The sequence below is a fragment of the Meles meles genome, chromosome 19 (assembly GCF_922984935.1).
Source record: "Meles meles chromosome 19, mMelMel3.1 paternal haplotype, whole genome shotgun sequence".
Taxonomy (NCBI): domain Eukaryota; kingdom Metazoa; phylum Chordata; class Mammalia; order Carnivora; family Mustelidae; genus Meles; species Meles meles.
In genome coordinates this window covers 59,598,031-59,734,270 of record NC_060084.1, presented here as the reverse complement: position 1 = coordinate 59,734,270, position 136,240 = coordinate 59,598,031, and the positions used below count along the sequence as shown (strand labels likewise).

At 51.7% G+C, this 136,240-nt stretch overlaps 12 protein-coding genes across 29 annotated transcripts in view; 7 read left to right on the top strand and 5 right to left on the bottom strand.

Moving 5' to 3' along the window:
* MZF1 (myeloid zinc finger 1) overlaps positions 1 to 913 on the top strand; it is a 9,385-nt gene extending 8,472 nt beyond the window's left edge. For all 6 annotated transcript variants that reach the window (XM_045987401.1, XM_045987402.1, XM_045987397.1 and 3 more), the window contains one exon: positions 1 to 913. This exon is cut by the window's left edge and continues 2,127 nt beyond it. The gene's annotated coding sequence lies outside the window, so the exon portion shown is untranslated.
* LOC123930914 (tigger transposable element-derived protein 1-like) overlaps positions 1 to 3,644 on the bottom strand; it is a 20,915-nt gene extending 17,271 nt beyond the window's left edge. Inside the window, exon 1 of the mRNA XM_045987416.1 lies at positions 3,122 to 3,644. The gene's annotated coding sequence lies outside the window, so the exon portion shown is untranslated. The remainder of the gene's footprint in view (positions 1 to 3,121) is intronic.
* A 124-nt stretch (positions 3,645 to 3,768) lies between these two features.
* Positions 3,769 to 7,009, top strand: UBE2M (ubiquitin conjugating enzyme E2 M). Its single transcript, XM_045987429.1, has 6 exons — positions 3,769 to 4,465; positions 5,610 to 5,704; positions 5,841 to 5,879; positions 5,988 to 6,091; positions 6,347 to 6,410; positions 6,497 to 7,009. The coding sequence occupies exons 1-6, from the start codon at positions 4,357 to 4,359 to the stop codon at positions 6,635 to 6,637; spliced, it is 552 nt and encodes a 183-aa protein (XP_045843385.1). The 5' UTR covers positions 3,769 to 4,356; the 3' UTR covers positions 6,638 to 7,009.
* A 613-nt stretch (positions 7,010 to 7,622) lies between these two features.
* CHMP2A (charged multivesicular body protein 2A) lies at positions 7,623 to 10,775 on the top strand. Its single transcript, XM_045987431.1, has 6 exons — positions 7,623 to 7,778; positions 8,848 to 9,057; positions 9,906 to 10,085; positions 10,158 to 10,288; positions 10,380 to 10,441; positions 10,560 to 10,775. The coding sequence occupies exons 2-6, from the start codon at positions 8,890 to 8,892 to the stop codon at positions 10,685 to 10,687; spliced, it is 669 nt and encodes a 222-aa protein (XP_045843387.1). The 5' UTR covers positions 7,623 to 7,778; positions 8,848 to 8,889; the 3' UTR covers positions 10,688 to 10,775.
* A 654-nt stretch (positions 10,776 to 11,429) lies between these two features.
* Positions 11,430 to 17,637, bottom strand: TRIM28 (tripartite motif containing 28). Its single transcript, XM_045987395.1, has 17 exons — positions 17,010 to 17,637; positions 16,552 to 16,664; positions 16,233 to 16,365; positions 14,579 to 14,714; positions 14,383 to 14,499; positions 14,188 to 14,302; positions 13,879 to 14,025; positions 13,664 to 13,778; positions 13,473 to 13,579; positions 13,342 to 13,378; positions 13,217 to 13,262; positions 12,884 to 13,136; positions 12,480 to 12,799; positions 12,276 to 12,399; positions 12,106 to 12,192; positions 11,888 to 12,025; positions 11,430 to 11,802 (listed from the first exon to the last, which is right to left on the bottom strand). Exons 1-17 carry the CDS (start codon positions 17,350 to 17,352, stop codon positions 11,626 to 11,628), a joined length of 2,508 nt encoding a protein of 835 aa, XP_045843351.1. The 5' UTR covers positions 17,353 to 17,637; the 3' UTR covers positions 11,430 to 11,625.
* Positions 17,638 to 31,872: 14,235 nt separating this feature from the next.
* Positions 31,873 to 37,437, top strand: ZBTB45 (zinc finger and BTB domain containing 45). Of its 5 annotated transcripts, none has more exons than XM_045987424.1 (3): positions 31,873 to 32,002; positions 33,644 to 34,919; positions 36,636 to 37,436. In XM_045987424.1, the coding sequence occupies exons 2-3, from the start codon at positions 33,644 to 33,646 to the stop codon at positions 36,890 to 36,892; spliced, it is 1,533 nt and encodes a 510-aa protein (XP_045843380.1). In that variant the 5' UTR covers positions 31,873 to 32,002; the 3' UTR covers positions 36,893 to 37,436. The 5 variants fall into 5 exon arrangements, with proteins under 5 accessions (XP_045843380.1, XP_045843381.1, XP_045843377.1 ...); XM_045987425.1 differs by lacking the exon at positions 31,873 to 32,002 and adding an exon at positions 32,140 to 32,186 and having other exon boundaries at positions 36,636 to 37,437; XM_045987421.1 differs by lacking the exon at positions 31,873 to 32,002 and adding an exon at positions 32,327 to 32,478.
* Positions 37,438 to 38,519: 1,082 nt separating this feature from the next.
* Positions 38,520 to 45,974, top strand: SLC27A5 (solute carrier family 27 member 5). Its single transcript, XM_045987413.1, has 10 exons — positions 38,520 to 39,252; positions 40,022 to 40,231; positions 40,618 to 40,776; positions 42,679 to 42,803; positions 43,608 to 43,802; positions 43,887 to 43,977; positions 44,508 to 44,706; positions 44,952 to 45,049; positions 45,231 to 45,361; positions 45,444 to 45,974. Exons 1-10 carry the CDS (start codon positions 38,574 to 38,576, stop codon positions 45,618 to 45,620), a joined length of 2,064 nt encoding a protein of 687 aa, XP_045843369.1. The 5' UTR covers positions 38,520 to 38,573; the 3' UTR covers positions 45,621 to 45,974.
* A 3,856-nt stretch (positions 45,975 to 49,830) lies between these two features.
* On the bottom strand, positions 49,831 to 56,239 carry ZNF446 (zinc finger protein 446). 3 transcript variants are annotated; one of them, XM_045987411.1, is made up of 7 exons: positions 55,781 to 56,239; positions 54,114 to 54,494; positions 53,836 to 54,037; positions 53,476 to 53,570; positions 51,619 to 51,703; positions 51,311 to 51,400; positions 49,831 to 51,176 (listed from the first exon to the last, which is right to left on the bottom strand). In XM_045987411.1, exons 1-7 carry the CDS (start codon positions 56,237 to 56,239, stop codon positions 50,656 to 50,658), a joined length of 1,833 nt encoding a protein of 610 aa, XP_045843367.1. In that variant the 3' UTR covers positions 49,831 to 50,655. The 3 variants fall into 3 exon arrangements, with proteins under 3 accessions (XP_045843367.1, XP_045843365.1, XP_045843368.1); XM_045987409.1 differs by having other exon boundaries at positions 49,831 to 51,400; XM_045987412.1 differs by lacking the exon at positions 55,781 to 56,239 and having other exon boundaries at positions 49,831 to 51,403; positions 54,114 to 54,630.
* Positions 56,240 to 59,389: 3,150 nt separating this feature from the next.
* On the bottom strand, positions 59,390 to 97,084 carry LOC123930911 (zinc finger protein 324A-like). 5 transcript variants are annotated; one of them, XM_045987404.1, is made up of 5 exons: positions 96,763 to 97,084; positions 63,409 to 65,957; positions 61,788 to 61,914; positions 61,351 to 61,467; positions 59,390 to 60,825 (listed from the first exon to the last, which is right to left on the bottom strand). In XM_045987404.1, exons 2-5 carry the CDS (start codon positions 63,847 to 63,849, stop codon positions 59,390 to 59,392), a joined length of 2,121 nt encoding a protein of 706 aa, XP_045843360.1. In that variant the 5' UTR covers positions 63,850 to 65,957; positions 96,763 to 97,084. The 5 variants fall into 5 exon arrangements, with proteins under 5 accessions (XP_045843360.1, XP_045843361.1, XP_045843362.1 ...); XM_045987405.1 differs by lacking the exon at positions 96,763 to 97,084 and adding an exon at positions 68,428 to 69,512; XM_045987406.1 differs by lacking the exon at positions 96,763 to 97,084 and adding an exon at positions 66,885 to 67,824 and having other exon boundaries at positions 63,409 to 64,934.
* LOC123930926 (zinc finger protein 773-like) lies at positions 78,158 to 83,134 on the top strand. Of its 2 annotated transcripts, XR_006816179.1 has the most exons (3): positions 78,158 to 78,761; positions 80,717 to 80,843; positions 82,090 to 83,134. XR_006816179.1 is itself a non-coding variant. In XM_045987433.1 (2 exons), exons 1-2 carry the CDS (start codon positions 78,729 to 78,731, stop codon positions 80,915 to 80,917), a joined length of 234 nt encoding a protein of 77 aa, XP_045843389.1. In that variant the 5' UTR covers positions 78,158 to 78,728; the 3' UTR covers positions 80,918 to 81,380. The 2 variants fall into 2 exon arrangements, 1 of the variants encoding a protein (XP_045843389.1); XM_045987433.1 differs by lacking the exon at positions 82,090 to 83,134 and having other exon boundaries at positions 80,717 to 81,380.
* A 134-nt stretch (positions 97,085 to 97,218) lies between the features above and the next one.
* On the top strand, positions 97,219 to 104,477 carry ZNF132 (zinc finger protein 132). Its single transcript, XM_045987396.1, is given in 4 exon segments — positions 97,219 to 97,839; positions 100,382 to 100,550; positions 102,110 to 102,168; positions 102,171 to 104,477. Coding segments are annotated over 4 exon segments (2,268 nt in total). The 5' UTR covers positions 97,219 to 97,584; the 3' UTR covers positions 103,956 to 104,477.
* Positions 98,000 to 121,838, bottom strand: ZNF584 (zinc finger protein 584). 2 transcript variants are annotated; one of them, XR_006816178.1, is made up of 5 exons: positions 121,296 to 121,838; positions 120,247 to 120,373; positions 111,648 to 111,770; positions 109,068 to 110,648; positions 98,000 to 98,066 (listed from the first exon to the last, which is right to left on the bottom strand). XR_006816178.1 is itself a non-coding variant. In XM_045987428.1 (4 exons), exons 1-4 carry the CDS (start codon positions 121,332 to 121,334, stop codon positions 109,642 to 109,644), a joined length of 1,296 nt encoding a protein of 431 aa, XP_045843384.1. In that variant the 5' UTR covers positions 121,335 to 121,838; the 3' UTR covers positions 108,668 to 109,641. The 2 variants fall into 2 exon arrangements, 1 of the variants encoding a protein (XP_045843384.1); XM_045987428.1 differs by lacking the exon at positions 98,000 to 98,066 and having other exon boundaries at positions 108,668 to 110,648.
* Between the last annotated feature and the right edge of the window lie 14,402 nt (positions 121,839 to 136,240).

Here is a 136,240-nt window from a genome sequence, read left to right as displayed (position 1 = left end):
CATTCATATTCTCTGGGCCACAGCTGCCACCACCCTAGCCAGGTGTGCAACCCCCAAGAGCTCCCCAACACTGGGTGGTGGTCCCTATGAAGAATGTGTTCAGCAGCAAGTCACAGGAAGCCCAGCTGTCAGCAGCTTACATAAAAGTGCAGATGATGCCAGTGCAGGTTCGGTGGCTTGCACACTGGGCTGGCATCTCTGGAACCCTCTGGGACTTTTCACATGCCATTGCTTCTTGCCCCAATTATCTTTCCCTTCCATCCAAATTGTGCAGGCTCTTGACCTAGTGCGCCCCGCCAACCCCAACCACTGGGTACCCTGGGTGCCAAAAGCGGGATGAGAAGCAGTGCCAAAGGAAAGATCGTCATGCATCAGCATCTGGCTTGGGACATAAACCCCACTCTGGGCAGGTGTGAGCCTTCCCTTGGCCTGAGGGGTTCTAAGAACAACCTTTTGAGGCTCATGTGTCTAAGCTTCTTCCAGGGACACAGCTGGACTTTGCTACAAGACTGGGGTCCTGAAATCAGGGAAAGAAGCCAGCCTCAGCCAGAAGTTTCTAGTAGCCATCCCAGAGAAGGTGTGTTCCCTGCCTCTTTCCCTCCCCCACTCCACCCCTCTCTCCACCGCCCCCCTGACCTACCCCCAGCCAGGACCAGGGCCACTCTGGCATCTGACAAAGTCAACAACTCCCCATGTAGGGGTACTTCCATGTGGCACCGTTGGGAGGTGGGGGGAGGCCGCCTGGGCCCTAGGCCAATACTTCCTGTCCTCTTCGATCACAAACAGAACTCTAAGGACCATGACCTGGGATATACTAATCAGAGGGGTAGAAAGCAGTCACTGGGGGCGCCTGGGTGGCTCAGTGGGTTAAAGCCTCTGCCTTCAGCTCGGGTCATGATTCCAGGGTCCTGGGATCGAGCCCCACATCGGGCTCTCTGCTCAGCAGGGAGCCTGCTTCCTCCTCTCTCTCTGCCTGCCTCTCTGCCTGCTTATGATCTCTGCCAAATAAATAAACAAAATCTTAAAAAAAAAAAAAAAAAGAAAAGAAAAGAAAGCAGTCACTGAGTCCCGAGGTGGAGGCTAGGAATCAGATTAAGGAAGGTGCACAAACACTGAGGTAGCTAGTGTTGTGAGGTTGAGTATTGCCGAACTTCATAAATTCTATAACATGGATTTTTTTTCAAGTCCTGTGTGAATTTTATAATCAGAAACAAAGAGGACAAGAAAGCTCACTCTCGTGTTTTGATCATCTTGGTGTTTAAAGAACATGAAGAGAAATCTGCACACATATGACTACTTAAGAATCTGATATTACACACAGGAAAAATTATCACACACACAAAAGGCATGGCGACAACAGGCCAGGGCCCCGTGCCTAAAGTGGTAAGTCCACAGACCCACCTACTGAGCCGGTCCTCTAAGAAACATGAATGATGGGAGAGTCCCCCATGAAGGGCCATTTCTGCAGCTGGCTGGGAACAGCCCTGCAAGGCAGGCTGGGGGTTGTGAACCCAAGTGCTACCATACTATCAGCAGGGCTGAGGGCTTGGACAGAATGACCACTTGGCCTCACTCGGCCAGAACCAAGGGAGGGAAGCAGGAGAGGAACCCCTAAGACAACTGGTCACCTGGGGAAGCTACAACAGTGCCCAACCAGCCTGTCCCTGGGTCATCTGGACTGAGCCCATACAATTTGCTCCCAAGCACACCCTCCCAATGCCACATCCATCCAGTTATCCTTACCCCCAACCCCAAGCTTCCCAAATCTGCCCAATTCTCTCCAACCCCCAGCACTGCTCTGAGCCCAGCCACCCATTTCCAGCCTGGAGGCCCCCAGCACTCTGCCTCCCTTTCCTGCCCACTCCTGCCCCTCGTTTGCAAAACAGACCCTTGCTTCTCAGTGACAGGTCCCAGAGGCTATGGTGACGCACCAGGTGCACTCGCACCTCACTCTTCAGCTGTCATATGCTGCCCAATCCCTCCAGGTGCCAGTCCCAGCTTCCCTCTGAACCTTTGATATGTGGAGCCCTATGCTGTGTGTCAAGAGAATGCAGGCCCAAGGGGTACAGCACTCTCACCGCTCGACACCTGTACCATGAGAATAACAAGGAAAACACAGGTGCACCACTTCCAACCCAAAACCTTGTCTCAGCTCAGCTATCGCCTCCTCCCTGGCCCAGGCCCCATGGCTCTGCATTTTCTTGCATGGCTAAGTCTTCCCCCACAGATGGTGGGAAAGCCATGAGGTCAGAGACCACAAGAGTCTAGCTTTGACTAGTGCAGCAAGCACCACCTCTCCAAGGAACCAATACCCTATCCTTAGATGGGCCTTCAACTGATGGCCTCAGAAATGGGCCTGAGGATGGACACATGGTTTAGGCTGACCCACAGGCAGTACCCTTGAGACTTTGGCTGCAAACTGAATGGTCATCAACCCTCACCGGGCGATGGCCCGTACAAGGACAGGAAAACCAGAGTGGCTGAGAAGAACAGGAAGGGATAGAGGAAGAGGATGATGGAGTCTGGAGGGGCCACCCGAGTCCCATGACCAGCCATGTCTGGAGCCTAAGAATGCTGGAATGGTTGCAACGCCAGCCCCAAACTTGGGCTGTTGGCTGTTTCTGAGTCCTCGTCCTCGTCCTGGCACCTCGCCAGCACTCGGTGCTCGAGCCAAGAAAGGACGCTGGGAATGAGGCTGGGATAACGGGACAACCAGGGGCACAAAAGGGGTGTCTGGGATACTAGTACTGAGAAGTGAAGGGCCTAAAGAGGGAGCAGTCCGAGGAGCCCGGGGACGTCCACGGTACCCGAAAACCCACAAGGCGGGAACTCTAAGGAAGGAGGCTGGGGCCAGCCCAAGACCCGAAAAGGTGGAGGTGATGACAGGGGCCGAGACGGACACCAGGTCGGGTCTGAGGAGGTGCTGGGGGTGAGCGGGCGTCAGGGCGACTCCCCTGAGGCGAAGCCAAGAGGGGCCCGGGAGCACCCCTGCCCGACGGGACGGCCAAGACTACTTCCCCGGGGCTCCAGGCGATGACGGCAGGTCGCCTCTGAGACCGAAGAGGACGCGCAACTCCGGTCGCACCCGCCCACCCACCCGGCCCCCGGCCGCGCAGCTCACCCGCCCGACGGCTTCCGCGGCGACAGCCGGAAGTCCCCGCGCCGGCCCGCTCCGTTTCCTCCCGCCCTCCGAGGCCCGCTGCGCGGGGTGTGATTGGAGCGGAGGCTGGCCGCACGAGCGGCGGAAGGTCGCACGGCGTCTCCGCGGGAACTCGGGCCCGGCTCCGAGAGGGCCCCCGCCCCACGTCCCACGTCCCAGCCAGTGTCCACGCGTGTCAACCCCCGAAGTGCTTACCACTCTCTAGCACGATACACGTTTTATTTGCTAGTTTACCTCAGCCAGAATCTCCGCGCGTCCGTGGCGTTTGCTATGGGACACCGAGGGCGCCCGACCCCGCCCTCTTTGGCAAAGCCTACGGCCTCGCCCGGGCTCTGGCCCGCCGTGATCACCCTGCCACTGTGACCTCCTGGGGCAAGGCCTCGTAGGACTCACCCACGCCACAGTCTGCACAAGCGGACTACCTTTAAGCAGGGTAGCGCATCTACCCTACTTAAAGATGGCGGCGGCACCGCCCATGCGTGGACCCGCGAGCGTCCCCGGAAATGACCGCGGGACGGCCTGCACGAACGGAAATACCCGAACCCAGCCGAACAAGTCCGAATATCAAGACCTATCGCGGAGCAACGCTGGGAGGCGGTGGCAGCGGCGGTGGCAGCGGCGGCGGCAGCGCAGGCGCACAGCGCAGGCCGGGCGAGAAGAGCCGAAGTGGGCAAGCGGCGGAAATATCCGAAGCTGTGGGGCGCCCGAGGCCGTTGCGGACCTCCGCGCCGAAGCTGCTGCTGCCGCGGAAGCCGAGCCTCTTCCAGTACACTGCAGCCACCACTGCGGCCGCCGCCTCCTCCTTCCCCTCGAGCCGCACCCCCTCGCGGTGGGAGCGAGTGAACAGACAGCCGGCGCGGCCACAGCTGAGCCCCAGGGGACCTAAGCGGGCGAGGGGGAGGAGGGAGCGGCCGGGCGGGGGCGGGGCCGGGGCCGAGCAGGCCCGAGAACAGCCGAGTCGGCCCGAGTGCCGCCGAGCGAGCCCGAGGCGCCGGGCCAGGCCGGAGCCGGACTACGGGAGCCGACGCGGGCCGCGCGGTGGGCGCGGAGCGGCGCGGCAGGCCGGGCGGGCGGCAGCAGGAGCGGAGGAGGCCGCGAAGGCGGGTTCGAGTGGCGGAGGCGGCGCGGGCGGCGGCAGGGGGCCGGGTGGCCGGGGTCCCGGGCCCCGCAGCGGCGGCAGCGGCGGCGGCGGCAGGATGATCAAGCTGTTCTCGCTGAAGCAGCAGAAGAAGGAGGAGGAGTCGGCGGGCGGCACCAAGGGCAGCAGCAAGAAGGCGTCGGCTGCGCAGCTGCGGATCCAGAAGGGTAGGGGGTCGGAGGATGGGGGTGGGGGTCGGAGGTCAGCGCCTGGGGTGAGGTGATGTAGGAGTCGGGAGTGGGTTAATGCAGTCACCCGGGGTCGGAGGTTAGGGTGGGTGTCGGTGTGATGGGAGATCAGGAGTGAGTAATGCAGTTATGGAGGAGGGGGGTCAAAGATAGGGGGCCGAATGTGGGGCACTTAGGATACCCAGAAAGCCAGACGCCTTCCATTAGTGCCCGAGAATCGGAGAGTTAGGCAGTGGAGAGCGAGTAGGAAGCTGGAGACTCCACAGAGTCTGGGGGTCAGACAGGAACATGGGTGATAGGCAGAGGAGATTGGATGGGAGACTGAGGACTGGGGATAGGAATCGGAGAGGATTTAGTGAAGTATGTTGGGGTCTTGGGGACTCTGAAAGTGAGATGGAGCGTAGTCAGTTTTGGGCACTGCGATTTGTGGGTCTGGGGGGTCACATGGCAAGTTGGCGTTTGGGCTGACACGTGGGGGAAGGAAGAACAGTGTGTGCCAGGGATTGGAGATGGGAGTAGAATTGCATTTTGAGTATTATGCTGGAGGTGCTGGGAATCTTAGAGGCTGCTTAGAGGGGTACAGGAATGGGAACTCATGTATCTGAGGGTCGCATGGGTCCCTGAATTTAGGGTGACAACCAGAGAAGTGGAGGATCAGTGGGGACAGGATTGGTGAGATGATGGGGGGCAGGGTCCTTGAGTTTGGGTGGACAGGAGGGGACCAGCATTGTCCACTAGAAAATGGAGGTATGGCTGAGAATCTTGGCATTTGGGGTAGTTGGAGGCTCTTGGGGGCCACACAGGGATGGGGGCATTTGGAGCTGGGTACCCAGATGTTGGGTGCTGAGACTTGAGGCTGTGGATTCAAAAGAGTTGGAATGTACCCTGGACCAGAAGAAACAGCATTGCCACAGTTGAAAATGCATGTTTGAGGCGTGCTGTGGACCTAGAAGAGTCTGCCTGGAGACTAGGAAGCAGAAAGAGCAGGGAGAGGATTGGGGCACAGCCAGGACAGAGCCTTGAGGATCCTAGAGGAGGCCTGGGTGCTGTGCTGGCACCTGCACCTGCTCTGAGTGCTCTCCTCTCTCCCTCTCCTTGTTCCTTCTCTGATTTGCAAACCCAGACATAAACGAGCTGAACCTGCCCAAGACGTGTGACATCAGCTTCTCAGATCCAGACGATCTCCTCAACTTCAAGCTGGTTATCTGTCCTGATGAGGTAAGGGCACACTCAGCTGGACTCCCAGGCATGGACCAGGGGGCTGGGCGGGGGAACACCTGGAATTAGGAGATCTGGTTTACCTGCCAGGCCCTGCAGGATGGTGTTCTAAGACTGTTTCTCTTTCTCTTCACAGGGCTTCTACAAGAGTGGGAAGTTTGTGTTCAGTTTTAAGGTGAGTCCCGGGTGCACAGGGATAGAAAGATAGAGGCAAGAGCTGAGGCTTGCCCCAGCCAGGCACTGCTAGGGCGCCTCTCTATCTTCTCTCTCTTCTTGGAGCCAGGTGGGCCAGGGTTACCCACATGATCCCCCCAAGGTGAAGTGTGAGACAATGGTCTATCATCCCAACATTGACCTCGAGGGCAACGTCTGCCTCAACATCCTCAGGTGAGGGCCCTGACTTTAGACGGCACGGGTCTCTGTCCCTTCCCTCCCTCTTGTGGTTTTCTATCTTTTCATCTCCACGTTTTCTTCCTTAAGTCTCGACCTTAGTCTTCTCCCTGGCCTATCCTGCTGTGTGCTCTCCTCCTAGCCTCTCACATCTGCACCATCCTGTGCCCTGGGCCTGACCGGTTCAGTCCCAGCAGGCTCTGTGGTTGACAGTCCACTCACCAGCCCCTGACCCTGATTCTCTGTCCACAGAGAGGACTGGAAGCCAGTCCTTACGATAAACTCCATAATTTATGGCCTGCAGTATCTCTTCTTGGTGAGTAAGGGTGGGTGGGTGAGGCTGGGGAAGGTTGGCCCTCTCTGCTCTTAGGGCCTGTTGACCCCCACCCATACCGGCCACAGGAGCCCAACCCTGAAGACCCACTGAACAAGGAAGCCGCCGAGGTCCTGCAGAACAACCGGCGGCTGTTTGAGCAGAATGTGCAGCGCTCCATGCGGGGTGGCTATATCGGCTCCACCTACTTCGAGCGCTGCCTGAAATAGGGTTGGCGCACACCCACCCCTGCCAGGGCCACCAGCCCCGGCGTCCCCTGCTAATATTTATTGGGGGCCACAGGTGGGGGGCATGGGGTGGCCAGTGGGGGAATCCCATGCCCTGGCCTTGCCTCCCCTCCCTGCCACCCGCTCCTAGTTATTTTTTTTAAACACCATGTGATTAAGGTCGGCGCTGCCTCCCCCGACCCGCTCAGCGATGGGAAATGAATTGGCTTGTCTAGCCCCCAGCTGGGTGCTGTCCAGCCCCCCACTCTGGGCTCTGGGGTGGGTGGCTAAGGGGACTGGGTGGCTGGGGCTCGGGCACCCCACCCCTCCACCACTGGAGGTCCCACCAGGCTATTAAAGGGGAATGTTACTGCATGGCCTCTGCCTCTTTCTTCTGTGGGGGTGGGAGGGGCAGGTGATGTCCACCAGAGCTCTTGCAGCAAGAGTGGTGGGAGATGTGTGGTTACAAATGGTAATGGGGCACCCCTCAGCAAGCTCCCCAGTGCCTGAAACAGCCTGGGGGGTAATGGGGGACAACATCCCAAGGCTCAGGCTGCGTGGGATGAATCCCAGTCTATGACCAGCGAGGGGCAGAACCTGTAACCACTCACTTCGTGCTTGGTAAGGCAGTACAGAAGAAAGTCCGTGCCATCTCCAGCTCTGCCCCCCTCCTGCCCTGGGTGGGCCCACCAAGAACCCTCCCTGGTGCTACCAGGTGCCTGAGATCCAGAAACATTAGGGAAACGTCGGTGTCCGTCGGATGAGCTGGGCCCTCTAGTGGGTGCGGTGGTGGGATGTGGGACCTCTGGGGTGGCCGGACGGAAGGCGCCCGGAGATGCATCAACCCAGCGGGACTGGGGTCTCAGGACTGGCTCAGCTGGAACCTGTGGAACGCCCTCAGGCGGGCCCAAGAGAGACGGAAGATGGTGCGCATGCGCCTGGACGCCGGCCTGCTTGCGCACGCGCGCTCTTATCCCCGCCCATCGTTCCGGGTGTCGGTGGAGCCTGTGACGTCAGGCCGTTTCTTCCGGAAACGGCAGCGACGGCAGAAAGAACCGAGGGGCTATCGTTGGTGGGGGTGCGCCTGAAAGGAGAGTGAGAGGAGCGTAACCCGGAAGCGGAAGCGGATTCCGTCCCGGCTCCGGTGAGTGGCCCCTGCCGGGCCGCGGGTCCCGGGTGGGTGCGTGGGCAACGGCATACGAGGGCCTCGACGCCGGGGTGTCGACTGCCTCGCCCATCCACGGGACCCTAGCCTCATTATCGAGGCACCTCGCTCTCGGTGTGCGGGCCTCCAACGCCCCCCAGGTTCTGTCCCATCGCCCATTATCCCGTTCCAGGTGTACAGGGGTCCCTGAGGACCCCAGATTCTTCCGGATCCTTAGAGCTCCCCAGCATCCATCATGTCCTTAGTGTAGCGGGTGCTCAAGTGCCCCACAACCATATTATTCGCACCCAGGTTCCCTCCCCATTCAGGCCTCCCCCAAATCCGAATGCTAATTCATACGTTGTCAGCTTCAGAATCCCTATATCCACTTTGTTCTTGGCACTCAGACCCTCCACCTACTTTGCCATCCCGTCAGGCCCCCACATTTGCCCTATCCTTGCCACTCAGGTTCCAAATGCCCCCAGTGCACCCTCACACAACCATTTCCATTCTTAGTCCATCAGACTCCAGGGCCTTACTGTGGTCTGGAGAGGCTGAAGCCTGGGCTGGGGTGGCAGATGACTTTCAGATTTTGCTGGCCCCACTTTTTTTTTTTTTTTTTTTTCTTAAAGATTTTATTTAACAGACAGAGATCACCAGTAGGCAGAGAGGCAGGCAGAGAGGAAGGGAAGTGGGCTCCCTGCTTCGCAGAGAGCCCAATGTGGGGCTCGATCCCAGGACCCCAGGATCATGACCTGAGCCGAAGGCAAGAGGCTTTAACCCACCGAGCCACCCAGGCACACACCCCCCTTTTTTAAAGGTTTTATTTGACAGAGATCACAAGCAGGCAGAGAGGCAGGCAGAGAGAGAGGAAAGGATGCTGGCCCCACTTTTCCCCGTGGGGCTACTTCAGTGTTCCAGGCTAGGTTTGGGCTTTCCATTAACCTTTCCTCTCTCTGCTTACCGCTTTGCATTTTGCAAGTTCCCCCTACTACCCCCCCAAATACACATTGTGATCTTGGCTCTGCTTCTTGCCCTTTTTGTGGACCCCACACCACTTTGCACCTAGGCTTCACACTTGTCACAGGTCCACTGGTGGGCTCCTGCTACCATGGATTTGTTATTTGGGCGCCGGAAGACACCAGAGGAGCTGCTGAGGCAGAATCAGCGAGCCCTGAACCGTGCCATGCGAGAGCTGGACCGTGAGCGACAGAAACTAGAGACCCAGGAGAAGAAAATCATCGCAGACATCAAGAAGATGGCCAAGCAGGGCCAGATGGTGAGCTCAGTTGGACACAGGGTTAGGTGCTGTGGTTTCGTCAGGTACTGCTATAACAATGGAACATGACAGGACACCAACAGGTGCTTTGAGAGAAATTAAGGGTGAGCGGATATTTTGGCTGCCGTCTAGGTGATATGAAGAGAATGAGCCTGTGAAGATCTAAGCAACTAAAATGCCAAAACAGATTAGGCAGCAAATGTTCCATAAGGGAGTGATAGGTGAGTTCAGACTACACAGTAGGCCAGACCATTTGAAATCATGGGCTACAGTGGGAGCTGAGTCAAAGGGTTTAATGCAAGAGAGATGTGGCCTGGAATTCACTGTGACGTGGAGGTCAGTAAAATAGAGACAGCCTGAATCAGTAAGGAGCAGAGCCTGTGACGGGTGACAAGAGTTTGAATCTAAGCATGTGGGTTTAAGAGGTTCCATTTCCCAGGATAGGCAAGGCAAGGAAGACATTTAGGTTAGTCAAAAGTTGAGCTATGGACAGATTTCTATTTGGAATTAAAGTGCTTGCGGTATGAGCCTGTGTGAGGTGGAGGGAAAGACAAACTCTCCAGCCAGGATCGAAATTCAGGAATAGGTTCCGTAAGGGACTCTAGATTTATGGAGGGAAAAAGAGTCCCTATATACAGTGAGTCCAGCGTTCCTTCGAGAGTCTGGGTTGTCAGAGAGGTAATGTACAAAGAGGCCTGTGGAGTGAAACCCAAGAAGCATAAGGATGAGGTTGGGAGGAGGGAGGGGGCAGGGATCATACGTAAATGTCCGAGAGCATCAGCTGGAATGGTCCATTGGGAGCAAGCACCTTCCATTGGCTCACTCCGTCACCTTTGTCCACTCCTCAGGATGCTGTGCGTATCATGGCAAAAGACCTGGTCCGCACTCGGCGTTATGTGCGTAAATTTGTGTTGATGCGGGCCAACATCCAGGCCGTGTCCCTGAAGATCCAGACACTCAAGTCTAACAACTCAATGGCGCAAGCTATGAAGGGGGTCACCAAAGCCATGGGCACCATGAACAGACAGGTGCGCCTCTCCTAATCCCCCCTCTCCCCCACAACTAACACCCAACTAACCCTCCCCACACCCTACTTCCAGTTGAAGTTGCCTCAGATCCAGAAGATCATGATGGAATTTGAGCGGCAGGCTGAGATCATGGACATGAAGGAGGAGATGATGAATGATGCCATTGATGATGCCATGGGTGATGAGGAAGATGAAGAAGAAAGGTTAGGGGGACACCGGGTATGGGGAGAATGGGGACGGATGTCTGGTCTTCGCACATGCCGGGCCCTCATAAAGTTCTTCTCTCTTCCCAAGTGATGCTGTTGTATCCCAGGTCCTGGACGAGCTGGGATTGAGCCTGACAGACGAGCTGTCAAGTGAGTGCACCAAACTTTGGGCCCTGTCACACCCAACAGTCCAGACACAACCCCTGACCCCCCTGCTCCCAGCATTATTCCTTTCTACAGGAGCTCTCCTAACCCCCACTCTCTGTAGACCTCCCCTCCACCGGAGGCTCACTCAGTGTGGCTGCCAGTGGGAAGAAAGCAGAGGCCGCAGCCTCAGCCCTAGTAGATGCCGATGCAGACCTGGAGGAGCGGCTCAAGAACCTGCGGAGGGACTGATCACCCTGTACCATCCCGGGTGGGAGGCGGGCAGTGGGTGCCCAACAGTTTCATTGTACTTCTTCTGTAATAAAAGATTGGACACTAATTCCTAGGCCTGTGTGACTAGCCTGATTTGGGCCAGGCTGGGGTCCCTTGGCACGGAGCTCACATACGGGGTTTGGGAAAAAAGCAATTGATATGCATGGCAGAAGCCCAAATGCCAGACACATTGGGGTATACAATAAGGAACACTGGATTGCTTCCCAGTTTGTGGCCGTTAACAGGTGAAGTCTCTCTAGGATGTTCAGGGTTTAGGAGCTTCTTGGCGTCTAGAGCCTAACACCTCCACCAAGACAGTGGGCTTCCCAGATATCTTGAAGTCTGGGCTTTTCTGCCAGGGATCCTCAGCCCACCCAGCTCTGTGGCGCTGACTGTGAGAAATGGTTGTGAGAAAAGTCCAGGAAGCACTCAGGAAGACTGGCCACCACAGATCATGTATCTGGGGCTACACCCTGCCTTCCCAGAGCAGCCTAGGCACTACCACCTACATGGGCTCCCAAAACCCTCCAGCATGTGCCCCATGCAACCCTCCCACCCACCTGAGGCACACTCCACACTGGAAGGGCAAGGAGAGAGGCTCTCCCCTACTCCTGGACACCAAAACGGCTGAGGAGGACTGCCCCACACCTCCTCCATCCACCAGGGCATGGTGAGGGAATTACAAAGACCAGGCCCCAGGACCACTGCCCCCACCAACAAAGGCGTGAGGAACTGGTGAAGTTTTTATTAAATCCACATAAGTAAAAACCATATCGTGAGGGGTGGAGGGATGGGGCCACCAAGAAGTAGGAGCCAGGCCACCAGAGGGGGAGGCTGGGGGCGGGGGGGGGGGGAGGGGGATACAGATTTGACAGGACAGAGAAGAGTGGGCCGGGCTGGCCGGAGCAGCCACAGGTTCAGGGGCCGTCACCAGGGCCACTGGATAGCTCCTGGGCACTCAGGCCAGCACCAGGCAGGCTCAGCGGCGGGGGCTCCACCAGCACAGCTGAGAACTTGGTGTCACCAAAGGCCTCGTTCATGCGAGTTTCAAAGAAGCGCTGCAGGCCGATGATGGACTGCACGTCTGCCTTGTCCTAAGCCGGGCAGATGGTACGGGATGGGTCCTAGCTCTCCCTCCTCCCCTCGCCTTACCCCCAGCCCCATTCTCCCCAAGCTCACCTCTGTCAGCTTATTGAATTGCTTAAACATGCGGCCCACATCCTGGGCAAATTCCTGGGGGGAACTATAGGGGGGTGACAACTTCTCCTGGAGACGGGCGCGGATCAGGGTTAGGTCCAGGGTGCCGCCAGGCTGATCCTGTAGACACAAGCCACAAGCTGAAGGTGAGACCAGGCAGTTACCTACCCCCTGACCCTCCTTTAAGTCCCAAGACTCACCAGGGAGAAAGTGGAGTCAGTAGCCAGCTGGTGCAGGGGCCGGCAGGGCTCATGACAGAACAGAGCCAGCAAGACACGCTCACACTTCTATGGACAGGACAAGAGACATCAGAACCACAGTCGGGTAGGGTTACTGAGCAACTCCCAAAGGAGCAGGCCCCCACCCTCACCTGCTGGTTCGCTGGCGACAGCTTGGCCACCACACCAGTGCTATCACCACCATCCAGGCTCAGGCTGCCATCTTCCTCTTTCAGATCGGGCAGCACATGGCACAGAGAGCAACTCCACTCCTCCCTGGATGGAAGGAGAATGAGGAGCTGCAAAGAAACTGGCCCAGCCCTCCACCCTGCACAGGCCCCACACCAGCCTCGCACCCTGGCACATCCTGCAGGGCAGGCAGGTGGCAGTCCAGGTGGAAGCAGAACTCGCACTGGTTGCACATGACCAGATCGCCTGGCTTCTGGCAGACACGGCAGATGGTGGCACTGTCGTCCAAGGCACCTGGGCCACCTGCTGGGGCTGAAGTGCCCTCTGGAGCCACCACTTCTAGACCTGAACTGGTGCTGCCACTGGGTGAGGCCAGGCGGGGGCCCTCAGCGCCGGGGCCCTCCGCCAGGGCCATCAGCACAGGCTTGGTCTCAGGGCCCTCAGTGGCAGTAGGCGGGGCTCCAATGGCAGCCTCTGTCTCTTCCTCCTGCAAGGAGGTAGTAAGAGGTGTTCGGCAGGGTGCAGACCTATGTGTTCATCTCCTGGTCACAATCACTTGAGGGAGGCTCACCTTAACTATGGCCATGCCAGGCAGTGGCGGGGCACCAGGGGCCCCAGGTGGAGCAGTCCCAGGCTGTCCAGCAGCAGCAGCTGCAGCACCACGCTCAATAACGATGAGATTATAATCCTCAGTGGTGCTGCCTGGGAAGACCTTGAAAACTGGTGGCTGACTATCAGCTGTGAGATCCAGGTCCAAGCGCTCGAGGCTCACCCGTGGCACCTTGCGCATGAGGCCACTCACCTCGCCCTCACCTGAGCGGGACCTGTGGGTGCAGGTGCAGCGCAGCGTTAGTACACCCATCCCTATGCCCACCTGGCTCCACCAAAGGACAGCCAAACTCACCGCTTCACACCTGACACATGTGGTTCTGCACTTGAGTAAGGGTCGTCTGCTCAGAAAAGAGAAAGAGACAGCAGATAAGGGATAGACCTAAAGCACTGAAGCTCTCCCACCTACAAGGTACTCACCTGAGCCAAAGCCATAGCCTTCCTGCACCTCCATGGGCTGTGGGCAAAGTAGGTAGACCTCAGTGGGCAGGTGTCCCATAGGACCCCATGCCCCTCCCTCCCCTACCAGGGCCCCCCCAACCCCAACTCACCTGGCTACTGCCAGAGCCCTGCTTGCTCAAGGGCCCTGGAGCCCTAGGAGGGGCCATGGATGTAGGGCCTGTTGAGTTGGTGCCAGGACGCTCGGCCACAATCTTCCCTGCAAAAATGAAGTAAAATCAGCGTTAAAACACCCACTTTCTGGAGTGGTACCAATATGCAGCAGGTTAAGAAAAGGACACACCAAAAGCCTCTGCACTCTTGGTCCAGGCATTAAGGTCCCACTGAAACTTCATCTCGCCATGTGGCTCCACAGGGTCCACAATCATCTTGAGGGCCCGATGCAGCTGGAAGTAGATCTGCAGATGGAGCAGTGCATGAACACATAGCAAACACGGCTGCAGGGTGCTGAGTGGCACCTGCCTGGAACCCACCACCTGGGTGCCCACCAGCACACACCAGCTTCTTGGAGAGCAGCAGGGCCGTGTTGTTGTCACTCTCCAGAGCCCAGGAGGCAAAGCGCAGGATGTGTTCCTGGTGCTTCTGGATCTTGGTCATGGTCCAGTGTTGTCGCTCCAGGCGCTCCTGCTGCCCTTCAGTCACCTTCTGCAGGTAGAGAAGAGAAGCAGTGAAAAAAAGAAGACACCAAAGATGGCATCAACAGCCAACGGAGGATGCCAGTCCCCAAGGCCCTCCCATCACAGATGCGGTCAGCAGTCAGCAGATGGGACCCAGAATCCCCTCCCTCGGTGTGATGACAGGGTGTACCTGGGCATCATTGACCAGCACACGGCCCCGCTTGTTCAGTTCCTTCATGATCTGCAAGATGGCCATCTTAACATCCACCTGCACACGCTTCTGTACGTCAGACACTTGGCGGATCCTGGAGGGGGCAGGGTGAACCAGGTCAGGAAGATGCTCTCCCAGGCCTGCCCCAACTGTGGCCCTGGCTTCCACACTTACGAGCTGCGAACCTCCTTGGTATTCTTCTGCAGTGTTGCATGCTTGTCCCCGAGGCGCTTCACCAGCGAGGCCAGGAGCTTGCGCTGGTTCCTCACTGCATCTTCCAGGAACTGGTATCTGAGAGCAGACAAAATTGAACCTGGGTGCTAAACATGGGAAGGAACAGGCAGCACTCACCAGCATTCCCAGTACTCACTGGTGGTCCTTATGGGCATTGAGCTGGCAGTCCCGGCAGGTGAGGGTGTCACAGCTCTCGCAGAACAACACAAGGGGCTCGTGCTTGTGCACGTTGCAGTACACCGTGCGCTCACCATCCCGTGACTTGGCTGGCCCTGGGGAACAGAAACCATGAGGCTAAAACTCATCCTCAGCTATTGCCATCTCAAGCAGTAAACAAAACTTAAAGCCTCACTTCCTGCCTGTCCTGCAACCCTGGGCTGCCTTTGGGAAAACTCAAGGTCCCTGTAGCAGTGGCCAGGGAAAAGCACAGGCCTACAGGCCCAAATCCTTCCTCTCAAACCCCTGCCCCAAGCCTGACCCAGAGAACAACTCCCTCCTCCCAGCTTCTGACCTGGACAACAAAGTCTGAAGACTGGCAGGGGCCTCCCACTTGCTATTCTGGCTACTAGAACCTTCCCCAAGTGGACATACTGGAGAGCTCCTCTACCTTGAAAATCCCCACTGGGCTCAATTCCTCCTCCACCTGCAGCACATTCTGTCCAGCAGAAAAGGGAATTCTGGCTAAAAGCACACATACAATGTTTGCTTGATGGCACAGACAGAAAGCAAATCAGGGACTGGAGACACAGTTAAAGTACAGCTCCCTTAAAAACCATGCTTTGGTGACCTCCCCTCTCTGAAGGAAGAGAAGTCCACAGACCTCTTATAACCCAAAGGCCTACAAGGCATCCAGGGCTTGCATAGCCTTCTCAGGATAGAAGAGGTGAAATGTCAGACCAAAATCTTCACAAAGGTGTCGGGTCCCCTCTGTGGGGGGAGTCTTGGTACACACCACCCCACCCCCGACCTGTCACGATGACAAAGCTGCTTAAGAGCATCTATCCCTCTTTCCTACTCAATCCCAATTACATCCCTACCCAAGACATAGGACTAAGACTCAAATCAGACCACGGGTCCTCCAACATTGCCACCTCCTGCACTCTGTCCTTTGCCTGAACGCAGGACCTCCTACAAATTCCTGCCCTTTGTTCCTGATTCCTCATGCTCCCACAGCTACCCCCCCCCCATCCTTACCTTCCTGCCATGCTATCCTCTAGGACTGCAAAGCAAAAACCTAACTACCAAAAGGCCACTCACAGAAAGTTCTGGAACAAAAAGCAGGATAAACTCAGAAAACTCCCAAGCCCTTTTCTGTCCCAACCCCAGCACTTACAGAAAAGTGCACAAATACCTTCCTGAGCTAAACTTTTAGACCTGTGTGACCCAAAACTAAAACACTTCTCAGACTCTCTCCGTGATGGTCTTGAGGGCCCTTGCAACCAGAGGCTTCCTCTCCCCTAGAGTCTGAACGGAAGTTGCCAGGGAGGCCAGGCCCACCCCTCCACCATATACACATATCCTCTGTATGTCTACGGACGGGGAGGTGTCCCTGAGGAGCTTGCCTGAACCCTTAGTGCACCCCCGACCTGCGGCCTTTTCCCTTCCACTTGGACCCAGAACAATTGCACACCTGAGCCCCAGACTCCCCATTTCTGAGTCCTGCCCTCAGACCCTTTAAGTGGTACCCTCCAATAAACCTCCCCTGGACCCATCCATCATTGATAACCAGCACCATGAGCAGTTGAGAACAAACGTAGAATAACCAAGGCTTTCCCCTCTGCCTTGCATACCAGTGGAGCGCACGGTGTGGTCCTTGGTGTACTTCACCCGCTGGTGTGCCTCCACACACGTCTCACACAGCGGCTCTGAGCACTCCACACAGTAGCTGGTGGCAGGAGCATTATCCTCACAGCTAGTGCAGCACTGATGGGCAAAGGCAAAACAAGAGACAAAACCTCCAAACATGTCCACAACTGCACCCCAAATAACACAACCTTAAAGCAAAGTGCGGCCTTTACCTAGCCCACACAAGTCTGCCACAACCTTGCAGCGAAAGAATACAGTATGGAACTGGTACCATATCCCGAGGGATTTCTGGGCAGGACATACCTGATTTGCGTCCTGCGAGTCTGTGGCAGCCTTACTGCCACTATCACGCATAAAGTAGTTCTCCACAATGTCTTTGGAGAAGCACTGCTGCTTGCAAACAGGACAGTCCACCACTGCCAAAAACAAACAAACAGAGACTGTTCCAAGTTCACTCACAAACTATAACCCATCCCCTAAGCCCAACCTTCATCCCAAAGAGAACCAGATGCTGTCATTAGGAAGCAGGAACCCAACCCCTTCTTCCATCGCACTTGAAACAGACAACCCATCTCTGCGCCCAGCCCAGAACCCACTGCCCATACCCGATCCGGCCACGCACTATCCGGATCCCTATCCCTTTCGCTCAGTGGATCCCCCGCCATCGCCACGCTGCGAACGGACCCCCAGTGCCCACGCCGAGTCAGGATCAAAGCCTGCGGGGTGGGGGGGATGGGCCGCCGCGGCCCGACCGTACTCACCGGCGCCGTCGCCCGCCGCACCGCCATCCCCCGAGCTGTTGGCGGCGGCGGGCGCCGGGGGCCCGAGGCAGGCACTGCAAGCCGAGTGCAGGCAGGGCAACAAGCGAGGCTCCCTCTCCGGGCGCAGGCGCTCCCGGCACACACCGCAGTGCTCCAGCAGCTCCAGAGCCTCGCCACCGCCCCCCGCGGGTGACGACGCCGAGGCCGAGGCCGCGGCCGCAGACGCGGCCGACGAGGCGGCGGCACGCTTTTCGCCGCCAGCCGAGCCCTCGCCTGGGCCTGGGCTGCCGGAGGCGGCCGCCGCCGCCGCCGCCGCGGAGGCCGCCGCCGCCGAGGCCGCCATTCACACGCCGCCGGGGGCGCCCAGGGGGGAGGAGGGGCGCGGGGCTCGCCGCGCAGGCGCAGACGCACTGGCCGCCAACGGCAGGGCCGCCGCCGCCGCGAGGCCGAGCGCCGCCACGCGCTGCCTGGGCTACCGCCCGCCGCGCGCGGGGCGCTCTGGAAGCCCCGCGGGCCGCCGCCTGCTAGCCTCCCGCCGCCGCCGACCGCGCTTCCCTTCAAAGGCCGCCCAGACACAGCGCCACGCGCCACACGAACAACCGCTCGCCCGCGCGCCCGCTCGCAGAAAGAGCAGTGGCCGGGGGGCGGGACAGAAATAACTGGCGCCGACGCCGCCGCGCAGGCGCACTGGGCGTCTTGCGCCCGGGGGCGGGGCCCAGGCCGGCCGCCCCGGGCGAGACCGCGAGTACGCAAGCGCCTGAGCCGGGTCTTCCTACCTCCGCCCACGCTGCCCCAAGCGCCTCCTGTGCGGCAGGGGCGGGGCTAGTGACGCCAATGCCGCAACCTCGTACGCGGGCGGGGCGCGCGCACCTTTACGCGCTCTGGCACCCCCTCCAGCCCCATGCCCTGGCCGCGGTACTGCGCAGGCGATTTGGCCGTCCTCGCTGCCACCTCGGTTCCGCCCCTTAGGCCAAGGCCGAAGAAGTCTCTTGTCGCCGCGCTCAGCCGTGCTGGGGGGAGAGGCGGGGCTGAGAGCGAAGGAGGCGGAAGGGTCCCCGTCCCAGGAGAAAGTCCCCTTCTGAGCCAAGTGGATGACTTTTGGGTTTTAACCGTTTTATTGTTTAACATGGCAAACACTGAAACCTGCCCAAAGCAGAGATTCCAAGGGATCCAGAGCAGCGAGTCCCACGGCCCCACAAACGACCCCTTCCCTTCTTTTAGGTAGCCGCTTTTCCAGGAGCGCGAACGGAACGAACCCCCACATCGGGGCGATTCTACGGCACGAAGCCGGGTCGGGGCGAGCGGTGCGGTGCGGAGCGGGACGGGGAATCCCGCAGGAGGGGAAAGTAGAGTCTGGGTGGGGAGAGTCCTGTACAGGGGAGGAGTCCTGCCTCAGCCAGACGCCGGATCGGGGCGGGGGCGGAGGGGTCTCGGCCGACTGTCGCGGGAGAATTCCATGCGACGCGGAGAGCGAGGCCTGTGAGCCGTGGGGAATCCTGTCAGACAAACACGGCCTCGTCGTGGGAATCCCGAGGAGGACGCAGGGTCTGGGGCGAGCATCCCGGGGGCCAGGCAGGGGCGGAGGGAGGAGGCCGGTCTGAGCCCGGAGGCGCGGCCTACGGTGCAGGCGGAGAGCTCCTGTTCGATCCTGTTTGAGGCGGGAGCAGAGTCTGCGGGGAGCTTGTCTAAAGACCCTGGCCGGAAGGAGGCTCGAGGGGTGTGCGTCGGACCGGGTCCGGCGGTGGGCCTAGGCCCCCTTTGCGGGGCTCCTCGGTGCCGAGATCTCCAGTTCAGGACGAGGCTAAAGGAGACCATGGGGAGGAAGGGGGAGGTCAGTTTTTGAGAGGATGCTTAAAGCACTCTGGCCGGCGAGTCTGGCCCCAAGTCCTCCTCCTCGTTTCTGGGTTCAAACGTAAAACCTGTGGGCTGAGCCGTGCGCCCACGCGTGCTGGCGGCGGACGCGCGTCTGGCCCGGCTGGGCGGGGTGTGGCCTTTGTTCCTGAAGGGGGCTGGGTGTCGGTGGGGCTTTGTCTCTGCGCCTGCCTTTGTTCCCGTCCCAACGCAACCCCCAAATCCGGGGCCCGCCCCGCCCCTGAGCTGAGTCGTGGCGGGCCTCTCCCACCGTGTCCGCGGGGCCACGCCCCACCATGGAGTGGCCCGCCCCCTCCGTACTGCTCCCCCAAGGCCCAGGCCTCAGACCCTCGCTTCCTTTCTCTGATAAGTGGGAAGGAAAGTTGGCTAGTGTGTGGGGTGAGGTGTAGCAAACAGTAGCGATACTTACTGAGCGTTTTCCACGACCCCACCCCTCCCTGCGCCCCAAAATCACCGGTAAGGGGGCATAGGAGCTACCAATACCGACCCAAACACCAGGGTGTCAGGGCTAGTCAAAAACAAGAAGTGGTGGTAAAGACTGTACGAGTGGACTCTCCTAAGGGACTACCTCCAAACACCTGTGGGAAGGACGGTTCTGGGCGGAAACAACTGCAGGGGTCCTGACCAGGCACTGAGAGAGCAGTGAAGTAAGGAGTGGTCAGAGACAGCTGGAGGGAGCCTAGAGGTTGGCTGAATAACTAGCTTGGGATAGGTTGGGGGCCGGGGGGGGGGGGGGGGGGGGGGGCTGTCCTCTGGATTGCCCCTGGTATGGGCCTGTCGGTTAGACTATAGCAACAGACACAGACCCTGCAGTTTCAGTGGCTCATGCTTTTCTCTCTAACCAGGACCCCTTTCCTCCTGGGCCCAGTACTTTCCTTCCCAGTACACGGCAGTCACACAATCAGGGTATAACCAGGTGCCAGCAGCAAGCAGGCCTTGAAGATTCCTTCTACCATCTTATCAGGTACCAGGCCACTACCAGCTCCATTCACCACATGCACAAACCAAGTCTTCCCAAGAGCCAGGACAACACTGGGGGAGGGGGAATCAACTGGGAACCAGGCTCAGGCAGAATAAGAGCCGCACAAGGGGGCACCCCAGGGTAGGTGGAGGCAGAGGAGGCATACAGGTGGGCAAGACCAAGGCAGAAATCTTGCTCAGAGGTCCAGATGTGTATGGCAGGAAATGAGTACATCTTGGCTTCGTAGTAGTCAGTGGTACCTTATACTCTCATCCTCTGTGCTCATTGCTCACCCTTTCAGCATCTCACCCTTCCCAGTCCTGGAACACTGGAAACTGCCTACATAAGGGCCCTGCAGACAGAAGTTGAGGGATAAAACAAAGTATAAGAGTCACTCAGATTGCATCCAGACCAACCATAGCCTGCCCACTGCTTCTTTTGAGCACCTAGCTGCAGGTAGCCCTCTCTCTTCCCCCCACACTCCATACCTGCACCTGGCTCTCCCTGTAAACTTCAGGTGTCACCGCCAAAGCCACTTCCTGGGGAGGTCTGGTGGCTGCATCACTTCAGTCTCTCTCCATCTTCACAGATTTCATTTGGGACTACGGAGTCATGAAACTTGCACAACATCGGGAATGTACTGAATGCCACTGAATTATATTTTTGTTCTCGTTGTTTTTGCTTTTGTTTTTTGGGTTTTTTAGGTTGTTTTGTTTTGTTTTGTTTAGAGAGAAAGAGCGTAGGCGGGAAGGGGCAGAGGGAAAAGAAGAGAGAAATCCTAAGCAGGCTTCACGCTCAGCACGGAGCCTGAGTCAGGGTCTATACCACAACCCTGAGACCATGACCCAAGCCAGAATCAAGAGTCAGATGCTCAACCAGTCAGATGCTTAACCAGCTGACCACCCAGGAGCCGCTGACCCTTGGGGCACCTGTCTGGCTCAGTTGGTAGAGCATCTACTCATACCTCCGGGTTGTGAGTTGGAGCCCCAAGCTGGGTATAGAGAATACTTAAAATAAAATATTTTTAGGGGCGCTGTGTGGTTCAGTGAGTTAAGCGTCTGCCTTCTACTCAGGTCATGATCCCAGAGTTCTTGGATGGAGCCCTGCCTCAGGCTCCCTGCTTAGCAGGGAGTCAGCTTCTCCCTCTCCTTCTGCCCCTCCCACCAGCTCTTGCTCAAGCATGCGCTCTCTCTCTCACTCGCTCAAGTAAATCAATCTTTAAAAAGGTCTTGGGGTACCTGAGTGGCTCAGTGGGTTAAGCCTCTGCCTTCAGCTCAGGTCATGATCTCAGGGTCCTGGGATTGAGCCCCACATTGGGCTCTCTGCTCAGCAGGGAGCCTGCTTCCCCCCACCCCTCTGCCTGCTGTTCTGCCTACTTGTGATCTCTCTCTGTCAAATGAATAAATAAAATCTTTAAAAAAAAAGAGGTCTTATTAAAAAAATAATAAATCTTCAAAAAAATAAAGAAAAATAAGAAAGGACAAATGAATGCATGGAAATGATGACTATCTTGACCCTGTCGGTTTTGTGAGCTCCAAGGTGAGATTAGGGTTATCTTTTTTTTTTTTTTTTTTTAATTTTAAGAAGGCTCCCTGTCCAACATGGGGATTGACCTCGTGACCCCAAGATCAAGAGTCACATGTTCCTTTTTTTTTTTTTAAAGATTTTATTTATTTGACAGAGAGAGATCACAAGTAGGCAGAGAGGCAAGCAGAGAGAGTGAGAGGGAAGCAGGCTCCCTGCCGAGCAGAGAGCCCGACATGTTCCTTTTTTTTTTTTATTTTATTTATTTATTTGACAGAGAGACAGCGAGAGAGGGAATACAAGCAGGGGGAGTAGGAGAGGGAGAAGCAGGCCTCTTGCTGAGCAGGGACATGGATGCAGGGCTCGATCCCATGACCCACCTAAACCGAAGGCAGATGCCTTAGGACCGAGCCATCCAGGCACCCAAGAGTCACATGTTCTACTGACTGAATCAGCCATGCACCCCTGGGTTATCTTACTTTTTTAAAATCTTTTCAAAAACTGAGTTAAAATTCATGTAACATCAAATTTATCATTTTTAGCTATATTAATGTGTATATTCATGGTGCACCTGGGTGGCTCAGTTGGTCAAGTGTATGACTTGATTTCAGCTCAGGTCATGATATCATGGGTGGTGGGGTTAAGTCCAGTATTGGGCTCCTTGCTCAGCAGGGAGTATGCCTAAATATTCTCTTCCTCAGCCCCTCCCTACATTGGTGCGCTCTCTCTCAAATAAATAAATAAATCTCTTTATTTTTAATATTTTATTTATTTATTTGACAGAGAAAGAGCACAAGTAGGAGGAACACCAGGCAGAAGGAGAAGCAGGCTCCGTGCTGAGCGGGTAGCCAAATGCAGGACCTATCCCAGGACTCTGGGATCATGACCTGAGCCAAAGGCAGACCCTTAAACAACTGAGCCACCAGGCATCCCTAAATAAATAGATCTTTAAAAATAAAGTGCACAGGGGCGCCTGGGTGGCTCAGTGGATTAAAGCCTCTGCCTTCGGCTCAGGTCATGATCCCAGCATCCTGGGATGGAGCCCCACATCGGGCTCTCTGCTCAGCGGGGAGCCTGCTTCCTCCTCTCTCTCTACCTGCCTCTCTGCCTACTTGTGATCTCTCTGTCATATAAATAATCTTTTTTTTTTAAGATTTTATTTATTTATTTGACAGAGAGAGATCACAAGCAGGCAGAGAGGCAGGCAGAGAGAGAGGAGGAAGCAGGCTCCCCACTGAGCAGAGAGCCCCATGCGGGGCTCGATCCCAGGACCCTGAGATCATGACCCGAGCTGAAGGCAGAGGCCTAACCCACTGAGCCACCCAGGCGCCCCCATATAAATAATCTTAAAAAATAAAAAAATAAAGTGCACAGGGGCGCCTGAGTGGCTCAGTCAGTTAAGCGTCTACCTTCCGCTCAGGTCATGATCCAGGGTCCTGGGGTGGAGTCCACATTGGGCTCCTCCCCCTACTCGAACTCACTTGCTTTCTCTTGCAAAAATAAATAAATAAACCCTTAAAAAAAAAACGTACATTCAGTGGCATTTCATACATTCACAATATTGTACAACCATCCCCTCTATCTAGTCCTAGAACATGTTTATCACCTGAAAATGAAACCCAGGGGGGCCACCTGGGCTGCTCAGTTGGTCAAGCGTTTGCCCCACATCGGGCTCTCTGATTAGCAGGGAGCCTGCTTCTCCCTCTTCCTCTGCCTGTGCAATACCTGCGCCACCCCACACCCCGTCAATGCCACCATCATATAAATAAATAAATAATCCTTAAAAAAAAAAAAAAAAAAAAGGAGGGGCACCTGGGTGGCTCAGTGGGTTAAGCCGCTGCCTTCGGCTCAGGTCATGATCTTGGGGTCCTGGAATCAAGTCCCGCATGGGGCTCTCTGCTCAGCAGGGAGCCTGCTTCTCTCTCTCTCTCCCTCTGCCTGCCTCTCTATCTACTTGTGATCTCTCTCTGTCAAATAAATAAATAAAATCTTTAAAAAAAAAAAAAAAAAAAGGAAACCCAGGATCTATCAACACTCACTCCCCATTCACTCTCCCACCAGCTTCTGGCAACCACTAATCCACTTTCTGTTTCTATGAACTGTTTAACCTTTTGATGAAGGCTTGTAATTAGAGAGAATAACATACACATCATACCTCCAGTGAGCACTATGAGCCTCGTACCAAAAACTGGAATGTGTCGGGCTCCCAGAAGTCCTCTGTGCCTCCCAAGCAGTCACTGCCATCTGGACTGCCACCACAGACAACTTTTGCTGGTTGTATGTAGAACCACACAGGCTTTGCATGTCTGAGTCTGGCTTCTTTTTCTGAGCACACATTTGTGTGGTTCTGTATGGCCTTGGTTCCTTGCATGCCCTTGTTGTGTAGGGCCTTACCACAAAAATACCATACAGTCTGTTTACACATTCTCTTTTTGACTGCACTTGGGTCTCCCTCCTGCTTGTGCTGTTACAAACACAGACGTTGCCCCATACATGTTCTGTGACCACACAATGATTTCGCAGCCTCCCACAAGCCAAGAGAAAAGGCCTAAGAGTGACACCTACTTTGCCAGCACCTTTATCTTGGACTTAGCCTCCACAGCTGTGAGAAGCCAATTTTGGGTGTTTAAACCACCCAACTACAGGAATTTGTAATGGCAGCTTGAGCCAACTACGTGTCAGGTTTCCCTCTGCCTCACCCTCATAAGGGTCCATGTGACTTTATATTTGGAGCCCACCCCAATAATTCAGGATAATTTCCCCATTTCAAGATCTTTAATTACAATTGGAAAGATCCTTTTTCTTTTTCTTTAAAGATTTTATTTATTTATTTGACAGAGAGACACAGCGAGAGAGGGAACACAAGCAGGGGGAGTGGGAGAGGGAGAAGCAGGCTTCCTGCTGAGCAGGGAGCCTGATTCAGGCTCAATCCCAGGACCCTGGGATCAGGACCTGAGCCCAAGTCAGATGCTTAACTACACCTGATCCTTTTTCTTAATAAGGTAACACGTCAAGGGGCCAGGAATTAGGATGTATACATCTTTGTGAGCCATCTTTCAGCCTACTGAGGTCTACATTTCACAGATAGGAAAATCAGTCATCAAAGAACAGGAGTTGTCCACAGCCCCACAGTCTGTAGGAGTCCAACTCAGTCCTGGGCTCAGGGGGTGCCCTCACACTTTCCATCTGCTTCCTTCCTAAGGGAATCTGCAGCTCCCAGGGAGGGCAAGGAGGGAAAGGACAGGAGACACCCACAGCCCAGAATTTCATCCCTTTTTCTGCAGAGAGGAACCAGGGCTCTTGGGAGAAAAGACTGATTCCAAGGCTAAACAGGGAGGGTCCCGGGTGAGCCTGGAACATCTTGTTATGCCACAAAATAAGTGCCCAAAAAATGACAGGAACATGTTAAAAGGACACAGAAACTAAACCTGATGATACAATTCAAGCATCAGAAAAAATAGCAACTGTCATTGGCTAACATACAATGAATCCTTTAGGGTTCTCAAAAAGGAGAGCCAGGAAAATAAGCTCATCTGTCACCATTTGATGTCACTTTTAAGCTGACCCCTCATTCTGGGAATTCAGCACTGATCCTGCCTTCCCAAAGGGAACTGTATTTCGGGGGAACACACGGCCCCAGTGCTTGCTTAGATCATTAAATTCTAGAATTCAGAACATATCATTTCCCAACCCATAATGAGATTTCTGAGGTCAGGATTATCAGTTGTACACACTCTGAGGGCACTAGCAGGTGAAGTGTGAATATGTTCGTCTAGGAGGGGGCACGTGAGTGGGGAGCAGCCAGTCAGCCTGTCACTGCCCCCACAGTAGGGTCAGCAACATGGAGACCCTGCAGGAGACACAACACGACCCATCCACCACTCTGTGAGAGGTTCCAGCCAGTGTTTGGCCAGAAACCCAACAAGTCTTTAGAGCTCATTTCTCATCCATAGGAGCTAAAGGAAATGCTAGAGGGAGGGAAAGTAGCCAGTGGGTCCATCCAGAAGTGGGGGATGTCCTGCCAGAAACTAAGGTCTATTGTCCCTCAACTGTCTTCACAGAAGGGGCTGTATATCTGTAGCCAGACACAAGATCAGTGACTCCTAGGGTAAGGCAGGGATGGATGCAAACTGCGCAAAGGAAGTTTTAAGGGGAAGGATAATGTTCTAAAACTGGATTGTGGTGGGGTGCCTGACTTCCTTGGTACAGCATGCCACTCTTGACTTCGGGGTTGAGTTCAAGCCCCATGTTGGGTGCACATTAATTAAAAATAAAAATTTTAAAACTTCTAATAAAAATAAATTTTAAAAAATTAATTAGTTAGGGGCGCCTGGGTGACTCAGTGGGTTAAGCCTCTGCCTTCAGCTTGGGTCATGATCTCAGGGTCCTGGGATCCAACCTGGCGTCGGGCTCTCTGCTCAGCGAGGAGCCTGCTTCCCCCTCTCTCTCTGTCTGCCTCTCTGCCTACTTGAGATCTCTGTCAAATAAATAAATAAATAATTTAAAAATTAATTAAACTGGATTGTGGTGATAGCTACACAATGATGAATATAAATTTGCTAAGAATCCTTGAGACTACCTGCAATGGGTGTATTTGGGGGCATATACACTAACCCTTAATACTTTCATTTTAGGGTTTGTTTGGTTTTATTAGATCTTTTTTTAAGATTTTATTTATTTTTATTTGAGAGTGAGCAAGCAAGCACAGAAAAGCAAACTCCCCACTGAGCAGGGAGCCTGTTGCAGGGCTCAATCCCAGGACCCTGGGATCATGACCTGAGCCGAAGGCAAATACTTAACCGATTGAGCCGCCCAGGCGCCCATTAATACAACTTTTATACAATATGGCCTGGATAATAAGACCATAAAGAGACATTCCACATCATTAGTAATGAGGGAACTGCAAATCAAACCACTACCTACCAATTCACACCCACTTTAGGGGTGCCTGGTTGGCTCAATCCGTAGTGTGTGCAACTCTTGATCTCAGGGTTGTGAGCTCAAGCCCCATGTCTGATTCCCAGCATGGAGAGTCTGCTCTCCATCTCAAAAATTAAAAAAAAAAAATTACTTAATTAATAATCTTTATTTTTTAAGAAAAGGACAATAGCAAATGTTGGTAGGAGTGTGGAGAAATTGGAACCCTCCTTCATTGCTGGTGAGAATGTAAAATACTGCAGCCACCGATTAAAAAAAAGTTTGGCTATTCCTCAAACAGCTACACATAGATTTACCATATGGCCCAGAAGTTAACTTATAGGTATGTACTGGGTGCCTGGGTAACTCAGCTGAGTGTATGACTCTTGGTTTTGTTTTGTTTTTTTAAGATTTTATTTATTTATTTGACAGACAGAGATCACAGGTAGGCAGAGAGGCAGGCAGAGAGAGAGGAAAGAAAGCAGGCTCCCCGCAGAGCAGAGAGCCCGATGCGGGGCTCGATCCCAGGACTCTGGAATCATGACCCAAGCCGAAGGCAGAGGCTTTAATCCACTGAGATACCCAGGCACCCCAATGACTCTTGGTTTTGACTCAGGTCATGATTTCCAGGTTATGGGATCCAGCCGTGTTTCAGGCTCTGTGCTCAGCATGGAATCTCCTTGAGATTCTCTCCCTCTCCTTCTGCGCCTCCTCTATTCTCCACACCCCCCTCTCTCTAAAGTGAAAGAAATAAAATCCTTTTTAAAAGAAGGGGTGCTGGGGTGGCTCAATGGGTTAAGCCTCTGCCTTTGGCTCAGGTCATGATCTCAGGGTCCTGGGATCGAGTCCCACATCGGACTCTCTGCTCAGTGGGGAACCTGCTTCCCCCTCCTCTCTGCCTGCCTCTCTGCCTACTTGTGATCTTGCTGTCAAATAAATAAATAAAATCTTTAAAAAAATAAAAATAAAAAGTATAGGTATATGCCCCTTCAATGGAAAACAAGTATTCAAACAAATCCTCGTACAGGAACTTATAGCAATACTATTCACAGTAGCCAAAGGCGGAAACAACCCAAAGTCCATTAATTGATGACTAGATAAATAAATGCGGTATTTCCATACAATGGAGTCTTATTCAGCCATAAAAAGAAATGAACTGATACATAGTACAACATAGACGAACCCTGAAAATATTACACCAGCTGAAAAGAACTCAGACACAAAAGACCATATAAGGTATGATTCAATTTATATGAAATACCCAAAACATGCAAACTCATAGAGACAGAAAGTAGATGAGTGGTTGCCAGGGGCTGTGGGAAGAGGGAAATGAGGAGTGACTGCCAACGGGTACACACTGTTTTGTTTTAAGACTTTATTTATTTGACAGAGCACAAGCAAGTGGAGTGGCTGGAAGAGGGAAGGAGGTGGGGAGAAGCAGGCTCCGTTAAGCTCCCCTGCTACAGGACCCTGGGATCATGACCCATCTACTCCTGTCCTGGTTTGTGCACCCACTATCGCAAATAAATAAATAAATAAATAAAACTTTCAAGAAAAAAAAACAACGGACAAAACAAGAACATTTGGTAATTTGGGGATGTGAGCGCTCCAGTGTGTGCTATATTGTACTTCATGTTTCTTGGTTTTTTTTTCACTTTTCAAAATTAAATCAAGAGCCCAGTGTAGGACTTGGTGCAGGCACCCAGGAGAAGTGACCATGGTAGTTGTGTTATGATTACTTCAGTTTAGGTCTCCTACTTCCCTGATGTCCCCAGGTCTCTGTCCCCAGACTAGCAGGTGCTCTTGTCTTTTACATATGAAAGCAAATTAACCCTTTTCTCTCTATGTTGCAAATACTCCTCACCCCATTTCCACCCCCACCCCAACAGTCCCAGAGGTCTCTGTTTTGGTAAGTCCTGTAGGTACCTTGCTTTATCCGACCCACTGCTCCAGCCAGCTTCGGGCACTCCCCCTGCTGGGCCTGGGTTCCCTCCAGCCCTCCCCCCAGCTTCCTAACCCTCATCGGTGCAGAAATGGGACCTGTTACTGCCCTTCCCCCACCCCAAAGGGCTCCTCATTGCCTCTGTCTTCTCGGGAGGGCTAAACCCTCCACTGGCATAGCCGCCTTGCCTGGGACCTCCCTTAGTCTCTCCTCTATCTGCCTCTTCCAGAGAGGTGCTTTGTACCTAACCCCTGGGCCAAGGGGAAGCTCCTGGCAGCCTGAGGTAAGTACTTGAATCTTGGAACCTGCACCCCACGCCTGGCACTATCCAGCCCCAGGAAGGTAGCGCTAGGCTGGGAGACAGTGGGACCTGAGCGGTTCTTTGCCTGTGGGCAGCAGCAGCCACAGGAGACCCTGTGTGAGAAGCTGGTTAGTGATGGAGGGTAGAGGGAGGTTAGAAACAGACTGGGCAGGAAGCAGGACTGAGCCTTCTGACCTAAGCTGTGCCTCTGGTTATGAGGGGTGTGGGGGTGTCGGGGACAGTGGTTCTTGCCTCTTGTCCGCCGAGGAGACCCAGTCAATGTGTAGTTTAATTTCTTTTCCTTTCACGTGTCGGTGACCATTGCAACCTCACAGGTTCTTCCCTCGATGGTCCATGGTCCGTCAGCTGGTGCCATCTGCCTCTTATCACACTGCCTCTAAGACTCTAGGACCCCACCCAGAATGTCTGGTATTTGCAGGCCACATTGATCCCCTCCTTGGCTTATTAAACCTGTGTCCTTGGATATACTATTTATTCCTCAAAACGCACAACCCACAACCCCTGTGATAAGGTCTTCAGAGAGGAAAGCAAAATCCATGTCTCCTCCAGGCCTGTGACACGGGAGACTGTAGCTCCCACCTCCACTGCTGCCGAACTGGCCAGAATTTGTGCCTCTCCCTCCTGCCTCCCACTGGGTCGGGTCCTCCACCTCATCCTCATCCACTAAGACCTCCTCTGAAGCCACCCATGTTCTCTCCTTCCTGCCCTGAGTCTGTCCTCTTCTGGCTTTCCCTGCTGAGGTATGAGCCGCCACTGCTGCCTTTTAGGCCCCCTGTGTTTGCTGCCCCACAAGACCCACTACCCACGGGTCCTTTAAACATGCAGTTGGGCTGTGGTCCTCCCCCCTCCTCCCACAGCTCCACAATCCCCACAACAGCTCGGCCCACAATTTGCTCACTTTCCTCACTTTAGGGAGGGCCACCTGCCCTCCTCAAAGCCCTCATGCATGCCTTTCCACCTGCCTGATGTTCCAGCTACGTGTCTGGATCATTCCCTCCCTTTCTCACCCCCGAGTCCCTCCGCTTATAGCACAGGGTAATGAGACCACCAACATGGCTGATAAAGCCTTGTAAGGCAGAAACAAAGCAGCACTCAGCAAGGGAGAGGCAAGGGGAAGGCATCGGTCAGATGGGAAACAGCAGCGTTTAGCAGAAACTCACTGCGAGCAGGCCCTGACTCTCAGGCGGCTATATTCATTCCCTGTTGTTACTTAACAAAGTACCACAAACTCGGTAGCTTAACACAACACTATCTATTAGCTTCCTGTTCTACCTGTCAGAAACCCAGGCAGCGTCCTCTGCTCCAGGTCTCACAAAGGCTGCAATCAAGCTCTGGGCAGGGCTGGGGGCTCTTCTGGGAAGCTCTGCGGGAACAGCAGCTTACCAGCCCCTTTAGGTCGTCAGCAGATTCCAGTTCCATGCCCTTGTAGACTGAAGTCCCTATTTCCTCGCTGCCTGTCATGACAGAGGCTTAACCCACTGAGCCCCCCGGCGCCCCTCCTCCTCTGCTTTTAACCGCCCTATGATGACCTCTGGCCGAGCGAAGCAATCAAGGATCATCTCATCTCAAGGCCAGCGGTCTGTCAACCTTAATTATATCTGCCAAGGGGGCGCCTGGGTGGCTCAGTGGGTTAAAGCCTCTGCCTTTCGCTCGGGTCATGGTCCCGGAGTCCTGGGATCGAGCCCCGCATCGGGCTCTCTGCTTGGCAGGGAGCCTGCTTCCTCCTCTCTCTCTCTCTCTCTGCCTGCCTCTCTCCCTACTTGTGATCTCTATCTGTCAAATAAATAGATAAAATCTTAAAAAAATATATATATATCTGCCAGGTACTGCAAGTATATGTAAGTCCTGCGCATGGAATCTTGGAGGGGGGGGGCATTTTTAGAATTCTGCCTCCTTCCAGGAGATGACTTACAATGTCTCAGAATCCTGTGGAATCAGGCCCACAACAGGAAGAAATTGCTGTTAGAGCCTCTCTTTCTGCTAAGGTAGTAGCAGTAGCTGTCTGTCAAGGTGAGGGACACAGATGACCCCCACCTCTACAGGTCCTGGGACAGAAGACAGGGAGGCCTTGAAGTCAGGGACAGTCCCTAAGGGCGTGGACACGGCCGAGCCATGTGAGCAAGTGCTACAAAAAGAGGGAACAGCACAGGCCAGCCTCGAGGTAGGCAGAACCACGGACCTGAGCAATGAGGAGTGACAGGACTGGAGAGGGGCCACGGAGGTTGCATGGAGCAGACCCAGGGGGCAGGGCAGGCCATTCTGAGGGGCCCAGATTCTGAAGAAGGACACTGAGATCATTAGACTTGGGGTTTAACAAGGTCCTTCGGGGCATGGGCCACAGGATGGGCTGCCAGTGGGGACAGTGGTATCCCTCCTGACCTTCAACGCGTCGACAGCACAGCTGCTGCCCAAGGCGGGAGGCTGGTACTAGGATCTTGTCCTCATCCCGGAGGCTGAGTCGGCACCCCTACCCCCATGCTGGATTCCACACCTGCTGCAGGAGGCACGGGGTCCACCGAGGTCTCCGGAAATCTTCCGACCGTTCTGTCCTCCTGACTGCCTCTAGCCCCCATGAGCAAAGTATAAAGCGAGGCCAGCCCCTACTCCAGCCCCCGGCCTGGCTCACTGTGTCCTGGATAGCCAGCCCCATCTCAAGGTCCTCGAAAACCAAGCCTGTTTCCTCCGCCCGCAGACTGTCTCCTAAAGCGACTTCTGGTGTCCCCGTCCTGGCAGACGCACCACCATCTCACCCCTGCCCTCCCCTTGTTCCGACGCGTGTCCCCAGTGCTGCGTGCCGAAGGGAACCGTCGTTTACCGCTCGCCCCGGGGCAGATGCGCCTGGCTTGTGTGGGACGGGGCAGGGGCACAGAGACCGGCCGCCTCCACCGTCCACCTGGGACCCAGGCTCGGAGGCGGACGATGGGAGCCGGAGCCTGGGGTGGTGTCTGCCCCTCACTCCGCTGCTCTCCCCTCAGGGTTGGAGTCCGGGGGACCTACGGCTGGTTCCACTCTTGCTACGGGCAGAAGGCCGTCCTCTGGGGTCGCAGTGCAGTCCAAGCCGGCCGAGACCTACCTGGGGCTTTCTACAGCCTACCCGGCCTCCGCAGCCGCGCGCCAGCGCCAGCCCCGCGGCCCAGAGATTGACAGCGCAGGCCCCGCCTCATCTCCTCGCCTCGGGCCACGCCGGAAGCGTGCTCCGGCTCCGACCTCCCCCGCTGCCCTGCCGCCCGAGCCTCGGCGACTTTAGTTCCCCCTCCGGCTAGAGCCGGAAGAGCGGCCTGGCCGCGGCGGCCGATCGCCATAGAAACACCGGAAAGTGCTCTGACCGAGCGCTCCCCGGCCCCACGGCGGCCGCAGACTTGGGTTCCGTCGGCGTCGCACCCCGAAAGGGCGGCCTCGTCGGTGCTGAGCGGGAGAAGGCCAAGTCCCGGCCGAGCGCCGCGGAGGAGCCGAAGGTGCGGAGTGGCGGGCATCCGCCGCCGCAGGGCCCGCGGGCGGGCCGGGGGAGGGGCGCCGGCGCTGGGCGTGGCGTGCACGCCGCGGCCGTGAGGGGGCGCTGCGGGATGGGGGCCTGGCCCCGGCGATCGCGCGGAGGCGGGAAATCCGGGCTGCCGGGGTCGGCGGCGGGGCCGCCGGGGCGTGAGTGAGGGGGGCCTCCGCGTTCGGGCTGGGGCGCGGGCAGCCGAGCCGAGCATGGGGAAGGGTGCTGGGAGCGCGGCGCACGGCGAGGGCCGCGGCGCGGCGACCCCCACGCGGCGCCACACCCGGGAGGGCGGGCCTTTGTTCTGCGGCGTGGAGAAGGCCCTGCTGCGCCGGGACTGAGCCGAGGCCGGGAGCCGCGCGGCGGAGGGCCAGAGGCGGCCGGCGGCGCGGGCGCGGGCGCGAGTGCGGGTGCGGGTCGCCTGGGCGCGGATCTGAAGGTTTCTGGACGGTGCGTGAATGAAGACGGGGAAGGGGCTGGGGCACAGGTAACGGCACGGCACGTGCAAACACCAGGCTCGTTTGAAGAAGCGCCAGGAATTTTGTCTTGGCCACGGAGGGCGCGGAGTCCGGGAGGGTCCCTAGCTGTCGGGTCTGCTCAGGCTCCCTCTGCCTGTGGCGCGGGGAATAGGCTGGGAGGCGGGGAACCCAAGGGGGAAGACTCCATCGGCCTGTGGAGTGGAGGTGTGATCCGTGCGGAGTGATCCGTGATGGGGTGAGATGTGGAGCGTGCAAGGGGCGGGGGACTGGCCCCGAAAGAGGAAAGGGGACCTGGGGGTGAGGAACCGGAGGGGGGGTGAGTCGGAGACCCCGTTAGACCCGGAAGGTTAAGAGAGGCTGCGCTCCAGGGCTGTGGGACCGGCCTGCGCCGGCCCGGTGGAGAGGGGGTGAGTGTCAGGGTGCGTCCTATATCCCAGCCGTTCTCTGATCGGGGTGCGCGGGACTGGGTGCAGGATGAGCCAGGTATCTTTGTTAGATAGACGGAAGACAGCCATAGTCAGCATGGGACCTGCTTGACCCCTTGAAGTAGCAGAGCTTCTCAGATTCCTGGGGTTTCCTGGCGGATGGTGTCCCTTCCCCCTTCCAGTGTCTGACGGTGGGCAAATTAAGTAGAATTAGGAGGCCACAATTTTGACAAGAATCATCCTGATCTGGAGGCAGCTGCTGCACCACCTTTGCCCTCCCAACCTGTGTAGGGGCCCCTGCGGTCTCCTCCACAGAGCTGTCCCATTGGAGGGGGATTTGGGAAGGTTTATGGATTTGGAGTTAGGGGAAGGGTGGGTGGACCAGTATAGGGGAATTTGAGCTCTGGACCCTCCCCTGAGAAGTAAGCAAGACTGGGAGGGAGGCAGGTCTGGGGTCTTCCCAGCCTTCCTGCAGGGCATGTGCTGGGTGCTTCCAAGGTAGAGCTGCAGAGGCCCTGGAGACTGGGGGTGTGGTGTGTGCGGGACAGAACTGTCCGGCCTTTTTGGAAGGGCTGAGGTTCACAAAGCCAGAGGTTGTGGTGTGCCTATGGGCCTTGTCCTGCAATAAGAGCTCGAGGGACAGGGACAGTGGGGGGGACGTGTCCCCCGCTGACTTCCCTCCCCCCACCCCCATCCCCTCATGCGGTGCAGATGGCGGCGGCAGAGGCAGTGCACCATATACACCTGCAGAATTTCTCCCGCTCGCTGCTTGAGACACTCAACGGGCAGCGGCTGGGCGGTCACTTCTGTGACGTGACCGTGAGGATCCGCGAGGCTTCACTGCGTGCACACCGCTGTGTGTTGGCTGCTGGCTCGCCCTTCTTCCAGGACAAGCTGCTTCTCGGCCACTCCGAGATCCGCGTGCCACCGGTGGTGCCGGCGCAGACGGTGCGCCAGCTCGTCGAGTTCCTCTACAGCGGCTCGCTCGTGGTGGCACAGGGCGAAGCCCTGCAGGTGCTCACGGCCGCGTCGGTGCTGCGCATCCAGACGGTCATAGACGAATGCACGCAGATCATTGCCCGCGCCCGCGCCCCGGTGCCAGGCGCGCCCGCGCCCCTCCCCACACCCGTGCCCCCACCTCTTGCACCCGCGCAGCTACGCCACCGTCTGCGCCACTTGCTTGCGGCGCGCCCTCCGGGCCACCCAGGCGCCGCGCATAGCCGCAAGCAGCGCCAGCCAGCGCGCCTGCAGCTGCCCGCGCCCACTGCGCCCACCAAGGCCGAGGGGTCGGAGGATCCCGCCCTGCCGGCGGCCCCAGACGACGGCGGCGACTGCGACGAGGAGACCGACGATGAAACCGACGGCGAGGACGGTGAAGGCGGCGGCCCAGGAGAGGGCCAGGCGCCCCCTTCCTTCCCCGACTGCGCCGCGGGCTTCCTCACCGCCGCCCCTGACAGCGCGTGCGAGGAGCCGCCCGCACCCGCCGGCCTCTCAGACTATGGCGGCGCCGGGAGGGATTTCCTTAGGGGGGCCTCGGCGGCCGAGGACGTGTTCCCGGAGAGTTACGTGTCCGCTTGGCAAGATGAGGATGGCACCGCCACGGAAGCCTGCCCCCCCGAGACCCCGGCTCCGCCTGACTGCGTCCTGTCCGGATCCCGCGTCCCCAGCGTAAAGACCCCGGGCCCCCCAGTCTCGCTTTTCCCTTTTCACCTGGGCGCTCCCGGGCCGCCTGCGCAGCCTTCTCCCACGCCTTCCGGGCCCGCTCCTGCACTCTCCTCCGCCTTCTACCCCGCGCTCCAGCCAGATGCGGCCCCAAGTGCGCCTCCGGGGGAGGCCCCGGCCCCGCCCACTGCTCCTGCTTCGGGCCCCTCGGCCACCACTGCCCGAGCCTCAGGTGCCGCCGAGCCACCTGCCTATGAATGCAGTCACTGCCGCAAGACGTTCAGCTCACGGAAAAACTACACCAAGCACATGTTCATCCACTCGGGTGAGCCGGGATGGGTCTCTGAGCCCCTTGGTCATTAGAGATCCAAGCCTGAGGGAGAATTGGGCACTGGGCAAGTAGAGTGGAGGCACTCATGCGGTTCTGATGCTCTTTCATGACCCCAGGGGAGCCTGGAAATTGAGCCCCAAGTGTGACATGTAGGGGGGAGGGGAAGCCCCTCCACTGGAGAAGCAGGCACTCCTGCGAGTCCCCTACCTCGACTTACTGGTGCAGGAGGAATTGTAAGGCTGGGTAAAGGAGCAGGAACTTGCCCAGAGCTTTTGGAAAGCTGGCAGTAAAGCCTTTACTCACCGTGATCTGGGCTGATCTGGAGGAACGGAGCCTTGGCAGGGATAAATAGGTTGGGAAGCAGTGCTGCAGGGAGCCTCCTGGGTCTTCTGGCTGTCCCTGGGTTCATCGACAGACTGGAGGGAGGGAGGATGAGTTCGCTGGCCTAGGGAAAACATGCAGAGTAGGCAGAGAGGTGCCCTGATCAGGGCTGGGGGTGGTAGATGGGCTGCATTGTGGGGACCCTGCAGCTGCAGAGGGAGGAAAGGGAAGCGCCTTGAAGACCATGGGGCGGTCCCCTAAAACCTCAGCTCGTCCGGGAGGTGCTCTGCAGTGGCTGAGGGAGAGATGGAGTGTGCCAGGGTGAGCAAGTGGACACTGGCAGTAGAGGCTGAGGTGGCAGCTGGCAAGTCCTGCGTGTGTTGCAGGGTGTGTGTGTGGGGGGGGGGGGGGGGGGGTTCCCTAGGGGCTCAGATGGAGGACAGGGGTATGGAGTGTCCAAGACAGCCTGCAGGGCTGAACTGGATGTTAGGAAAAGCAAAGATTTGGCTGGGAGTCCTGTAGGAGTGGAGTGGGGAGTTCTGCGGGCCAGGAGTTCGGGATTTCACTGTGAATGGATGGGAGGGCATCAGTGTTCCAAGGTGAGGAGTGACTGAGATGTGGTTTACGTCATCATCCTCACCTGGCTGTCTTGAGATGAAGGGGAGAGGATACAGGCATAGGTGTTCGGCCTGTGGAGAGCTGCCCCGGCCCCAAGGTAGTGCCAGCCAAGATTTGGAGCTTTGTGTCGCCTTAGCCAGGTGCCAGGCCTGGTTGGTCTGGGGGAAACCCCCTGCCCAGGCACTGCCCTGCAGTCCCTCTGCCACTGAGATGGGTTTTTTATTAATACCTGATGATTTAAGAGCCAGCGCTGCCTGCGCTGTCACCCCAGGAACATTATAGCTGCCAGCAGACAAAGGTTCTGGGCAAGGTTCCAGTAGGAAGGGGGCAGGTATGCCTGCGTCTCTCCCAGTGTAAGCCTAACGGGCCTTGCGAGACTCCTCAGAACGGTGGCCAGCAAGCAGAGTACATAATGCTCCATGGGCATAGCAGGAGTGGGGGGAGGGGAGGGCCCTAGAGGTAGGAGAGACCTCAGTGGTCAGTCACGAGGGGCAGCGTTATCCCAGACCAGCAGGAGTCCCTGTTCGGGGGGTACCTGTTAGCGTTGGGGGCCCCTGACAGTGGTATCCCTGTCTGACGGTAAGGGTCTGGGAAAGGGGTGTCCCCGCTGAGTGGGGAGACATACTGGGTCATGTTGGGGGAGGGTCCCTGTCGAGCAGGAAGGTCGGGGAGTGAGGGGAGTGTCCCCAACGGGAGAGGGGAATTCTGGGAGAAGGGGAGAGAGCCCCTTCCCAGCTGACGCACGTGCGCGGCATGCCCTGTCGCCCACAGGGGAGAAGCCCCACCAGTGCGCCGTGTGCTGGCGCTCTTTCTCGCTGCGCGACTACCTGCTGAAGCACATGGTCACGCACACAGGCGTGCGCGCCTTCCAGTGCGCGGTCTGCGCCAAGCGCTTCACGCAGAAGAGCTCGCTCAACGTGCACATGCGCACGCACCGGCCCGAACGCGCGCCCTGCCCTGCCTGCGGCAAGGTCTTCTCCCATCGCGCGCTGCTCGAGCGCCACCTGGCCGCGCACCCGGCGCCCTGATCCGGCTCCGGGCCTGGCTACGCCCCGCACGCGCGGTCGGCCACCCTTCGCCGGGATGGAGACCTCCGGTGAAACTAGGCCACAGCCGCTGCGGGACCGGTTCGTACCTGCCTAGACGCCTGGACCACAATCCCACCGCCAAACCGCACTTTCGCCGGAGCGCAGGCCTTCCCTCTCCTTCCGCCCTTCTCTGCAGACCTGCCCGGCGGCCCAGCCTGCCTTATACCCTCCTCCCTCCTCAGACCCTCCTGACGGCGGCAGGCTAGGCTTGGTCAGAGACTGGCCATCCCTGAGAACTGAATCACCTCTAGCCTAAACTCAGACTGGCTGCTCAGACCCTCGGGCCAGGCCCAAGGTTTGTGGCTTGATTGGGGTGGGTTCTGGAGCTGCTGCTCTGCCCGTGTCAACCTGGGCATGATCCTGAATGACCCCTCCCTCAGTCTGGCGTCTAGGGGGCCTCAGGTGGACCCATCATGGACTGGGACAGGGCCTGGGGACCCCCGCTCTCTAATAAAGTAGTGTGGGCTGTGGGTTCCAAACTCGGAAGGTGTGAATTTCTCACCATCACAGACTGGTTGTGGGCGTCAGGGCTCAGTGCCCCTGTCTCTGGGCAGCTAACCCTAACCTCCCAGGCTCCCTGGGCGGAGATAGGACGATCCGCTTGGCCACTCGTGCTTCTGTTCTCCGGGTGGGAATGGGATGCACCTATGACTGGCACTTGGCCCTTCTAGAGTCCTCGGTCCTATGCGGAGAGGTGTAGGCCAGCTCTGAGGTGTGTCTGGAAGGGGGAAGCCATATGTGGAAAAGATGCAGATTTTGAGGCCTTTCCCACCAGAACGTCAAAGCCCTTTGGACTTTAGGCTCCCCTCCCCCATTCTCATGGGCACGATGGTTGAGCACCTTCCTTGTGGGGGTGGGGTGGCTAATTCAGGGAGTCTTTGAGGCCGGGCAGCCAGGTAGGTGGACATCTGACCCCAGGATGCCTACCCTGGCCGGTAGGTTCTGAGGCGCAGGGGGAGGGAGCTGAAGGGAGCAGCAGCCAGGACCCTTGGGCTGCTAACCTGGTGGCCAAAGTTGCTGATCCCTAGTAGCAAACCAGTGTCAGGAGACCCTGTATCACATCAGCTGGCAGCCCAGAAAGTAGCTCCAGAACATGGGGGCGCCTGACCCTGGGCATCCTGTCTTAAGAATGTGGAGCAGGTGGAGAGGGGTTTGAACTGAAGACGTGCAGGCTCCCAGGTCAATGACCTCTCTGAGCTCCCCTTCTGTGACTGCCTCCAAGAGATGAAGGGCTAAGGGCTTCTGGTCCAACCATTCAGACTGTCCTGCCCACGTTTGCGGGGGGGGGGGGGGGGCGGGGGGCGGGAGGCAGTGAGGTTAGCCTCCTGAACCCCAAGGATAATCCCCACGGATGCCTGGGGGTGGGGATGTAAGAACTAGGTTTGAATTTAGGCACTGAATTTGAGTGCCAGTCACATACCTGGCTAGAGGCAGGGACGGTGAAAAAGTCTGGTTTAAAAAAAAAAAAAAAAAAAAAGGCTGGTGGGTGGAGTCCTGAGGCTGGAAGCATTGCTGTCAACACCCCTGGGGTGGGACTAAGGGGTCAGAGATCTAGGCCAGGCCACCCCTGGCAAAGTTTCTAGGATTCTGTGGACACTTCTCTGAGGAGGGAGCAGGTGCAATGAACATCTGGCTGCGACTCACCTTTTCACTGTTGCTGCCGCAAGCCCTGGGGCAACCCTCATGGCCTGCTGCGGTGGCCCTGGCCCTGCGCTGGCTCCTGGGAGACTGGATCTTCTGTGTGCTGCTTGGCCTGGCCATGCTGGCGCAGCCCTGGCTCTATACCTGGATGCCTCACTGGCTGAGTCTGGCAGCCGCGGCGCTCACGCTAGCCCTGCTGCCTCCACGCCCCCCCCCAGGGCTTCGCTGGCTGCCTGCGGATATGGCCTATATCGTCAGGATCCTCCACCTGGGCCTGGTGGTCAGATCGCGCATGAGACGCCACCCGCCTGACACCTTTGTGGATGCCTTCGAGCGACGGGCACGAGCACAGCCGGGCCACACACCCTTGGTGTGGAAGGGGCCGGGGGGCCGCTCAGTCACCTTCGGGGAGCTGGATGAGAGGGCATGCCAGGCAGTGTGGGCCCTGAAGGCCAAGCTGGGCGGCCTCACAGACTTGCTTGGTGGGGAGTCGGCCGCCCTCCTGGTGCTGGACTCCCAGACCATTCCGGCCTTGGGTTTGTGGCTGGGGCTGGCCAAGCTGGGCTGCCCGGTGGCTTGGATCAATCCGCATGGCCGGGGAGCACCCCTGCTGCACTCCGTGCTGAGCTCTGGGGCTCGGCTGCTGGTGGTGGACCCAGGTGAGGATCCCAGAGGCTAGCAGAGGACGGAGGGTGAGGTACCAGGGGACATACACAGAGGACTGCTGTTCAGAGGGTCCTGATGAGGGAGCTGGGCAAGGAGCTCCTTGCTTCCCACCTACCCTCACAGGCAATTAGAGTCAAAACTTAATTGCTAGAAAGTAATTCTGGGGTTGTTTTCAAGATTTATTTATTTGTTTGTTTATTTTAGGGGTGCCTGGGTGGCTCAGTTGGTTAAGCCTCTGCCTTTGGCTCAGGTCATGATCCCAGAGTCCTGGGATTGAGCCCCGCATTGGGTTCTCTGCTCAGTGGAGAGCCTGCTTCGCCCTCTGCCCCTCCCCCTGCTTGTGCTCTCTCTCTGTCAAATAAATCTTTTTTTAAAAAGATTTTTTTATTTTAGAAAGAGTGAATGGGGGAGGGGCAGAGGAAGAGGGAGAGAATATCCTTGAGCTGACTCCCCACTGAGCGGAGAGCCCCATGCAGTGCTCTCAGGGTCCAATCCAAGGACACTGAGACCACGACCTGAGCTGAAACCAAGAGCTGGCTCAGCATAACCGACTGAGACCCCCAGGCACCATGTTTCAATCCTTTTTGCCAACAAATACTTATTATGGGGCTCTTTACAGAAGAATATGTAAGTTTTTCTCTGCCAGCTGCTTCCCGTTTTGCTTGACATAGGCTCTTCTCCCCTATATTTGGGTCTCAGGTCTCCCCTCCTGACCTCATCTATGGGCTTTTCCCCAATTTCTCTTCTGACCCATCCCTGCAGAACTCCGCGAGAACCTGGAAGAGGTCCTTCCCAAGCTGCAGGCAGAGAACATCCGATGCTTCTACCTCAGCCAGTCCTCCCCAACACCAGGAGTGGCGGCCCTGGGGGCTGCTCTTGATGCTGCACCCGCCGACCCGGTGCCCACTGACCTACGTGCTTGGATCACACCACAAAGTCCTGCCCTGTTTATTTACACCTCTGGGACCACTGGTGAGGGTGCCCAGCAACCCTAGCCCTGACCTCTGAACCCTAACGCTGCCCTCACCCCAAGCTTGACATGTGCCTCAAACTTGACCTCTGAAACCCATCCTACCCTTTGATTGTGACACCTGGCCCGAACTCTGACCCCCAATGTGTTTTGACTGGTCAGTGCCAGAATCCTGCCTCTGCCCAGTAAACAGCCACCGAAACCCTAACCGAGTTTGGAATTTACCCTCTGAGCCCCAAATCCAATTTTTCTTCCCTAAGCCCACCCACAAACTCCCATTCTTGACCACTCTCTAAGAGCCTCAAGCCCCTCCCTGCAGACCTGACCACGGTGACCCACTTCTACCGGCTGTCCTCTCACCACCTACCCTGCCCACTCCATTCCCCAGGGCTCCCAAAGCCGGCCATTGTCACGCATGCGCGACTGCTGCAGATGTGCAAGATGCTGTCCCTGGCTGGGATCACAGCTGATGACGTGGTCTACACAGTCTTGCCTCTGTACCACGTGATGGGGTTTATCCTTGGGGTCCTCGGCTGCCTGGAGCTCGGTAAGCCCTTTTCTGAAGACCCCTCCAATCCATGGGACCTCTAGACTCAATGTCAGGGTGGTACTTTCAGGGTAACAAGGCCCCACATGTTACCCAGCACCGAAGTTTTTACCCTTGATAAGGGACACACAGCAGCAGGCCCCAAGGCTACTTGGGCAGAGACTTGGTCACTTAGACAGTCCCTAATGGTTTTGCTGTTGTCAGAAGGTGACAGGCTGATATGAGTGTTGAGATCGTCAGTGACGGTTAGGTGTGTACCAAGCATTCCACTGGGCTTTCTTCCTGGACACCTGACAAGCAATTCTGACTGGGAACTCTCCAGTATTTTCTTTTTGAGTTTTTATAAAAAAAGTTTTGAAACACGTACAAATTTCTAAATATTTCTACGTGAATCCTCACGTGCCCACCACCAAGCTTCAGCCACTACCAGCACTTTGCTTTCAAACATACACAGTAAAAGTAGAGACAAGAGTTTGATGTCTCACATATCCTCACCCACGCTTGACAACTGTTAACATGTTGCCAATCTTACTTCATGTTTTCCTCTATTTCTCAATTATTTTAGAACAAATCCTAAAACTGTATCTTTTTGTTTGTAAGTTTTCAGTATGTATCTCTAACATATAAGGACTTAAGAACTGTCAGTATGTATCTCTAACATATAAGGACTTAAGAACTGTCACCGTAGTGATATCACATCTGACAAGATTAACAGTAACTCTAATATCATCCGATGCACAGGTCTCCTTCAGATTCCCCCAATGACACGTCTGTTTGTTTTACAGTTGAAGTCCCCTCACTGCACTTGCTTGTTTGTTCTCTGCTCCTCTTTCTCCTGCATTTCTGGTCAGACTGGAAACTTCCTCTAGAGATGTTAGATTCAGGTCAGTTATTGATGGCAAGAACCTTGGTGGAATCCCATGTACTTCCTAATACATTACACTGAAGGCAGCTCATAACTGTTACCCTACCTTAGAGAGGCTGAGATGAACTGGGGACCTGTTACGGGTGTATCTGTGCAGGTATGGATGTATAGCTGACACGTTACATTAGCTTCAGGTGCACAATGTAGCAATTAGAGAAATCTATACGGGGGGGGGGCTTTAATTGGAAAACTCCCTATCAACCTTCCCCCCATGGTTTTTCCAGCTCTTGAAGACCTTTCCTGAATCAGGCATTTCATTACAGGTTGCAAAGCTGTCACTTTCAAGACCAGCATCCGTTTTCAAACAGAAAGCACTATATTTTACCTCCCTGCCAAAAATACAGCCTCAAAGAAGGCACACACTTGCTACCTTCCCAGGCACACGAGCAGTTGTCCCTTTGGGTGCCAGGATGGTAACATTTAGCTTGCAGGGTTTTATTGAGGACGAGGGTTGAGGAAGGGAGAGTGCCTTCTACAAAGCCAGCTGCAGAGGAGGTGAGCAGCTAAGAAAGGATCACTTTCCTGGAGTGATAAGTAGTGGCCTGTAAAATTTATTAATCCATGTGTCCATCCTCCGAAACATCCTTCCACCATCTACTAATGCATCCATCTAACGGACCTCCTCACCCAACACCCATCCATCTGTGCCATCACCTATCCATCTGCCCACCCGACCACCCCTCTGTCTGCCCAGCTAGACATTCATAAAACATTTATCATAATCAACTATTAATATTCATAGCCCTTGTTTAGCAGTGCTCACTTTGTACCAAGCATTGAGCTTAGTATGCATTCTGAAGACCGAATTCAAACCCATGCCCACCTACGCTCTTCTCATGTGGGCAGTCCTTGCTGGGTAAGGGACACACAGACGAGCTCCAAATCCTGTGCTTCAGAGGGCCACAGTTAGGTAACCGAAGCAGCTTATCACAGTGGCGTGGAAGCATGACCTGAAACCCTTTCCTCTCCCCGCTCAGGAGCAACCTGTGTCCTGGCCCCCAAGTTCTCTGCTTCCCGCTTCTGGGATGACTGTCGCCAGCACAGTGTGACTGTGATCCTGTATGTGGGCGAGGTCCTGCGGTACCTGTGTAACACTCCACAGGTGAGGGGCTAAGATTAGGGCTCCATGGGGAACACCTCAGATGTGATCCTAGACGTCATCTCAGGTAAAGGTTTCAGAGAGATTCAGGTACAGGACTCAAGCAAGGCCCCTTAGGTAAAACACCTCAGGCAACAGCCACAGATAATGCAGCCCGCACCATCATGGCTCCTGTGATGGTCAGCAGTGCTGCTTTGGGCAGGTGACGCCACCTCTCTCAGCCTCAGCGTCCTCATTTGGAAATCAAGGATAGTAACTCAAAGCGGGTATTTGTGAGAATAAAACACATATAAAGTGCCTAGAACAAAGGGTGGCTCAGGGTAAACTCACTAGATGTGAACTCACACAGCAATAAGATATGGATCCCAGGTAAAATGCTTCAGGTAACTACCTCCAGGTAAGGCCCCCAGGTGTCTCCCCTCAAGTCACTCCTTGGTTTACCTCCAGGTAAGGGCTCCTAAGTAACCCCTCCAGGTAACCTCCCCCCAGGTAAAAGTTCCAGGTACAACCCCTATATAAGATCCCAGATATTTTCCCTAGGTAAGCCCTGGATAAGGCCTCTAGTCACCCCTAGGTAAGCCTTTTAGGTAACTCCCCCCCAACCAGGGAACTTCTGCAGGTAACCCTCCAAGTACAGACTCCACGTAACTACTCTCAAGAAAGAAACTTTGGTAGACTACTAGGTATAGATGCCCCTGCCCCCATCACCTCCCAGGTTAAGTCCTCAGGTAAGGACCAAGACATAGCCTTCATAGGTAAGGGTCCTAGAGCTCACTCCTCCTCACCCTTCTTGGGATGTCCCTACAGCGACCAGAGGACCGGACACATACAGTCCGCTTGGCAATGGGCAATGGACTCCGGGCAGACGTGTGGAAGTCCTTCCAGCAGCGCTTTGGCCCTATTCGGATCTTGGAAAGCTATGGCTCCACGGAAGGCAATATTGGCTTCGTCAACTATCCGGGGCGCTGTGGGGCCCTGGGCAAGATGAGCTGCTTGCTTCGAGTGAGTGGGTTGGGTGGGACAGTGGCCCTGATGGAGGCTGAGCCCACAGGACCTCTACTGACACTTCCCCATCCACCCACTCAGATGCTGTCCCCCTTTGAGCTCGTACAGTTCCACACGGAGGCCGAAGAGCCTGTCAGGGACAATCGGGGATTCTGTGTCCCTGTGAGGCCAGGTACGGTCCCTGGGTGTGGGAAGGGTGGGGGCCATCTGCTCCTTGGCTGGAACAAGCTTTGAGGTAGTGCCCAGTGGTGGTGTCTGCTGCCCTCACCTGTCTGACCACTGCTTGGGGCCCTCTGCCTCTCAGCTACTCAGCTCTGCCTGGCTCCTCTGCCCCAATCCCTTGCTCTGCTGGGTCTCTGGGGGTTCACCTGTGGAAGTCATGTCCTCCCAGGCATCGGTCTCTGGTCCAGTACCTTCTCCTAGGGTCTTCTCTCCTGGTGCCATGCGTGGTCTTGGCCATATCTTTCTTCCTACCGCCATCTGTGTCTGTCCCTTGTCCTTCCCTTGTTATCCTATTTCTAGTGGGCTCCCCCAGTGTCTCCTGTCTCCCCCCAACTTTCTCTCCAGGTCTCCCTCTGTCTCCTCTTTGGCCGGCTCTCGGGGATGAAGAGTCTACCACGGCTGGGAACCTCCCGCCGGGGGCTGGTGGGCTGTGCGGTTGCTGGCCAGGGTGAAGGCCCTAATTCCAACTCCTACCCCCAGGCGAAGCGGGGCTTCTGCTGACTCAGGTCTCGGGCCACCAACCTTTCGTGGGCTACCGCGGGGCGCGAGAGCTGTCGGAACGCAAGCTGGTGCGGGATGTGCGGCGCAGGGGCGACGTCTACTTCAACACCGGCGACGTGCTGGCCATGGACGGAGAAGGCTTCCTTTATTTCCGCGACCGCCTCGGAGACACCTTCCGGTCGGGTCCCGGGCGGGACTGCGAGGGCGGGTGGCCGGGACTTCCGGGTCCTTCGGAGTAGCCAGGTTGAGAGGGCGGGACTTCCGGGCCCGATGGGGCGTGGCTCCCCGATCCCGAGGGGGCGTGGCTTCCCGATCCTGAGGGGCGCGGAGCCTGGCAGAACCAGCTCCCAGATGCCGCAGGAGGAGGGCTTGGTAGGTAAGAGGGCGCCTCGGCTGTGCCGGGTTGCTGTCTCAACCTCACAGGTGGAAAGGGGAGAACGTGTCCACGCGGGAGGTGGAGAGCGTTCTGTCGCTCGTGGACTTCCTGCAGGAGGTGAACGTTTACGGCGTGTCGGTGCCAGGTGCGGAGGGCTTGCCTCCTTCTAAACCGCCAGCAGCTTTGTGGGCAGAGGGGTGTTATCCAGACTTCACGGTGGGGGGAGCTGCTGGAGCAGAACCAGTGAGCAGAGAAGGGCCAAGTGAGAGGGTCCGCCACGGACGCTGTGAGGTGGGTGACCCCGGAATGACTGGTGTGTTCCCCAGGTTGTGAGGGCAAGGTGGGCATGGCTGCTGTGCGGCTGGTCCCCGGCCAGACCTTCGACGGTGAAAGGATGTACCAGCATGTCCACACTTGGCTCCCTGCCTATGCTGCACCCCATTTCATCCGTATCCAGGTGAGCTCTGGGTGGCAGAAGCAGGTGGAGGGGAGGTCTCGGCCAGGGACTCACAGTCGGGTTATGCTTACTGCCCCTGCAGGACACCCTGGCGATCACAAGCACATTCAAACTGGTGAAAACCCGGTTGGCACGCGAGGGCTTCAATGTAGGCATCATTGCTGACCCCTTGTTCGTGTTGGACAACCAGGCCAAGGCCTTCCAGCCCCTGACGCCAGACATGTACCAGGCTGTGTGCAGTGGAACCTGGAGACTCTGATCATTTAGCCAGTCCAGAGGACATCTGAAGTGGTAGCGCCCAGTGCTGACTACCACTCCCATTTGCTGAGGGTCATCATGAATCCTAGCCTGGCCAGAGAGTGAGATGATGCTAGGCCCAGTAGCTGAGTGAAAATGAACTTGGATGTGTACACAGATGTCTACTACAGATGCAGGGGCCAAGGGCAGGTAGCCCCAATATGGGCTACTTCGGCAAAAAGATTTTGTATTAAAAGCAATAAAAACCTAGCAGATTCAGGGGCGCCTGGGTGCAGTGGATAAAGCCTCTGCCTTCGGTTCGGGTCATGATCCTGGGGTCCTGGGATCAAGCCCCGCATCAGGCTCTCTGCTCAGCAGCGAGCCTGCTTCCCCCCTCTCTCCACCTGCCTCTCTGCCTACTTGTGATCTGTCTGTCAAGTAAATAAATAAAATCTTGAAAAAAAAAAACCCTAACAGATTCAGAAGCTCTTTATCTCCCTCACAAATAACTACATTGTGACAGGGAGGAACCTAGCAAGGCCTCTTTGATCAAATTCCTGTGTCCTCATTTCTGAATGGCCCAAAGACCTTTTGTTTACCAAGTATTTACTCTTTCGTCTTCCTTTAAGTTGCATTCTTTCCTACTGAATTCCAGGACCTCTATACCTTTCTCAGTTCAGTATGACATGTATAGCTCATTTTGCCTGTCTTTGGAATTTTATGGCTGTATGTATTCCACATATTCCAATTTAATTTGATTTTCTCCTGTTAACATGTCTCATGTCAATCTGATTCTTAGTCAAGCCAGAAAGACCTTGAACGACAGGAGAAATTCTTCCTCCCCAACAGTGGATGGAGATACAGGCAAGGACTTCAGGGCCTAGTGCACTCTAGAGATCTGACTTCAGGGTTCCCCCCACCTACCATCACCCTGCCAAGGACATTGACAAGTCTCAGGGAAAACCTCTCTCTAGGCAACACCACCAGTGGGGGAGGAGCCAGCAGCCTCAGAGTCATTCCAGGGTTGAGACATAAGGCTCACTCTAACTGTAGATCTTTTTGTGGCCTCTGATGGGCTGACCCCAGGCTGGCAGATGTGGTATGGTCTGGAGGGTGTAAGAAGCGCTATCATGGTGATACGACAAGGACATCGGGCTAAGTCCAGAAGGATGAGCAACAAGCAACCGGGAAAGGAGTGTCCTTGGCAGAGTGCACCTGCCAAAGCCCTGACGCAAGTCCTGTGGGCAGGGGTATGGAGCAGATCAAGCCCTCTGGAAGATGAAATCAATGTCCTAGGGGCCAAAAGAACCCACTGGGCACTGCGTGTACTGTAGGCAGGATCATGTTTTCGCTGGTTTCAGAAAAGTGTAGTACACACTATCGCGGGCTTCAAACGTTAGTTGATCATTACCGAACTGCATAGTCTGTGGGCCAAGGAAAAGTGAGTGCCAAAGCCTTGGGAAGTATAGTCCTCAATGTCTCAAAAACCAAAAATGCTTCCTTGGGAATTAGGATAAACACAGATAGGAATTTCAGGGCACTGAACCCCTGGGAAGTGCAATCCACCCCATGTCCAGGGCTTTAGGTGCTGCCTAAATGTGGATGTGGGAGGAGGGGAGATCTGCAGGGTGTGTTTAGTGCTGGGGAAGAGGATAGGCAGAGCTGACTACACGCAGGGCGGGACAGGATGGGTGTGGCCTTCACTGAGTGGGAGGGATGGAGCACAGACACATACACAGGGCCAGACACTCGTTCAGATAGTGTTGGTATTGCCGAGACCCCCGAAAACACAGGTCTCCTGTGAGAGTGCACTGTCTCCTTGAGCACCCATGTGCCATTAGGAGAGGGTTCTACCCTTAGGCATCTGCCATTGTGGGAGGAGGCTGTGGCCTGTGCGGACCCCAGAAAAGCCCCTGCTTCCCCAAAAGATTGTGCCAATCTCTGTCCCTCCCTTCCATTTGTGTCTGAGTCAGCAGCGTTGATGAAGCAATCACCTGTTCGTGGGCATCGCTGTGGGCACAGTACTTCACCACACGCACAGCTGGTGTAAGTGTCCACACTGCTGCTGGTGGGTGTACCAGCAAGTGCCCAGGCAGGAGGCAGAAGCCGTACAGTAATTTGAACAGGGTAGATGTGATACATAAAGCTATTAACTATAGGGGCACGTGCGTGGCTCAGACAGTTGAGCGTCTGGCTCTTGATATTAGCTCAGGTCATGGTCTTAGGGCTGTGAGATGGAGCCCCGCATCTGACTTTGTGCTCAGCCAAAAAGATTTAGAAATAAATCTTTTTTTTAAATTAACAAACTATAAGGACACCTGGGTTGCTCAGTCAGTTAAGCATCTGCCTTCGGCTTTGTTCATGATCCCAGAGTCCTGGGATCGAGTTCCGCATCAGGCTCCCTGCTCAGCAGGGAGCCTGCTTCTCCCTCTGCCTGCTGCTCCCCCTGCTTGTGTGCTCTAACAACATCTTAAAAATAAGTTATATAGTTATTAACTATAACAGAGGAGTAACTCTTAAAATTCTTCAGCTGAGAGAATGCCCAATGTAAGAATAAATTTTCGAGTGGGAGCCCTCTCCTCAAGGTTGGAGTTCAGACTTTGCTTTGTTGGGGAAGATGTGTTTGCAACACACCAGGAGGCACAGAGATTCTCTGGGTTGCCCAAGCCAAGCCAAAAACACCTTGATGTGGTGGTGCGCCAAAGCGATAAGCGGGCGTGCAGATGACTTAAGGGGCCCCTGCAGGTACAAGGCCTACAGCATGAGGTCTCTGCTGGGAGGGGCACCGGGAAGCCGCCTGGTGGCAGGGTACCGTGGGGTGCACGGTATCTGAATCAGGGGGTCCGTGGTGAGGTGGCGACTGGGCCAAGCCAAGGCTCTGAGCTTGCCAAAAGAAAGCCTGCTTTGGGCAGAGTCTCCACATGTACCACTGCTGTGGTGGCAGGAAGAAGGGAAACAACTCGTGGTTCCCTCCAGTGCCCTCTACGACTGGCCAAGCTCAACACGTGCTGACTGTGAAGGAGAACCGGCTGCAGGGCCCAGCCCACCACAGCAGATGGGCACTGGTATGAAGCAGAGAGGCGATACGTTGGGAACTGCAGTGGGCTTGGGCTGTTTTCTGATCTTTTTGCTTCCACAGATAGTTGCTCTGTTTCTGTACCTGTCTTTGGTACTCATAAGCACTCATATATATTTTTTTAAAGACTGTATTTCTTTGAGTGGGAGACAGAGAGATGGAGTGAGCAGGAGGAGGAGGAGCAGAGGGAGAAGGACAAGCAGACTCTGGGCTGGGCATGGAGCAGGGCTCCAGGCTCAACCTCACAACCCTGAGACCATGACCTGAGCCAAAACAAGAATTCATTTGTGGAGTGCATAACCAGGAGTGGAATTGCTGAGTTAAGAGTATACATAGGTTCAGCTGTAGTACATACAGGCAAGGTTTTCCAAAGTCATTATTTGTTTTCTTCAATTCTTATTAATACTTTTACTGAAAAACACTATCACCATTTTATCCCACAACCCATTCATCCCTGGATCCAGGCCAGTTTTATATTTTTGGCCATGAGGAGCGGTAAACCGCAGTAATACGTGATTGCATTATGTTTTCTACGTGCTACTTTGAAAACTGCCACAAATTTAGTGGCTTAAAACAACATCCATTGATTAGCTCACCGTTCTGCAGCTCCGAAGTCTGGGAGGCACTGGCTGGGTTGTCCGCTCAGAGTATCACAAAGCTGAAATACACTGGCTGGGGAGGCTCTCATCTGAAGACCTGGGAGTTACCTGCTTCCACGCCCATTCAAGGGGTTGGCAGATTGCAAAGCCCTGTGGTGGTAGGACTGAGGTCTCTGTTTCTTTTTTTTTTTTTTTTTTAATTTTATTTCTTTATTTGACAGAGAGAGATCACAAGTAGATAGAGAGGCAGGCAGAGAGAGTGAGAGAGAAGCAGGCTCCCTGCCGAGCAGAGAGACCGATGTGGGACTCGATCCCAGGACCCTGAGATCATGACCTGAGCCGAAGGCAGCGGCTTAAACCACTGAGCCACCCAGGCACCCCGAGGTCTCTGTTTCTTTGCCAGCTGTCAGCCAGGGTTTGTTCTGCCCTTCCAGAGGTCATGGTGGGACTCCCTCTATCTTATAAGCCGGCAGTGGTGAATCAAATCCTTCTCAGGCTTCGTTTTTTTTTTTTTTAAGATTTTATTTATTTGAGATGGCGGCGCGGGGGGGCAAGGTGGAGCATGGCAGAGGGAGAAGCAGGCTCCACTGAGCAGAGAGCCCAATGGATCCCAGGACCCTGGGATCATGACCAGAGCCGAAGGCAGATGCTTAACCGACTGAGCCACCCAGGTGCCCCATGCTTCGAGTCCTTTGGACTTCCTTTCCTATCACCAGCCAGAGAAAACTCCATGCTTTAAAAGGATTCACGCGGGCCGACTAAGCCTGGGTGGCTTAGTCGTCAAGTGGCACTGCCAATATTCTGACCCGTGGAAAGCAGAAATCAGGATTCTTATGCAGAAACTTTCCATTATGAAAGTGAAATTTCTAAAAAATCTCAAATGTGGACGGGCACTAGTTTTCCATCTGCCTGCAAACAGAGGCAAGGCATGTTCTCCTGGGCCGTCTGCACCTTCCACACCGAGACGTTGGGCCCGGAAGCTTCAGGAAGGGTGGAAAGGGGCAGTTTCTGAGCAGCCACCTGGGGCCACTGAGGTCCCAGGGGTAGGGAGAGTCCTTGGTCTGTCAGCCTGCATCAGGTCACAGCTGGGGTCTCAGAGCTGGGAAGTTACCAGGCTTAGGCAGCAGATTCTAACCCGAGCCTCACGGGACAGTGGGAGGAGGAACAGCTTCTTTCCACTTACACCCAGGTGGCTGTTTTGGGGAGACTGAACTGGGGCAGGGGAACCTCCTGGGAACTCTGATTCACCAGTGTCCTCTGCTGCCCCCAAGAATCACAGAGACTGAGCAGCCCTGGGGAAGGCTGGAACCAGAGCGCTGGGAACTGTGTCCAGGCCCTGGAAGCTCCCGAGCCCGCAGGATGAGGCCACCTTCTCCGGCCCTTCATGGGGCTTCGGATCGGTGACTCTTCCTATGGATGACCAGCTGGGACTTCCAGTCAAAGCCACGGCCGCAGTCCCCGCAGAGGTGGCGCCGCTGGCCCACGTGGCCCTTGCGGTGGATGACCAGCTGTGACTTCCAGCTGAAGCTGTGCCCACAGTCCTCACACGCATAGCTCCGAGGGCCTGGGAGCATGCGCCGAGGGGGCCGGGGTGTGCCCGGCTCCCGGGAACCCGGAGGCAGCTTCTGAGCAGCCCCGATGCCCAGGGCCTGCGGACCCTGCCCACCCGCATGGGTCCGGTGGTGGATGACGAAGACTGATTTCCAGTCAAAGCCTCGGCCGCACAGCTCACAGGTGTAAGGCTTCCTTCGCGGGGCACCGGGCTCCAGCCCTGCTCCCGGCATTGCCCTGGCAGACACAGAGGCCGCAGACGGGCCCTCCCAGGTGACAGATCCCGGGCCCCGGGCTGGTGGGGTCTCTGGGCACTGGGGCGGGCCCTCGCAGTGGCTCGCGCTTTCATCTCCTGGAAGGGCAGGGGCAGTGCCAGTAGCCCAGTACCCTTGACACTGGCCCACCATCTCCCGTCAGGTGCGGGGGGATGGACAAGCTCCCACCCCAGCAGAGAACGGGGTTCGGGTCCCAGGGAGAAGAACTCACCTGGGTGGAGGCTTCTTTGACCCTCTGTCCCTGTATGCAGTGCCCCCGGCTCCAACTCAGCCCGTGCCTCTGGCTGGGGGGCTGGTATCCCTGCTGGGGTGAGGGACCGTCAGGCGGCCATCATGGCACGGGGGTGGGTGAGGGGCTCCTACATATTAGGGGGGGCCCTGGTGGGTGACGCGGTGCCCCCCGGTAATGAGCAGGAACTCGGGTAAGCGCTGGGAGACGTGCACAGGACAGGGCTGGGCAGAATGCGCTACAGTGAGGGGTATGCGGACACTGGAGGAGGGGTGATGGCTGGTCCTCACCCAGGGAGACCACCGTGCCGTACTTCTCCAGCATCGCGTCCCAGTACAGTTCCTTCTGGGACGGGTCCAGTCGCCCCCACTCCGCCTGTGGGGATGCAGCCCATTACCCTTGGTACCTGTCCACCCCTCAACCTCTGCCTCGCCTGCAGCGCCCGCCCTGCCCGTGTCCCCTGGTCGTGACCTTACTCATTACCTGACGTAGCGGGCAAGCTACCTAAGGCTCTTTTGCTCGCTAAGGATGAAGCTGGAAAGGGTGTGTGAAGGTTGGGAAGTAGGGCAGAGAGGAGCTGTCCTTCAGCTCACTGGGGGGATGCTGTGAGCACCTGTTCCCCTCAGAAGCCCCACCCCATATTCTAGCCAAGAGAGTGAAGCTGAGAACCCCTTAATGGGTTCTGGGAGAAGCTGAGGTGGGCACAGATCTGACTGTCCCCACCTCCTTGCCTTGAACAGTGTGCGGCATTGAAGACAGAAGGCCTGGGGACCCAAGGGAATCCAGCCACCTCTCTGCAAGCCTCTGATTACAAAAGTAATAGAGATCCTCCTTGGGGAAGCTGCTGAGGGCTGTCAACATCCTAGATGTGGCGACCTGGCTTTGGGGAGGTTGAGGGCAGGAGAACTTACATTAGGAAGTGCAGCCAAGCATCTCCGGGCTCAGAGGGGGTGTGTGGGTGGGGTGCTGGGCTGGGTCCGCCTGCCGCCAAAGGGTGAACTCTGGTGGCTGAATCAGGACCCTTGTGGACTTTACCAGGGCATGCACTCCCTGTCCCTGGCTTCTGCTCTCCTTGCCTCCCCAAAGCCCCACGAAGCCACAGCCGGAATGCTGCTGGCTGGAGCTCGGCGGCTTTGGAGGGTGTGGCCTGCCCCCCCCCAGCTGTCGGGCACTGTGCCGTCAGACTGTGGAGAGAGCCTGGAGGAACTTTTCAGCCTCCAAGCACATCTCAACCAGCTCTTCCACTGGGAACGCTCCACAGTGGAGTGGCTTAGGAGCAAAGCTGCTGGGAAAGGACAAGACCCCTGCTGTTCACACTCAGGAACCAAGCAACCAAACACTCTAGGTAGCAGGGGCCTCCGTGGGACTTCAGCGCCCAGGTGGCGACAGCCCAGGGCTGGCTGGCCCGCCTTCAAACAAAGCCCCAGGAAAGAGGTGGCTGCAGGTTATTTCCTAGAGGAAAGCCACCTGTTGTGTGGAGGGGGAGGAGAAACCAAAAGGGGAGGCCAAACTGTTGTGTGGTGCTCAGGCTTTCTTGCCAAGGTTCACAATCTTGACCCCTCCCCACGTGCCCATGAGGGTTCAAGTCCCCAAGTACCAGTTTAAGACTGCTAGGTGCTGGGGCGCCCAGGTGGCTCAGTAGTTCAGCGTCTGCCTTCAGCTCAAGTCAAGATCCCAGAGTCATGGTATTGAGACCTGCATCAGGCTCCCTGCTCAGCGGGAAGCTAAGCCTGCTTCTCCCTCTCCCACTCCCCCTGCTCCTGTTCCCTCTCTCGCTGTCTCTCTCTCTGTGTCAAATAAATAAATAAAAATCTAAAACGAAAATTTTACTTTAAAAAAAGACTGCTAAGTGCTTCAAAATCCCTAATTCCTCTGTAAATGAAAAAAACCAACCCTTACCAGTTCCAGTCACTCTAAATCAGATTCTGTGGCCTAAGGCCCAAATTCTTCTCAATTTTAGAGAGACCACCAGTCTGCCCCTGTCCCTGAGGATCTGCAGAAGGAACCCTGACACCAACTCCATTTCTGGGCAGCAAAGAGCACAAAAGCTGCTAGCAAAGAAGCCTGAAAAACTGGCAGGGCAGAGTGGCCACCAAGGACACACTCCTTCTTCTGGGCGCCTGTACCTTCCACGTGGGGCTGCTTACCTGAATGCTGGGTGGGTGGAAGGACGTGGAGGCTGGTTCCCGGTGTCCAGGGTGCCCCTCGTGGCACTGGGCTGGATTTGGGGGATTGGAAGATGCTAGGAAATGAGGCAGATGAGGGTCAAGGGCCGGTCATGTGAGCCATGACCTGGTGACCTGGTGTTGGTGCTGCAGCCTTGGCCTTCCTCTGCCAGGAGCCAGGAGGCTACTATGTGTGCCAGTCACATGGCAGGCGGCCTGCCATTCCTTTCCTCCTGCCTCCTGGAGACCCAGCTCTGCAGTCCTTCCCGAGTCCTCATCCCATCTGGGGACATTCATCTTCCTTTCAGGAGCCCCCCAGACCTTGGTGGCTCCCACTCTCACCCATCTCCTGCCCATCAGCATCCGGCTCCTCCTTCACACTGCAGCTAAGCTGGGCAGACCTCTCCATCTGGGTGTCCTGGGATCCCTCCCGAGAGATGGCCCCGAGAAGCTCCACTGTCCCTGAAGGGTGGGATCTCCCCAAGGACTCCTCTGTCTTCTGTGCTGCTGGGAGCACCACTTGCTTTAGGACATGGGCTGTGATCTGAGGGGAAGAGAAAAGTCACGAGGGCTCTCATGTGGCTCTGTCCCTCAGAGAAGCCAATGCTGGCCACACTCACCCAGCCCAGCAGCTGCCCAGGGTCATGCTGCAGGCCCAAGACCAGGGCTACAGCCTCCTCAGGGCTGCCTGGCCGCTGGCCCCGCACCCAGGCCTGGATCTCGGGGGGCAGTGAGCTCAGAAACTGCTCCAGCACCAGCAGCTCCAGTATCTGCTCCTTGGAGCACGCCTCTGGCCGCAGCCACTGGCGGCACAGCTCTCGAAGCCGAGCCAGGGCCTCACGGGGACCTGCCACCTCCTGGTAGCAGAATCCTCGGAAGCGCAGGCGTGCTGCCTCAGGCTCCTCCAGGATGGCCACGGCGTCCACAGAGGGCAGGTGTGGGGGGCCCCGTGGGGATGGCATTGTCATACTGGGTGTTTTCTTGTAGCCAACAGGAGGGACCTGCAGGAAAGGAGGGGTCAGGGTGCAGGCTAAGAGGCCATGGCCAGGGTAGGGCGGACAGGCCCAGCCCAGGGGGCTGAGGCTGGTTGAGGGAGGGCTCTGGCCCTGGGATACATGAAGCTGGGAACGCTCCATGGAGGGAGGGGTCACAGAAGCTGGCTGCTGAGGGAACTGAAGGCAGAAGGAAGCCTTGCGGTTGGATGCTCCGGAGGCAAGTTGTCCAATGGAGCTTCCAGGAAACTGCAGGAGACGATGAAAAGGAGGCAAAAGGAGTCACCCCGGTCTTTCAGGGTAAAGCGACAGGCAGGAGGAGGAGGGGCAGGCAGCCAGGGACTGGGTGAGGCCATCACCCCTGGTGAGGGGGAGAAGTGACGGCGGGGAGAGGCCACAGCAGGACACAGGGCCGTGCTGGGCTGTGGCGGAGTGTGTGTCCCCACGATCTCCAGGAGATCTCCGGGACATGGGAACATGTTGACCGAAGTGGGTCCCCTGCGGGGCAGGCTAAGAGGAGGAGGGACGTCTGCGTCACGTGGCGAGCCAGAGGCTGTGTGTACTCCGACACACCGCGCTCGCTGACCCCAGGGGACTGGGAACGGCTCGCGTCGCCCGAAGCAAGCGTGTGACAATCACAACACAGCAAAGCTACGAGGTGCGTGGGGTCCTGAGCGGACACTGTGTCGCGGCAGTCAAGAGGGTCTGGGATGAGCCAAGGCCACCTGGGGGGCCCGTCAGACCAGCTAGACGAGGCCTGACCCCCCGGAGAACGTCCCCCAAAAGGGAGGGGTAAGAAGAGGTCCTGCTGGAGGAAGGGGAACGCCGTTCCGGGTGGGAGGAAGGGCCGGGCCGAGGCGGGAGGTGGGGTGCGCGGGGTGCGTCGGGAGGTAGGCGGGCGCTACGAAGAGCGGGGAGCGCGGCGCGGCCGGGTCCCCCGGGGATGCGAAGAGCCGCGGCCCGCCAGGCCCTGCCGGAGCTCACCGCCGCCGCGGCGCGGGCGCCAGGAAGCCGCCTCCCCCCGCCCCGCGGGTTGCCATGGCGACCCCGCCCTGGCCAACCACGCGCCTGCCCGGCAGGTCCCGCCCCCCCCCCCCCCCACGGACTACGTTTCCCGTGAGACTCAGCAAGCGAGGACGGACGCGGCCTCCGCCGGCGGATGCTCATTGCCAAGGGCCCCTCACGACTGAGAAGAGCTCTGTTCCTCTCAGAGAAATGCGAAGAGTCGCAGACTGTGGGGGCTCCCTCCCCGCACTGGCGGCCGCTCTTCCTTTGCATCAGCTCTCTGGACTCACCAACGGCCGCGACGGACGGTACGTTAGACTCCTGCGCGTGCGCACAGAGGCTCCGGCGCCTACTGGCCAGCGAGGGGGGGGTGGGAGGAGCCTGACCTCACCGCCGTCCGGAGCTAGCGCCCCACCTAGGCCGCGTTCTAGTCGCGGAGCAGTCCACTTGGTGACCGCTAGAGGACACCCGCCCACCTCCCTGTTTCCAAGGCAACGGCCAGAGCGTCGCCGGGTCCCCCCGGGAGGTCGGAAGTGACTGCCGGAACAGTGCAGTTGGCCGAGACTCGCCTCCAGGTGGTCCCCGGAGGAAGCAGGGGCCGGCCTTATCTGTGAACTTTCTCCGCCAATCCCGGGAAGGACTCCAGCGGGGATGGTGCTGGGGTCCTTACTCGACTTCTGCTGGGTGCCCTGTGGACATCGAGAACAGGGACCAAGATGGACACACATTAACAGAAGATACTGTCCCATGATTTATACGCTCAGAGTCTCAGACACGTCTTCAGATATCAGTACTGCAAAGTGAGGGATGAAGGTTTTTGTCCAGCTTATGGGACGCCGCTAACCTTTTACATGGGGCACCAGAACGAGTTAATAGTACCTTCAGTTTATCTCAGTAGCCAAGAACCACACTGTGGGAAAGGGTGCTTTGCTTCCAGAAACCAAGTATTCGGTCCTAAATTGCATATGCCTGTTTTGATTTCTTGGGATACCTAGTAACCCCTAGCTGCTAGCACTCAGGGAAGAGCAGTGGTCGTATATCCTGGATGCTCTGAGCATCTGCATGGGTGGGGCCTGTCGACTCTTCCACGCGTCATCAGACTGAGCTGTTTTGGGTGGGGCTGGGGGACTTAGATTGTTTCTCTCCAACTGTATGGATTCCCCAGAAATGTCTCTTCCACCATGGGGAGAGCTAGTGCTCCAATAGCTTTAGTAGCTGTCCCCCAGTCATCTTTGCTTTAGGTCCCTTCTCCCAGGGGGGCTGCTGGTTTACAGGCCTTCTGGAGTTCTGCACTATAAGCCTGGTGGGACCTCTGCCCACTTCCCCCAGGGCCAAATCAGTATTTGGCTTTCTCTAAATCAGAGATAGATCCCACATCTGCTTCTAGTTCCAGAATGCCATTGCTTCTAGTTTCACCATCCTCGTTCTTGTGGGTTCATATTTTTAAATACTCTCATCTCTGTAGCTCCAGTGGGTTTCTGAACCAAGTGAAATGCATGTGTTCACACCACCATCTTGCCCCAGAGAGCTCCAGGGCACTGTTACCCTCAGCCTATTCAGGATTAAGGACTAGTCTAGAAAAGAAAAAAGAAGAAAAGGAAAGGGGGAAAAAAAATGGAAGGAAGCAAGAGAGAGAGAAAGACTAGGCTGACAGGACAAGGCTCAGCACGACCACAGAAGTTTAGTGGAGGGCAGTGTAAGGCCCAAGATATGGGGGAAGGCAGATAATCATGGTCAGTGTTCCCCTAAGGCCCCAGTGTCAGCCACTGCCCATTCCTAGGGACTGGGAGGGTCGGTTTGAGAAGGGTAGAGGGGCATAGCAGGAGCCAAGCACACAGGTGGGAAGGACGTCAATGAAGTGGGGAGGAGACTGGTGGGGAGATGGCTCAGGACATCAGACCCAGCTCAAGGGGTCATGAGAGCTCCAGGAGCTCTAGTCCAAGATGCAGAAAAGGTTGCATATGACTTGAGCCACGTGCTGCTTGACAGTTGCCTTTGCCTCTGAATCCCATGGGCTCCCAACAGCTATCAAAGTGGGGGTTGTCTGCATTTCACAGCTGTGCAGACTGAGAATGGCACCCTCATGATGCCATTCTAAGGGAAGATGGGGGGGACAGAGTGTATACCAGATGAGAGGAGAAAGAATGAGTCCAGGAGGGGTGAACAGTGGCTCAGAGGCCTGTGGAGTACCCAGGAGGTGCCACAGAGGACTTGCATCTAAGGTTCTTTGGGAGAGGGTTCAGTAAGAATCCTCTCTCTGCAGGAGTTTTGAGGTTCTAGAATAAAAGGTCTGGCAATGCTGGGAGGAAACAAGTGAGTATGAGAGGGCAATATATGTGGTCATAGTATATGACAGGTCAAAGCCAAGTGCCTGCAGCTCTGTTACAACACAGTGATGGTATGTATGCAGTCTGCTAAGATGAAACAGGCATCAGACTGTTACCGTGCACAAGTCTGACAAATTTTTTATCAGAAGTCTCCTGGATTGTGATGTTAAACCCTCTGACCCAGGACCTGGAGGCTGGGAGGGGAGGCTGAGGCTGTGGACTTCCACAGCGCCCTGCAAGGATTTATACAATGTGCGACCATTCAACTTCCGATTTTGGGCCTTTTTTGTTCCCAAGTAAAGAGACTACTACCACCCCTGGGTTTGAGGACTGAGGTGAGGATGGGCCTTGGTCTGCTGAGGGCCACAGGGAGAAACCTGGGTTCCACCCCACCCGTCCAACTCAAGTGTCCCAGAATAGGAGGATGCACACACACATGGCCTTAGGTGACAGCAAATCCTCTTTCCAACTCAGGGAAGTGAACAAGTGGGTACTTGCCCACCAGACCCTGCAGAAACAAGTAGTCCCATCTGGTCTCCTCCAAACCTGTTGTGATCACCTCTTGTCGGGGCAGTGGGGACATAAAGGGTCCTTTGGTGACAACGGGACATGGCCAGTGCTGAGGCTGCTGTGAGAAACTGAATAAAAGAGCATAGCTCAAGGGCCACCACCTTGATATCTGTCTTCCTCTGCCCACCCAGGGGACCGCCACCTCTACTTGTCCCACCCACTGGGAGACTGGCACGTGCATGCAGCCAGGTCTGACATCACCCAGCTCTCACACCAGCAGACCAGAGCACAGGTGCCAGAGCATGGGGGCAGAGTGGTGAGCTGCCTGGATACTGGGCCTGTGACCTGGATTCAAGTGCTGGCTCTGCTGTGTACAACTCATCCCCTCTCTCTGCCTGAGTTTCCTCGTCTGTAAGGTGGGGATACCAGCCACAGTAGCCTGGCAGGTACAACTCAGTGTAGTACAGGTACTGTGAGTGTAGCCTCACAGGCCTGGCAACTGGCACGTGTTGGCCCTCATCAAGATCCTGCCTTCAGGATGCCGCAAATTCCCTCTGTAGGCCTGAATCTCTCTCTCTCTCTCTCATGTTCTTTGTCCCAGAGGTGGAAGATAAGACCTAGAGCCCAAGGTCAACCCCAGACCCCCACATGAGCTCCTGTCCACTGGGTCCACTTCCAGGAGATCTGGAGGAAGGAGGCCTTTCCTGAGGGTTGGCCTGGTGGCCAGTTTGTGCATGGGCAGGGGAAATGTCGAGGGCTGCCTCCCCAGCATTCCAGCACTCCCCCTCCTCACCTGAGCACCCACAGTCATAATGGGCATGAAACGGCACTCTGACTCCAAGTCTCTGCCCTACTGAAGTCCCAGCATCCGAATGGGGGGACAATCCCCCGATATTTCTGCGGCCTGACCACTTAGGGCTGGAGTGAGCTGTGGCTGAAACGGCAAACATCGTCACCACGTGCAGATGAAACCACAGTGCACATACAGGTCTCCTCCGAAATGTGGATACAGAGAGAACGCAGCTGTGTTACGACAAGCCAGGGAAGGCTGGAGCTGTGAACTCAGGCTTCAGCAGGCTTCGAGACTGCAGCTGGACCAGAGGCAGGAGTGGGCCCCACTTCCCTCCCCAGTGAGCCATCTGATGAGACCACCGAAGAAGGCCTGGCCTGGGGGCAGAGGCCTGCCCCATGCCGGGGTCTCCGCACAGGTTTCTCTCCTGTGTGGATCCTCTGGTGGTGGAAGAGGGCCGGGCGCTCGCGGAAGGCACGGCCACAGTGCGAGCACACGAAGGGCTTCTCGCCCGTGTGAATGCGTTGGTGGCTGAGCAACACCGCGCCCTTGGCAAAAGCCTTCCCGCAGTCACTGCAGCGGAAGGGCCGCTCGCCTGTGTGCAGCAGCTGATGCTGCGTGAGGTTAGAGCTGTGGCTGAAGGCGCGGCCGCACTGTGCACAGGCGAAGGGCTTCTCACCCGTGTGCACACGCTGGTGCTTGAAGAGAGAAGAACCCTGGCTGAAGGCGGCCCCACAAAGGGCACAGGTGTAAGGCTTCTCCCCCGTGTGCGTGCGCTCATGCTGAATCAGGTGTGAGTTGCGGCAGAAACGGCGGCCACACTGGGCGCATGCATATGGCCGCCCGCCTGCGTGGATCTTGCGGTGCTGGCTGAGGTTGGAGCCGTGGCTGAAGGTCTTGCCACACTCGCCACAGCGGAAGGACTTCTCAGCGGTGTGTATGCGCTGGTGCCTCACCAGCGAGGAGCTGTGCCGGAAGGCCTTGCCGCAGGCCGGGCACGCGTATGGCGTCTCCCCACTGTGGATGCGCTGGTGCTGCGTCAGGTGTGAGGTCTGGCTGAAGGCCTTGCCGCACTGTGCACACTCATAGGGCCGCTCCCCAGTGTGCGTGCGCAGATGCTTGAGCAAGTCGGAGCTCTTCACAAACACCTTGTTGCATGCTCTGCATTCGAAGGGCTTCTCCCCAGGGAGGAGGCCAGGGCCCATGTGGAGGGCCTTGCCCAGCTGATCCCAGGCTGGGGGCTCCTGGGCAGCAGGGTGTCCATGAGACTTGTGGCTAGCCAGATTCTTTCCTCCTTCCCCAGAGGTGAGACCAGCCTCAAATTCTGGAATTTTGGGGAAACCTCTCCCAGAGGCCTCCCGCCCACATGCCCTTAGCTGCTTGCCTGGCATGGGGCGGGTCACAAGGGTCTTCTCCCGAGGTAGGCAGTCCTCAGCTGGCCTCAGTGGGGAGGTCAGGCGCAGACTGACACTGGCCTCCCCACTGCCAGGACCTAGCAGGAGCTGTTCCCAATAGATTACAGACACCCCTGTGGGTTTTTTCTCCTGAGAGGGGGAAGTACCCTGCCAGCCCTCCAGGCTCTTCCCACGCTCGCAGATGCCAGTGAAGGGGAGGACCCTTGTAGATGCTGGAGGGGAGCCATCATGGAAGGACCCCAGCAACTCTGCTTCTGCTGGAACAACCCTGTCGTATGCCAGATGACGGGAACCTAAAGGCACAGAAACGGCAGATCCTGGGTCACCCTGGCCAAGAGGGGATTACCTAGTGGTCAGGCAAAGGGGATGCCAAGGACTGGGTGGGGAGAAGAGCAGTAGCCAGACACCAGAGTATGTCATTCCCTTGGCCCAGGCAACTCAAGCTTGCTTTTCCTCCTTACACTGATGGCTACCTGATGCTACAGGCTTTTCTCACAAACTCATTTCCCCAGGCCTCTCCCCTGGCATGGTCAACTGCATGAGAGCGCGACCAGAAGCATCCTGGGAAAGGCTGCGCCCTGGTGCCTGGAATGGGCTGCTCTGGGAGCTCCCCCTTAATGGGCAAGCCAAGATCAGAGCCTCCAGGAGAGGCTGACGATAGGAGAACGGGAGGGAGTCAGGTGGGAGGCAGGAGATGACAGTGTCCAGGAGAGTCAGGTGGGAGGCAGGAGACGAGAGTGTCCAGGAGGGCAGGGAAAGGGAGACACAAGCCTGGCCATTGGTGGGCCCAAGTTCACACACTCCAAGTCCCCACTCACCAGGGCTGGGCTTCCTAGGAGCATTCCTGACTGGTGTCATAACTGTCCCACTGAGAACCCACGGCTCCTCGCCACGCTCAAGCTGAATGACCACCCGTGGTCGTGAGGCAGAGAGTCCTGTGAGAAAAGACAAGCTAGTGAAGGGCCAGGCCCGGCACAACAGATAGCAGGAGCCAGGACTTTATGGGACACAGATGGTGCCATCTGGCCAACAAAGAAAACCACACCACAGGGCAGGACTCACAGGAAAAGAGCAATGGTTCCCATGAGGAGAACTGGGTTGGCAGTAGCAGATGAAAGGGACCGAGCCTGGACACAGAGGTGCCACAGCGGGACAGGGACACTCGCCAGCTGGTGTGAGGCTGCTCGTAGGCCAACGGGAGATGCAGGGTTAGTGCTGGCAACAGCTGAGCTTCCCGTGGAACCCAGGGCCTTACCCAGTGAGGCCACAAGTGCGAAGTTCTCTAGCATCACGTGGCAGTACAAGGCCTTCTGGGCTGCGTCCAGGAGCTCCCACTCCTCCTGGGAGAAGTACACGGCCACATCCTCAAAGGCCATCAAGCCCTACAACAGTGGGCAGAGGAAGATGGACACAATATAAGCTATGGTTCTATGACCCAGGACCCACCTCCCTGGCCCAATGGCTACCTTTCCCCTGTTCCTCAGAGGCTTACCTTCCTCACCCTGACCCCCTCCTCCCCGGAGCTCTGCAACTCTGCCAATGAAACGCCTCTCCTCTCCCCTAAATCCTACCTGTCTAGGGCATAGATGCTTTCTCGGACTCCACACTGGTCACTTATACAAGGCAGCCAGAGCAAGCTCACAGTGTTCAGATGGCTGCCACCCCAAAGGCAGGCCCAGGTGCCCCTCGTGCTCCAGCCTTTGCACAAACCGACATTCCCGGACATGCCCTTAGCATTTCTTGTAACTAGCGATTGTAGAAGTCCCAGCTATGGACCCGCCGGGACACGCCCATGCCTGGAGGGATGCCGTCTTCTGCAGAATGTGCCTGACATCCCAAGGCTGCTCCTCCAGCTTGAGGACTGACTGGCCGATCCCCTCCAGTCACTACAGGAGGGGGCCCAGGGATCCGGCGGCCACACAGGAAGCCAGTTTCCTCCTCCCTCCATAACTACGCACACCCCACCCCTCCATTTCCTTGGCCCAAAACCCTGCCTTCAGCCACTTGTCAGACTTCCTCCCAGAGCCCCAGGGGCTACCGACCGGTCTTCATCTCCCTGGAGAGCTACCCATCCCTGGCTGGGTCCACAAGATTCCTTCCTCCTAAATGGGATTCCCAGGCCCTGCCTTGGCTCAGAATATCAGGACCAGGACCGTGTGCCTGGACGTCTGCAGTTTCGGGTCCAAGTGATGATACCTCTGCTCTGGGACATACTCTTAAGCCTGCTGTCCCCTCAGATTCCTGTTTCTGATACAGCCGTTCTGTTCTTCCGGGTGTTCAGGCCAAAAACCCTGGGACTGTGCTCCGCTCGGGCCACTCGCTCGCCCGCCGCACCTGAGACATCGGATCCATCCCGAACCCACCGCGTTTCCCATCTCCACCCGCCCAGTGCGCCGCAGGCGGCGACTCCCGCCACCTGGGCTGTGGCACTGCCTGCTCCCTGCGGACGGCCACCCCGCTCTGCGTCTCTTCTCCGCCAAGCACACGCGGCGACACTTTAAAAGCCCTAACTTGAAGCATGTCCAGTCTCCGTCGAACCCTCCACGGCCCCCGACGCCAGCTCCTCAGCCTGCCATTTCTGTCCGGGTCTCTCGTCAGAAGCCCAGCTCCGGGGGCACCCAGGCTCAGGCTCCCTTCCCAGCTTTTGCACGTGCGGCGCCCTCCGCCTGCAACTTCCTTCCACCCGCACTTCCTTGGCCGCCAGAACGGGGGATCTCACACGTGCACGAACCCCGCCCCCCCCCGCCATGGCCTGAACGCCTGGGCCTGGGACGAACCGAGACGGGAGACAAAACGTCCCGATGGGGTCCCTCCAGGAGCGACCTAGGCGGGTGGCTGGGGGGCGGGGGTGGGAGTCCGATGCCTCCTCGACTCACCTGCGCCGGGTCTGTCAGCGCCGCGGTAGCCATCAGAGCCTGCACTTGGGGACGCGCAGAAAGCGACGGACGACGCGGACGTCCCGGCTCCGGGTACAGTCTCCCCGTCCGTCTAGGGCACAGACGCCCCGGAGCCCAGGACGCTGCCTCCCCTGCCGCCCGGGGGTCTGAGAACACGTGACGCGGGCCACCGCCCCACAGCCCCGCGGGGCGGCCCAGGCTAAACCCGGAGAAACCGAGGTTCGGGGGGCGCGACGGCCGCCCGCGACCACGCTGTGCGCCCAGCGGCCCTCCGCTCGCGCCCTCGTCTCGGGTCTCCACGCCTCCTGGAACCCCACTCGGGCCCGCCGAGCTCCGGTCCCCAACACCGGTGTGGCCCCGCGCCCCGCTGCAAAGTGACAGTCCCCGGACGCCGGAAGTCCAGCCCCCGCAAGCCCTCATTGGCCCAATGAGTGCTGCGGACGCACGCGCGCCGCCTTCTGGGAAGCGTAGTTCCCGCCCACTCTGCGGCCCGGCGTGCGTCGCCCTTTCGGATCTCCGCGCAGCACGCTGGGAAATGGAGTCCCGCAGGCGTGCCCCCGTTTCCGCCGGCCCGAGCGCGTTCGGGGTAGTCGGCGTCCTGGGACCCGAGCGGGCACCCGAGCGGCCCTGAGGCTAAACGCTGCACGCGCGGAAGCGGGAACCGCTGAGGTGCCAGGAGGCGACCCCAGCCTGGGGCTTTAAGGACAAAGCCCAGTGGGAGGGGCGGGCCAGGAGGGGTGGCGCTGGGGCAGCGAGCCCGGGAAAGCGACCCCGGGTTCATCTCTGGAGGCCTGTGCTCCGTTTGGCCTCTCTGTGTAATAACAGTTTTGCAGCCCCTGCACCAAAAGCCCCCACTCTCAATTACTTACATACATACAGGCACGCATGCATACAGACAGACAGACAGATGTGGAACAGTAACGTTACCCACCGCCCTGTTGCCCACTGTTGTAAGGAGATAGGGAATTCATCTTTGTCAAGCTCATTCATTCTGCCTGCCTTCCTCTCTTTCTCCCTACTTATATATGCATCTGTCTCAGCCGTAACTGTCTTTGGAATGTATATCCTCGAAATGCAAGAGAGCCCATCAATTTTGGAATATTCGTGTGTGAAGTATTGCTCACTTTGAAAGAATTTAAGGAAATCTAACATCTTAAACTCATGATTTAATCAAAAGCTTAGAGCCATTAACATTGGAAGCACAGTTTGAATGTTTGGAGACATTTAATTTCTTAAAACTTTATTTTAAAATTATCCCTGTAATGTGTAATTACTTAGACTAGAGGGATCCTGATTGCCTAATATTTAGAGATATGCTAACTGTTTGATAAATTCATAATTTAATGAATTGGAAATGAAATAAAAATGGCAACTTCCTCTGTACACAAAATAGTTCCATCCCCTGAACAAGATTGCACTGCGCGGCGGGGGTGGGGGCTGTTATCTGGAGCCGGCAGCTGGACTCCAAACAACCCGGTGGGACCTCTGTGAACCCCCGTGTACACCTGTAAAACAGATAATAGTAGACACTTGCATTGTGCGGAATTGTGCTGAGCACCAGTTCTTTCCTTGGCTGGGTTGAGCCTAGGGATGAGCCCACTGAAGGCACTCTTCATTTCTACTGGTGTTGTTTCCTTCTAGCCTTCACTTTTGACCTTTCCATAGTTTCCATCTCTCCGCTTACATTATCCATCTATTTCTGCATTTTGTCTGCTTTTTCCACTAGAGCCCTTAACATCTTTCTTAATCATTGTTATTTTACATCCTGATAGTTCCAACCTCAGTGTCCTATGTGATTGTCATTGTGATGATTGCTTTGTGTGTCCTCAGATTTTTTTTCTTGCCTTTTGACAGCCTTGTCAGTTGCTGCTGAAAGCCAGACTTATGTTTGGTAACAGGAAGTGAGGTAAACAGGAGGTTCGTGTGAGGATTTATGGTAATGTGGGAGGAGTAGGGCTGAACTTGCTTGCTGTAGTTATGGGTGCCAGAGGCTTCAGATTCCTCCGGTGCACTAGTTTTTGTCTCTTCTCCAGACTTTGTGCTCTGGTGAGTATTCTTCACAGAGAGTCCCTGTCTTGCATCTCCGTTAGCTGTAACCCAGTGTTGTTACTCCACTGATGTTGTTGCTCCACAGTGTTGTTGCTCCACTGATGCCGTGTCAGGTGTGCAAGGGCAGGAGCATACTAAATCTTCCAGTGGAATCTCAGTCTTCAGTGGGACTGAGTCTCAGGAGCACATCTCTGCTGCTGTAATTTCTTTTATTTCCTGACCCCAACTGCCTTCCCTGGCTATGGCATTCTCAGTGTATTTCCCTGAAGCCCTAGCACTTGTTGACTATGAGCTCTCACTTAGGTGAGAGAGGAAGGCTAGAGCGACCTGGAATGGGAGCAGTGTCCTTCACCCAGCTGGAAAGAGCTCTAGCAGCTTTACTCCTGGTAGTATATGTCTTTTTGGGTAAAAGGCTCTACGTATATTTCATAATGGTTATGTTTCTGGTCGTATGACAGCTCCTCTTCCTCTGCTCCACGCTAACAACCGAGAAATAGAGAAATGCCAGTTAACTGAGTGCATATTGGACACAACCAGGATGGAGTCCATGGAGTCAGTGCCAAGGGACAGGAATTAAGTTGACTGCGCGCCTCCACACCCTAGACTGGAGGACCCCGCACAGGTGTGAGTACAGACTGACACGGTAGGCCTCTTGCTCACTTATCTGTTTGGGGGATTTGGTACAGCCTTAGCCTCTGCTGACAGGGGAGCACCATGCTGGGGAGCAGGTCTAGGCGCTGGTTATACCTGGATCGCGACCCCTTGGAGGGAACACATTGCTGTCATTAAATAGCACATTAACAAGACATTTCAAAGACATGTGGCCAAGTCAGGACACATTAAGGGGAGTCTGGTGTTAGGCGACCTAGGAGAAAGAGATGAGGGTTGAGGGAAAAGGTGAGATATGAGGCCATGGAAGTTGGGCACAGCAAGGGGCTGGGAATCAGGAGAGAAAAGGAAGAGTGGAAGGACATTCTGGAGTGTCTACTGTTTGAAAAGACACAACAAACCCAAATGGAGGAATTTGCCCCCATCAAGATGGCAAACTAAGACACAATCAAACCAATGTGCCAAAGTAATAAAATATGTATAAGTTCCTTAATATATATGCAAGCTCCCTGTCCCCACCACCCAATACACTGAATAAAAGTTTCCTAGGGAGCCTGGGGAAGCTCTGCCCGTTAAACATCTGACTCTTAATTTTGGCTCAAGTCATGATCTCAGTGTCCTGGGATCGAGCCCCACGTTGGGCTACCTTTCCCACTCTTGCTCCTTCTCTCCCTTTGTCTCCCCCAAATAAATACATAATCCACTCCCCCCCCCCCCCCCCCCCCCCGCAAAAGAAAGCAAAAAGCAACATGGAAGAAGAGGAGTCAGAGCTTAGGTTCAAGCTGGGTCAGGCTGACCTGAGTTCGCAGCTGGGTTCCTCTGACTATAACCTGCATGATCTTGGGCCCCGATGTCCCATGATTTCGGTTTCTTCACATCTCAAGTACTGGACTGAGATTGCACAGCTTGTGGTTTTGGGGAGTGCCGCTTCCAGTCGGTGACGACGGGAGAACAATTAGGCACAAACAAGTCAGCTTCAAGAGATTGGGAGCAGGGGGCAACAGCCAAAAACACTGCGGCCACGAACAAACTCCACAGTCTCACTTTTACTAGTTGAAACAATAGCCAACAGAAGAATCGATGAAGGTCAAACTCTAGTCACAGGTCTTGTGGACAACAAGCAAGGAGGAGGATAAAGTTTATAGTTAACCAAGCACATTCAAAAGACTCATCTAAAAGACAACGAGTGCTTCTGGGAAGAGAAAGGAGCGGTAACAGAAAAGGGAAGCAGGCAGTATTTCATTCCACCCTGAGCTGACTGGGCGTTCCCGGGTGCTCGGCTTCCCTGAAGCAGGCAGCCTTCCGCCCTGGGGGGGCCGGCATTCCCGGCTGCCCTGCTTCTGTGAAGGGGCGGCGTTCCGTCCTGAGCCAGCCAGGCATCCCCAGCTGCCCAGCTTCACCGTCGTATATTGTCCTTCTCCCCAAAGACCTGTTGCCAGTATATGTTTTTCTTAAGGCCATATCTAAATGTGCTTGGCAACTACTAAAATCCTCCAGGGGCTATAGTTTAAGCAACAAATTGTTCTGAAGGGCAGTAGCAGGGGAGTATCAACATTCAGCCCCTGGCCCAGGCAGCTTTGCATTAATGTTGGGCACCTCCATGACTTATGGAAAACACTGCACCTCTCTTGGGCCACACCCCTAACAGTGTTATAGCCCCACACACGTGGGAGCCAGAAAGTGCCTCTAGCCACCGGCGTCCTCTCCCACTCCACCCCAGTTCAGAGGGTTCCATTCTTTTTTTTTTTTTTTTTTAAGATTTTATTTATTTGACAGATAGAGATCACAAGTAAGCAGAGAGAGAGGGGGAAGCAGGCTCCCTGTCAAGCAGAGAGTCTGATGCAGGGCTGGATCCCAGGACCCTGAGATCATGACCTGAGCTGAAGGCAGAGGCCCTAACCCACTGAGCCACCCAGGTGCCCCTATAGCAATTTTTTTTGTGGTGCTAGGGTCGTCTCATTTGAGTGACAGGCCTGGATTATATAATAATTGGCCAACTAAGTCTTTCCTTTCCTGCATTCAAAATGACTACATGGGGGCACCTAGGTGGCTCTTTCCTCTAAATAAATAAATGAATAAAATTTTAACAACCACCCCCTCAAGCCTGCAAATACGTGCACCCTAGGAAACCTCAACAGGATTTCTGTTCTAGATACACAGGTCACATAAGGACAAGCAGTTGCTTTTGCACAAGGGCAACCAGCACACCACAATTAACTCTTCCTCTTCTGGGTTGTAACCACAGACAAACTGCTGGATAGGTGGAAAGGGGCGGGCCCTGGGCAGGCTTGGGTTGCAGTGGGGCGCCTGGTCGGGACACCTCCCATCGCTCATGCCTACCTTCTAGCAGGAGCTGTGGATTTCCTGGCTTGAGACCGTCAGGCAGTATTGGAGTTTTCCTTCTGTTCCCTGAGGAGGCCACATTTGGCCTCAGAGTCGGGTATGACCCCGGGCAAGGTGCTAGGCCCTGCTGAGTACACTGAGGGACCTGAAGGCGTTTTCCTTGCCTGGCAGGAATTTATAATCACATTACTTCATCTTAGCAACACAGGATAATTAGAAGAGTTTGCCTTCACTGAATATTGAATTCTGTAGTTCTGCTTCGACTGGTACAGCCGGCCCTTGAGCTGTGGCAGACCCTCACTGCCCTGTGACGACACCTACCCTACAGCTCAGCTATTCTTTGAGGGATTTAGCCATGGAAATGAAAGCACGGGACCACAAAATCCTAGTACGTGAGGGGCACCTCAGTAGAGCATGTGAATCTTGAACTTGGGGTCATGAATTTAAGCCTACATTGGATACAGAGATTGCTTAAAGAATCTTTTTAAAATTTTCTTTTAAAAATCCTGGTACATAAATATTCATAGCACCTTTATCCATAACAGCTAAAAGCTGGAGACAGCTCTAATGGGTAACAACTGGTGAGTGGAATAAACACGTAGTAGTACAGTAGTAGTATCTCCTACAATGAGGTACAACTCAGTAAGGAATGACACAATGGTATGTTACAACACGGATGCATCTCCCAAAATTCTGATGAGTGAAAGAACACACAAAATAGTCCATACGGTATAGATTATCCCCTTCATATGACGTGCTAGAAAAGACAACCCTAACCGATAGTGGCAGAAAGCAAGTCCTCAGTAGTGGCCTGACACATGGGTTGGAGGAAACAGAGTTGGAAGTTAATGGAAAGTGAACTTGAGATGTGATGAGAATGTTCAGTATTGTAAGTGTAGCCATTTCATATGTGTATGCATTTGTAAAACTCACCTATACATTTAAATGAGCATTCTGGGGCATCGGGCTGGCTTAGATAAGTAGAGCATCTGAATCTTGATCTCCAGGTTGTGAATTTGAGCCCCACGCTGGGTGTAGAGATTACTTTGAAGAGTTAGGAGCATTTGGGGCACCTGGGTGGCTCAGTGGATTAAAGCCTCTGCCTTCGGCTCAGGTCATAGTCTCAGGGTCCTGGGATTGACCCCGCATTGGGCTCTCTGCTCAGCAGGGAGCCTGCTTCCTCCTCTCTCTCTCTCTCTGCCTGTCTGCCTGCTTGTGATCTCTCTCTGTCAAATAAATAAATAAAAATCTTAAAAAAAAAAAAAAAGAATTAGGAACATTTGGGGCACCTGGGTGGCACCCTGCGATCACGACCCTGAACTGAAGGCAGAGGCTTTAACCCACTGAGTCACCCAGGCACCCTCTAAAAACATCTTATTCCAATAGTGCCTCATCTTCTCTTCCACATGAATCACCTGAAAATCAGGAAATGCCCTTTCCATAGGCCGTGTTAGGTGGGTAAGGATGGATCCATCATTACATGGTGTCTAATAAGCTAAGAGCTGATTCCCTGTGCTCGTAAGAAACTAAGGGGGCTGGGATCAGGGACAAAGAGCAGACCCTGTCACTACAGGCCAGACCAGTGAGAAGTAGTTGGCAGGATCTGCTGCTCGGCCTCCGTGAACGCAACTCAGAAGGAATGCCGGGACAGGCAGACGCGGCGCAGAAAATGCCCAGACATGATGTAACGTCTGCCACCTCTTAGAATCCGGCTTCTAAAGACTCTTCACCAGTGCGTGAACACACCCAATCCGCTAAATAGAAGCTGGTGCCGGAGGAGCCGGGATGGGGAGAGCAGTTACGAGATGGAACTGGAGGTCGGAGAGGTAGGAACTAGACATCGGAAGGATGAGACAAGAGGACAGAATGTTAAGAAAGGTGTTAGAAGTTGGACTGAGGTTGGCATGATGACTCTGGCAACAGGACAGTGATGTAGTACAGAACCACGGCCAGGTACGATTCGACCTAGACCAGGCCTCAGCCCAGTCCCAGATTTCACTCAGCAAGGCCACCTCTCTTGGGACACTCTTGTAATGGCTAGAATTGCAACTTCCCGGCTAGATAACCAGCACTCATTGCCATGCTCTGGCAAAATGACTTTGTGGGATGGAGTGGCCCCAAGTCCTGTGGAGGACAGGGCAGGTAAGGGGCCTGCCCTGATTGTGTGACCTTTCTGCAGAAGTCAAGAAACTTGCTTCATCTTTAACATTAGTGAGGAGGAAGGAGGAAGGATGTCACAAAATGAAACTTTGAGAGGGGTTTTTCAGGAACAGCCAGGGGGTGCCCCTGGCCCTTTGTTCAATCTGTCCCTTGTAAGCAATGACAACAGGACCCCCAGAGACTGGCATTGGCCATTTTAAGGAAGTATCTTCTGGAGAAAGAAAGCAGAATCCATGGCACAGAGAGACCCTGTTATGGAGGCAAACCCAAAAAGTTGTTGGAAAGAGGGAGAGAACCTTGACCCTTCTCCCCAAGCCCCAAGGGCAGCAAAGGTGGTGTGGCTCAGGAAGAGCACAAGTGAGTACCCACAACCCAACCTGAATGCCAACAACTCTGAAAAGAAACACATAAAAAAGAGACGCAGGAGATCCCCTCAGTAAGGCCGTAAACGTGAAGTCATCCAACACCACGTCCCGGCACAGGATCCTCTGAGCCAGTGAAGAGTCTCCACTCCTCCCAAGAGAGGTCCACGGCCATGTCCTTGAAGTTCACCACGCTCTGCAGTGAGGAAGACGGCTGACGATCCTGCAGGGCACATGAGTGGAAATCTTCGAGCCCCAGGCCTAGAACCCAGAGCACCTCGCTTTCTCCCCTCTAACACCTCCCAGACATACTAACTCCTCCAGCTTACCTTCCTCTCTCCAGGCTTTCATTTCATGGGGGATGCTAGTCTACCAACATTAGGGCCTTCTCCTTCTCCCAAGACCCACCGGCCACTGCATTGCAGCCACTGTGTCATAAAATAGGAGGGGAAGTGGGTATCATCCAGTCTGTGTATGCCCTACTTCCAAGTGGTTCCCTGGACATTCCCCACAATGGGACCCCAGGTTTAAACTTTCCCCTAGGGCTCCAGAACCAAGCCCTTTTACCCCCTGTTCTGCCTGACTCATGTCAGATTCATCCATGTGCTACAGCTCCTTTCCCACACCTCTAGGTCCTCTTCTTTCTGCTGTCCTTGGATGAGCCCTCTCAACTCTCCCCAGGCCGCTCCGCACATGGCAGCCAGTGAGCCTGGAAATGATAACCAGGATCCAGTTCCCAGCTGGTCTTGCAACAAAACTTCCAATGTCACTCAGGGCTAGGGACTGCCCCTGGTCCTTTGTTCAAGCCTTCCCCACCTGTCACTGTCCTCTGCTCCATCTCTCAGCTGCAAACCCATGGATTCCCAAATACCTCTGGCCCTCTTACACCTCTGCCTTTGCTTTTCTTAACCCCTTACCAGGCCTGTCCTACCTGTTCCACCACAGGACAGTCCTTCCGGTCCCAGTAGCTCCACTATCATGGTGAACAGCACATCCTGACCCCGCACTTGCAGGAGACTGAACCATCATCCTATACCAGCACACCTACAAGGCCTGCAGTCCCAGTGTGGAGCCTCGTAGTGTGCAGAACCTCCCGGGATCCCTCCCTGTCACATGCTCTCACCATCTGTCCTCCTTGGGACCACCATCTCCTAAGTCTGATCCAGGGCCACTTCACCAGTCTAGGGCATCATTACATGCCTGGACTATTGCTGAGTGAGGCTGGTGCTTAACTAGAGCCTCTAAGTCCAGTGGTTGTATCTCATTCCTACTGTCCTCTAGACCCAAACTTCCTCTCATGTGACTCCTGGGCATTGGCTGTCTCCCAGCCTTCTCGAGCTGAGCCTCCACATCTGACCCATTCTTTCCCACTGTTGCTTTCAGATCCTTCAATTCAGCTTCTCCTTCCTGGTCAGCATCATCATACCCCCTAACTTCTCAAGATGTTGACACCTTAATCCCTGAACCTGTGAGTATGTTACTTTATGTGGCAAGAGAGATGTCACAAAAAAAAAAAAAAAAAAAAAAAAAAAAAGATGTCGCAAATATGATTAGGTTAAAGATCTTGGAATGGAGAGATTATCCTGGACTATTCAGGTGGGCCCTAAATGGAATCAGCATTCTCATAAGGCAGAAGCAAGAAGGTCAAGGAAATCTAACACCTTTTCATGACAAGAACTCTCAAGAGAACTAGCAATATAAGGAAATTTCTTCAACATGATAAAGGGCATTTGTGAAAAATCTCCAGCTAACATACTTAAAGGTGGAAGACAGAAAGGTTGCCCACTAAGATAAAAAATGAGACAACGATGCTCACTTGCATCACTGCCACTTGATGTTGCCAATTGATCTTGCCAGAGAAATTAAGAAAGAAACAGAAATAAAGGGCATCCTGATCGGGAAGGAGGAAGTAAAACTATCTCTATACATAGATGATATGAAAATCCCAAAGAATCCATACGAAAGCTACTGGAGCTAATAAACAAATTTAGCAAAGTTGCAGGGTACAAGATCAACACATAAAAATCTAAGTGTTGGGCGCCTGGGTGGCTCAGTGGGTTAAGCCGCTGCCTTCGGCTCAGGTCATGATCTCAGGGTCCTGGGATCGAGTCCCGCATCGGGCTCTCTGCTCAGCGGCGAGTCTGCTTCCCTCTCTCTCTCTGCCTGCCTCTCTGTCTACTTGTGATCTCTGTCTGTCACATAAATAAATAAAATCTTTAAAAAAAAAAATCTAAGTGTTCCTATATACCAGCAATGTACAATCTGAAAAGGAAATTAAGGAAGCTATATTTACAATAGGATCTAAAAGGATACAGTAACTATAATAATACACTGAGGCAAAGAGGTGAAACACTGTGCACTGAAAACTAGAAGACATCATTGAAAGAAATTAAAAATATCTAAATAAGTGGAAAGTCATCCCACATTAGTGGACAGGAAGACTTAACGTTGTTAAAATGTCAGTGCTACCCAAAACTACAGATTCAACGCAATCCCCTTCAAAATTCCAACATCCCTCTTATGCAGAAATGAAAAGGTGATCCTTAAATTCATATGAAACTACAAAGGACCCCAAACAGCTGAAACAAACCTGAAAAAGAACAAAGTTGGAGCACTCACACTTTCTGATTTTAAAACTTACTACAAAGCTGTAGTAATCAAAACGGTAGTGGCATATACAGTAGTGGATAGACATATACACCAATAGACTTGAAAGTCCAGAAATAGGCCTATATAACTATGGTTAATTGATTTTTTACAAGGGTGTCAATTCCATTCAACTAGGATTGAATCTTCAAAAGATGGTGCTGAGACGACTGGGTATCCTCATACAAAAGGATGAAGGTATACCCCTAACTCACACCATATACAAAAAATTAACTCAAAATGAGTCAACAGCATAAATATAAGAGCTAAAAACTAGGAGGGTATGTGCTATTGTGAGTGCTGTGAAGAGTGTAAACCTGGCGATTCGCAGACCTGTACCCCTGGGGATAAAAATACATTATATGTTTATAAAAAAAAAAAAATTGGAAGGGGAGGCGAACCATAAGAGACTATGGACTCTGAAAAACAACCTGAGGGTTTTGAAGGGTCAGGGGTGGGAGGTTGGGGGAACAGGTGGTGGGTAATAGGGAGGGCACGTTTTGCATGGAGCACTGGGTGTTGTGCAAAAACAATGAATACTGTTACGTTGAAAAAATAAATAAATTTAAAAAAAAGAGCTAAAAACTATAAAATTCTTAGAAGACAACATAAGGATAAATCTCAATGATCTTTGATAATGACCTTGGATTTGTGACACCAATAGCTTAAGTAACAAAATAAAAAATAAATTGGGGGCACCTGGGTGACTCAGTTGGTTAAGTGTCTGACTCTTGAACCTGGCGTAGGTCATGATCTCAGGGTTGTGAGATCAACTCCTGAGTCAGGCTCTGTGCTGAGTGTGAAGTCAGATTAAGACTCTCTCTGTCGGGGCGCCTGGGTAGCTCAGTGGGTTAAAGCCTCTGCCTTCAGCTCAGGTCATGATCCCAGGGTCCTGGGATCTAGCCCCACATCGGGCTCTCTGCTCCGCGGAGAGCCTGCTTCCTCCTCTCCTCTGCCTGCCTCTCTGCCTGCCTCTCTGCCTAGTTGTGATTTCTCTGTCAAATAAATAAAATATTAAAAAAAAAAGACTCTGTCTTTTTCCCTCTGTCCTTCCCCCTCCCTCTCTAAAAAAATTAAAATAAATTTTAAAAAAGATAAACTGGACTTCATCAAAATTTAAAATGTTTGTATATCGGGGCGCCTGGGTGGCTCAGTGGATTAAGCCTCTGCCTTCGGCTCAGGTCATGATCTCAGGGTCCTGGGATCGAGCCCCGCATCAGGCTCTCTGCTCCATGGGGAGCCTGCTTCCTCCTCTCTCTCTGCCTGCTTCTCTGCCTACTTGTGATCTCTCTCTGTCAAATAAATAAATAAAATCTTTAAAAAAAAAAATAAAAAAAATAAAAAAAATAAAATGTTTGTATATCAAAAGGTATTCATTACAAGCAGAGTGAAAGACCAACCCAAGAATGGGAGAAAATACTTGCAAATCACTTATTTGATAAGGTTTAATATCCAGAATAAAGAATTTAGTAACAAAAGAACAACTCAACTAAAAAATGGACAAAGGACTTGAACAGATATTTCTCTAAACAAGATATTCACATGGACAATAAGGACATGAAAAGATGCTCAACTCATTAGTCTTTAGAGGAATGCAAATCAAAAGACACCATTTCAGGGCGCCTGGGTGGCTCAGTGGTTTAAGCCGCTGCCTTCGGCTCAGGTCATGATCTCAGGGTCCTGGGATCGAGTCCCGCATCGGGCTCTCTGCTCCACGAGGAGCCTGCTTCCCTCTCATTCTCTCTCTGCCTGCCTCTCTGCCTCCTTGTGATCTCTCTCTGTCAAATAAATAAATAAAATCTTTAAAAAAAAAAAAAAAAAAAAAAAAAAAAAAAAGACACCATTTCAAACCTACTAGGATTGCTATCATGAAAAAAAAAAAAAAGAAAAAGAATGGTTCGAATGTGGAAAAATGGACCCTCATATGCTGCTGGATAGACTGTAAAGCAGGGCAGCCATTATGGAGAATAGTTCGGCAGCTTCTCAAAAAGTTAAAGATAGAATTACCATATCACCCAGCAGTTTCACTCCTAGGTATATACCCAAAGATTTGAGAACAGGGACTCAAACAGATACTTTTATGCCAGTGTTCTTTGCTCATTAATCATAATGACTAAAAAGGTGGATGCTTCCACCCAAGAGTCCCTGAGCAGATGAAAGGACAAAATGTGTCTTGTCATACGATGCGATATTGTTCACCTATCAAAAAGAATGAAGTACTGGTAAGTGTTACAACATGGATAAACCTTGAAAACATTATGCTAAGTGAAACTATCCAGACAAAAAAGGACAAGAGTAGTTAAATGAAATCACTAGAATAGGCAAATTCATAGGGGTAGAAAGTAGATTAAGAGTTCACAGGGTGCATGGAGCACTGGGTGTAGTACATAAACAATGAATTCTGTAACACTGAAAAGGAATTTTTAAAAAATAAATAATTTTTAAAAGATTTTAAAAAATTAAAAATAAAGAAGTTAACAGGGGCCAGAGCAAGGGGGAATGGGGAGTTATTATTTAATGGGTACAAAGTTGCTGCTCGGGTGATGGAAAACTTTTGGAAACAGGCAGTGGTGATGGTTTTACAACATTATGAATGCAATTAATGTCATGGGACTGTACACTTAAAAATGGTTAAAATGAAAACTACTGTGTTTTAACTACTTCGTTTTACTGTGTTTTAACTACACTACTGCGTATTTAACCACAATTTTTAGTGTAGTAGTAATTATAATCTAAAATTACTTCCCCCCCAAAAAAACTGTTTTAGATTCCTCTGCTATCTGAAAATTAAGTGTCAGTGAAAAAACACATTTTTGTGGAAAAAGAAAGTCAAAAGAGGAGGTAAGATATGCAGCAACAGAAGCAAGAGGTTGGAATCATGTGAGGAAAGAAGTCAAGCGCCAAGGAATGAAGGCTTCCTCAACACGCTGGAAAAGGTAATGAACAGATTTTCTCCTAGAGCCTCAAAAGAAACCAGCTGTGGGGTGCCTGGGTGGCTCAGTGGGTTAAGCCTCTGTCTTCAGCTCAGATCATGATCTCAGGGTCCTGGGATTGAGCCCCGCATCCGGCTCCCTGCTCAGCTGCTTCCTCCTCTCTCTCTGCCTGCCTCTCTGCCTACTTGTGATCTCTGTCTGTCAAATAAATAAATCTTTTTTTTTTTTTTTTTAAAGAAAGAAACCAGCTATGGTAACACCTTGATTTTTGCCCAGCTAAATTAATTTTATCTGGCTTCCAGAACTGGAAGAGTAAAAAAGAAAAGAATTGGAAGAGTAAACTTGTGTCGTTTTAAGCCAATTGGTTGGTTTATGGTAATTTATTACAGCAGCAATAAGAAACTAGCACAATCCCTGCATAGCTCACATATCCTAAAATGCAGGATTTTAGAGGTGGGCAGACACTTGTCCCCTCAGGGGATTTGGAGCCCTAGTGTTACCAGAGTTCCACCCTGTTTGGCACTCCTGTCACTAGCACCGAGGCCCGAGGGAATCCCATTTGCAGACAGGTTAGTGGACATCTTTGGGGTCATTATATTCTGCCTACCACAGTACAAGAATATACTTTTTAAAAAATTTTGAACATTGCCTATATGGCTACTTGCAAATTCAGGATGAGTGCGTTTTATTCTTTGATAGATGTCAACAATAATTCTCGAAAGACATGTTTCCAATCTGCCCTCCCCTGGCAGTGCTATGAGAGCCTTGGGATGATGATGATGATGCTGATAACGGTAAAAATAGCTGTCTTATTTACTTAGTAGTGTTAGCCTTAGAGATAAAAATTACTTTACCAGCAAAAATGGATTTGGGGGGGCGCCTGGGTGGCTCAGTGGGTTAAGCCACTGCCTTCGGCTCAGGTCATGATCTCAGGGTCCTGGGATCGAGTCCCACATCGGGCTCTCTGCTCGGCAGGGAGCCTGCTTCCTCTCTCTCTCTCTCTCTCTCTCTCTCTCTCTCTGCCTGCCTCTCTGCCTACCTGTGATCTCTCTCTCTCTCGCTGTCAAATAAATAAATAAATAAAATCTTTTAAAAAAATGGATTTGGGAATAGGAGAGAATTACAATTCTGGACATGCAAGATACAGTAAAACTGTAGGCAAATGTAACAAAGGAGAAGAACGTTATTGTACGGAGAGGATGAAGGGGGTTAGGAGGGGCTGTTCTGAAGGAAAGTCCAGCGGTGACAATGGGCTCTCGGGGGCTGAGGCGCACAGCCCACTCTCTGCTGCAGGAGATGCAGTGCACATCTTCTCCTTTGGAGCCTGTAGCTGAGGATTCTTGGCTGCTGAAGCTGCTTCTGTCGGTAATTCTTGCCTCGCAGCCGTACCAAACGAGAGCTCGCCCTTCCACACTTTAGTGGGGTTCCCTTTCCTGGGTTTCACAGCAGCACTATGTGCCTGGCCTGTGCTAAATACTTCTCCTGTCACTTCTCGCGAAGAAGGGTGCAGTCGTGACTAAACTTCGTCGCTGGATTTCGAGTTAGAGCTGCTTCTGGGTGAGGGTCCAAATCCCCGAGGGACTGTCCAGGCACGGAATGCTTGGGCTTGTCCAGAGGTTCTGACGGGGGAAATGCATAAGTGAAGCTGCACCCCAGGGCCCCCTCCGGGCTGGTCCTCCCTCCAGAGCGTGGGCCCTGCATCTCCGCGGGAGGAACCCAGGGTAGCCCCGGCAGAACAGGCGTACGCACACCACTGCCACTCTGCCCCGCGGGCTCACTTTCCCAGCAGCCCTTGCGGGGCTATTTGGGCGTCGCCAAGCGGAATGCGCGTGGCCCCACGCGAGGCCTGCGCGCGGCAGAAACTACAACGACCAGAAGGCCACCGCGACGGCGGCAACCCGCACACCCACCCCAGCACAGAAGAGGAGCTATTTCCTGCCATTCGCCGGGCTTCCGCCGTCTCCCTAGAGCACGTTCGTCTGGCCCTTGCCCCGCCCTCTGGGATCTGAGCTCCGGCCGGCACCTTCTCGGGACCCAGCCGGGGGGCGGGAAGGCTGCGATCAGCTGCCCCGTCACGGGGCTGTCCTCTTCCCTCCGCACTCGCCCGCCGTCCCCTCTGAGTGAGGCCCCGATTGCGGGCACCCAGCCCGGCGGAGGTGTGGGCATCGGCTGCGCACTTAGGGCCCGCCCGGGTCCCATGGCGGCAGCGGCGCTGGTGGACCTGGCGCGGGTGAGTGGGGCCCCCGTTAGAAGGGAGTGGGGAGTCCCTGGACCTTTCCTCCGCCTTCACTTCTTTTGCTTCGCTGCTGGGACCCTCGAATCACCCCAAGCCTGAAGTCCTGAGTCCCGGCCGGAGTTTCTGTGGGAATTTTCACGATTCTGGAATCCAGTGGGACAAGATGTGGAAAGCTGCTTCAGGCACAGGGACCGGGATGTGCAAATGCTCAGAGACGAGACTGAGCTGGGAATACTCGGGGAACCACAGGCCTCCGTTATTTATGTCCGGTGGGCCGGAGTCAGGCCTGGAAATGGCAACCTGGGGAGCTTGGCCTGAGGGTGGTGAGAGCCACGGAAGGTTTGGAGTAGAGATGTTCACAGGCTCCCTTTGGCTGCAGAGTGGAAAACAGAGGTAGGCTGGGGTAGGAGGTGAAGTTGAGGGGGTGGAAAGGGAGGCTCATAAGGATGCTCTTTTACTAGATTAGGTGGGTGATGGTATCATGGCCTGGAGCTGGAAGAAATGGTTGGATTTTGGATCTTTCAAGTCAGCCAGATTTTGTGATGTGCAGAGAAGTGGAGCCTGGGCTAACTCCATGGATTTTGGCCTTAGTTACTAGGTGGAACTGAAGTGCATCGAATGAGATGGGGAGGTTGCTGGGTGGAGCAGGTTTCAGGGAGCATCAGGAGGCAGATTTTGACCCTGTCCAGGCTGAGATGTCCTAAAGACTTCCTAAGGGGCAGCTGGACATGGCAGGTCTAAGCTATGCTGAGGATTCAGCTTGGAGACATCCAATCAGCAGCAGTCAGCCTGTGGGCTGAAGTGGAGCTCTGGCTTGCATTTGAGAGGGGGCATCTTTAGCTTATGGTGAAGATGTCCTATAGGGGCATCTGAGGACTGGGTGGCTGGCCTGATTACTGGGTGGGGTCCGTGAGTGTCACAAAGTCAGATGAAGGGAGGAGGAGCCACAAGAGAAGGTGTGTGTGAGAGGAGGGTCCAGAAAGTGACCAAGATCCCTGTCACCGAGGCTAAGGGATATTGGAGACGCAAGTAGCATGACAGTGGAACTGGGACTCGTGTTTAGTCACCTCTCTGTGGGCTCACAGGCATTTCTTGGCCACTGCCTGGGGGGCCTGAGTGTTTCAGTCAGGATGACAGGTTAGCTCAGTGGCAGTAGGCTGAGTGTCCTAGGCTTGGAGCGGGGGGAGAAGGTGCATCAGAAGGAAAGAGGAATACTGAGGCTGGTGAGCGGACAGCATGAATAAAGGCAGAGAGACTTGGAGGTCCCAGAAGTCTTTGTGGCCTAGTCTGGATGGCTAACTGGAATAGGACCAGTTAGAGAAACTGAAGGAAAGCTGGGTGCCACCTCTGGAAATGGGGACTTTTGGAAGTCTGGGTCAGGATGGGATCCTGGTTGACCTCACCAAGTTAGCCACATTTTGGACACCATTTGCAGAGTGATCTGTAGGGTTGGGGGGAGGAAGAATGGGTCGTGGGATAGTGGTGGGGTCTGGAGATGTGTGGTACAAAGACGGACGTGCACATGCAGGGAAGTATGAATTGATGGACTGCAGTCCTGGTACTGGGGCCTACGCGAGATGAGCCCCAGTTTCATTGTTCTGGGAGGCAGGATCTGGGGAGCCAGGAGAATCGCCTGGTAGGAGGCAGTGAGGCCCCACAACCAGGCCCAGACCCTGTGGCAACTGTCTGCCCACCTCCCTGCTGTGTGAAGGAGGACACAGTGATCAGTGGGACACGAGGAGACAATGGCCCCCATGGCTTTGGAGCTCAGGGAGAAGGGTGACCTAGGAGTTTGTTCGCAGGGTTGATTTGGGAGTCAGAGACTACCCACCAGAAAGATGGCAGTATGTAGGATCACGGGCCCAGGTCTGGATGGGTTCATCTGTGTTTTTTTGTAGTTTTTGCTGCCCTGTCCTCACCATGGCTGACTTAGCTCTTCACCATGACAGGACTGGGGGACCTTTGAGGACTTGGCCATGTACTTCTTCCAGGAGAAGTGGGAGATCCTTGATGAGACTCAGAGGCTCTTGTACCCCAATGTGATGCTGGAGACCTTGGTGCTTGTGGCCTCAATGGGTAAGGCCCTCCCACTCCCGCTTGCTGTTCTGGTCTGTCTTTCCTCCTCTTCTGGGAACAGCTCTGTGTTCTGACAGCTGAGTATGGGTGTTGCTTCCTCCTCTGGGCTGTTTGCTGTGTGTGCAGAGCTGGGGCACAGGCACAGCCTGCTCCTTCTCCTGAGGAGCCCCAATATCTGCTTCCCTTCCTGCAGAAGGGCTCAGGACCGAGGGGCTCAGTCTGGCTGCCTGAGTTTATCTAGATCAGTGGCACCTCTGTGCCCAGGTTCTTCCCGCCCCCTTTTTTATGTCAGACATTTCCAGGAGCCTGGCTGCATCATGGACTGTAGACACGGACATCGTCACTACCTGCGGCTGGGCTCTTCCTAGGAGATGCTCCTCACAGGCTTATTTTATAACATTGGGTTTTCTCCCCAGTTGTGGAGATGACGTGCACTCCCTCTCGTCTATCACAGGGTAGGTTGCCCTTGGCTGGGCCAGCCACTCACCCACTCTGTCTTTTTCCCAGGACTTAGAACTTTCAGGTCCTGCATGGTTGCTCACCTGGAACAGGACAGAGAAGGCTGGGAGCCTGACAGGGTGCACATAGCCCCACATACTACAGAAGAGGCTGGGAGGGGGTCTGGCTCTGATGAGTGGCAGCTGGAGCAGACGTGGCATTGGGGCCGGTTCACACTACCTGCCCTGTGTCCACTGGCCTTTGCTGCTGGGGCCAGTACCCGTACCTTACTCCATTTTCCTTCCTTGTTCGAGACAACGCATTCTCGCCATTTCTACTTTGTGTACAGTGCTCTGATCTTTGTGTCTTCCTTATTCCCCTCCACTCCTCCTCTTACAGGGATGTCCTACCTTAGCCCACGGTCCGCGTATTATGAGATGTTCATATATCCTCATATAGGCTTTAAGCACCAGATGCCTGGTTGCAGCTGGATTTTCCTGTGCTCAAGGAGACTCTGTGACCCCTGTTCCTGTCCGAGATCTGGGGCCTGCCTGTACTAGGTCCTGCTGAGAGCTGAGGGGTTGCAGTTCCTGCCCCTCCTTCCAGCCAGAACTGTCATATGTGTTCTCAAGTCCTGGATCTTCACCTTCGGTGACTTTCCTGGGCCCTGTACTGCACCACAAGCTCTACCTCCCCCTGACTTGATCCTGTAGACTCATTCCTAAATTTGACAGATCCACATCTGGGAGGGGGCTGCCCCCTCCCAACAAAGCCCATATACACTTTGCTGGTATTTCTCTGCTTTCAGGTTGCTGGTGCGGAGTGGAAGAAGCCCCTCTTGAACAGGGTGTTTCTGTAGAAGGAGCGCACCATTTCAGGACCCCTAAGGCATGTCCTTCCACCCTGAAGGCCAACACCTGTGACATGTGTGGCTTGGTCTCGAAAGACATTACACCTGGCTAAGGATTAGGGAAATCACACTAGGCAGAAACCATACAAGTGTGAGGCATGTGGGAGAGGCTTCTGGCTCAGTATAAACTCTCACCAGTGCCAGCAGGAGCCCAGTAGAGAAAAATGCTTCACAAGTAGCAAACGTGCTAAGGATGTCCTGGACGGCCACGACCTCCTGCAGCACCGGGCCACCCACAGCATGGGGAAGCCACATGGGCACCAGGCACAAGGAGGCCTTCCAGCTGCCAGCAGCAGCAGAGAGGCCACGCCACAGAGAAGTCCTTCAAGTGCAGCAGCTGTGGGAGCAGCTTTCTGAAGGCCTTCATTCTCCTAGACCACCTGCTCACTCATTCCAAAGAGAGACCCTGCCAATGCCCAGCACGGAGAAATGCCCCTGAAGAGCACTCCACCACTGTTCATCACCCAAAAAACCACACTGGGGAGACATCCCCTGTGTGTAAGGAATGTGGGAAGGCCTTCAGCCACCTTTTGAAACTGAGGACACATGAGAAACTTCCTACTGGAAAAGTGCATCACGGTTGCAGTGAGTGTGGGAAAGCCTTCCCCCGGAAGTACACACTAGCTTGGCACTGGAGAGTCCACTGAAGAATGGCCTTATGCCTGTGGCCACTGTGGGAAGGCCTTCACTTGCAGCTTCAGTGTCCCTCGCCATCAGGAAGTTACGACAAAGAAAGGCCTTGTAAGTGAGTGCAGACTGTGCCGGAGAGTCTCCAGCTGCATTGCCAGTTTGTGGAGCACCAGAAAATACACACTGGGGCAAGGCCTTGTACATGCAGTGAATGCGGGAAAGCCTTCATTAACAGTTCTCATCTTCGTCGGCATCAGAAAGTTCACAACAGGGGCGCCTGGGTGGCTCAGTGGGTTAAAGCCTCTGCCTTCAATTCAGGTCATGATCCCAGGGTCCTGGGATTGAGCCCCGCATCGGGCTCTCCACTCAGCAGGGAGCCTGCTTCCTCCTTTCTCTGCCTACTTGTGATCTCTGTCAAACAGTGTGGGAAAGCCTTCAGCTGACCCTCTAACCTTGTTGCACACCAGCGAATTCATACTGGAGAAAAGCCTTATGAGTGTAACAAGTGTGGAAAAGCCTTTAATCAAAGCTTTGCCCTCATTCACATCAGAAGGTTCACACCAGAGACAGGCCTTATGAGTGCAGTGAGTGTGAAAAAGCCTTCAGCTATAGCTCCAATCTTGTTACACACCAGATAGTTCACACTGGAAAGAGGCCTTACAAGTGCAGCCAGTGTAAGAGAGCCTTCAGTACAAGATCCAACCTCAGCTGGCACCAGAGAGTTCACACTGAAGAAAAGCCTTATGCATGTACTGAGTGTGGAAAAGCTTTCCGCTACAGGTCAGACCTCTCTCAGCACCAGAAAGGTCACCGGAAAAGAGCCATCTGAGTGCAGTGGACATAGGAATGCCTTCAGCCAGAGCCCCAGCCACACTCAGCACCAGAAAGTTCATACCAAAGAAAAGTCTAAGGAGTGTGGCAAATGTGGAAAACCACTAACTAACTGGGGCATTTTCTTTGTTCACCTTAAGAGTTCACTCCTGGGGCGCCTGGGTGGCTCAGTGGGTTAAGCCTCTGCCTTCGGCTCTCATTCCTGCCTGTGCACTGATGGCCCTGAAGTGACCAGCGCAGGGAGACTATGGAAACCCACACCACCTTTAGGTTATCTGCTCTGGCAGTGAGCAGCATGTGCTGGGGTATGCCCATCGTAAAGGGTCACTGTGCGCGTGCTAGAGGACGAGATGAGAGTACGCAGGACTTCGAAGACCTCCAGAGCTGAGTCTCTCCTGTGGCCAAAGACAGTGTCAACTGGGTTTTTTTTTTTTTTTTTCCAGTTTTTTTTATTTTCAAAGGATTATTGTTGTTCTTTTTTTTGTGGTATAAATTCTACCATGGCTGACTGGAAGCCATCCGTATGAACGTGGAATTGAGTGGGTATGATGTGTCTCAAGCATAGCGTCTCGTTTGCCAGTCTCCCTGACCCCTCACCTCAAAACCGGTGTTTCTGTACCCACTTATGGTTCTGCCTGGCCCTTGGAGATCTTACATCCAGTGATGTAACCAACCTATCTATAGATTTTGGACATCAAGGGCCTTACTCATGGGCAGGTCCCAGGTGACAGCGGCCCCTCAACTCTACTAGGGAACGTGGACATTCCCAGGAACAAAGAACCCAACCCCTGCTGCCCAGGAAGAACTAGAGATTGCCATACGGAATACCCAATGTCCAAAGCTCTGGGCCTGTCAGTCTGTCCGGGCATCCAGGACCAAGGTTTAACCCAGAGACTTTCAGCCTGTCCCAGAAGGCCCTGGGCCTAGACTGCAAGGTGTTCCGTGCCATCCTGCTGTTGAAGGTGAGGTCGCCTGCTAAGACCTTTCTCCCTCTTTATCCTGTTAGAGCCCCACTCTGTTCTCCATCTCACCTGCCCCCAACCACACACACAATAGAAATTAAAGACAGCTTCAACAGTGAGGCAGGCAGTTCCAGATTTGGGTGATTTGGAGACTGGACAGATCCATCGCAGGCACCATCTGTAGACAACAATACCAAAAGGGCGCCTGGGGGGCTCAGTCATTTAAGCGTCTGTCTTTGGCTCAGGTCAAGATCCCAGGGTCTTAGGATCGAGCCCTGATTCTTCCTTTCCCTCTCCCTGCTGCTCCCCCTATTTGTGCTTGCTCTCTTTCAAATAAATAAAATCATTTTTTTAAAAAATTACCCATAAAAGAGGGAAGCTATTTCTGGAAAGTCCTGGAAAGAAGAGGTCAGTCAGGTCCATGCCTGAACCACTGGGGACAGGGCAGAGATGGAGAATGAGGCCACCCCAAAGAGCTCCCATCACTCATGTCTCCCTCCTGGGAATGAGTGAGGACAAAACCAGCCTTCCCTGAATATGCTGAGATGACAGGCTGTGGGCGCCCCGCCAGCCTGTAGAAGTGAGATGCCATCTGGCAATGACATAATCTGGCAAAGCACCTGGACAGATTAGAAAGTATGATGTAGTTCCTGAAAGCTTCCCAGGTATCTGGCGATCTCCTGGGAGGGGTGTCAGGATATTTTTCAATTTTTGGCTTATGGCTTCTTCACAAAGGTTCCTTTCAAGTAAGTTTTCTCAGGAGTGAACTCTTTTTTTTTTTTTTTTTTTAAGATTTTATTTATTTATTTGACAGAAAGAGATCACAAGTAGGCAGAGCAGCAGGCAGGGAGAGAGGGGGAAGCAGGCTCCCTGCCGAGCAGAGAGCCTGATGCAGGACTCGATCCCAGGACCCCGAGATCATGACCTGAGCCGAAGGCAGAGGCTTAACCCACTGAGCCACCCAGGCGCCCTCAGGAGTGAACTCTTAAAAGATTTTATTTATTTATTTGACAGAAAGAGATCACAAGTAGGCAGAGCAGCAGGCAGGGAGAGAGGGGGAAGCAGGCTCCCTGCCGAGCAGAGAGCCTGATGCAGGACTCGATCCCAGGACCCCGAGATCATGACCTGAGCCGAAGGCAGAGGCTTAACCCACTGAGCCACCCAGGCGCCCTCAGGAGTGAACTCTTAAAAGATTTTATTTATTTATTAGACAGACAGAGATCACAAGTAGGCAGAGAAGCAGGCAGAGAGGAGGAAGCAGGCAGAGAGGAGGAAGCAGGCTCCCGGCCGAGCAGAGAGCCCGATGTGGGGCTCGATCCCAGGACCCTGCGATCACGACCTGACCTGAACCGGACTTGGGCAGTTCAGCCAATATTCCAGGTCACTGTGTCCATGGTCGCTGCCATCTGCTGTTTTTTGCTGCCCCTGAGACAAGGCTGTCCCTGGGTACAGGGATCAGAGATGATGGAATCAACATAGGGTTGCCCCCATTTTTGGGTTTTCCAAGAGTGAGGGATCCATATGTTTATGTGAAACCTTTGAGTCTATAAATGTTGCAAACTTCCGAACAAAGTGTATAAGAATATATGCGACCTCTCTATGTGGGCAACATGGAAGGGCTGCTTGGGGTTAGAGGTGAGTCCAGCAGAGCCAGTGGAGCTCAGGCCTGAAAGCAAAGTGGGGCAAACACTCATTATCAGAACGCAATCCCTTTTATCCTGAATGGTCATCTGTGTGGAGACCCTGTAAAATGAAGTCTTTTGGCAAAGAATCCTGATTCGGTGAAATGCCCTGACCTGAACCTGACTCTGTTCTCCCCATCAGGGCTCTGTGCAAGGCAGCTGGCCTGCTGTGCATGTGTGTGTTTGTGTGTGTGGCTGTGCATATGCATGTGCCAGAACATCGAAAACAAACCCCTTGTGGCTCTGAGTATCTGAACACGGGGGATGCTGATGTTCATCTTGACGCTACAGGAAGACTGTCCTGTGAACCAGCCACAGAAGAGGGCAGTGTCAAATGAGAGTCAGAAGCAGGCCTTCTGATCATCTGAGCCCCAGATCCATTTAGTGCCCGAAGCCAAATGCCAAGTGCACTTCTGGGTTCCATGCACCAAAATAGGCCAAGGCAATTCGATAGGGAAAAAGATAATCTTCTCAACCAATAGTACTAGAACAACTGCAGAGCCACATGGAACAGCAAACCTCTAGGCTCACCTCAAGTCATAGGCAAAAGTCAACTCAAAGTTGACACAAGTATAGAACTTCTAGCAATAAAACTTCCAGAAGAAAGCACATTGACCCTGGTTTGGTGGTTTTCTGAAACATAACAAAAAGCATGACAAGAAAAATGATAAATCAATTGGACTGGATCAAAATGTTCAATTTTTGCTTTTCAATAGTCACATCAGGGGGCACCTAGCTGGCTCAGTTGCAAGAGCATGGAACTCTTGATCTCAGGGTTATGAGTTCAAGCCCCATATTGGGTGTAGAGATTACTTAAATAAAAACTTAAAAGATTAAGAGGCTTCGGGGCGCCTGGGTGGCTCAGCGGGTTGGGCCTCTGCCTTGGGCTAGGGTGGTCATCTTGGGGTCCTGGGATCGGCCCCGCAATGGGCTCTCCGCTCAGCAGGGAGCCTGCTTCCCTTCCTCTCTCTCTGCCTGCCTCTCTGCCTACTTATGATCTCTATCAAATAAATAAACAAAATCTTAAAAAAAAAAAAAAAGATTAAGAGGCTTCAATAGGCACATCAACAAAATGAAAATGCAAGCCACACACTGGGAAAACTATCTGCAAAACAAATTCTGACAAAGGACCTGAATTGAGAACATATGAAGAATTCATACAACCTAATAAGACAACCCAGTTTTTAAAAATGGGCAAAAGTGACTTGAACACTCACTTCACTATAGAAGATACATGAATGGCAAATAAGCACATGCCTTCTATGTAAAACGTGTTACTATTTTTTTTTAAGATCTTATTTTTAAGTAATCTGTACACCTAACCTGGAGCTTGAACTTCAAACCTCGAGGTCAAGAGTCACATGCTCTACAGACTAAGCCAGCCAGGTGCCCCTAAAATGTGTTTTTATTTATGGTTCACAACACTCCCACAGGTATTCTAGAGATGGAGAGGTGGCCAAGAGCAGAGTCTGGAGCTACGCGTTGTACATTTCCGTACGCGCTAATAATGAGCTGTGTGCTCTCACACAAGTTACCGCATCTCTGTGCTTCAGTCTGCCCTATATTTACTTGATGCTTTGAATGGCTGTGGCAGATGTGAAGGTCTGCAGGTACAGAGAAACTCTGTACACCATCACCCCACACAGACTCAGTCATCAAAGCAGTCATGGCTGCCCCACAGACATAGCACAGTCACTCCACGTTGCCAGTCTCCAATCCCTATTTCCTCATACTCAGTGATTATCACTTAATACACCCACCTGGTTCTTAGATGAACACAGGAGATAACCCTGCCTAAGAGAGTCTGGTGTCTCGAGGGCATGTCTTTTTAGCCCAGGGGGAGCACTTCCTGTCGTTGCTGTAGGGGGTGTGCCATGAAACATCCTCTCGGAAGAGATCAGCAGCTCCTTCTGCATGCTACCAGGCTTTTAGACCCACTTCTCCCTTCACCAGGTGAGCTCTTGGTATCTGACTTAAAAGATTGAGAGCCTAGAATCTTTCGGCCTTTCCCAGGAGGGCATGGGATAGAAATGCAAATTAGGATATACACTGGAAAGGAAGAAGTTAGTGTCTTTTTTTAAAAAAAAAAAAAAAAGATTTTATTTGTCGGGCGCCTGGGTGGCTCAGTGGGTTAAAGCCATTGCGTTCTGCTCAGGTCATGATCTCAGGGTCCTGGGATCGAATACCACATTGGGCTCTGCTCAGCAGGGAGCCTGCTTCCTCCTCTCTCTCTCTGCCTGCCTCTCTGCCTACTTGTGATCTGTCAAATAAATAAATTAAAAAAAAAAAGATTTTATTTGTCAGAGAGAGAGAGCAAGAGCACAAGCAGGGGAACCGGCAAGCAGAGGGAGAAGCAGACTCCCCGCTGAACAGGGAGCCTGATGCCGGATGCAATCCCAGGACCTGGGATCATGACCTAAGCCCAAGGCAGATGCTTAACCCACTGAGCCACCTAGGTGTCCCCGAAGTTAAAAGTGTCTTTATTTGCAGATGACATGATCTGGGTGTAGAAAATCCCAAGGAATCCATTAAAAAGTATATATAAAAATAGGTATGAGGGGTACCTGGGTGGCTTAGTTGGTTAAGTGTCTGACTCTTTGGTTTTGGCTCAGGGCTCGGCACCCGGTGTAGAGTACTCGTGAGATTCTCTCTCCCCCTCTCCTGCCTCTGGACCCTTCCCCCACCTCTATTCCTCTCTCCTGCTCTAAAAAAACATATATGTATATATGCAAATATATGCCATATATATATATATATGTATATATATGCAACAAACAAGAACAAAGCAGAGCTGCCCAGTTTCCCATACAACGATCAAGTGTGATTAATGAAGCGATTCCATTCATAGCGGCCTGAGAAAGAATGAAATGAATAGGTCTAACAAAATAAGTGCTGTACTCTGAAAGCAATCTGAAAGCTATAAAACAGTGCTAAGAGAAACGAGAGAAACAGTCCATGCTCATGGATTAGCTGATTCAATGTTTTAAGATGACAGTGTTCTCCAAACTGAAATACAGATTCCAGGGGCGCCTAACGTGGCTTAGTGGGTTAAAGCCTCTGCCTTCCGCTCAGGTCATGATCCCAGGGTCCTGGGATCCAGCCCAGCATCGGGCTGGGCTCTCTGCTCCGCGGGGGGGGCCTGCTTCCTCCTCTCTCTCTGCCTGCCTCTCTGCCTAGCTGTGATTTCTCTCTGTCAAATAAATAAAATATTTAAAAAAAAAAAGAAATACAGATTCCATGCAATCCCTATCAAAACCACAGCTGACATCTTCAGTAGAAACTAACAAGCTGATCCTAAATTCACAAAAGACTTAGAAGAGCCAAAATGATTTTGACCAGGAACAAAGCCAGATTTTACTTTACCTAATTTTAAAAATTTCTGTAAAGCTATAGTAATCAAGACAGTGTGGCACTGGCATAAAGACAGACACACAGATCTGTAGAACAGACTTAAGAGTGCCAAAATAACTTTACTCAAGTGATTTTTTTTTAAAGATTTCATTTGTTTCTTTGACAGACGGAGATCACAAGCAGGCAGAGAGGCGGGGGGCGGGGGGGGGGTGGAGCAGGCTCCCTGCTGAGCAGAGAGCCTGATGTGGGGCTCGATCCCAGGACCCCCCGGGATCACGACTCGAACCGAAGGCAGAGGCCCTAACTCAATGAGCCACCCAGGGGCCCCCAACTGATTATCAATAAAGGTACAATGTGGGAAGATGGTCTTTTCAACAAATAGTTCTTGGAAAATTAGGTACCTACATGCAAAAAGATGAATTTAGACCCTCACCTAACTACATGAAAGTTACCATGCAATGATCATAAATGGAAATATAAGAGCTAAAACTATAAAACTGACAGAAGAAAAAATCAGAGAAAAATGTTGACTTTTGGTTAGGCAAATAATTTTTAAGATATGAAACCAGGAGACAATGTATAAAAAAACTAATAAATGAGACTACGGTGTCTAAATGGGGTGTCTCTCAATCGGATGGGGAACCCCAAGTGCGAGGCAGAGAACAGGTGGAAATCAGTGGCAGGGGAGATGAAAGAATTCACCCGAGGCAGAACAGAGGAGACAGAAGTTTAAATGGTGGACAGGTCAGCAGAGGAGCGGCTCTCAGCAATGACGCAGTGGGCAGGGGCTGTTTTCAGTGTGGGGAGATGAGGAGGTTGGTGACTTGTGGAATTCTCCTTTTTGGTAACTGCCTGCCTGTAAGTATTGGTCAGTTAGAGCCTGTGTATATACTTTTTTCTTTTTTTCAAGATTGATTTATTTATCTGAGAGAAAACACACGTGCACCCGTGAGCCCCTGGAGGGGAGGGGCAAAGGGTGAGGGAAAAGGAGAATCCTGAGCAGACTCCCCCTGAGCATGAAGCCCCGATGTCGGACTCAATCCCATGACCCTGAGATCATGACCTGAGCTGCAATCGATAGTGGGATGCTCATCCGACCAAGCCACCCAAGGCCTCCCAGGTCTATGGGTATTGTGAGGTGGGTCACCCAGTGATCCTGTCTGTATTCAGCCAGGGCGTCACTGTGGGCTCTTTCTACATCCCATCGCTTAGGCCTGTTTGCCTAAAAGCAGCCTCTACATAGAGACTTCATCAAAATGTAAAATACTGCTCTTCAAGGGACACCTGGCTGACTCAGTTGGTACAGCAAGTAACTCTTGGATCTCAGGGTTGTGAGTTCAAGCCCCATGTTGGCCTTAGAGCTTACATTAAAGAAAAAATAAAATATCCCTCTTCAAAATATGTTATTAAGAAAATTAAAACAAGTCACAGACCAAGAGGAAATAAATACGGAGTCTTAATACAGAATATATAAAGAATTTGTGCAACTCAATGATAAGACAACCCAAGTAAAAATGAACAGAAGCTCTGAATGGGCATTTTATCAAAGAAGATAAACAGATAGTTAAAAAGCACATGAAAAGATGCCTGACATCATTATTCATTAGGAAAACTTAAAAACCCTTTGAGATTATTGTTTGATGGGTAGAGTTTTAGTTTTGGAACATGAAAAAGCTAGAGAAAGGTATTGGGGTGATAGCTATACAACTGTGTGAATTTACTTAATGTCACTGAACTGTACACTTAAAAATAGCAGTTTTAGGGGCACCTGGGTGGCTCAGTGGGTTAAAGCCTCTGCCTTTGACTCTGGTGATGATCCCGGAGTCCTGGGATCGAGCCCCACATCGGGCTCTCTGCTCCGCAGGGAGCCTGCTTCCTCCTCTCTCTCTGCCTGCCTCTCTGCTTAGTTGTGATTTCTCTCTGTCAAATAAATAAAATATTTAAAATATATATATAGAATTTTTATCTGTATTTTACCACAATTTAAAAAAATCCATTGAGATACCATTTCACCCTCATCAGGATGCAACACCAAGTGCTGGCAGGAAGGTGGAGAAAACAAACAGTCCTACAGTGCTGGTGGGAACATAAAATGGTAGAGACACTTTGGAAAACAGTTTGGCAGTGAAGAGATAAACATGAACTTAACATACGACTTAGCAGTTCCACTCCTAGGAATTGTCAGGCAGGAAGACCTTACTCTGCCCTATGGTCCTTCTAACTGGACTTAGAATCAAACTGACATGATACAGATTATCAGGAGAAAACCAAATTTAATGCGCATACATACAGGGAATCAACAGACAGGAAATTCCGAAGACAGTGAGGCAACATGAAGCTTACGAGAGCTGAGGGCAGAGGTCTAAGGATATGAAGCGGAGAAAGCCCTTCAGCAAGAAGTTGAGAGAAGAGATTTGGAAACACAAGGTTGCTCTACTACGCAGATAAATTCCTAAGTAAAGGGGAGTCTCTGTTCATAGCTCTCTTCCTATTACAGGCTCTCCTTCCCCATGTAAATTAGGTAGCTGTGGGAAAGGCAGAGAGCCTTTCCTGCATCTGCTGGTTTTGTTTTTTGTTTTTTAAGATTTTATTTATTTATTTGAGAGAGAGTAGGAGCAGGGAGGAGAGGGAGAAAGAGGCACCCCGCTGAGCAGGGAGCCTGATACGGGGCTTGATCCCAGGGCCGGGTGCCATGACCTGAGCAGAAAGCAGACGCTCGACCCAACTGGGCCACCCAGGGTTCTAATTATTCCTTTTTTTCTTTTAAGTAGGCTCTATACCCAGTGCAGAGGCCAACTGCCTCACAATCAGAGATCAAGACCCGAGCTGAGATCAAGAGTCGCACGCTGAGCCACCCAGATGCCCCTTGATTACCTTTTTTTTTTTTAAAGATTTTATTTATTTATTTATTTGACAGATAGAGATCACAAGTAGGGAGAGAGGCAGGCAGAGAGAGAGAGGAGGAAGCAGGCTCCCTGCCAAGCAGAGCGCCCGATGCAGGGCTCGATCCCAGGGCCCTGGAATCATGACCTGAGCGAAAGGCAGAGGCTTTAACCCACTGAGCCACCCAGGCGCCCCGCCCCTTGATTACCTTTAAGTCAAAATAATCTTTATGTCAAAGTGGCCCATCTTGGGGAAGCCTGTCCTTGACTCCTAAGAATCCACCCAAGCAAAATGAAAACGCATGTCTCCACAAAGATTTGTAAGCAAAATGTGCACTAGCATTATTTGTAATAGCCAAGAACTTGAAACAATTCAAAATCTGTCAGTTAATGATGGATAAATAAACCATGGTGTATCCATACAAAGGAATATTATTCAGCAATAAAATGGAAGAAAATTCTGATATATACGAATAACACGCATAACCTCAAGAACGTTATGCTCAGTGACAGAAACGAGACAAGAAGAACTACATATTACATGATTCTGCTGATACAAAATATCCAGAAAAGGCAAAGTATAGAAACATACGTAGATTAGTGGTTGCTAGGGGCTGGGGATGGGAGTGGGTTTTGGCTATAAAAGTGTCCAAAGGAACCTTCTGAGGCAATGGGAATGGGTAAGATAATAATGGCTGTACGACTCTATACATTTACGAAAAGTCATTAATTGTGCACTTATAATGGGTGTGTTTTACACTACATAAACTAACCTTCGATAAAGCCACTTAGCAAACAGGACTATTCATTCTCACAGTCCTGGAGTTCCTGATCACATGATGATAGCCAGAGCATTCAGCCCACTAGAAGATGACAGGAAAGCATGAAACACTGGTTAGGCGTACAGCTCTGGGAGCTACACATATCCATAAGACGCCTGCAAACCATCATCTTGCAAGGACCCACACATGAAAACGGTGTGCCAGGCTCCCCCATGTCCTACCTGTCACACTCAGTGTTCTTTACCCATTAACAGTACTCATTTCCTTCTTGCACAAACACAAGTGGGTGATATATTGCTAGGATATGGCCTTCAGGGGGCTTCCTCTCAACACTGCTGAGATGGGAAGGACAGTCCCTGAAACACAGACCATCATTTTGCTTTTTCCAAACCAACCAGTGCCTTCTATAGGCGAACTCCAGGTCCAAAGCTTCAGAACACACAGGCTTCATTCTTTGCCAGGGAAAGAATGTACCCTTTTGTACGGGGTACAAAGGCCAAGTGAGTCACGTCTGGACCGAGATGAGCCATGCCTTGCTGCTGTGCCCTCTGTGAGGTGCCACAGGGGCCCTAACGACCAACCTATGAACACCTCTGTCATGTTCTCTATGCGCTCCTGCTAAACAGCAGTCTAACATCAGAGGTGAATTAACTGGTGATAAATGAATTATCAAATGGCCCAGAGCAGTGTGAGGTCCTGATACTGGAGCTGGTGATGACAGCAATGCATAAGAACTGTTAGCAGGACCTGAAGCAGCTCGATGAAGGCATCAGGGATGTCAAAAGCTGACTTCACAAGGTCCATAAACAATGGGAAATTTACCCAGAAGCCCTCCAAAAGCTATCCCATCAGGCCCTTTGCTTAGAGCAGGAGCCCATGCCAAATTCAGTCATGGGTGGGCACCGTGATACCACTTCAGTGGATGCCGGGCCACTGCCATCTCTCCAGGAGAAGGCAAGCAGGGAACAGGGACTGCTTCTGCTGAGAAACAGGAGGGGACCATCCAACACAGAAGGGCTTTTCCCACAGCACCCAGCAGTGCAACAAGTGGTCTCAAAGTCCAGTGTGGCCCCTACAGGCTTCCCCACACACAGGGCAGTCATAGAGTGTCTCTTCAAGTAACGTTCTTCTATACAAGGTCCAACTTGTGGCTGAAGGCTACTAGGTGGGGTCTTTCTCAGGTATTAATTATTTTGTACTGACCAAAGTTTGTAAAATAGGTTGATTATTTAAAATAAAATGTTAAAAAAAAAAAAAAAAGGAAAGGGCAGCGGAAGACTACATTCACTGCTCTCAAATGGCTTTTTTCTACTGAAGTTGTTGGTGTTGACAGGGCAGGAGCCGTGGCCAACTGGCTGTACACACAGGAGCTTTCTCCAGTTAATATTTCTACGCAGAACACGGCAGGAGCTGCAGCTTTTTGCTCTCCTATTCCCTATACTCACAATGCAGTAACTTGCTGCAAAACTGGATTCAATCTTGTGAGAGGCAGCTTTCCAACATCAGCTGTACTCATTACGCCTTTCTCCAATGAGGATCATGGGAAACAGGTTTAATATTTTCTTGGTGCTAACAAGAATGAGCTCTGGACGTAGATGCCCACATTCTCTGCACTTGGGTCCTTTAGTGCAAGGGGGAAATGGAAAATTTCGCTCAAGTCTGGGCCATACTCACTGCCTTTATAAAGGCTTTCTCAAGGAGAACATTCTGGTGGTCAAAAGGAATAGAGCTCTGGCTGGAGGTTTTCTCATGTTACTACACTCACAACGTTTGAAGATATGAATGGAGGCAAAGGTGATAACCTTTCACCTTCCCGACGTACTTGGGATTTTTTTCCCATTCTGAAACATTTTTGGTGATTGAAAACCTCTCCAGACACCATATGTTTACTGGGTGTCTCTTCAGTGTTAGTTCTCTGTGGGTCAGCAAAATGTCGAGCTGGTAGGGCCTGGCGATAGGCAGAGGCTGTGCGGTGAGGGTGGTCCGGCCACTGACACTGCATCTACCTTCGAGGGAACAAGCAGTCTCATGGAGAAACAAATATTCAAGAACTACCTAAAGATGTATCAGCTCAGGACATGTTAAGGGGAGGCCACTGGTGGGGGACCTGACCAGAAGAGGGGAGAAGGAGAAAGGCTATAAGGCAAAGGACACAGAGGGATCAGCCAGGGGACGAGAGTCAAGGGAAAGTAGAATGGAGTGTCAGAAAGGGGTCAGAACCATAGAAAAGAGGCATGGCTACTCACTTTGGGACCAGGGGAGCAGAGGGCATAGGTCAAGTACGGGATGAGAGATGAGCCCACTGCTACAGTCCCTCCCACAACAGTTTCGTGCTGACCAGGACTGGTCCTCCATGGTCAAGAAATGATTCAAGCTGCCCTGTCCAGGTCTCCTTGCCAAGTTCACCTTGGGTGACCACATTTAGGGTAGTGCAGACAGTCATTCTTAGGTGGGATCAAGTGGTTTGTGAGAGGTCAGCCCCATGTCAGGGGATTTACCCATGACAGAGCAAGAGGGGTGAGGATCGCTATGCATCTGGAGAATGGAACCTATGGCTGTGGTCTAAGCCCTGGGCATGGGACCTGGGACCCCAGTCTGTCCTGCCAGCCACCTCCCCTTACGTCTCCCAAACCCTGTTTCCTGACGTGCCTGCTCACCTTCTGAGGGTGGGCCCTCCTCCTGGATGCGCACTCTCCCCAGATCCACGGGTCTTTGGACAGCGCATCTCTTTTTTGGCAGCCATCTCCTCCACCTAGCCACTGGTCCTTCGTCTGGACACCCCACATTCACCTCAGGGCCATTCATCTGTAACCACAACTCAAGACTCTCCTTCCAAAATGCCATGCTCAGGCCCTTCCTTGGACCACAGCCTGGCATTGGAGGCCAAACCAGAACTCCCTGCGTGTTCACAGTACATATGTCACCCCCACTCAGAAGTCTCGGACAATTCGGACTCTACGTCTACAAAACCCAACTGCTAATCTTCCCCAAAACATCCTCCTCCTGCCAATGTCCCATCTCAACGAGCAGTAGTACCTCATTCCTTCTAAACCCTTGGGATGGTCCTTTATCTGCCACTTACATTCACTCCTCACATCCACCACGAAAACCCATCAACTCCATCTTGAAAATCTAACCGAAATATGATCACTTCTTCCATCTCTCCTACTTCTGCCCCGGACAGGCCACCACCGTAACGGTCCCGACGAATGCGGCAGCAGCATCCTCATGAATCTTCCTGTTTTCAGCCTGGCCACAACCCCTCTCCCACCGGTACGCTCACTTAGTATGTTTACTGGGTATTCACTGGGATACTCTCAAAATCCTACGTCAGATCATGGACATCCCTCTTCTACTAAAAAATTTCCATGACTCCTAGCACTCCTCTCACGCTCTTGGCTCCTTGCAGTGGAAGACAGAGTTTTCCTGAATGTTCTCAGGTCGGTCTTACCTCTGAGTCGTTGCACATGCAGGTCCCTCTGCCTGCGTCCTCTGTATCTCACGACACTAGGTTCTGGGATGAAGACCCGGCCCCTGCGAACGCTCCATCGTCCTGAACGTCAAGGCCCGCAGTTCAGTCGGGGACTAGGACACTGGGACTGAGTCCAGCCGGGTGGGGGCCAGGACACGATTCTTCAGCCGTGACTGCTCGATACGCTCACTCATCACGCCCGCAGGACCGGGGAGCCTCCTGAACACAGGCCACAACGGGGCAGCAAGGTCCCTCGGCCACACGGGACAAAACGGCAGTCCGCCAAAGAAATGGCCGCACCCCGGAAGTGGCGACCGGAAGACCTCGGCCGTGCCGGTAACGCCCCTAGCCCATCATTGGCCAGAGTCCAGATGGCGCGTTCGGAAACGCCCCTCTCCCGCGCGCTCACCGGGATACACGGAGCGAACGCTCGGTGAGGGGCTTTCTGGGTAATGTAGTTCGCGTCGCGGATGCAGGGACGCGCCGGGCGTGGGTCCCGATTACCTCGGCAACGACGCAGCGGCCCGGCGACTGGCTCCGGGACCTAGAGTCGTAGCGGGCTGCGGCCCTCGAGCCCCTGCTTGCTCAGGGTCTGGGCGTTTCTGCGTGAGCAGCTGAGGATGGGGCGGGACTTTCGTTGTCGCCACTGCATTCCTCAATTCGCGGTTGGTGGGGTGCTTGGCAGGTGGCTCCTGGGACCAGAGATGAGGGTAGGGTAGTGCCAGGACTGCCACCACACCACTGCACGCACTATTCCTCCTCCGCTAACGGCTCCTCCTTCCTGAGCCTTGGTTTCCCCGGATGCAGAACGGAGGTAACGACCCCCACACTTCGCCTTCGTCCACGGTCCCGGGATGCAGCTCCCAGGTCCCTGGGCGCATGCTATGCTGGGGAAGACTAAGGCCCTTAGTGCCACCGTCAGCCTGCGGTCACCCCGGACAGTGGGGGGTTGAGGCTTTGGATGAGCCCTCATTGCTTCCCTGTCACTGCCTCGCACCGTTCCGCCCAAACCACAGACTGACCAGGACAACAGCGTCGCGGATGGACCCGGGGCAGGTGAGTGGAGGGTGCCCCAGCCTCTCACCCGCTGGGATCCCAGTCCTGATCCTGTAGCCCCTGTATGGGGAAGAGTGGTGTCCTGGACTCTTCACCTACACTTGAGTCTGGAGGCCAGAGAGTCACTTCCCCTAGCATCCGAAATCCAGGCCAGAAGTTATATGGAGGGGTTCACTGTTAGTCGGCAACCTCCTCCAGAGGTTCCCTGCTGTAATCTGACACCAAGCCTGTAGGTAGAGGGCAGGGAGAGAGTGAAGAAAGAGGTAGGTCACTCCAGATTAGTAGGCTGCAGGTTAAATAAGCAAGGGCAGGTACACAGCAAGCTTGCCTTGGACAGCCACAAGAAGAGTAGACCTCCACATCAGCCCACTGAATCTTAAGTTGATACAGAGACCTTAACTTGGTTTGGTCACGGATACCACCCAGATGGTTTCAGGACCACATCACAATCTCAAGGCTATGTCCCTGAGGGAATTTCTGGGAGGGGGGAAGAATACACATTCCAAGGACCGGAGGTGATGACAAGCCTCGATTGTCCAGGTCCAGCTCATGCATGGGTCAACTGGCAGTCACATCCTCTTGATGACCTCCCCTGACATTCACATTTCTGGAATCCTATGGGATAAGGTCTGGAAGGGTGTCCCAGGCACAGGGACCAGGATGTGCAAATTTCTTGGAGGTGAGTATAGGATGCAAATGTTCAGAGAACTGCAGGTCTGTATTTTGTCTGGTGGACATAAAGAGCAGGAGGACAGGTATTGGCCTGGAATGGCAAACTGAGGAGCTAAGTCTCTTTTATAGAGTGTGGTGGGAGTGTGGAAAGTTTAGAGCAGAGAAGGGAGGTGTTCTGACTCGGATTTTTGGGTGTTTTTTTTTTTTTTTAGATTTTATTTATTTATTTGACAGAGAGACAGTGAAAGAGGGAACACAAGCAGGGAAAGTGGGAGAGGCAGGCTTCCTGCCAAACAGGGAGCCCGACAAGGGGCCCGATTCCACGACCCTGGGATCATGACCTGAACCGAAGGCAGACACTCAACCACTGAGCCACCCAGATCCCCTGACTCAGGTTTTAATAAGCTATCTCTGGGTGCTGACTGGAGAACAGATTTGGTCAGGGGGCAGTGAAGGTGGGGTTGGAGGTAGGACGACCACTGAGTCTTCTATTGAGTGACTGCTGAGGTGTATGTGCTTTTGGCCAAAGGTGGAAGTAGGAGAAATTGTTGGCTCTTGAACTTTTTAAGTAGGGTGGACTAGATTTCCTGATGTGACGCAGTGAGATATGAGGGTTGACCCAGATGGATAGATGTGGAAGTTAGAGTGAGTAGATATCAGAGGGAAAATAAAGAGTTGGGTTTGGGCCATATTGTATTTGAGGTATCTGACAGACTTCCAAATTAAGGTATCAAGTATGCTTTATATCAAGTTCAGGCTGGAGACATCCAACGGATGAAGACTTGTGTGTGGACATGGCGTGTGGCTGTGGGTTGACCAGAATGGTTACCAGGCCTCTGATGAGAGACGAGACATGAAGCATGAAAGTAACAGAGGTAGGATGACAGTGGGGCCTGAGGCAGGACTGGTTTACCTCTCTACAGCTCTCCAGGTTTTTGTGGCCACCCTCCTTGGGGTCTGAGGGTGGGTAGGGGGTGTCTGGCTGGAGAATAATCAGGGGCAGAAAAGGTCAGTATAACCTAAGAGTCCCTAAGCCAGGGGTAGGGGACAGTAGGTCTGGGATTTGTCTACTAGGAAGAGTGAGAACAGCTTTGACAGGTGAAGGGATAGCATGAGGGGACAAGGATAGAGGCGGAAGAGAGCAGTGGTGTTTAAGATCTACTCATCATTCTGGGGAACTGAAGGCTGAAGTAACAGGGCTAGGAGGGGAGGCATTAACTAGAAGTGATGGCTGTTTCTGGAAGTCGTGTTTTTTGGAGATCTAGGCAGGCCAGGTTCAGTGTTGGATCCTGGTTGCCTTTGTTGGGTGTGCTGTGTGCATAGTGGGATATAGTGATTCAGGGAGATGCCTGTGGTGTGGACGGGGTTGGGGGGGCTAGATATGATGATGGTGTAGTCCAAAGAGTGACATGTACAAGGTAAGGGAATATGAACCAGTGTGCCCAGGGCCCTGGTACTAGAGGCTTAAGGGAGAAAAGAGAGTCTGAATTTTGTTATACTTGGGAAGTGTGATCTGGAGAGACAAGAGACACAACACAAGAGAGCTTGTTTAGCGTGGGGAGTGGGGAGGGGTTCCTGGCCAGCCCAGCACTCAGACAGCATCTGTCTGCCCACCTGGCTTGTGTTCTCTGGACTGGGTTGGCCTGGATACAGTGCCCAGTGGGACTACAAGGAGAGAGGGACACCAGTGGTGTCGGGGCCTCTCATCTCCTCCAAGGTGGGGGACTGAGGAGGAGGAGCTGCAGGTGTGAGGGGAAGAGGACCAAGGGGGTCACAAGAAGAGGATGTGCCAGTAGTAGGTGTGGCAGCACTCTGAGTCATAGGTCAAGGGCCTGGATGAGTCCTTTTAACTATTTTGTTTGTTTTTCAGCCCATCCGTTGGTGTCTTGGCTTAGGTGTCCCGTCATTGCAGAGCCCAGTGACCTTTGAAGATGTGGCCGTGTACTTCTCCAGGGAGGAGTGGGGGATTCTTAATGTAAGCCAGAGGCACCTGTACCACAGTGTGATGCTGGAGAACTTTGAGCTTATGACCTCACTTGGTAAGGCCTTTCTGCCCGGCCCAGCATGGTGACCAGCTTCTGCCCTTTTGCCTTCTTCTCACAGAAAGATTTCTGTTCACCCCATAGCTGGACCTAAGGCACTGGTTCTTTGCAGGTTTCCTATTACAGATCTTGTGAGTGCTGGGACTGGGCTGTGTGCATTCTCGACGTCTCTCTCTCAACAGCCTCACGAATAGTCCCAATAGCTCTTGCTCAGGGCCCCTGTAGGAGCAAAGGTTGGGGATCAGCCACCTGTCGTCTGCCTGATGGATCCAACTAAGCTTGACCCATCCTGGCTGGGTGATCTATTGTGGGGGACACCTAGATTCTTTTCCTTCCCTCATGAGACTTTTAAAAAAAAAATTTCATTGAGATATACCATACAGTTCATACTTTGAAGTGTACAGCTCAGTGGATTTTTAGTGTATTTTCAGTTGTATAAATACCACCATAAACTAATTTTAGAATATTTTTATCACCTAAAGAGAAAATGTGCCCATTAACATTCCTTCCGCATCCTCCTTCAGCCCTTCTCTCTCAGCCTTAAGCAACTGCTAACATACTTTATGACTGTATGTTTGCTTATTTAGACATTTCATACAAATGGAGTCACACAGTATGTTTTTCTGTGAATGGCGTTCACTTAGCATAATATATTTGAGGTCATCCATGCTATAAAACATGTCAGGACTTCATTCCATCTTACGGCCAAATAACATTCTGCTATGGAGCTGTACCACGGTTTGTTTATTGGCTCCTCAGTTGGTTGGGCATTTGTTTTGTTTCCACTTTTCGGGTGTTAAGAAAAATGTTGCTATAAACATTCAAGTACAAGGTTTTGCATAAGTATGTTTTCATTTCTTTTGGATAAATAGAAATGGGATTGCCAACCTGTTTTCCAAATTGGCAGCACCTTTATATAGCTCCACAGCAGTGTATGAGCATTCCAACTTTTCTACTTCCTTATCATTCCAATTTATCTACTTCCTTGTTGTTGTCTGTTTTCCCATAGATAGCCTAGGGAGTGTGAAGTGGTTTTGATTTGCATTTCCTTTTTTTTTTTTTTTAAAGATTTTATTTATTTATTTGACAGAGAGAGATCACAGATAGATAGAGAGGCAGGGAGAGAGAGAGAGGGAAGCAGGCTCCCTGCTGAGCAGAGAGCCCGATGCGGGACTCGATCCCAGGACCCCGAGATCATGACCCGAGCCAAAGGCAGCAGCTTAACCCACTGAGCCACCCAGGTGCCCCTGATTTGCATTTCTTTAATGACCAATGATGTTGAGCAACTTTTCATGGGCTTACTGGCACAGGCGCACATGCAGGCGCGCACGTGCACACACACACGTCATTTGTCCTTGGCTTTAGTAAGGCCTCCTTTATTCTGTGGCTTGGTTAGGTCCTGTCTTGCACAGTAGGCTTTTCACTCTTATTCTGGGCCCTTGGCCTGTCAACATCCCTTGGACCCATTCCTGTATATCTCAGCCACATAGTTCTAATGAAGTTACCCTTTCCACCAAGTGGAACACTCAGTTTGCCAGAAAATTCTCTGCTTTCAGGTTGTTGGCATGGAGTGGAAGATGAAGGGGCCCATTCCAAGCAGAATACTACTGTGAAGGGATGTCACAGGTCAGGATCCCCAGTGCAAATCCTTCTACCCAGAAGGCTGACACCTGTGATATGTGTGGCCCATTCTTGAAAGACATTTTGCACCTGGATGAACATCAAAGAACATATCCTGAGGAGACCCTCTATACATGTGGAACATGTGGAAGAGAATTTTTGTTCAGTGCAAACCTTCACCAGCACCAAAAGGAGCTCAGTGGAGAAAAGCCCTTCAGATGGGACAAGGATAAGGACTCACATGTGGAAAATCTTACGGTTCACCTGTCTTCACCTGTGGGGAAGCCCTTCACTTGTGGAGAAGGTGGTAAGGATGCCTTGGAGAGCCATGACCTCTTCTCAACCACTGACAGCAGCAGGAAGCCACAAAGGAGCACAGAGTGCAGGGAGACCTTTCCACACAGCTCTAATCTTGAGCAGCTCACAGAAGTCCATACCACACAGAAGTTCTTTAAGTGCAGCAACTGTGGAAAAGCCTTTTGGAAGACCTCCACTCTCCTCAACCACCTGAGAACTCACTCTAAAGAGACACCACTTAGATGCCTAACAGTTGGAAATTCCTTAGGAAAATCAACCCTTGTTAATCACCAAAAATGTCATAATCAGGAAACATGTCATGTGTGTAAAGCATGTGGGAAGACCTTCAGTCACCCTTCTAAACTGAGGAAACACCAGAAATTTCACACTGGAGTAAAATATTGTGAGTGTGGTGATTCTGGGAAAACCTTCCACCACAAACTCACACCTGTTCATCACCAGAGAATTCACACTGGAGAAAGGCCTTTTGAGTACAGCAAATGTGGAAGAGCCTTCAGCCAAAGCTCCAATTTCCTTCGGCACCAGAAAGTTCACACTCAAGTGAGACCTTATGAGTGCAATCAATGTGGTAAAGCCTTCAGCCACAGCTCTGCCCTCATTCAGCACTGGAGAGTTCACACTGGAGAAAGGCCTTATGAGTGCAGTGAGTGTGAAAGAGCTTTTAACAATAACTCCAACCTTTCTCAGCACCAGAACGTTCACACTGGAGAACGGCCTTTTGAGTGCAGTGAATGTGGTAAAGACTTTAGCCAAAGGTCCTACCTCCTTCAACATCAGAAAGTTCACAATGGAGAACGGCCTTTTGAGTGCACCGAATGTGGGAAAGCCTTCAGCAATAGTTCCACCTTCATTCAGCACCAGAAAGTACATACTGGGCAAAGGCCTTACGAATGCAGTGAATGTAGACAGGCCTTCAGCCGCAGCTCCAGCCTGATTCAGCACTGGAGAATTCACACTGGGGAAAGGCCTTATGAGTGCAGTGAATGTGGGAAAGCCTTTGCTCACAGTTCTAGTCTCATTGAGCATTGGAGAGTTCACACAAGAGAAAGGCCTTATGAGTGCAGTGAATGCGGGAAATTCTTTAGCCAGAACTCCATTCTCATTAAACATCAGAAAGTTCACAGTGGAGAAAGGCCTTACGAGTGCAGTGAATGTGGGAAATTCTTTAGCCGAAAGTCCAGCCTCATTTATCACTGGAGAGTTCACACTGGAAAAAGGCCTTATGAATGCAGTGAATGTGGGAGAGCCTTCAGCAATAACTCTCACCTGGTTCGTCACCAGAGAGTTCACACACAAGAAAGGCCCTATGAATGCAGCCAATGTGGGAAAGCCTTTAGTGAAAGATCTACACTTGTTCGACACCAGGCAGTTCACACCAGAGAAAGAACTTATGAATGTGGCCACTGTGGGAAAATCTTCAGCCACCCCTGCAATCTTGCTCAGCATAAAAGGATTCATACCTGAAAGGAACCTTATGGAGATGGTCCTTCTGAGACGATCTTCAGCCAAGTCAAACTTCATGCAGCAGAATACCCACAGAGAAGTTACCTGGATGTACGACTAGTATGGAGAAGACTTCAGAAGGTACTCTGCCCTTTCTGAGCAGCCCAGGACTGAGCTCTCTCACCTCTGGAGCATAAACCCCTTTCCAGCCTGCCTGGATCCAAATATTTGCAGCAGTCATCTACATATGCAGGAAGAAAACAGCTCCCTGTGCTTCCCTTCCCCTTTCCTGGAGGGAAACAGGATTGTCTTGGGCCCACTGGAATGGATTCATTCCCATTGCCTCTGAAATGGTTAGGAACTGAACTAACCCCATGCTGGTCAAGTGCCTCGAGGGATGTCCAGTTTGGGCTTACTCAGAAAGATGCACATTCCTCATGGATATTGTCATGTCTACATGTAACCCCAATTATGTGTCCAATGAGCCCACACATCACCCTCCCCTGGAACCGCTTATCTTGGTCTTCTCTATTCTGCATGATAATAAAGATCTTAGTAACATGTCTTTTTTTTTTTTTTTTTTTTTTAAAGAGAGGGATGGAAGGGGCAGAGGGAGAGAGAATCCTAAGCAGGTTCCATGCCCAGTGTAGAGCCCGACTCAGGGTCAAAATCACAACCCTGAGGTCATGACCTGAGCTGAAATCAAGAGTGCTTAATTATATGAGCTATCCAGATGCCCTGATCAAGTCACCTTTATTTATTTTAGATTTTATTTATTTATTTGACAGAGCACAAGCAGGGGGTGCGGCAGACAGAGGAAGAGGGAGAAACAGGCTCCCCAGTGAATAGAGAGCCTAACGTAGGGCTGGATCCCAGGGCCCTAGGATCATGACCTGAGCTGAAGGCAGATGCTTAACCAACTAAGCCATTCAGGTACATCTCGCATCACCTTTATTCTTGGGGGGTTTGGTGGAGTAGGTTGAAAAAAGTGGGTAGAGTGAGGGATGGCTAAGACAGGGCACACAGCACCATCTGCCTCATGGTGTAGAAGGCACATAGGAAGTTGCTCTCCATTCTGTTTTGGCCCACTTTGCAGTGCACGTGAAGGACTAGGAAAAAAAACTGAAGGGTTCATAAAGTGAACATAGTGGCCTATGTTTCAGAGTTACCAGAAGGCCCAGAGCTCACCCTGAAAGAGGATGCTAGTCTGCAACATTAGAATAGTCTGTTGGATTAGGAGGCAGGTCCCTAGTTCCTAGAGAGATGTCTGGGTTTTCCCATCTGAGGAGAAGCTGTCTTCTGGTTCCATAAAGGAGATAGGACCCTGGGAGGCCCAGTGGATTCTGTATGTAGACAGAGAAACGATGGGTGTGCGTTGGGGAGACTAGTAAATTACAGCACTGTCACTGGGGACAAAGGAGCACCACTGTTCTCCATCAGCTGTGGCTCTGCAGGGTGAGGCAAGTATAACTTAATCTGAGATCTACAGAGGCCATTTGGAAGCCATTGTTAGTAGGAAACACCGGGTTTGGAGCAGACTGGTAAACTAGAGGGAACTTGGCTGTTCTAAAGGTATATCAAAAATTCCAGATTGAGGTGCCTGGCTGGCTCAGTTGGTAGAACATGCAACTCTTGATCTTGAGGTTGTGAGTTTGAGCCCCATGTTGGATGTACAGATTACTTAAAATATTTAAAAAAGAAAAAAAAAAAAACTTTCCAGATAACTATGGCCAAGTGAGATAAGAGTGAAGAAATTCTCAAGACCTGCAGACCTGTGTATTACCCATAATGGAAATCCAAACAAATGTTAAGAATTCCTTATTTTCCTTAAGCTGTTCACCTTGTGACTGTCACCACACAGGAACCTCATATCAAGAGGATAGAGCTCATGGTCTGGAAAATGGTTTATGTGAGTAGCCAGAGTTTTCAGAGAATGGCCTAGCCATGTCATTCATTACTCCACCTCTGGTAGCTACCAAGGAAGTTTATCCTTTTTAAGGGGTGGGGAGACAACACAGTGGAGTTAATATGGGTCTCCCACATCTCTTACCTTTCTGGGAAGAGCCAGATATTCAGATTTTTATGTGGCTTTTGATTTTATGTTAGAAGCCATTTCAAAAAACTTTTTAGGGGCGCCTGGGTGGCTCAGTGGGTTAAAGACCCTGCCTTCGGCTCAGGTCATGATCCCACGGTCTTGGGATTGAGCCCCACATCAGGCTTTCTGCTCAGTGGGGAGTCTGCTTCCTCCTCTCTATCTCTCTGCCTGCCTCTCTGCCTACTTGTGATCTCTGTCTGTCAAATAAATAAAATCTTAAAAAAAAAAAAACACAAACATTTTGTACAATATAAAAGCAGTTTCGGGGCGCCTGGGTGGCTCAGCGGGTTAAAGCCTCTGCCTTCGCTCAGGTCATGATCCCATGGTCCTGGGATCGAGCCCCGCATCGGGCTCTCTGCTTGGCTGGGAGCCTGCTTCCTCCTCTCTCTCTCTCTGCCTGCCTCTCTGCCTACTTGTAATCTCTATCTGTCAAATAAATAAATCTTTAAAAAAATAAATAAATAAAAGCAGTTTACCAAAACCTGTGGGTGGACTATATATGTTCCCCTAGGCAGACTTTGGATAAGAAAGAGTTTTCTGACATGAGAGGCTCCGGGGTGCACTGTCTATCCATACTGCATGGTAGTATGGATAGTACCTCTTCTCAGGGTGACTTTTCCCAAAAGCCCAGAGGGGATGAGGAGTGATACCCACATTAGAACCCAAGACAGGCTTGCAGTCATCAAAGATTACAGCAGGGGGGCGCCTGGGTGGCTCAGTGGGTTAAGCCGCTGCCTTCGGCTTGGGTCACGATCTCAGGGTCCTGGGATCGAGCCCCACATCAGGCTCTCTGCTCAGCAGGGAGCCTGCTTCCCTCTCTCTCTCTCTGCCTGCCTCTCTGCCTACTTGTGATCTCTCTCTGCCGAATAAATGAATAAAAAAAATCTTAAAAAAAAAAAGATTACAGCAGGGCCACTCAAGTACTCCCTAGCATAATGAGATGTTTGGGGAATCCCCCACCCTGCTCAGGCCTGCCTTTCTAGATGTAATAATTGTCTTTTACCAACATGGAGGACTCATGCGGGATCAGAGTAAAAGGCCAGCTAAGCCATGTGAGAATCAAGCCTTCTAAGCAAATGGGGTAGGACAGACACTAGTCATCACAGCTCAATCCTTTGTACGTCGTGTGGATGGCTGGTTAGATCGCATTAAATGGCCCCCAGCTCATGGGTAAAGATCGCATTAAATGGCCCCCAGCTCATGGGTAAAGAATTTTGTGTTTTCCTGGAACAGGCCTGGTCTCCCACTGGTCTGGAACTGGCCTGGTCTCCCACTGGGGCTCAATACACCAGTCTCTTGGGGAAGGAAGATGTTTGCCAGAGATGCCAGAACACTCCAGGCAAAGGTCTCATGACTCTGACCTTGGAGCTGATACCAGCCTTTGCAGGGCTCAGTAGTTCCAACACTTTCAGCTCACTCAATCAGCAGGGATGCAGTCTGTATACTGACACTGCGCACTCTGCCCTCACTCATGATAGTTTTCCGAGCTCCATCCAACAGTAGTTCCCTGCGCTTGGACCTTTGCCTGTGACCTTCCCCGAGAGGGACACTCTCCACTGTCTTCTCAGCCTTTCCCCACTTTGCCACTCCTCCAATTCTGCTACATTTTCTCTCCAAATTGGTGTCAGTTTCTCTCTTCTCTTTGATGCCTGAACCTTTGGCCAGATGCCAGGCCTCTGCTATACACACACACACACACACACACACACACACACACACACACACACTGCCAGTAAGCACACACACACACACACACACACACTGCCAGTAAGCACACACACACACACACACACACACACACACACTGCCAGTAAGCACATGAAAAGTTGCTCAACACCACTGGTCATTACAGAAATGCAAATCAAAACCACTTCACACCCCCTAGGCTATCTATGGGAAAAGAGACAACAAGTATTGATAAGGAAGTAGAAAAATTGAAATGCTCATACACTGCTGTGGAGCTATATAAAGGTGCTGCCAATTTGGAAAACAGGTTGGCAATCCCATTTCTATTTATCTACCCAAAAGAAATGAAAACATACTTATACATCACCTTGTACTTGAATGTTCATCGCAACGTATTTTCTAACACCCGAAAAGTGGAAACAAAACAAGACAGACAAGGCCCAATCAACTGACAAACGAAAAAACCATGGTAAATATTATTTGGCCATAAGATGGAATGAAGTCCTGACATGTTTTACAGCATGGATGACCTCAAATATATTATGCTAAGTAAACGCCATCCACTGAAAAACATACTGTGTGGCTCCATTTGTATGATATGTCTAAATAAGCACCATACACAGTCAGACACGTAGCCGAGCCACCCAGGTGCCCCAAGTTCCTGGACTTTTCAAGCCTGACTGCGTTTCTACCCTGCGTGGTCATCACGTCTCCCATCAGTGGCAAGAGTTGGGGATCAGGGAGAAGAATCACTCCAGTTACAGAAAGCAGCAGTGGTTTCAAACCCCAACACATGGTACTGGCTGAGCACTGTGGCTCAAAGCCTATCAAGTGTAAGGTCACAGTTCTCTCTCTAAACATGCTCTAAGTTAACATTCTCTTCTTCACAGGAAGCACAGTTTTTGGAACAGGGACACATCTAGAAATCTACAACACACAAGTTTTGCTGAACTGACATTTTATTGACCTTTTGGGAAATTAGTTTCCCAAAATTTTAAAAGCAAAAGACTCCACAAAACAGAGGATATCACTTCTCTCCCTTGGCAGCAAAAACAATGAAGGCCATGGTATGCACAGATGCCAGGAGCACTGGCCACATCCCAGGACTGCATGGTCTTCATTTTAGGACCAGGGTATGGCCATGAGGTGAACATCCTGCTATCCCCAGTAAGGCAACAAAAGTCAGGGACCTCTCCCCACAGAAGCCATTCCCTCTCTTCATGAGCCCAGTTCTATTCTCAGCCCCTCCATACACAGTGATTAGAACCCCCAATATTAAATATGTTTTGTTGTGTTTTGTTTTTCAGAACCCCAAATACTAAACATGGTGTAAACAGTAAAGCTTTCATTACCTAACACATTCCAGGGAGCGTGAGACAGGCAGGTCCAGGGGTGGATGAATCCACGACAGGAACCATGTAGAGTGTCCCCTGTATCCATGGAAATGATTAATCTTCTCTGGAAGCCCCCTGTAGACACAGCTCAGCTACTCTTGACCAGCGACTGGTCACAGACATACCCAGTTGAGGGGGCAAGGAGGCCCATTGTGGGGTCCACCACTCATGATTCTTTCCTCGACAGAGTGGGGACTAGGGAGGTCTGCTGTTCAGAGCACATTGACATGACTGATGCACACTTGGGCTCCTGCCAGGTGGTGGAGGTGGGATGGCTGTGTTTTGTTTTTCAGAACCAGATGGTCACAGAAACCAGCGGTGACTTTGCACTGCCAACAGCCTCGGCAGGTCAGAGTGCAATCTAGCTTCTGAAAGCTTCCTACACACCTGCCACACCACGGCACATGTTGGGGTATGCCAGATTTAGCTTTCAAATGGCTACTCTCCTCACTCTCCTTTCCGGAGGGAGGGCCTTTCATGTTGAACAAGGTGCCCAGCCCCGGCTACAGGCTTTCCAATATGCCCTGTCTTCTTATGGCCTTTCTCCAGTGTGGACTTTCTTGTGCTGAAAGAGAGTAGAACTATGTTTGAAGGCCTTCCCACATTCTGTGCATTCATAGGATCTCTCTTCAGTGTGGAACTGCTGATGCCGATTGCGGTAGGACCTCGTGGTGAAGGTCTTCCCACACAGGCTGCACTCATAGGGCCGTTCTCCAGTGTGAACTTTCCAGTGCTGATACAGGCCAGAGCGCGTCACGTAAGTTTTCCCACATTGCTTGCACTCATAAGGCCTTTCTCCAGTATGAACTCTCTGGTGAAGAATGAAGCTGTGGTTGTATTTAAAGAACTTCCCACATTCCCTGCACTCATAGGGCCTTTCTCCAATGTGAACTTTCCGGTGCCGAATGAGAGTAGACAGAACGCTGAAGGTTTTCCCACATTCGCTGCACTCATAAGGCCTTTCTCCAGTGTGAATTCTCTGGTGCAGAACAAGTGCATCTTTGCGGTTGAAAGTTTTGCCACATTCATCACACTTGAAAGGTTTTATGCCTGTGTGAACCTTCTGGTGCTTCCTCAGTTTAGATGGATAACTGAAAACCTTTCCACACTCATTACACACATGGGATGTTTGTGCAGTGTGAATTTTTTGGTAATTAACATGGGTGGATTTCTCCTTGGGGGTATTTCCACCTTTCAGGCATCTAAAGGGTCTCTCTTTGGGGTGAGTTATCAGATGGTCGAGGAGTGCAAACGCCTTCAGGAAGGCTTTCCCACAGACACTGCACTTGAAGGCCTTTTGTGTGGTATGGAGTCCCTGGTGCTTCTGGCAACTGAAGCTGACATGGAAGGCCTCCCCAGGCTTGGTGCTCTTGTGTAGCTTCTCCTTGCTGTGGGTGGCCTGGCGCTGGAGGAGGACCACGGTGGCTGGGACATCGTTCCCAGACTCCTCACATAGAAAGGGCTTCTCCGATAGGCAGACTCTGTAGCTCTTCATCTGCTCTGGAGAGGCTTCCTCGTCCTCCAGTCTACACAGACGACCTAAAACAGAGAAAAGCCAGTTACTGAGCATTGGATCCGAGGGAAGAGGCACCTTCATCAAAAATGCATGTCCTGGGGCGCCTGGGTGGCTCACGGGGTTAAAGCCTCTGCTTTCGGCTCAGGTCATGATCCCAGGGTCCTGGGATCGAGCCCCACATCGGGCTCCCTGCTCAGCAGGGAGCCTGCTTCCCTTCCCCCTCTCTGCCTGCCTCTCTGCCTACTTGTGATCTCTGTCAAATAAATAAATGAAATCTTGATTTTTTTTAAATATTTTATTTATTTATTTGACAGACAGAGATCACAAGTAGGCAGAGAGGCAGGCGGTGGCGGGGGGGGGGGGGGGGGGGAAGCAGGCTCCCCACCGAGCAGATCACGACCTGAGCAGAAGGCTGAGGCTTTAACCCACTGAGCCACCCAGGTGCCCCGAAATCTTTAAAAACAAAACAAAACAAAACAAAACAAAAAACGCATGTCAGACACACCAAAAAGGAGTCCACAGAGTTGTCAGGAGGTTGCTAGGAAGAGTCTGGGTGAGAAAGGGCTGCCCCAGCAGAACAGGGCTCCACCGGAAAGAGCTCAGTAGGGACGAAGACACAAGATGGGAGCAGTGCAGGGAAAAGAGGTGGGATCTCCAAGTCACTCCTTTCAATGGCTTCAAGCAGGGCCTCAGCTGCTGGTGACAGGGAGCACTGTGAAGGGGATGTGATTGCTCCAATGAAAAGGCAACGGTAACAGAGCAGCTGGTATTCAAGTATTCTTTAAGGGTATGTACACATCTCAAGTCACCAGTGGACAGCTCTAAACTGGCACAGAGGCCAGGGAGGTGGGTCATCTAGGTCCTGAGAGTCATAGTAGGGATAGCAAGATCACACAGTGTGTCCAAAAGGGAGAGGAAAGGTGGAAATAGTGTTTGGTCACTGGCCTCAGCACCAAAACGCTGGTGCACACTGATACCCAGCATGCTGTGCTGAAACCAAGGCATCACCCAGCCCTACTCACCAGGAACAGGACCCCTCCTGGACTCTGCTCTCTTGCCTAGAGTCAAGTCCACCATGTTGGGCACCCAGAGCTCTTCTTCACTTTCCAGTTGGGCAACCACATGGGACCTTGAAGGTGCAAATCCTACGAGGGAGAAAGGTAGTAAGAGGCCAGCCCAAGCCAAGGAACATCACCCCACCCCCACAGGAAGCTCATGTCATCATGCCAACCATGAAAGAAATGGAGTATTAGAAAACAAACCTCCTCGGCACATTGGAAAATTTGCTAAGCAGGTAGACTCCATGTTGTGTTTTACCACAATTTATTTTGAAAGAACCTCACACTGAAGGTAAACTGACATAAATGAAGTAAAAAAATAGACAAATAATAATAGTTGAAGATTTCAACTTCTAACTTTCAATAATGGACAGAACCACTAGGCAGAAAACAAGCAAATAGCACCTGAATAACACCAGAAATCAGCTAAAGTTAACAGACATCTATAGAGCCTACCACATAACAAAAGCAGAATATGTATTCTCATGTTCTCATACAAACATGAAACATTCTCCAGAACGCACCATTTGCTAGGACATAAAACAGGTCTCAACAGATTTCAGAGGACTGAAATCACACAGAGTTATGTTCTCTGACCACAAAGGAATTAAAATTGAAATCAACAGAAAGAATTTGGGAAACTCACAAATTTATGGAATTTAAATAAAACACTCCTAAATAACCACAAAGAAAGCTACAAAGTGGGTGCCTGGGTGGCTCAGTGGGTTAGAGCCTCTGCCTTCGACTTAGGTCATGATCTCAGGGAGATCGAGCCCTGCATCGGGCTCTCTGCTCAGCAGGGAGTCTGTTTCCCCCGTCTCTCTCTCTGCCTGCCTCTCTGCCTACTTGTGATCTCTATCAAATAAATAAAATCTTTAAAAAAAAAAAAAAAGAAAGCTACAAAGCACTTTGAGATGAATGAAAATGAAAACACAACATACCAAAAGTAATGGGGCATAGCAGTTCAGAGCTATAAACACCTCCATGGTCTTTTACTCATAGCACTTCTTCTGATTCTTCTTCTTTTTTTAAGATTTTGTTTATTTATTTGAGAGAGAGAGCAGAAGCAGCGGGAGAGGGAGAGGGAGAAGCAGACTCCATGCTGATCAGAGAACCTGATGTGGGGCTCAATTCCAGGACCCCAGGATCATGACCTGAGCCAAAGACAGACGCTTAAGTGACTAAGCCACCCAGCCACCCCTACTCATAACACCTCTGACACCAAATGTGGGTAAGATGTAGGGGGGGTGTTACACGCCACATCTCTAACCCACAGACACCAACGTTGTGTCCAAGGATTCAATTAAATTCCGATACTAACTACCTGGAATCAGTGTCAGATCCCACAGGTTAAGGGTTCAGTCTCCCAAGACTGCCCACACTTCAGACAACAGTTGGAAGTCCAAGACTCCCATTTTTATGACTAACTGGCTATAAATCAGGGACTCCCACAAATATATTAATCCCTTCTCAAGTTCAATAATTTGCTATAATGGCTCACAGAACTCAAGAAAGGAGTTTACTTAGTATCACCAGATTATTACTATAAAGTACACAACTCGGGAATAGCCCAATGGAAGAAATTCAAAGGGCAAAGTATGCCAGGGGTGAAGATGGGTGGGAGTGGGGGTGAGGAAGCAGAGGGTAAGGGGCATCCGTGCCCTCCAGTGGCACCATTTTCCCAGGACCCAGAAGCTCTCTGAACTCTGTTATTTAGGAGTTTCTATAGAGATTTCATGATGATGTATCATTAGTTAAATCATTGGCCCCTGGTGACTGGTTCAGTCTGCATCCCCTCTACTCTCCGCAGAGGCCAGAGGTGGAGGCTAGGATGGGGACGGAGGGTAGCTCAAAATCCAACCTTACTATCATGCCCTGGTCTTTTGGATGGCCACCACCTATCCTGAAGCTATCTAGGAGCTCCCAGCCACCAGTCATTCTGTAAGGACACAAAAGACACTCTTATCACTTCAGAGATTCCAAGTTTTTTAGGAGCTATGCTAGAAATTGGAGACAAAGACAAAATATGTATTTCTTACTACGTCACAGCACCCATATTTAAAAAGATCTCAAACCAACAGCCTAACTTTAGGCCTTCAAGAAACAGGAAAAAGAAAAGTGACTAAACTCAAAGCTACCAGAAGGAAGGAAATGATAATGAGCAGAGATAAATGAAATAGAGATTAGAAAAAGAGAATCAGTAAGACCAAAACAAGGATCTTTGAAAAGAGCAATGAAATTGAAAAACTGCTACCTAGATTGACAAGAAAACATAGAAGACTCAATTTATTAAAAACAAGAATGGAAAAGGAGACATCACTAACAACATTACAAAATAGAAACAATTGTAAGGAAATACTATGAACAACTGTATTATATGACCACAAATTAGGTAAGTTAGATAAAATGGGCAAATTCCTAAAAAAGACACAAACTACCAAGACTGACTCAAGAAGAAATAGAAAGTCTAGTTATAGTTAAACAACAACAAAAAACTTCCCCGACAAGGGTAAAAATAAAGGTTAGGCCCAGAGGGCTTCACTGATGAATATTACACTGAAATAAGAATTAGCAGAGGGGCTTAACCTGAGTGGGTTAAGCCTCTGCCTTTGGCCCAGATCATGATCTCAGGGTCCTGGGATCAAGCCCCATGTCGGGCTCTCTGCTCAGTGGGGAGCCTGCTTCCCCCTCTTTCTCAGCTTGCCTCTCTGCCTACTAAATAAAATATTAAAAAAGAAAAAAAAAAAACAGGAATTAGCATAAACATTTCACACACACTTCCAGAAAACAGAAGAAAAGGTAATGTTTCCCAACTCATTCATTGAGGCCAAAATTACCCTCATGTTCAATCCAAATAAAGACATTATGAGAAAACTATGCACTGATAACTCTTACGAATATAGATGCAGAACTCAACAAAATACTAGTAAACAAAATCCAGAAATACATAAAAGAGTTATAAGCTATGACAGAGTCGAATTTATCCTTGTAACACAAGGTTGAACATATGAAAACCAATTACTGTAATATACCATGTTAACAGAATAGAGGATGAAAAATCACATGACCATTTCCAAGATATGGGAAAGCACTAGACAAAAATCTAATGATCTTTCATGATTAATGCACTCAACAAACTAAGAAAAGAAGGGAACTTCCTCACCTGTTAAGGGCAGCTGCAAAAACAACAGCTAATATCGTACTTACTAGTGAAAGACTAAATGCTCTTCTCGTCGGGTTGGGAAGAAGACAAGAATGTCTACTCTCACCCGTTCTATTCAGTAAGTACTGGAGATTCTAACCAGGTCAGTTAAGGAAAGGAAGAAATAAAAATATCTACATTTGCAGATGACATAATGTCATATATATGGAAAATATCAAGGAATCCATAAAACAAAACAAAACTATTAGAACTATCCATACCAAAGCTACAGAATACACATTCTAGTCTAGTGCACATGGTACATTCTTTAAAAAAAAAAAAGATTTTTTAATTTATTTGACAGAGAGAGATCAAAAATAGGCAGAGAGGCAGGCAGAGAGAGAGAGAGGGAAGCAGGCTCCCTGCTGAGCATAGAGCCCGATATGCGGCTCAATCCCAGGATCCTGAGATCATGACCTGAGCTGAAGGCAGAGGCTTAACCCATTGAGCCACCCAGGCACCCCCACAAGGAACATTCTTGAGAACATATCACACCCTGGGTCACAAACCAGGTCTCAACTGGTACCAAAAGACTGGGATCATTCACTGCGTATTTTTGGACTACAGTGCTTTGAAACTCAAGCTCAATCACAAGAGGAAAATTGAAAAGAACTCAAATACATGGAGGCTAAAAAGCATCCTATTAAGGAATGAATGGGTCAGTAAATTCAGGAAGAATTTTTTTTTTCAAGATTTCATTTATTTATTTGACAGACAGATCACAAGTAGGCAGAGAGGCAGGCAGAGAGAGAGAGAGAGAGAGGAGGAAGCAGGCTCCCTGCCGAGCAGAGGGCCCGATGCGGGGCTCAATCCCAGGACCCTGGAATCATGACCTGAGCCGAAGGCAGAGGCTTTAACCCACTGAGCCACCCAGGTGCCCCAATTCAGGAAGAATTGTAAAAATTCAAAGAAACAAATGAAAACGAAAACATAACTGTTCGGGGCACCTGGGTGACTCAGTGGGTTAAAGCCTCTGCCTTGGGCTCAGGTCATGATCCCAGGGTCCTGGGATCGAGCCCCACATCCAACCCTCTGCTCGGCAGGGAGCCTGCTTCCTCCTCTCTCTCTCTCTCTGCCTACCTCTCTGCCTACTTGTGATCTCTGTCTGTCAAATAAATAAATAAAATCTTAAAAAAAACCACACACACAACTGTTCAAAATCTTTGGGATGCAGCAAAGGTGGTCCTAAGAGAGAAGTATATAGCGATAGAAGCCTTTCTCTAGAAACAAGAAAAGGTCTCAAATACACAACCTAACCCAACACCTAAAGGAGCTAGAGAAAGAACAGCAAATAAAGCCTAAACACAGCAGGAGAAGAGAAATAATAAGTATCAGAGCAGAAACCAGAGAAACAGAAACCAAAAGAACAGCAGAACAGATCAGTGATGGGGCACCTGGGTGGCTCAGTGGGTTAAAGCCTCTGCCTTTGGCTCAGGTCATGATCCCAGGGTCCTGGGATCGAGCCCAGAATCTGGCTCTCTGCTCAGCCGGGAGCCTGCTTCCTCCTGTCTCTCTGCCTGCTTCTCTGTGATCTCCATCTGTCAAATAAATAAATAAAATCTTCTAAAAAAATAAATAAATAAAAGAACAGATCAATAAACTAGGAGCTGATTCTTTGAAAGAATTAATAAGATTGATAACCCCCTGGCCACATTTATCTAAAAGAAAAGAGAAAGGACCCAAATAAACAAAATCATGAATGAAAGAGGAGAGATCACAACCAACACCAAAGAAATACAAACAACTATAATAAGATATTATGAGTAACTACAGGCCAACAAATTAGATAATCTGGAAGAAATGGATGCATTCCTAGAGGCGTATGAACTACCAAAACTAAACCAGGAAGAAATAGAAAACCTGAAAAGACCCATAACCAACAAGGAAATTGAAGCAATAATCAAAAAGCTCCCAAAAAACAAGAGCCCAGGGCAAATGGGCTTTCCAGCGGAATTCTACCAAACATTTAAATAAGAATTAGGAGCGCCTGGGTGGCTCAGTGGGTTAAGCCTCTGCCTTCGGCTCAAGTCATGATCTCGGGGTCCTGGGATTGACCCCTGCATTGGGCTCTCTGCTAGGTGGGGAGCCTGCTTCTCCTTGTCTCTCTGCCTGTCTCTCTGCCTATTTGTGATCTCTCTCTCTTTCTGTCAAATAAAAAAATAAAATCTTTTTAAAAAATAAAATAAAGAAGAATTAATACCTATTCTTCCATACCTATTCTTCCGAAACTGTTCCAAAAAATAGAAATGGAAGGAAAATTTCCAAACTCATTTTATAAGGCCAGCATTACTTTGGCCCCAAAACCAGACAATGACCCCACCAAAAAAGAGAATTATACACCAATATTCCTCATTAAAATGGATACAAAAATTCTCACCAAAATACTAGCCAGTAGGATCCAACAGTACATTCAAAGGATTATTCACCACGACCAAGTAGGACTTATTCCTGGGCTGTAAGGTTGGTTCAACATCCGCAAATCAATCAATGTGATACAATACATTAATAAAAGAAAGCACAAGGACCATGTGGTACTCTCAACAGGTGCAGAAAAAGCATTTAACAAAGTACATCATCCTGGGGCGCCTGGGTGGCTCAGTGGGTTAAAGCTTCTGCCTTCGCCTCGGGTCATGATCCCAGGGTCCTGGGATCGAGCCCCACATCAGGCTCTTTGCTCAGAGGGGAGCCTGCTTCCCCCTCTCACTCTGCCTGCCTCTCTGCCTACTTGTGATCTCTCTCTGTCAAATAAATAAATAAAATCTTAAAAAACAAAACAAAACAAAATACATCATTCTTTCTTTTTTTTTTTTTTTTTTATTAAAGATTTTATTTATTTATTTGACAGAGAGAGATCACAAGTAGGCAGAGAGGCAGGCAGAGAGAGTGAGAGGGAAGCAGGCTTCCCGCCGAGCAGAGAGCCCGATGTGGGACTCGATCCCAGGACCCTGAGATCATGACCTGAGCCGAAGGCAGCGGCTTAAACCACTGAGCCACCCAGGCGCCCTACATCATTCTTTCTTGATTAAAAACTGTTCACAATGTAGAGATAGAATGTAAATACCTCATCATAAAAGCCATCTATGAAAAACCCACAGCAAATTTCATTATCAATGGGGAAAAACAGAGCTTTCCCCCTAAGGTCAAGTATATGGCAGGGATGTCAACTCTCACCACTGCTGTTCAACATAGTACTAGAAGTCCTAGCCTCAGCAGCCAGACAACAAAAAGAAAAGGCATCTGAACTGGCAAAGAAGAATTCAAATTCTCACTCTTTGCAGATGATATAATTCATGTAGAAAACCCAAGAGACTCCACCCCAAAACTGATAGACTCATACAGAAATTCAATAAAGTGGCAGGACATAAAATCAATTCACAGGGGTGCCTGGGTGGCTCAGTGGGTTAAAGCCTCTGCTTTCAGCTCAGGTCATGATCCCAGGGTCCTGGGATCGAGCCCCAAGTCAGGGTCTCTGCTCAGCGGGGAGCCTGCTTCCCACTCTCTCTCTCTGCCTGCCTCTCTGCCTACTTGTGATCTCTGTCTGTCAAATAAATAAATAAAATCTTTAAAAAAAATAAAATCAACACACAGAAATCAGTTACATTTCTATACACCAACAATGAGACAGAAAAAAGAGAAATGAAGGCGTCAATCCCATTGACAACGGCACCAAAACCGATAAGAGATCTAGGAATAAATCCAACCAAAGACACAAAGAATCTGTACTCAGAAAACTACAGAATACTCAGGAAAGAAATTAAGGAAGACACAAAGAAATGGAAAAAACATTCTATCCTCATGGATTGGAAGAACAAATATTGTTAAAATGTCTATGCTACCTAGAATGATCTATACTTTCAATGCAATCCCTATCAAAATACCATCAACTTTTTTCAAAGAAATGGAACAAATAATGCTAAAATGTGCTATTTCTGTATGGAACAAGAAAAGACCCCAAATAGCCAGAGGAATTTTGGGAAAATGAAAACCAAAACTAGTGGTATCACAATTCCAGACTTCAAGCTCTATTACAAAGCTACAATCATCAAGACAGTATGATACTGGCACAAAAACAGACACATAGATCAATGGAACAGAATAGAGAACCCAGAAATGGACCCTCAACTCTCTGGTCAACCAATCTTCAACAAAGCAGGAATAAATGTCCAATGGAAAAAAGACAGTCTCTTCAACAAATGGTGTTGGGAAAACTGGACAGCCACATGTAGAAGAATGAAACTGGACCATATCCTTATACCATAACAAAAACAGACTCGAAATGGATGAAAGACCTAAAAGTGAGACAGGAATCCATTAAAATCCTTAAGGAAAACATAGGCAGCAACCTCTTTGACCTCAGCCGCAGAAACTTCTTTCTAGATACATTGCCGGAGGCAAGGGAAGCAAGGGCAAAAAGGAACTATTGGGACTTAGGGGAAGAGAGGAAAAAATGAAACAAGAAGAAACCAGAAAGGGAGAGAAACTGTAAGAGACTCTTAATCTCAGGAAACAAACTGAGGGTTGCTGGAGTGGAGGAGGGTGGGAGGTATGGAGTGGCTGGATGATGGACACTGGGGAGGGTTTATATTGCAGTGAGCACTGTGTATTGTATAAGAATGATGAATCACAGACCTGTACCCCTGAACAAATAATAAATTATATGTAAGTAATAATTTTAAAAATGAAATATGACTTAAAAAACTATTAGCACTAATAAATGAGCTTAGCAAGGCTACAGGACACAAAATGAGTATATAAAAATCTGTATTTCTATATTCTAGCACTGAACAATCTAAAATAAAATTAAGAAAACAGTTCCACTTAAACTTACATCAAAAGGAATAAAATACCTAGGAATAAAGTTAGGCTTATATGCTGAAAACTACAAAACACTGTTGAAAAAAGTTAAAGACTAAATAAATGGAAAGATATGTCATGTTCATGAATTGAAAGATATTAAGATGGTAATACTCCCCAAATTGATCTACTCATTCGAATTCATGGCTGAAGTTTGGCCCAGGCAAGGTCCTATAAAAAAATCTCCTCTGAAGGAAATCAACACCCAGAGCACAGAGGGGCCATGACTTCAGCAGAGTCAGAGAGAGAGGCAGGGTTGAGCGGAGCTGGTTGGGCAAACTGTAAATACCTGCACCCAAGCCCTACTTCAGGAGACTAACAGCCGTTGAGGCTGCTAACAAGGTGCTAAGGAGGCGGAGGAAGAACACACAGCCCAATACCAGTACTGACAGCACCAACCACAGGGAACCTGGGAAGCCTCTGTGGTGGGCTTTAGGATGAACACACCTTCCTATGGGGAAAAGGAAGAGGTGGTCAGTCTGCCAGGGAAGAGTGTGAGAGACTTACCCAGCGAGCCAATAAGTGCAAAGTTCTCTAGCATCACATCACGGTACAGGTTCCTCTGGGTCAGATTAAGGAGACCCCACTCCTCCCGGGAGAAATAGACAGCCACATCCTCAAAGGTCACCAAGCCCTGTAATGATTGATTCAACTGAGCCTTAGGAGTCAACAGTGGGCAGAAAAGCCAAGCAAAACATGGACAGAGGAACATATCCAGGCCCTTGATCAGTGTCTCAGGGCCCTGCCACATGTCTCACTGACGTACATCATCTCTCCCTTTGAGGCCTATACCCCCACTCGCAGGCAAGGCATACCCTCTACCTCCCTCCTCCTAAGACCCTGACCTCAGAGGATTGCCAGGGCTCCCAGTTCCATTGTTGCCTCTCCTCAGTTACGTTGGATTCTGCATCCTGCCCACAGCAACAACAGGCTGGTGACCAGACAGATGCCATCTGTGTAACAGCCAGACACACAGGTCCCACCCCACTTCCTGTCAGCCAATTCCATGTTCCCCAGAGATCACCTCCCAGAGGCAACCAAACCTACGCTCACCCTTCCCTCTCAGGTCCCAGTACGTGGTCCCAGACCTTCTAGTTTGCCCTGCTGCCTGATATGCACATAAGTCTTTGTACCACTGCATGTTACAGCTCCACACCCCCAGCACAATCTCACCCGTTTACCCCACTGGCAACTCAATGGAATCCCCCACATGCTCGTTCTGCACATGGCATCTCCAGAGTGACCCCACTGAGAACAACCACCACCCCATCCTGCCCCAGTCGAACCCCACTCCTTCAAGGTTCATTGCTAAGGGCATCACCCCTTCCCCCGCTCTGCACTGAAGACCTCCCCACGCAGACCTGCTCTTAGCTTCAACCCTCCCCCGACCAGACCTCACATGGACCTCCGAGACCCCGGCCCTCTTCCACCTGTGCCTTTGCCTAGGCTGTCCCTTCACCTGCCATAACCTCCCCCGCTCCTCCTGAGCTCATTCAGAAGCCGGACCCACTGGGTGGGGGTCGGGGTTGCCAAAGCCTGGGGCACCTTCCACTCACCCGCGCCTCCTCCGCCGTCTGAAGCTGTGGGCGGAGCATGGCTGCGGTCGACGCCGAATTTCGGCCTGTTCAAGCCGTACCTGCCACCCCGCCTTGGGCGCAGGAACCTCCCGCCGACCGTGGGACCTCCGAAGCTAGGTCTAAAACGTGCCCAGGGACCAGGCAGCCGCCTGTGGGAGGCCCAGACTCTCCGGCCCCGCTCCGCAGGCGGCAACAGCGAGTCTCAGGAAGAGGGGGTCATTCCCGGGAGTCACGGCGCGAGCAGGGGCGCGACGGGGGTCCCCGCCGCTGTCCTCCGCGGTGCGGCCTCTCAGGGAAGTCGGCCCGCCGCGCAGCTCTCGGGATACTCGTCCCGACCCACAGCTGCAAGAGGAGAAGCTCGGGGGCAACGCCGGAAGTCCCGCCGCCTCAGCGGGCGCCATTAGCTTAGCCCCCGCGTCACTTCAGGACCTCACTTCCCAGCTCCCCTCGCTGGGCCGCTTGCTCGTTGCCAAGGCGACAGGGGAGGCCGCTGCTGGGAGCTCGAGCGGATGTAGACCAGGACCGCCCGGGACAGGAGCGTTGCGGTGAGCCGCGCCGGAGGAGGCGGGACTTCCGGCGCCGGTCTCCTCCCTCGGAGGCACACCCGCGGGAGAGAGAGCGCCCCTGCGTAGAGGTCAGAGTGTGAGAGGCTCTTCCGGCGGAGGAGAGAGGAGTAGGGACGGGGTGAGAGTGAGCGCCGCAGGTGTCCCGAGCGCTGGTGTCCCGGGCCGCAGAGATGTGACACCTTTGGGCCTCACCTCCGTCAAAGCCCGTGGTGCCCGGGACCGCCGGGGAGTCTTCGCGCTTGCCGCTGTGTCTGCTTCACAGAGCAGGAGACAGAGCTCAGAAAAGACTCCGGGGGCGCCTGGGTGGCTCTGTCGGCGCAGCGTCTGCCTTCGGTGGGGTCGTGATCGCGAGGTCCTGGGATGGAACCCTACATCGGGCTTCCTGCTCGTTGGGGAACCTGCTTCTCCCTCTCCCTATGCCATCCATCACCATCATCCCCCGCCCCGTCCCCCGCTTGTGCTTTCTGGCTCTCTCTCTCTCTCTCTGTCAGATAAATAAAATCTTAAAAACAAAAAGAAAGAAAAGAAAGGGGAAGGTGAAAGGGAAGAAAGACTCTCCGGCCAGAGTTCAGTGAGCACCTGGGGACCAGCAGCTGGGGGGACTTTGGTGGGGAGGGGGGGGTCGCGGAAGATCAGCACTTGGATTTCACAAGTTTTGAGTCTATGGTGCCAGGGCCACTGGACTCAGGCAGGTCTGGAGTGCTGGGAATGGGTCTGGCATATGTTCAGAGGACAGTAGGCTGGTAGTCTGCCTCGTGTCAAGTCGTGGTGCCAACTCAGGTAGGGGGCCTTGTGGAGGAGGGTGTTGGAGCAAAGATCCTGGGCACATGGGGATAGGAGGCTGGCAGGAGGAGAACCCAGCTCCTGGATGTCTTGCACTTAATTCAGATGCACTTACCCTGGAGGATGTGTTTGAGTCTCCTAGGAGGAACAGAGCACTTAGAGAGTGTTAGGGTCCGTGATCAAAGGAACGAGACTGACACAAAGCGAAAATCAAGCAAAGCTTTATTTCATGCCATGCATCAGAAATGAAACTGACCGGTAGGCGCCCGAGCCCCGTGCATTAGAAACCAAACTGACTGGTAGGTGCCCGAGCCTTGCTGGGGGCCACCGCCTCCCTGCCCTGGGGTCGCTCCAGGAGGCACCCTGCCCCGCCCTCACTGTACCACAGGCCGCTCCTGTCAAAGTCGCTCCGCAGGGTGCCGCCTGAAACTGCCCAGGTCACAGTGCAGCATGGGGGGCTGTTGGCAGGTGGGAGACACTTCCTGCCAACCAGTTGTAAAGGGCTGTGGAGTGTGACTGGAGGTGGGGGTGTCCACACAGCCATACAGGGCCTGAGTGGGGATTCTGAGCTTTCACTGCTGTCAGATGTTGATATTCCCACTCACCACAGCCTGAGATTATGAATTCCGCATTTTATGGAGAAGGAAATGGACGTACAGAGGTGAGGCATTGTACCCACAGTCTCATGGGAGCCCAGGAAGAAACTCAGCTCAGCCTGACTCCCTAAGCTCTGACCCCCCCACCTCTGTGTACAATTTTGCTTCAAGCAGGACATAGTGGTTAAATTTGATGCAAGTTTGAAGTGTGTGGATTTGAAAGTATGAGATGCAGGATTACTAGCATCGCATTTCATGCAGTGAATTTGAAACAGTATAGACCTTTCTCTGTATAATCCAGACAAAATTATTCTTGCCTCTCTCCAGTTGTGAATGGTGTGGCGTGTAAGAATACATCCCTTGGGGGCACCTGGGTGGCTCAGTGGGTTAAAGCCTCTGCCTTCTGTTCAGGTCAAGATCCCAGGACCCTGGGATCAAGCCCTGCATCATCCTTATCAAAGTACACTTTCTAGGGTGGCAGAGGAGACTAGCAACCCTGAAGAGAGGTGGCTGTGACCTCCTACCCCACCCCTCCCGCATAAGCCCAGAAGTGTCTGTGAGGGTCTTATGGAAGTAGTGGCGCCAATGAGGGTCCTTGTGTACCCTGCAGGAACCGCTTGCCTATCCCTTTTGTAGCAGGGTAGTATGTAATTGTCTGTTTACCTTACGCAAGCCATTCTAATAGATCTGCCCTCTTATTTCACAGTGCCTTGATTTGTGTTTCCCCTTTCAATTGAACATACACAGTCAAGAAATTTACAAAATACTTTCATTTAGCTTTAAATATTTTATTCATTTATTTGAGAGAGAACATGAGCAAGAGGCTGTGGAGGGAGAGGAAGAGGGAAAAGCAGGCTCCCCACTGAGCATGGGGCTTGATCCCCAGGACCCTGGGATCATGACCTGAGCCAAAGGCAGACACTTAACCAACTGAGCCACCCAGGAACCCCTAAAATATTTTTTTATTTTGAAGTAGTTTGAAAGAAGTTGCAAAAGAGTTCCTATGTATCCTTCGCCCAGCTTCCGTCAATGATAATATTCTACATAACCACAGTACCTTGTCAAAACCAGGAAAATAGTACTAACACAATACTTCTAACTCAACTACTTCTTTTTTTTTTAATATTTTATTTATTTGACAGAGAGAAATCACAACTAGGCAGAGAGGCAGGCAGAGAGAGAGGAGGAAGCAGGCTCCCTGCGGAGCAGAGAGCCCGATGCGGGGCTCGATCCCAGGACCCTGAGATCATGACCCGAGCTGAAGGCAGAGGCTTTAACCCACTGAGCCACCCAGGCGCCCCTAACTCAACTACTTCTAACTCAACTACAGACCTTAGTCAGACCACACCAGTTTTCATATATACTCATTATGGAGTTCTGTGAAATTTTATCACATGTGTGGCTTCATGTCACCACCACCACCACAGTCCAATACAGAACTGTTTCATTTCACAAAGGAACTTATAACTAACCCTTAGGTCATACAGGTCATACCCTCTCCTAATCCTGACCAGCACTGATATGTCCTCCATCGCTGTAATTAGGTCACTTCACAAATGTCACGTACAGGGAATCCTCGAGCATGGATGCGCCATACTGAGGGCTTTTCTCACTCAGCATAACGCATTTGAGATCCATGAAGGGTGTGTCTATCAGTAGCTCATTCCTCTTTACTGCTGAGCAGTATCGCATTATCTGAATATACCACAGATTGTTTATCCATTCGCCTGCTGAAGGACATTTGGGGTGTCCACATTATCATCATCATCATCATCATTGTTAGCTATGACAAACAACCCTGCCATGAACATTTTATTCGGTTTCTATGAACATGTTTTCATTTTAGTGTGGACATGCGTTTTCATTGCTGTGTGTGTCAGGGAAGTGAGAAATGTGCAAGAACGCAACTGTCGAGTGCTACAGTAACTGTGTGCTGAACTGCCAAGCTGTTCCCAGAGTCGCCGCACCGTTTTACATTCCCACCAGCAACAGCTGTTGAACAGCCTTCCTTTCGTATATTTGCCTATCCATGTATCTGCTTTAGTGAAGTATCTGCTCAAGTTTTTACCCATTTTCTTTCTTTTTTCTTAAGACTTATGTATTTTAGGGATGCCTGGGTGGCTCAGTTGGTTGAGTGGCTGCCTTCGGCTCAGGTCATGATCCCAGTATCCTGGGATCGAGTGCCACATCGGGCTCCTTTCTCGGCAGGGAGCCTGCTTCTCCCTCTGCCTCTGCCTGCCACTCTGTCTGCCTGTGCGCGCTCTCTCTCTCTGACAAATAAATAAATAAAATCTTTTTTAAAAAAAAGACTTATTTATTTTAGGGGTACCTGGGTGGCCACTCGTTTATGCGTCTGCCTTCTGCTCAGGCCATGATCTTGGGGTCCTGGGATTGAGCCCCTCATCGGGCTTCCTGCTCAGCAGAGCATCTGCTTCTCCCTCTGCCCCTCCCCCTACTTTTGCGCACATGCTCTCTCTCACTCGTGCTCTCTCTCACGCTCTCTCTCTCAAATCAATAAAATCTTTAAAAAGAAAAAAGATTTAGGGGCGCCTGAGTGTTTCAGCCGGTTAAGCATCTGCCTCCAGCTCAGGTCATGATCCCAGAGTCCTGGGATCAAGCCCTGCAATCCAGCTCCCTGCTCAGTGAGGAGTCTGCTTCTCCCTCTCCCGCTCCCCCTGCCTGTGCTCTCTCTCTCTCTTTGTATCAAATAAATAAAATCTTTTTAAAAAGATTTATTTGTTTTAGAGGGAGATAGAGTGAGTGAGCAGGGGGTGGGAGAGAGAATCCCAAGCAGGCTCTGCCCTGGGCATGGAGCCCAATGTGGGCTCCATCCCACCACCCTGAGATCAGGACCCAAGCCAAAACCAAGAGTCCAGTGTTCAACTGACTGAGCTACCCAGATATGCCCAACTTTTGCCCTTTTTCTAACTGGAATTTTTTTAGTCAACTTTATTAATGTATAACTTATATTTAACAAAATGTATGTACGTATACATACAAAATATATGTATAACAAAAAACACTCATTTCAAGTGCAAAATTAGATGAGGTTGGACAAACAGATATACCCATGTATGGAACTTGAGATACTCTCTGTAGTCATTTCCTTAAGCCAGTATAGCTATGTCCACCCACCTCTCCTGTGCTGCTAATGGCAAATACATTTCTATTTGTTATAGATCAAGCAGTACAATTATGTATATGGTTTTATATAGTTGTTTTTACAATAAGTTAAAAAAAGAAACAGCATTTATACTTTATTATACATAATTACTGGTGCTTTTGTTTTCTCGTGTGCATTCACATCATTGTCTGGGATCACATACTTACAGCGTTTCGGTCTGGGATCACATACTTACAGCGTTTTGTTCTTCTTGGGTTGGGTGACATTGGGCAAGGAGACAATTCAAGTTCCTGCTCATCCGGAACAAGGAAGAGAGAATGGGAACATCCGGGTCGCTGAGATGCAAGCCTCAGCTGGGACACTGGCCATTCGTTAACAAGCACATGATGTTTTCTGCTTATCAGAGAAGGTTTATTAGTATACTTGCTGATTATAAATGTAATCATTTTCAGTGCCAACATCTTTTAACGGAGAGAACCTAATTATTTCTAGTAGTGCCCTATTGTTAGATACTTCTCCCTCTAAACAGATCAGCTCTTAAATTCACTGTATAACTCTCCTTGAGCCTGTCATGTTTTATTTCTTTTTTTTTTTTTAAGATTTTATTTTATTTATTTGACAGAGAGGTCACAAGTAGGCAGAGAGGCAGGCAGAGAGAGAGGAGGAAGCAGGCTCCCTGCGGAGCAGAGAGCCCAATGCGGGGCTTGATCCCAGGACCCTGAGATCATGACCTGAGCCGAAGGCAGCAGCTTAATCCACTGAGCCACCCAGGCGCCCCAAGCCTGTCATGTTTTAAATTTGTATAGACACTGCCTAAAACCTCCCAGCTGTACTCCAAGTAGTTCGGTATTAACTACACGTGAAAATCACATGATTTGGGCGCCTGGGTGGCTCAGTGGGTTAAGGCCTCTGCCTTCGGCTCGGGTCATGATCTCAGGGTCCTGGGATTGAGTCCCACATCGGGCTCTCTGCTCAACGGAGAGCCTGCTTCCCTTCCTCTCTCTCTGCCTGCCTCTCTATCTACCTGTGATCTCTGTCTGTCAAATAAATAAATAAAATCTTTAAAAAAAAATCACATGATTTTCCCAATGACTGTCTCTAGTGTGGCTCATTTTTGAAATTTCTGACATTTAGGATGCCTAGGTGACTCAGTCAGTTGAGCGGCTGCCTTTGGCTCAGGTCATGATCCCAGGGTCCAGGGAGCAAGACCTGCACCGGGTTCCCTGCTCAGCAGAGAGCCTGCTTCTCCCTCTCCTTCAGCCTGCCTCTCTGCCTACTTGTGCTCTCTCTCTCTAATAAATAAAATCTTTAAAAAAAAATTCTGACATTTATTTATCAATACTATTCAGTTTTCATTAATATACATTACTTTTAGAGCACTAAGTTTTAGGTTTATGAAAAATTGTGCTGATAGTACAGAATTCCCATATTCCTGGTCCCGCCTTACATTTTCCCCTACTGTTATCTTTAGCGTAGTATATTTGTTATAACTGATGAATCCATATTGATACATTATTATTAACTAAAGTCTATGGCTTACATTAGAGTTGTATATAATATGTACATAATATGGGGTTTGGGGGGTTTTTTTTTAGGATTTATTTATTTATTTTTAAATATTTAATTTATTTGACAGAGAGAAATCACAACTAGGCAGAGAAGCAGGCAGAGAGAGAGGAGGAAGCAGGCTCCCTGCGGGGCAGAGAGCCCAATGTGGGGCTCGATCCCAGGACCCTGGGATCATGACCTGAGCTGAAGGCAGAGGCTTTAACCCACTGAGCCACCCAGGCGCCCCAATATGGGTTTTTTTTTTTTAAAGATTAATTTATTTGACAGAGAGAGATCACGAGTAAGCAGAGAGGCAAGCAGAGAGAGAGGAGGAAGCAGGTTCCCCCCTGAGCAGAGAGCCTGATGTGGGGCTCGATCCTAGGACCCTGAGATCATGACCTGAGCTGAAGGCAGAGGCTTAACCCACTGAGCCACCCAGGTGCCCCCATAATATGGGTTTTGACAAATACATAATATCACATATGTCAGTCATTGCAGTATCATACAGAATAGTTTCGTGGCATGAAAAACCCCCTGTGCTTCACCTATTCCTCCCTCCCTCCCTTCCCCAAGTCCTCACCAACCAATATTTTACTGTCTCTAAGCTTTGCCTTTCTCAGAAAGTGGTAAAGTTGGAATTAAACAGCAGGTGCCTTTTTCAGACTGACTTTGGCACTTAGCAGTATGCATTTAAGACTCCTCCATGCCCTTTTGTGACTTGACAACTCAGTTCTTTTTACAGCTGAATAATATCCTGTTGTGTGTATGTGCCACAGTGTCTTTAACCACTTACGTCTTGAAGAACATCTGAGTTGATTCCTGTTCTGAGCAATTACAGCCATTTGTGTGCCTTGCTGGCTGATATGGTAGGACTGTATTTAACGTTGCGAGAGACTATCAGATTCTTCCGAAGTGGCTGTACCATTTTGTATTCTCCTCAGCAGTGAATGAGAATCCTGGTTCCTCCTGTGGGATTTTAGATTTTAGCCATTCTAATACCTATGTAATGATATTCTTTTAACTTGCAATTCCCTAATAGCATACAATCTCGAGCATATTTTCTTATGCTTATTTGCTACCTGTGTATCTTGTTCCTGAGGTGTCCAAATTTTTTGCCCTTTTAAAAGCACAGTAGGCAGGGGGGACTGGGTGGCTCAAACAGTTAAACATCCGCCTTCAGCTTGGATCATGATCTCTGGGTCCTGGGACTGAGCCCACATAGGGTTCCAGATCAGCAGGGAGTCTGTTTCTCCCTTTGCATCTTTCCCCGCTCATGCTCACACTCTCTGTCTCTCTCTCAAATGAATAAATAAAATCTTTAAAAAAAAACCAAAAACAACAAAAAACATGGTAGGCAGAATTCTAAGATGACCTCAAGATTTTTCCATCATAGGGAAAGTAAAAAAAGAATTTTTTTAAAATCTTTTTTTAAAGTAAAAAAAGAATTTGGGGTGCCTGCATGGCTCAGTGGGTTAAAGCCTCTGCCTTCAGCTGAGGTCATGATCCCAGAGTCCTGGGATGGAGCCCCGCATACAGCTCTCTGCTCAGCGGGGAGCCTGTTTCCCTCTCTCTCTGCCTGCCTCTCTGCTGACTTGTGATCTGTCTGTCAAATAAATAAATAAAATCCTTAAAAAAAAAAGGGCGGGGGAAGCACCTGGGTGGCTCATTGGGTTAAAGCCTCTGCCTTCAGCTCTGGTCCTGGGATTGAGCCCTGCATCGGGCTCTCTGCTCAGTGGGATCCTGTTTCCCCCTACCTCTCTGCCTGCCTCTCTGCCTACTTGTGATCTCTCTCTCTGTCAAATAAATAAGTCAATCTTTAAAAAAAATAATAAATAAATAAATAAATAAGAATTTTCCATTGTAATCCATGAGACTAAATTTTTTCCCCAGAACCTCCAGATAAGAACTAAGTCTAGGAACAGAGAACTTAGCCATGTGCTAGAATTCTGATCTCAGTACTATGAACTAATAAATGGATGTTTTGGTAATTGCAATTTGTTACACAGAGACAGAAAAACAGTACGAGGCTGGATTTTTGGCAGTGGCTCCCTCACAAAGTCTTCTCTCTGATGTGAGGCTGAACAAGGTGATAGCCATTGCTAAAGGCTTTTGAACTTTCATTGTACTCTAAGGCCTTTGGTGTGAACGTTCTGGAGTGAAATAAGGTTGGAGCGGCAGCTAAAGTCTTCCTCACAGCAGCTGAACCGAAGAGGACGTTCTGCGGTATGGATATTTGCATGTAGAACAAGTCTGGTATTTTGGGGTAAAGATTTCCCACACTGACTGCATTTAAAATCCTTTTGGGATCATGAACGTTCGGGTACTGAATGAGGTTAAGGCTGTAGCTAAAGGCTTTCCTATAATTTCTGGTGTTAAACAAGTTAAGAGATACAAAAGTTGCAACATGTGACTCACATAGGAGGTCTTTCTGTGTTGAGAACTTTCTGGTACTAAACACCTGTGGCTATTTCAATGAAGACTTTCCCACACCGGCAGCACCCTTATGGCCTTTCTCTCATGTGAACCTTCTGGTGCCGACTGAGATAAGAGATTCTGCTGCAGGCTTTCCCACATTCAGTGCATTCATAAAATCTTGCTCCAGTGTGAGCTCTCTGGTGCCAAATGAGGTTGGAGTTTTGGCTAAAGAACTTCCTACACTCAGGGGGACCTAGGTGGCTCATTCATTAAGTGTTTGCCTTTGGTGCAGGTCATGATCCCAGGGCCCTGGGATCAAGCCCTGCATCGGGCTCTCTGCTTGGTGGGAAGCCTGCTTCTCCCACTCCCCCTGCTTGTGTTCGCTCCCTTGCTGTGTCTCTCTCTCTCTCAAATAAATAAATAAAATCTTTAAAAAAAAAAAAAAAAGAGGGGCGCCTGGGTGGCTCAGTGGGTTAGAGCCTCTGCCTTTCGCTCAGGTCATGATCCCAGAGTCCTGGGATCGAGCCCCGCATCGGGCTCTCTGCTTGGCAGGGAGCCTGCTTCCTCCTCTCTCTCTCTCTGCCTGCCTCTCTCCCTACTTGTGATCTCTGTCAAATAAATAAAATCTTAAAAAAAAAAAAATTTCCTACATTCAGCGCATTTATAGGGCATTTCCCCTGTATGAATTCTCTGGTGCTGAACAAGTGTGGATTTGCGGTTGAATGTTTTCCCACACTCACTGCACTTGTAACATGTTATTTCAGAATGAACTTTATGATGTGTGCTCAGTTTAGATGGGTGGCTAAAGGACTTCCCATTTTACACATATAGGGAATTCTTCTGGTATGAATTTTTCTCTGAGTAATATGAACTGATTTCTCCCTGAAGGCATTTTACCTGTTGAACATCTATAGGATCTCCATTCAGTGTAAGTTCTTGGGTAGTTGAAGAGGGCATAACCCTCCAGGAAAATTTGCCACAGTTGCTGCACTTGAAGGGTTTCTGTCCAGGGTGGACTCCTGGTTGCTGCCTGAGTCTGGAGCTGTGAGGAAAGGTCCCTCTGTGCTGCTCAGTAGCTTCCTCAAACTGTGAGTGACTTGGTGCTGGCTGAGGCCAAAGATGGCGAGGAGGTCCATGCTACACTCCCACATGTGAAGGGGGTTCTGATGAGTGGGCGCTACAGCTCTTCCGCTGCTCAAGAGAGTCTCCACATCTTCCCCTTGACACAAACAACCTGAAAGCAGAGAAATGGCAGTTAACTGAGTGCTAGGATTGGAGGAGGAGGCACCTTCCTCATCAGTGCATGTCAACATACTCAGGAAGAAGTCCATGGGATTGCTGGAAGGTTCTGTGAAAGGGGCAGGGGAGTTTCTGGATGGAAGGGCTGACCCTGAAGGCTAGGATCCAGGCAGATGACAGAATGTGAAAGATCTCAACAGAGATGAGCACACAAAAGAGGGAGAAGAGGGAGGAGAGCTATGGTCTCCAAGTCAGTTCTCTGCAAAGGGTTTCGGCAGGGCCTTGGCTACTGGTGACAGAAAGTATTGTGAAGAGGCATGTGTCCAGTCCCATGAAAAGGTCACTGCAGCCCAAAACCATAAGATACCTAGGAATAAACCTAACCAAAGAGGCAAAGAACCTGTACTCAGAAAACTATAAAGTACTCATGAAAGAAATTGAAGAAGACACAAAGAAATGGAAAAATGTTCCATGTTCATGGATTGGAAAAATAAATATTGTGAAAATGTCTATGCTACCTAAAGCAATCTACACATTTAATGCAATCCCTATCAAAATACCATCAATTTTTTTCAAAGGAATGGAACAAATAATGCTAAAATTTATATGGAACCAGAAAAGACCCCAAATAACCAGAGAAATGTTGAAAAAGAAAACCAAAGTTGGCAGCAACACAATTCCAGACTTCAAGCTCTATTATAAAGCTACAATCATCAAGACAGTATGGTACTGGCACAAAAACAGACACATAGATCAATGGAACAGAATAGAGAGCCCAGAAATGGACCCTCAACTCTCTGGTCAACGAATCTTCAACAAAGCAGGAAAGAATATCAATGGAAAAAAGACAGTCTCTTCAACAAATGGTGTTGGGAAAACTGGACAGTCACATGCAGAAGAATGAAACTGGACCATATCCTTATACCATCACAAAAATAGACTTGAAATAGATGAAAGACCTAAATATGAAACAGGAATCCATCACAATCCTTCAGGAAAACATAGGCAGCAACCTCTTCGACCTCAGCCATAGAAACTTCTTCCCGGAAACGTCTCCAAAGGCAAGGGAAACAAAGGCGAAATGAACTATTGGGATTTCATCAAGATCAAAAGCTTTTGCACAGCAAAGGAAACAGCCAACAAAACCAAAAGACAACAGATAGAATAGGAGAAGATATTTGCAAACAACATATCAGATAAAGGGCTAGTATCCAAAATCTATAAAGAACTTATCAAACTCAACATCCAAAGAACAAATAATCCAATCAAGAAATGGGCAGAGGACATGAATAGACATTTCTGCAAAGAAGACACCCAGATGGCCAACAGACACATGAAAAAGTGCTCCACATCACTCAGCATCAGGGAAATACAAATCAAAACCACAATGAGATACCACCTCACACCAGTCAGAAAGGCTAAAATTAGCAAGTCAGGAAACGATAGATATTGGCGAGAATACAGAGAAAGGAAAACCCTCCTACACTGTTGGTGGGAATGCAAGCTGGTGCAACCACTCTGGAAAAGAGCATGGAGGTTCCTCAAAAAGTTGAAAATAGAACTACCCTATGACCCAGCAATTGCACTACTGGGTATTTACCCTAAAGATACAAATGTAGTGATCTGAAGGGGCATGTGCACCCAAACATTCACAGCAGCAATGTCCACAATAGCCAAACTATGGAAAGAACCTAGATGTCCATCAACAGATGAATGGATAAAGAAGATGTGGTATAGGGGCACATGGGTGGCTCAGTTGTTAAGCCTCTGCCTTTGGCTCAGGTCATGATCCCAGGGTCCTGAGATCGAGCCCCACATTGGGCTCCCTGCTCCGTGGGAGGCCTGCTTCTCCTTCCCCCATTCCCCATTATTGTATTCCCTCTCTTATTGTCTTTCTTGCTGTCAAATAAAGAAGATCTTTGGGGGGGAAATAAAAGATGTGATATATATGTGTGTGCGTGTGTGTGTACATATATATATGTATATATATGTATATATGTGTGTGTGTATATATGTATACACACACACACATATACAACACATACACACACAGTGGAATACTATGTAGCCATCAAAAAAACCTGAAATCTTGCCATTTGCAGCAACGTATACTAAGTGAAATAAGTCAATCAGAGAAAGACAATTATCATATGATCTCTCTGATATGAGAGAGATATTTGAGAGGCAGGGCAAGGGAGTCGTGGAGGTGAGTGAGGGAAAAAAATGGAACAAGATGGGATCAGGCGGGAGACAAAACATAAGAGACTCTTAATCTCAGGAAACAAACTGAGGGTTGGGGAGGGGGAGGGATATGGTGGTTGGGTTATGGACATTGGGGAGGGTATATGCTATGGTGAGTGCTGTGAATTGTGTAAGACTCATGATTCACAGACCTGTACCCCTGAAGAAAATAATACATTTTATGTTAATTAAAAAAAAAAAAAGGTCATTGCAGCAGTAGCTGGTTCAAATGTGACACAGAAAGATATTTGCATGACTCACGTCCTGTGTAGAATAGGTCAGCGTGGGACAGCTCTGCATAGGTTACTGTCCTGGTTTTCACTTGAGTGTTTCTCAGCTCCAAATTCACCTATTTGCCTGCTCTTTGCAAACCGATTTTTTTAAAAAGATTTTATTTATTTATTTGACAGAGATCACAAGTCAGCAAAGAGACAGGCGGTGGGGTGGGGGGGGACAGGCTCCCCGCTGAGCACAGCTCCATGTGGGGCTCGATCCCAGAACCCTGGGATCATGACCTGAGCTGAAGGCAGAGGCTTTAACCCACTGAGCCACCCAGGCACCCCGTAAATGGATTTTTAAAATATTTTTCTTTGGAAGCCTGCATATAAAAATAAAATGCAAATAAAAAATATTTTATTTATTTATTGACAAAAGAGAGAGACAGTGAAAGAGGGAACACAACAAGCTGGGCAAGAGGGAGAAGCAGGCTTCCCGCTGCACAGGGAGCCGGGAGCAGGGCTTGATCCCAGGACCCTGGGATCATGACAGCCGAAGACAGACGCTCAACAACTAAGCCACCCAGGCACCCCTGATGTTAACCTTTTTTTAAAAAAAAGATTTTATTTATTAGATAGAGAGAGAGAGCACAAGCAAGGGGAGCAGCAGAGGAAGAGGGAAAAACGAGCTCCCTGCTTGTGCTAGTAACTTTGTAGTAACCTTTTATAGCAGCAGTAAAAATTACACACCAGGGGCACCTGGGTGGCTCAGTGGGTTAAAGCCTCTGCCTTTGGCTCAGGTCATGATCCCAGGGTCCTGGGATGGAGCCCCGCATCGGGCTCTCTGCTCCTCGGAGAGCCTGCTTCCTCCCCTCTCTCTGCCTGCCTCTCTGCCTACTTGTGATCTCTCTCTGTCAAATAAATAAATAGAATCTTTAAAAAAAAAAATTACACACCATCTCCAAACTATGTTCCACAAAAAGACACAGAAGACATTCCCTTCACTAAAATAATTGAGAAATATATTAGTGAGAGGATTGAAAATCTCCGTGGTTTCTCTCTTTCATAAGTCAGTTATGACTGTAGGAGAAGCTGCCACTGAGATGGGCTCTGTTTTCTGTGGGACGATCCCATGAGTAGCAGAGACCAAGGGGCAGCACTTAATTACCAAATACAAGGTGGGCACACCCGCCACAACAGGCAGCGGTGTCTTCCAGGCAACCAGAATGCCTGGACCCAAAGAGGTCTTTGGCAGTGAGGAACTGGATACAGTGTTCCTCCGAAGGAAGTACTTGGGGTATTGGTCATTATGCTAAGAAGGGCTAAATAAAAGCCCAGGAAGCTTCCACTCCCTGCCAAGACAGACAGCCAAGAGCAGTACTGCCCTCTGGAGGAACTGCAGGGACTAATGCCACCACCACGCACGCGAAGGAAGCAGAGCCACTGGTACCCATCACATCCCAGGCAACTCACAAGTTTGGCCTGAGCAATCCAAATGGACCTTGGAGGATGACCGTGGACCATCCATCCTAAATTTAATGTGGTCGCTCCGACTGTGGCTGCTCTTTCAGAGGCAGACCCGGGCACTGGGCTTGCAGCCAGTGAGCTGGCAGGTGCCTTCTCTTCCATACAATTTACAAGCAGCCCCACGAACCATTTCCTTTCATCTGCTCACACCAAACCACAGTGTATGTTCTGCTCCGTCTTGGTCTTGCATAAACATCACGCGGGTTCCCTTGATTATGACATGCTGTGTGGATCTGATGAGCAAGAAGCAGCAACTACTTCAGATACCTCCATAAGAAATATGCAGACAAAAGGGTGAGAAACAAAACCTCCAAAAATTCAGGGGCCCGTGACCTCAGCGAAGCTCTCAGGGGCTCAGCCGCCCGAGTAGGTTGAGAAATCCCATCTAATTGTTGCACCTCACACCATCAACCACCAAAAAATACTTGGTAGGCCTTTCTGGATTCTGGAGGTAACCCACACAACATCTGAATCTACTGCTTTGAACCATCCACCAGGTCAGCCCTCGGGCTTCCTGTTTTAAGTGGAACCAGGAAGAGAGAAGCCTCTGAAGCAGGCTCAGTCTGCTCGACCCCCCAGGCCTTATGATACAACAGATTCAATGACACCAGAAATGTTTGTGGTAAACTGGGACACTGTGCAGAGCCTGTGGCAAGCAGCAGTAGGAGAA

Excerpts from the sequence above, each read along its gene's own strand:
- UBE2M (XM_045987429.1), top strand. The coding sequence starts at position 4,357 with ATGATCAAGCTGTTCTCGCTGAAGCAGCAGAAGAAGGAGGAGGAGTCG. Across the intron at positions 5,705-5,840 it reads TGGTTATCTGTCCTGATGAG|GGCTTCTACAAGAGTGGGAA; the intron begins GTAAGGGCACAC and ends TTCTCTTCACAG. Across the intron at positions 6,411-6,496 it reads GCCTGCAGTATCTCTTCTTG|GAGCCCAACCCTGAAGACCC; the intron begins GTGAGTAAGGGT and ends TACCGGCCACAG.
- CHMP2A (XM_045987431.1), top strand. The coding sequence starts at position 8,890 with ATGGATTTGTTATTTGGGCGCCGGAAGACACCAGAGGAGCTGCTGAGG. Across the intron at positions 10,086-10,157 it reads TGGGCACCATGAACAGACAG|TTGAAGTTGCCTCAGATCCA; the intron begins GTGCGCCTCTCC and ends CCCTACTTCCAG. Across the intron at positions 10,289-10,379 it reads GAGGAAGATGAAGAAGAAAG|TGATGCTGTTGTATCCCAGG; the intron begins GTTAGGGGGACA and ends TCTCTTCCCAAG.
- TRIM28 (XM_045987395.1), bottom strand. The coding sequence starts at position 17,352 with ATGGCGGCCTCGGCGGCGGCGGCCTCCGCGGCGGCGGCGGCGGCGGCC. Across the intron at positions 14,715-16,232 it reads CCACACCGTGCGCTCCACTG|GGCCAGCCAAGTCACGGGAT; the intron begins GTATGCAAGGCA and ends TCTGTTCCCCAG. Across the intron at positions 12,800-12,883 it reads CTGGCATGGCCATAGTTAAG|GAGGAAGAGACAGAGGCTGC; the intron begins GTGAGCCTCCCT and ends ACCTCCTTGCAG.
- ZBTB45 (XM_045987425.1), top strand. The coding sequence starts at position 33,644 with ATGGCGGCGGCAGAGGCAGTGCACCATATACACCTGCAGAATTTCTCC. Across the intron at positions 34,920-36,635 it reads GCACATGTTCATCCACTCGG|GGGAGAAGCCCCACCAGTGC; the intron begins GTGAGCCGGGAT and ends TGTCGCCCACAG.
- SLC27A5 (XM_045987413.1), top strand. The coding sequence starts at position 38,574 with ATGAACATCTGGCTGCGACTCACCTTTTCACTGTTGCTGCCGCAAGCC. Across the intron at positions 43,803-43,886 it reads AGATGAGCTGCTTGCTTCGA|ATGCTGTCCCCCTTTGAGCT; the intron begins GTGAGTGGGTTG and ends CCACCCACTCAG. Across the intron at positions 45,362-45,443 it reads CCCATTTCATCCGTATCCAG|GACACCCTGGCGATCACAAG; the intron begins GTGAGCTCTGGG and ends CTGCCCCTGCAG.
- ZNF446 (XM_045987409.1), bottom strand. The coding sequence starts at position 56,239 with ATGGGACAGTATCTTCTGTTAATGTGTGTCCATCTTGGTCCCTGTTCT. Across the intron at positions 54,495-55,780 it reads ACCGTCCGTCGCGGCCGTTG|GTCCCTCCTGTTGGCTACAA; the intron begins GTGAGTCCAGAG and ends CCTTTCCTGCAG. Across the intron at positions 53,571-53,835 it reads TGCTGATGGGCAGGAGATGG|CATCTTCCAATCCCCCAAAT; the intron begins GTGAGAGTGGGA and ends CTCATTTCCTAG.
- LOC123930911 (XM_045987404.1), bottom strand. The coding sequence starts at position 63,849 with ATGAGGGCTTGCGGGGGCTGGACTTCCGGCGTCCGGGGACTGTCACTT. Across the intron at positions 61,468-61,787 it reads CGCACTTGTGGCCTCACTGG|GACTCTCTGCCTCACGACCA; the intron begins GTAAGGCCCTGG and ends CTTTTCTCACAG. Across the intron at positions 60,826-61,350 it reads TCCTAGGAAGCCCAGCCCTG|GTTCCCGTCATCTGGCATAC; the intron begins GTGAGTGGGGAC and ends CTGTGCCTTTAG.
- LOC123930926 (XM_045987433.1), top strand. The coding sequence starts at position 78,729 with ATGGCGGCAGCGGCGCTGGTGGACCTGGCGCGG. Across the intron at positions 78,762-80,716 it reads CGCTGGTGGACCTGGCGCGG|GACTGGGGGACCTTTGAGGA; the intron begins GTGAGTGGGGCC and ends TCACCATGACAG.
- ZNF584 (XM_045987428.1), bottom strand. The coding sequence starts at position 121,334 with ATGCTCCGCCCACAGCTTCAGACGGCGGAGGAGGCGCGG. Across the intron at positions 111,771-120,246 it reads TGCACTTATTGGCTCGCTGG|GATTTGCACCTTCAAGGTCC; the intron begins GTAAGTCTCTCA and ends TCTCCCTCGTAG. Across the intron at positions 110,649-111,647 it reads CAGGAGGGGTCCTGTTCCTG|GTCGTCTGTGTAGACTGGAG; the intron begins GTGAGTAGGGCT and ends TCTCTGTTTTAG.